General features: G+C 31.0%; 7 protein-coding genes and 2 long non-coding RNA genes across 12 annotated transcripts; 4 read left to right on the forward strand and 5 right to left on the reverse strand.

Moving 5' to 3' along the window:
- Positions 1–25,353: 25,353 nt before the first annotated feature.
- On the reverse strand, positions 25,354–29,234 carry LOC129915096 (uncharacterized). Its single transcript, XM_055994557.1, has 4 exons — positions 29,226–29,234; positions 28,834–29,157; positions 28,621–28,687; positions 25,354–25,376 (listed from the first exon to the last, which is right to left on the reverse strand). The coding sequence occupies exons 1-4, from the start codon at positions 29,232–29,234 to the stop codon at positions 25,354–25,356; spliced, it is 423 nt and encodes a 140-aa protein (XP_055850532.1).
- Positions 29,235–33,659: 4,425 nt separating this feature from the next.
- LOC129914253 (U-Kazal-Dg21.2-like) lies at positions 33,660–34,382 on the forward strand. Its single transcript, XM_055993418.1, has 3 exons — positions 33,660–33,878; positions 33,942–34,163; positions 34,233–34,382. Exons 1-3 carry the CDS (start codon positions 33,683–33,685, stop codon positions 34,265–34,267), a joined length of 453 nt encoding a protein of 150 aa, XP_055849393.1. The 5' UTR covers positions 33,660–33,682; the 3' UTR covers positions 34,268–34,382.
- Positions 34,383–44,541: 10,159 nt separating this feature from the next.
- Positions 44,542–72,804, reverse strand: LOC129914255 (uncharacterized). The gene is made up of 3 exons (XR_008772154.1): positions 72,694–72,804; positions 44,798–45,022; positions 44,542–44,679 (listed from the first exon to the last, which is right to left on the reverse strand). It is a non-coding gene; the product is annotated as an uncharacterized LOC129914255 (long non-coding RNA).
- Positions 72,805–84,472: 11,668 nt separating this feature from the next.
- LOC129914235 (inhibitor of growth protein 1) lies at positions 84,473–89,169 on the forward strand. Its single transcript, XM_055993385.1, has 3 exons — positions 84,473–84,770; positions 84,839–85,692; positions 88,832–89,169. Exons 1-3 carry the CDS (start codon positions 84,635–84,637, stop codon positions 89,036–89,038), a joined length of 1,197 nt encoding a protein of 398 aa, XP_055849360.1. The 5' UTR covers positions 84,473–84,634; the 3' UTR covers positions 89,039–89,169.
- A 1,493-nt stretch (positions 89,170–90,662) lies between these two features.
- Positions 90,663–96,640, reverse strand: LOC129914233 (G-patch domain and KOW motifs-containing protein). Its single transcript, XM_055993382.1, has 3 exons — positions 96,465–96,640; positions 95,684–96,390; positions 90,663–91,233 (listed from the first exon to the last, which is right to left on the reverse strand). The coding sequence occupies exons 1-3, from the start codon at positions 96,602–96,604 to the stop codon at positions 90,707–90,709; spliced, it is 1,374 nt and encodes a 457-aa protein (XP_055849357.1). The 5' UTR covers positions 96,605–96,640; the 3' UTR covers positions 90,663–90,706.
- A 1,698-nt stretch (positions 96,641–98,338) lies between these two features.
- LOC129914254 (uncharacterized) lies at positions 98,339–100,667 on the forward strand. Of its 3 annotated transcripts, none has more exons than XR_008772152.1 (8): positions 98,339–98,435; positions 98,529–98,683; positions 98,773–99,047; positions 99,106–99,593; positions 99,670–99,786; positions 99,844–100,255; positions 100,313–100,490; positions 100,546–100,667. It is a non-coding gene; the product is annotated as an uncharacterized LOC129914254 (long non-coding RNA). The 3 variants fall into 3 exon arrangements; XR_008772153.1 differs by having other exon boundaries at positions 98,529–98,667; XR_008772151.1 differs by having other exon boundaries at positions 98,529–99,047.
- A 324-nt stretch (positions 100,668–100,991) lies between these two features.
- Positions 100,992–102,580, reverse strand: LOC129914239 (TBC1 domain family member 31-like). Of its 2 annotated transcripts, none has more exons than XM_055993398.1 (3): positions 102,345–102,580; positions 101,172–102,188; positions 100,992–101,106 (listed from the first exon to the last, which is right to left on the reverse strand). In XM_055993398.1, exon 2 carries the CDS (start codon positions 102,095–102,097, stop codon positions 101,219–101,221), a length of 879 nt encoding a protein of 292 aa, XP_055849373.1. In that variant the 5' UTR covers positions 102,098–102,188; positions 102,345–102,580; the 3' UTR covers positions 100,992–101,106; positions 101,172–101,218. The 2 variants fall into 2 exon arrangements, with proteins under 2 accessions (XP_055849373.1, XP_055849372.1); XM_055993397.1 differs by having other exon boundaries at positions 102,286–102,579.
- A 5,820-nt stretch (positions 102,581–108,400) lies between these two features.
- Positions 108,401–114,767, forward strand: LOC129914232 (T-complex protein 1 subunit gamma). The gene is made up of 4 exons (XM_055993381.1): positions 108,401–108,524; positions 108,583–108,644; positions 108,770–109,269; positions 113,539–114,767. Exons 1-4 carry the CDS (start codon positions 108,491–108,493, stop codon positions 114,572–114,574), a joined length of 1,632 nt encoding a protein of 543 aa, XP_055849356.1. The 5' UTR covers positions 108,401–108,490; the 3' UTR covers positions 114,575–114,767.
- A 2,487-nt stretch (positions 114,768–117,254) lies between these two features.
- Positions 117,255–118,603, reverse strand: LOC129914236 (uncharacterized). The gene is made up of 2 exons (XM_055993386.1): positions 117,708–118,603; positions 117,255–117,650 (listed from the first exon to the last, which is right to left on the reverse strand). The coding sequence occupies exons 1-2, from the start codon at positions 118,588–118,590 to the stop codon at positions 117,508–117,510; spliced, it is 1,026 nt and encodes a 341-aa protein (XP_055849361.1). The 5' UTR covers positions 118,591–118,603; the 3' UTR covers positions 117,255–117,507.
- Between the last annotated feature and the right edge of the window lie 2,431 nt (positions 118,604–121,034).

A 121,034-nucleotide genomic window follows, 5' to 3' on the forward strand; every position in this document is an offset into this window, starting at 1 on the left:
ATTATTTAAAATTCTCTCTCTCTCTCTATTTTTTTCTCTCCTCTCTCTATTTAATGTATACATTAAATATTGAAAAACTTTGTGGTGAAATTGCTTTGTATCTTAGAGCACAGTGTGGTGATTAAAAAAAAAAACAGCTGATTCAAAAGCATGCTGAATATGGGGAGCATATTTAATGATTGTTTATGTTCGAAAAAATCGAAGGGATGAATCGGTTTTTTTCGTATCGTAAGTCGATATTTATTTTGTCTCAAGATTTCGTTGTGTTCGAAAGAATTTTGTGGGGAGTATAGGAATTTGTAAATAGAGGGTGTGTTTTTGTATTAATCGGATGCTGACAGTAAAATTATATATCTGTCAAACCAATTACATACCAAGTTGTCAAAGTTATTTTTATTTAGTTATTTATACAATTGGTTCTAAAATAATGTTTATGTTTACCCAAAACTTGGAGAACAGTCATGTACATATATACTTGAGGCTTTTTACTACATCCTTGCAAGAAGTAATGAAAACTAGATCTTTTAAAAAAAGGGTCCGAGTTCAACTGATATTGAATTTATATTGTTCCCCGATAGACAGTGGCCAGTTTTGACTTTTTTCATTGCAAAAATCATAATCTTCTAAACGAGTTAAAATAATTGTCACAATTTTTCCAAGGTTATGCAAATGGTGAGTTTCAAAAAGTTTAATGGGTGTTTCAGAATTTGGTGTTAGAGATAGAATTTTTAACTAAGGTGCCATAATAGTATTTTAATGTACATTCGTCAAAAATCAATTTCTGAAGTAATCTGAGTAAAGTGACAGAAAAAAAATAGGAAAATAACCAATTCAGAGTATCATTTTTACTTGCGATATAGGCAAGTTTATGATTCGTAAAAAAAAATCGAACTCGAGATAACAATTTTACATGACATTACGATGATGGAGAATGCCAAAAAAGTGGGTCCGGCAATTCTGTCTGTCTGTCTGTAAGAACCTCGAGATACAGCCTAAACTACTGAAGCGATTTTCTTCAAACTTGGTAGTTAACAGTTTTGGGTGATTCCCTAGAGGAGAAATTGAATTTTTTTTTTTAGGACCAAAACTAACGGTACCTGTCATATAACGGAAACAGAAAAGTTGATTTATTTCAAAAACGGCTCTAACGATTTTGATTAAAATTTTTATGCTTACTGTTATTGATAAGAGCCGCCTTTGATAATACAAAAAATATTTTTTGTACCGTTATTAACGGTACCTGCCATAGAACGGTTTTTTGGATTTATGAATTTCTCATAAACGACAAAACAGATTTCGACCAAATTTTTAATACAGAAACGTTTAAACAATCATTATTTAAAAAAATTTTTAATTTTTCAAAAAATAGATTTTTGGATTTTTAAAAAATATTTCAAAATTTTTTTTTTGAAAAATCAATTTTTTGGAAACGGGTTGGTGAAAAATTTTGAAATTTCGTTTTTATGTGTAAATTTATTATTTATTCAAAATTGCATATCAATTTTTTTTTTGACAAATGTTAGGAAATTTTAATATATAAAAAATTAATTTTTTAAAAAACGGCTCTAACGATTTTCGAAATTTTTTTTCTAAAAATTCCTTTTTATACTAGAAATAAAATGGCATACTTGGTTTTTTGTAAAAGAGCATTTAAAACGGTATTTAATTATTTATAAAAATAGATTTTATTTTTTTGCACCACTAACGAAATTCAGTGAAAATATCAAATTTTTATTTTTCCCTTATTTTGTTCAGTTGAAAACTTTAACATTAGAGTAACTTTTACCATAAGAGCAAGTACGTGCGACCCCAGTCGTACAATTTATTTCTGATCTTTTTGGGTTTTTACATGCCCTAAGTAAGAAATAAGTGGATCCGATGAGGTTGCAAGCATGTTAAATAGGTCTTCATTCTGCCGAATCCTTCAAATTTTGCACGTATTTTTATATCTATATTTCTTGTAGTTTTAATTTTTGAACTCCTGGGTAGTTTCCCAAGTGGTAGTGATTGAAGACAAAACATCTATGTTGTGGTGTCTCAATGAAGTTCTAAGGATTTTCTTATGGGGAGGCCCAAATCCATAAACAAAGCTAATGCTTTCTCAATAATATATGTAATTTGATTGGATTTTTGTATGACTCTTCGCCTTTTAATGATCCTTATTATATATTGTACCTACTTAAAGCTTCAGAGAAATGTTCAGTGCTTACCTCCTTTGATTATTCTTTTGTGAATGTGGCTCATTCATTGACTGGCGCCTTTGGCCCTACTTTTGATACTTTGATGTAAGCGAGAGATAACCCGCTTCTTCTGTTTCTGAAATTATACCTCGATTTATTGGCTACGATCCATTTTTGTTTTGTTTTAAGTTGTAAAAAAAAATGGTGTTTATATTTGTTCAACTAATTTTCAACTGGCACTAATACTACGGCAAGTGGTAAGTCGAACGATTTGGAAAGCACTCATATCGTGGTATTCCGAATATAAAAGAACGACGATCTGCCCGCAATGGAATACAGTCAAATTAAAGAAAATTTGACAATTAATTTTAAAAACGCTTATTAAATGCTAACTTTGATTCGAAAAAATTTTTCCAGCGATTCGCAAATTATAATTAAATGCAACAGACAAAATAAATGTTTTTTTTTTTCAATTTTCGATCTTAATAATTTTAAAGCATATATAGACATAAGAAACAAAATATTTTTTTAAGTAAATTTCACGATAAAAAAGTTAACAACTTTGGCCTACTTTTTAACGCAAACCAATAACCCAAATTGAATCATTTTTTCGATATAGGTTCTTGAGCACCAAATATTTTTGAATCCAATGAACTAAAATGTTGTGTATAAGACTCAACAGAATATTGCAAGCACTTATGCTTGGGTTGTCACAAACCTAATCTTTGTGGTGGGAAATCCCAAAGTTTTTTTAAAACTCTCTGGATACCTACATTGAGCCAAAAAACAACGTAAAATCAATCGAAACCACTTTGAATCAATGGAAAATCACTACATTTTTAGACTAAAGTGGAAAATGATTGAATCAAAGTAGCACACTTTAAATCTAAGTTGTTCACACATTAAAAAAAAATAAAAAAAAGTAAAACTGGCATCCGCTGGGGATCGAACCTGCTATACCTGGGTTGACAAGCTTGTGCTTTACCACTGTGTTATCTCACTTATAAAAATTGATGTAACAAACTGTAACATAAGCATAGGACGATTTTTAGAAAATTAATGAATATATTTTTCACCATTGATTCAATGTAGAACGGATTAAAAATTACTATGCGTTTTTTCTCGATTGAAATAAATGCCTAATGAAATTTCATATTTTCAAATCAAAATCATTTGGGCTAACAAAAAACACTTAACATAGTAAACACAATTATACGACCGAAGTTGGAATGGAATCTGAACTTAGGTATGATTTTTAAGGCTTAACATTCAATTTAATTAAATTTTCCCTTTAAAAACGCAACTTTCAATTGCTTTTAAGTATTTGTATTTATTTTATTCAGTTTATGCTTTCACATTTATTTTTATGAAAATCGCTTAAGTTGAGGTGCGACTAAAACTGACAAAAAAAAAAAAAAAAAAACAAACAGAATTGAATTGGAATTTCAATTTTCTTCGCTTCTTCTGTCAAATTAAGGTTTGAAAGAAAGTCTTTTGATATATCAGAGCGGATCAATATTGAAAAAGTAAACAAAATTAATTTAATTTTCCAAAAATTTCACCTAATCGAAGGCATAGTTTTTTTTTTGTTTTGGGTTGATACAAAAAAATTGTTTGCATTTCGTTTGTTTTTCTTTACACAAGATTGATGACACAACACGTCATAATGCAACTTGGACATGGGGTGCTGGAGTTCGAGAACTTGATGCACGCATCGAAGCATGACAGTTAAAAAAAAATATATATATGAATAGTAACATCTTACAGACAAATACATACACTCAGTCACAAAAGTAAGTATACACCCCTATCTTTGTTTAACCAAGACCTCAAAAAAAAAATCTAACACATTTTCGAAAAAAATTTAAATGTGGTTTTATTTCATTAATCATTGCCTACATATTTACAAAAAAAAATTTGTCAAATAATCAATACTAAATGAAAAAGTGACAAAAAACTGAACACAGTACAAAATTTCGCATTACAAAAGTAAGTATACAGAGAAGAAAAAACTATGAAAATCGATTTTAAAAGTATAAATACCTAAATTTTTTTGGGAATTAATATATTTTAGGCTACCCCCTAGACTTGACGAGGTCAAACTCACTTGAAGGCATTGATTTTACTAGATTTTTTGCAACATTTGGGCCGAATCTTATTCACTCTTCCTATAAGACTCGTTTCAGCTAATCCTTTGAATGCTTCCTTACTTTTCTCACCAAATGGTCTCACAGATGCTAAATAGTATCCAAATCGGGTGACTGGGGGACGTTTGGATCTGGTTTTGAAAGTTTTTAATCAAAAATTCACTCAAAAAGACCGAGTTTTGCTTAGGGTCGTTACCTTTATTGAAGATAATCAATCCATCTTAGCCTAATTATTCGACACTCTGGTGCAGGTTTGTCTATAAAATATCTAAAAAAGAATACCCATCCATTTTTTCCTCAAGGAGACCAAGTAACCCACACCGAAAGATATAAGCGAAACCCCTATACCATAAACGAATCACTGCCGTTTTTACCAGTACCTTCCTTTCTTTTCGGATCTACTTCTTTTCTCGGTTTTCTAGAAATATTGCCACATCCATAACTCATATGCACGTAAGACGAAGTGTACTGCTCAGATGGAGCTGGTAAAATTTGGAGAAAGATACAAAAGTAACAAAATCCTATCAAAAAGCTGGTACTGGTAAAAACGGCAGTGATTCGTTTATGGTATAGGGGTTTCGCTTATATCTTTCATTGTGGGTTACTTGGTCTCCTTGAGGAAAAAATGGATGGGTATTCTTTTTTAGATATTTTATAGACAAACCTGCACCAGAGTGTCGAATAATTAGGCTAAGATGGATTGATTATCTTCAATAAAGGTAACGACCCTAAGCAAAACTCGGTCTTTTTGAGTGAATTTTTGATCAAAAACTTTCAAAACCAGATCCAAACGTCCCCCAGTCACCCGATTTGGATACTATTTAGCATCTGTGAGACCATTTGGTGAGAAAAGTAAGGAAGCATTCAAAGGATTAGCTGAAACGAGTCTTATAGGAAGAGTGAATAAGATTCGGCCCAAATGTTGCAAAAAATCTAGTAAAATCAATGCCTTCAAGTGAGTTTGACCTCGTCAAGTCTAGGGGGTAGCCTAAAATATATTAATTCCCAAAAAAATTTAGGTATTTATACTTTTAAAATCGATTTTCATAGTTTTTTCTTCTCTGTATACTTACTTTTGTAATGCGAAATTTTGTACTGTGTTCAGTTTTTTGTCACTTTTTCATTTAGTATTGATTATTTGACAAATTTTTTTTTGTAAATATGTAGGCAATGATTAATGAAATAAAACCACATTTAAATTTTTTTCGAAAATGTGTTAGATTTTTTTTTTTTTAGGTCTTGGTTAAACAAAGATAGGGGTGTATACTTACTTTTGTGACTGAGTGTATATATTTGTCTGTGTATACCTTTAAAAGAATGTCAGAGATTCAGATCACATGAATTCATCTAACGATGAAAGTGATTTGGCCAAATGCAAATGCATTGCAGCACTATATCCAACAACAATGCCAAAGACTAAAGACAGACTATAGGGTACGGAGGGAATATTCATGTTTTATTGGGTTAAACAAAGTAGTATTGCACTACAACTTGATGCATATATCTTAGGAACCACACCAATGCGACGCCTGCAACTGCTAACAGCAGCGAACGATGCAGTTGATGGAGGACACAATGAACGAGTAACTTGCAACACGTTCATCAGAGCAGAACTGAGAAAAACAAGAGTGGGAATATTGTATATCTTTAGAGATGGAAGGTGAATCCAAAGACAACACAAACACTGTCTCAAATAGTTCAATCAAAATCAAAACATTTTATTTGAAAGTTTTGATTGAAGGGCGGTACTGCAGTAGATGATGTTTTTTTTTATATTGATTATCGCACAGAAATTATGTAATGTGGCTAGAATTACTTGTAATTTTATACAATTCATCATTTACATGCAAGTTGTAAGAGGTGTTCACCAGAAAAGTTGTATTATTATTATTATTTTTGTTTTATTAAAAAAATACGAAAACAACATTTTAAAAATAATTCAGAAACATTCCAACCGAAAAACACAACGAATAAAAGCTTTAATTTGTTACAAAGAGTGAGCATAAGGAATTTATAGTTTTGATGGAAGAGCTATTATGTTTGCAAACACTAAATGCATTTTTGAAGGGCTAAAACTGGAGTATTGGTATCATTTTTGCTAACCTAAAGAACCAGAAAGTATTGCATTCGTATTTTTTTTAAATTCCTCATACAAGTACCTACATAATACCCGGAAACCAAAAAAGACAAATTGACTTCAGTTTCCAGTATAAGCCAATTAATGACATACCTACATATTTTATTTTTCAGATTAACTATAACAAAACTATCACACTTCAAAAATATAAAAACTAAAATGACACAGACACACTTCAGTTTCTTATAGTCTCTAACTTTTATGAAAGAGTCCCACACTCAAGAATTATTACCTTCCAACCCCCACACGCTATTCAATCCTCTCTAACGTCAATTATTACCAACTTTAAGCACGACCCATTAATGCTCTCTGTGTTCTTTACATCCCATGTTGTGGGAATCCTTCTGAAGCGTCTTATGAAAAAAAAAAAAAAATGCAAACAAGAATTACTTATACGTCAGCTGTTGTCACTGATCAGCGGCCAGTACTTCCATGTGTCGTATCTTCCATTGCATTTATGTCGTTTTTAAATCACACTGTCAGCTATTTTTAACCCTCTGTTCTGTGCTTTTTTTTTCAAATGCAGTTCTCTCTATTTCATCTATTGGTCGATTATGTTTATGGTGACCATTCTTTGTTTAATATTAATTTTTTCATAGATATTGACATAAGTGATACCATTTCCGAAAGGCGGAATTGTACATTTAATTCTAATTTTTGAATCAATATATTTTAAGCAATCGGTTTTTGAAATAATCGATTTCAAAGTTAAAAATAGGCGAACAAATTTTTTTTTTAAATTCATTAATTACTATTTTTGCAGAAAACTGCCACAATGGATTCCTTATCGAACAGTGAAAACTATATGTTTCTAGGCCTTCTAGGTTTTGAGAAAATTGAAATATAATTTTACCAGATTTTTTATACATTGTTGAAAAGGTATAATTATCTTCTATTAGAAACTATAAAACAAATCAAAAAGAGATACAAATTTGAAGAAGATAAGATAGAATTTTTTCAATGGGTGAAGGTCCAAAAAACCGTTTTTTGCCCCTAACTCCAGATTTGTTGGTGTTATGGACTTTTTAAATACTGTTTCGTAATCAGTGAGACGAGCTCTACAAAACGTGAGATGTCTCCCCCCGCGTATATTTTGAAACCTTCCTTTTGTAACAAAGTGTAATTTTTTGTATTTTTAGTCTTGAAAAAGACGTTTTAGATAATTTGAAACGTCTTCTTCAAGACTTCGAATTTTTTGAATTTTTGAAATATTTAAAACTATAACCAATTAAAGCAAAGAAAAACCAACCAAAGCTAGAAGTTCTTAAGATTAAATAAGACAAAATATTCACCCTGAAGAAGAGTATACACAGTCGAAACGTCGGAGTAAAAGATAGTCAAAATATTAAACAAGACCTCAATCCCACTTAGGATTGAATTTAAATATTACAATAGGTACATTTTAAGAAATAAAAAAACGAAATGCGTTTGGAAGCACACCAATAACAAAAGACCTAATTATAAAACTATATGGTCACCCCAATTATGTTACACCCTCAAGCATAAACCAACGCAGTGTCAGAGACAACACATTCTATACATTTTATGCGCATCACCATAGCGTACTCGAGTACATATTTCTTTTCAAAAAAAAAAAGCACATACAACTTGCATTTATCTGGAACTCTTACAGCGAACGCATGTAGAAATTTAAAACATTGCAAAACTTAACCCCTATTTTGAAACTGGGCAAATGGAAATTCTAGGAAACGTGGCAAGAATCACGTGGAAACACCTCTAAGTGGATTAAAACAACAACAAAAAAAGAGTAAGTACATGTAGTATTATGTAGTATGACAAAGTCAATGACCTATACCAAAAGGGGTTCCCATTTTATTTATATAGGTATAAAGCATGCTTATTTTTGTTAATATACATCACATGCAACGATTTGCGACTGCATTAAAACTTTTAAGGTGTATCCCCGATATAAAAAAAAAAATGGGTTAATTTTGTAAACAATTTGTCATTAAAGACACTCTTGCGATTCATTACCAATTATAGGCAATCATTATTGAAACAATTTTTATTTATTTTATAGATAAATGACAATAATGAAATGATTCGAATTTGTAAATAAAAAATACTAAGTCCCAATGAAAACGTAGATGTACAAGGTTGCAATTTCTATTTCTATACATACTTTTAGAATGTTAGTTGCAAATGTTCAATGGAGGTCTTATAGTCCAAGCGGGCGGTGTCCAAGTTCATTAGGTTTTATGTTAAAATTGGTTTCATATAAAAGATAAGTAGACACTAAAAATGAAAAACAAAAATTGGGTTGCCACTTTAAAAATGGGAACTTCTATGTGGCAACCCTATTTTAATGAAAAAATTATCACAATACGGACATTTTTTAAATGTCATACAAAAGCCTAAATAGTGAAAAAAAATTAATTAAAAAAATATAAGGAATTTATATGGCAACCCTATTCAAATGAAAAAAGAAGGAAAAACAGAAATATAAAATCTTCTTTGAACAAAAGTGTACAGTTTTCCATACACCAAAAGACGCTCATATTCTTTTCTATCTTAAAAATGTCGGGTGCCACCCAAAATGTATGTATTTGATAAAGTGCAAAGCAATGTGCAGCTGGAAAATAATTTGTCCGAACTAATTTTAATTTTATTTTGAAATTTCATAGAATTTCATTTTAAAAAACATAACCTACCTATTATTTTTATGGAAAAATCTAATTCGTATATTTTCAGTAAGATTGTTGGTAAAGATAGAAGACACAATATTAAAAGAAATAAAATCTTTACAATGCAGTATAAACTTAAAACGATAAGAAGAGCAAAAAAAGTCGTGCCATGACTTTATAAATTGCTCTACATTATGACATTAGTACAAATAGGTTTGTCGATCATTATAATTGGACACAGTTTCTTTTTGTTCAAATTTTCTTGTATTATAATTTTAGTTTTTTCTTTTATAGAATGCTTTGTTCGTTCAATCTGTCTGTTATTTCGTCTTTGTGTCGATATTTGCAATGAAATAAAAAAAAAAACAAAAAGAAATAATGCCACAATCAACTTTAACCATTAAAAGATGAAAAGGAGTCTCTTCTTGTAAGTAATTTACCTCAGCATCACAACATGCAGCTTCAGCATCATGTCGGAATCGGAATGGCAAAGAACATAGAAGACACAATAAAAATCCAATTTCATAAAAAAAATAAAAAGAAAAGACAGCTCGCGCACGCCACATGAGATATTATGATAATCTGTTACTGTAGTTTTAACAGCATTAAACATTTTGCATAGTTTTCTTCGTGCTTTTAGATTTCTACAAATATAATAGTCATAATGGGTTTTGGTTGCATGGGTATGGCGATGGCGCCTGCCTAAGTTACGGTCATTTTGAAAAGAGCAATTATTATTATTTATTTTCTTTTTTTTTCTAAAATAAATAGTCATATAGACAAAACAGCAATAAAGCTGCACTTATGAGGAATTTAATCAAATAACAGACATACAGAAGGAATTTTCGAGAGTTCAAAAAAAGAAAAGTTTAGTTTTAGTTTAGTTTTTTTTTAGATTAACAAACTAAAAATTTATTAACAAATTTTTTGAAGTGGGAAATTTGTAGTTTCTAATCGTCATCTTCATTGAAACATTTAATCGATTTTCAAAACAAAAATAATAATTTATTTGTACAAAATTTTTGATTTTTTTAAATTATAAAACTTAAACTTTTTCGTATTCAAATGTTCGTTGAAATCGGTTAAATGGTTCACGGGAAAAAAAAGTAATAAGAAACTTATTAACAACAGGCATTACATCTATTTTTATTTAAAAAAAGTTTGAGCCATTTTTGAGAAAAACAACATTTTCCATTTTGGTCGTACCTATTAAAAGTACCTACCTGTAATTTTGATTCTAAATAAAATTCTTAACTACAAAGTTTGAATAAATCGCTTCAGCTTTCAGCTATATTTTAAAATTAATTAAAAATAAAAACAGTGCTACTCTTCTTTTTTTTCAGCTCCCTTTAAAAATAAAAAAAGAAAAGTATAGTTTTTAAAAGACAAAAAAAAACACCAATTTTTGTATCACTATACAAAGTAATTTCAGATACATAAAATAAGTGTGTTTTTGTTTAGTGATAAATATCTTGAAATTTTGTTGTGATCACAACCTCGAAAAATATTGTTTTTGTGAGGATCTAAATTCAATTTAATTTGGCGTTAGACAAAACAACTTATTTAAATTTCTCTCAGATAAGAAATGTAAGAAGTAATGTGAAAAACAATTCTAACTATTACTGTAATTTTCAAAACATTTTTAAGAAAGAAATTTATTTAGAATTGCTTTAACTGTAAAAAAAAAACTATCTTTTATTCCCTAATCTATATTTAATAGGGATTCCAAAGTATTTCCTATTGCAACTATCAATTATATTGTTAATAGCTAGCAACTAGGTTCAATTTCAAATAGCCGTGTTAAAGTGTGATGGTGATGAACTTCCTAGAAGTTTTAAGTAAGTGTTGACAGTAATTATTCTTTATGATGGGAAGATGAGGTACAATGTTCTTGGTGATTATAACTTATTGTTGGAAAAATTCATTGGTGTATTCTTTGTTTCTTTTTATTTTTTGGGTAATTCAGTAGTATATAAATAAGAAATCTTTTTCTTGCAACTTGCGTAAAGAGTTGGCATTTGTAACTAATGATTTGTTATCGAAAAATGTAGAAAAGTCTGCATATTTGTCCAAACTTCATGTCCACTTTTTCATGAAATTACCCACACACACTTTTTGGTGATATAATTGCTTACCTGAAAAGAAAAGAAAAATTTGCTGGTTAATTGACTTTTACTAATATTTGTCGTATAAAGATATTTTTAAGAAATAATGAAAAAAGTTTTCATTTAAATTTGTATGGCGTTTCGACAACTAATGAATTGAATATTTTTCATTCACTGCTATCAAATGTTTATTAAAATACCTATTGAAAAATGCTTTTGAAAGTATTGTAAACATGGCTAAAAATAGTGAAAATAGTCAAGTGAAAAATATATTTCGGCGACATTAGGTCCCAGATATTTAAAAAAAAATTTTTTCGTTTCAAAATGACATCAGTTCTAGTAGAACTCTGGGTTCGATTCTCAGCCTCAACCAGGCGTGTGCAATTTTGTAAACTTTATTAAATTTAAAAATTTAAATATTCAGAATTTTTTGAAGTTTCAGTTTTAGTGGGGTAAACTGTGGTGAATTTAGAAAAAGGTCAAAAAGCTACATTTTTCCTTAACGAAAAGGGGCAGAAAATAGATTGAAACTTGAATTGACAGATATTGTTTTTATATAAGTCACACATACATACACACAAAAAATGTAAAAAATCTGAAACTCGAGATATGGACGTTTAAAAGTCAAAACCTTGAAATTCGATAATGGAGAAATAATTCACAAAAAATCAGCATCAAAGGTATTTGAAATAATGTTTGTGTTATAAGACAGCAAAAACAAATTAACACGTATCTGCCAAATTTGTGATTTAACTTAGTTTTTGGCTCCTGTGCATTTTAGAAAAATTACAGATTTTTACATTTCAATACCCTGTTAACTACAAAAACCAAATTTAAAAATATTTTTCGACGTTCATTTGGAAAAAAATGTACCTAAAAAAAAAACACTATTTTTAAAATTCTTGGGCTTATGAATTCTAGGTTTTAAAATAAAACCATACACCTACTTTATATATTTTTGGAAGATTTGAAATATCTTCTTTTGAGAACAGGTTCAAAAATTAAAATCGGAGTCGAATCTTTTTTATGTTTTATAAAAGTTATATTTCATCTCTATTAGTTCTACGTCTAAGGCCAGAACTAAATCAAAACACAGTACGAAACAGTACGAAAAAAAAACTCAAATTTTCAACAAAAAAAAAAAATAATTTTTAACTATCACATTAACATAAAATAATTTTTATATTTTGTACTTTTTCTACTTTTTGTACTTTTTTCACTTTTGTGTTTCGATGTTGTTCAAGCTTAAGGCTCACAGAAATTTGATAATCATTCTTTCATAAATTAACCTATTATGAATTTTTCCAAGAAGCAACAAAGTAAAGCTTATGAAAGAAAGAACTACGAATATGGCCAAATGTATTAAAATATTTAAAACTTTTTTATACATAAAATATAAATGTACTTAATGAACCAAAAAAAATTTAATAAAATTGTTTTTTTCAATATGCAGTATCTTATATAATTTCAACAGCACATTGTTATTTCATTTATTATTTTCTTTTTGTATCTCCCTAACTATCTTCAAAATCATAAACGTGACTGCCCAACAAAATAGTCGAAATAAAACACCGCTGTGTTAGTGTTGCATCAGATTAAAAGCTTAAAATCTGATTACAAATGTTATGGTTCGTATACCAGATACCCATTACTACTTCATGTTTGTTAAAAATCAAAATTCGTATGAACTTGAGTTCTATAAAATCTCTAACAACGAACCATCATAATAGAGTTAATGATGAAACTTTTCACAAACCAAAAAAAAAAAAAAAGAAAAAAGCCTGAAAACATTTCCATTACCTACGGTTGGGTTTTGAGATTATGGTTGGACCTTTAATTAATCATGCTGCATTGTAAAGGGCGTGTGATTTATCTTTTCCCTTTTTCTTTTCTTTTTTTTTTATAAATAAAAGTTCTATGTAAAAGTGATTTTAAAGTGAGTTTTATTTTGTAAGCTATGAAAACAAACTGTTTCAGTTAATTGTTTTTTTTTTTATTTTATAATGATGTGAATGCATTTGTCATAATCATAATAATGAAGACTTTCACTGATTTCTTCTGAGAAGTAAAGAAGTATACAGAGTTTAAGCTGGGAATAAGTTCAAACAGTATCTGAAAATCTCATGGTTTAATGTGTTTTTTTGTTTTTTGCTGTTGTTTAATTTTAATTCTTTTACTAAATGGCATTAAATGAGCTTTTTAATTCTGTTAATGTTTGATTATAGTAACAAATAAGCGAAAAATTGAGAACACACAATAATTAAGTCAAGTTGGACGATAACGTAAATCACAATGGATTTTATTGTTCCTTGAAGTCTAACGTATAAAATAGCAAGTCTACGTAAAAAAAAATACCCTCTGTAGAAGATTTAAAGTCGCCCAAAATCTCCATTTTAGCTTTTTTTTTCAAACCACGTTTATTTAAAGTCCAAAATAAGGTGATTGATAAATTATTTCAAGATATTTTTGAATGCTGAATCTTAAGAAAAATAAATTTCGGAAACTTTGCCGCCTTCTATCTTCTCAAGCAGTAAATACAGAGCGTCAAGCATTTGACATAAAATTTTCAAAGTTTTAACCCAAAACAGATTCCACAAAAACCGTAACTATACTAGTACCCATAGATTTGTTTGAAATCATATTTCTATTCAAAATAATATTTCTAGGTGAATTTGGGTTGAATGGTATTCAACCAACCTACGCAATTGAAAGGAAAGAATTGCTACTGTTAAGAATCAAATGAATGAATAAACATAGAATTAGAAAATTCCCCATTTCCTATGGGTTATTTTCTAATTGCCATTAATTATTCATTTTTATCTAATAAATAATTATTTCATTTCGACTGCCTACTTCTTTTAGTCCGAATTTATAACTATCTGAGGTGCAGTATCATTCTATGACCATTTCATGCACTAAAGATTTTCTAAACGGTACAGTAAATTGGAGCACACAAAAAAAAAAAAAAAAAACTAAATGACCCAAATAATGTATCTTAATTACTATTTTCTAATTTTCAATTGTTTAGCGTTTTTGTACCATATTAAGTTAATTATAGTGAGTCAAGTTGAGATATATATGGAATTTAATTGAGGTACGTTTATGTTATTTTATTAAAAATTAACAAAAAAAAAAAAAAAAAAAAAAATAAAAGAGCAGCTTTCTTTCAGAAAGTTTTTTTTAGCTAACTAAAATATAAGGAATACTTAGATTTGAAAAATATTGTTTTTTTTTAACTCTTTATAACTTTCTTAGTAGATATACGTACAAAAAAATACCGCTTGTTGATTGCTGCCCTTGTAATTTTTTTTTAAATAAATGACATAAGTCGCACGTAGTTGATCTTGTAGTTCGAATCGAATAACTTATTTATTAGTTTTCTTTTTTAAATGTTATAGCCAATTTGTAAATTATACCCTTATGATTACTATAGTTTTGGGTGTAAAATAAGAAATCAATTTTCTTTCTACGAAATCGAACAAAACCGAAGTTAAAGAAATCGAGACCTACCTTTATTTGTGCAGCGTGATAAAAAAATAAAACAGCTTTTTTAATCCCCCGAAAACCATTTATGTTTGTATGTTCATAATAGTTTTATTAAAATTGAAAGCCTTTCAAATTTGATATCTGGACGCTGACTCCACTCCCAAAACTTGTTTATGCCTATTAGATTTATTTTTAAAATACATTTATTCAAGGAACTACACGGAGATAATTAAGGTACTTTAATATATCATAAGATCATGTCCACTTTAAAACCAATCTTCTTAAAACAATAAGATTTCTTATTAAAATAATTAGAATCCTTTTAAACTCTGTTAAATTTAAAGTAAACTTCATTTTATAAAAAAAAAAGAACTCAACTAGAAATGAAAAGATTTCTGAACATAAATGTGCATACTTATTAGTATTAAAATATTTCCTTAAAAAAAGAAAATCATTTAAAATAAATGTAAAAATCTTCTAAATGTCTGGTTGTTATTTTTGTTTTTTTTTTGTCAGATGCATTATTTTTGAGTTCGACACCAAGTGCTGGTCAATAATGCGGAAAGTTACCTAATTATAGTGCCTTCATATAAAAATAAAAAGATTTTCTTATTAAATTAAATGGATTCTTCTAAATTGAAACATCCAAGAAATTAAGAAGATTTCTTCTTTTCAAAAAACAGGGCAGAAATTTTCTTAGTTAAATACAAATTCTATTTGTTTTAAGCATGTCTTTTTTATCCGTGTAAGATTAGACAAATTTATTGATCAGTTTTCAAAGAAGGAATCTTCCTAGGGGATCTTTGTAGGTGTTCTAAAAAAACTAAGAACTGTTGGACCAAATAGTACATACGCTTTTCTTATTTGAAAACAGACACTGTATTATTATGTGTTACACGAAAAATACAAAACTGTTTTCAACTCAATTTTTATTTTAGATAGTCAAAACACATCAGAAAAATATCTAAATCCAAACAAAATCGTTAAAGAGTAATATCTTTTTCTTTATGGACACAGTCGTGGCGTCAACGCCATCATATTTTCAAACACGGAACACAAAACAGATATACAAAACGAAAAATATAATATGTTTGTTTGAATGTATGTTAAGCAAAATCTATTCTAAATCGAAGTTCAAATTAAACAAAAAAGTAAACTAACATCTAGTAAAATGGTAGCAGCAGCCAGAGTTGGGGTGTAATGTCCGCGTTGCCCGATCCACACACACACACACACATACCCTACATCTGGAGAAAAAAAAAAAAAAAAAACAACAAAATCTGAAATCAGCCAACTGCCGGCTGCCGCCATTGCATTAAAAGAAGGAAGCCACATAGTCAGTGTGTCTTGTTAGTATTTTTAGACAAATTTTTCGAAATTTGTTAAAATTGCACTTTAGGGCCATCAGAAGAAGAAGCATTGGAAAAAAGATATTCGATACCGCGATGCGCGCGTATGTAAAATGTCTCTTGCACTCTACAAATTTTGTTTTAGATAGATATACTCCTGCGGTGTCTCGAAAAAAGTACGGAAGAAGGTGTACAAGTGAAGATAATCTTTGGCACGGCATATTTAGAACTGGGTCATTCTTCTTGTAATAGAATTTGCTTTAGTTGTCGCGCGTCTGCTACATTGCACTTGCGAAAGACTTAAAACTAAAACGAAGACGCCCGGGATGATATCTCATAGTGTATCTATTCGCACCTTTCGCCGTTGTGCCAAAGATTATATCAGATAAGCGTATAGTGAGAGAGAAGATGGATGTCGTTAAATGGGAGTTTGGTGGAACACTTGACAACAACAACATTCAAAAAATGTATTTTTAATAAACCTGCGATAAAAAAGTGTTCCCCTTGTCACCTCCTGCGACACTCTTTTTCTGTCTGAGAAATTTAGCTTTCATTTTGGTTAGGTTTCCACCAATTCCGGAGCTTCATTGTCTAAATATAGATGAAACTCTTATAAAGTTAGTTTAATAGTCAACATGCGAATGACATAAAAACGTGCATCAGACAGACAACTATATAGCATTTCATCGTCGGTGTCGCATCATGAGCTTGTGGGAATTAATTCTAAGAATGCTGTTTCTTATAGACTCGCAGGAGTCTTTTATTTCTTTTTATTCAAGTGAAAGTTAATTGTTTAAGTTCAAAGCCTAAGTTTTCTCAATTGTGCATATAAAATTTAAAAATAAAAAGAAGTAAGACAGAAAACTAAACAATTAAATGAATTCAAATACAAATGGTATGCTTAGTTAAATAAGTTTAGTACCATTCATTGTTGCTCAAGTATTGCGTTTAACTATTTCTTAAGAGAATTTTTTAACACAGAACAATTTTCTGCTCACTCGCAAATAGCAGTAACAAAATGATCTCAATACCATATTTACTAACCACTTTGCGTAAAAAGTAGAGCTGAGGCTGCTATTGCGACAACTGCTTTGAATCACAGCAGAGATTGCTCCATAATATAAATGCACACTGCTCAGTTCTCAGCCTTACAAAATTCCAACCCAATCGAATTTGCTGTGTTCTTTTTTTAATATACAATGATAAACATATGATCAAGCGAACAGAGAGATCATTAAAAATGTTCTATGCTCTTAAAGATTTTACTGCTTTCATAAGCAAAACTGCTCTCTGTTCTTTAACTTCAATGCTCTTCTCAAAAAAAAATTTCTCGGCCTTTTAAAATTTCACTGATTTTTATGATTATTTTTATTTTGTTCTTCATATCTAATAATTTGATTAAGGATGAAAAAAAGCAAAGATGTAGAGAAAATTTTACCATGCTGATGCCGAAACAGAAAAATGCCATTTTTTCAGTACAGGCATTTAAAGAGTTATTTCTCATTATTTATTTATTCTGTTGTCATAATTTTCAATCATAATTCAAATCAGGAAATTATTTAAAGAGTAATTTGCGGCGTTAACTACTATTAAAAGAGTGAAAAATAGCAGCTATTAATAGCTCCCTTTTTATATCACAGCTCTTTAAAAATCACAGTTTAGCACACCCCTAGTATAGAGTTCAAAAAGAGAAAAAAAAAAAAAAAAAAAAACAAAAACCAATATCAATATAAATCAACAACTATGTCCCCATTTAGATAAATGTAAACAATAAAACATAAATCCAACCAATAATGATTACAGGTATGAAATGAGAATCTATAACAGCTATTTCCAATTTGTCAAAGGTTAATGTGGTTTCTTCGTGTTTTGATTTAATTTTTATTGATTTTTCATTGACTTTGTGGCGGCCATGCCATTGATGCACACAAGAAATTTCCAATCAAGAAAGAAAAAAAAAAAAAATAGTGCAACTACTCGTACAGTAAATGCGGAACAGGTGCATTTTTTCTTTTCAAATGCTTTTGTACTAGTGTCCTACATTTGTTGAAGCATTGATTTTTGTATCAATATTATTGAAGTATCTGCAAATTTGTTGTTTGATGTGACGATATTAGAGCTTAATTTACAGTCAAATAAGGCAACAAAAAAAAATTTATTTACTAAGTTTAAAATTTAAATTTCTATAAATTTTATTGCAGTTCAAAAATATTTACAGTTACATTATGTGTTTATTTAAGAGATATAGAAAATTACAGCTTCAATAACAGCTTCAATATAAACTAAGTAATAATATGAACAAAATAATTTAAATGAAAAGGAAAAAAAATGTCAAGGGAAAACCTACAAGAAAAAACCCTTATCTCAAAATAGCCCAGTCGGGATGTACAAAAAATTAAGCTGAAATGGAAAAAATTAGATCGTGCAATTTTTTTCATAGGACGGTAGAGGGGATCACTGAGAGCTTAAAACCAGTTTTTCGGGAAAATCGACCTTGAGCTTAAGCCACCATCTTGGTTTAAAGGTAAAACACGTTTTAGTAAATAACTCGGCCATTTTTAATTTTTGACAAAAATTATATATGTAAAACTTGTAGAAAATTTTATTTTCTATAACTTTTATCTTAATAAATTTTTCTATACTAGCCGACCCCGCACTCAAAATTCGAGTGCCAATTGTAACTTTTATTTATAATAAGCACACTATATAAATCACTTTATTTACTACTAAGAATATGCAACACTTAATTTTATTCGAAATTCGAGAATGTCTTCGAAGGTTCTCGTCTTTGCTTTTAGAAGTTTCCACGTCCAGAAGGGAGAGGGCGTGGTTCAGCACATTTGTTTTTGTTTTTTTCCTCAATTTTAATTTATTGTTTTTATCTATTTCGATAAAAAAAAAATAAATAAAGTATACATTCTGCACATCTAGATAAAATTTCCTATCGTTCGGTATATAATTTATGCCCCTTCGGTTTTTGTGGGTCGCGTATTTTGTACCACAAAATAAGTGTTTGCCGTTTTATTATATGATGATGATGACCCATATTTTTCGAGATAATTTGAAAAAACTATACCCCTACTCAGCTTAAACTTTATACCCGCTTTGAATATAGATTTTAAGATCAACGCAATATGGGAGTGTTTTTTATATGTTTTTGGGGATGATAAATCTAGCTGCAATTTTAGTTTTTGCAAATTCCTGAAATTTTATAAACAAAAGGAACTATCTCAAAATCGGTAAGTGTCGTTTTAAACAAAATTAGTAAATATTATAACTGATGTCTAGCAAGACAATTGAGTCTTTGAATTTTTCAAATCGGTTCATTAATCCCTGAGATATGACCAATTGTTTATAATAAAAGCTTAAAAGAGTATTTACTAATTTTGTTTAAAACGACACTTACCTACCGATTTTGAGATAGTTCCTTTTGTTTATAAAATTTCAAGAATTTGCAAAAATTAACATTGCAGCTAGATTTATTATCCCCAAAAACATATAAAAACACTCCCATATTGCGTTGATCTTAAAATCTATATTCAAAGCGGGTATAAAGTTTAAGCTGAGTAGGGGTATAGTTTTTTCAAATTAACTCGAAAAATATGGGTCATATAGAAAAATTTATTAAGACAAAAGTTATAGAAAATAAAATTTTCTACAAGTTTTACATATATAATTTTTGTCAAAAATCAAAAATGGCCGAGTTATTCGCTAAAACGTATTTTACCTTTAAACCAAGATGGCGGCGAAAAACTGGTTTTAAGCTCTCAGTGATCCCCTCTACCGTCCTATGAAAAAAAATTGCACGATCTAATTTTTTCCATTTGAAATGTTTAATTCGACTGGGCACAAAGGCTTGAAAAATATCATGTCTACATGTCGCGATTTTCAAGGTCAAACCGCAAGATGAAGATTTACAAATTTACCAAACATAATCATTTTTATAAAAAAAAAAAAAAACGACTTCTATGGATCGAACTTATAACGGTTTTCTCGTGGATGCCATAGTCAGAACTGAACCAAATTGAAATTGGCAAATAATAGCTTTTATCCGAACATACTTGATTCTAAAGGCAAAAAATAGTCAACGAGCATCTTTTCCATTTGCTCTTTTTGGTTGCTCGTCTTTTTAGTGTAGATGTTTGAACTCCGAATGTTATAAATCCTTTTTCTAGACCATTTCTTTTCTTTTCTTTTTTTTACGGCATCAAAGGCTTTTGATAATGCATCCTCAATTTCCACTGCCTCTATGTAGATCGTTTATATTTTGGAACCATTTTACCACTATGCCATTTTAACCGGGTGATAACCATAACCGTGTTAATAATATCAAATTTTCTAACGCTTTTGAAAAATTAAGTTGGGATGCCACTTTTAAGAAAATTTAAATTGACTCAAAAAAATAATAGGTATTTTTTCAAAAAAAACTTTTTGAAAATTAAAAAAAAAACCTAAAAAGAAAGTGTTAAGTCTGAGCTTACATTCAAAGATTTTCCATTGTTTTGCATTCAAAAGTATTCAAATCAAAAGCCACTAATCAATTTCAAACGCAAAAGAATGCAAAGATATCATTTGCTGAAATTAGGTAACACTTCCAATGAATGGTTTTATTTTTGTTTATCTTCATTAAATTACAAGTTTATTTCAATCTGTACAGTCTCACTCACTAGCATTTAACCTCTGAGCTGACCTTTTTATCTAAGAAAAATGCTTCTTCATATAATATATAGATTTTATCTAAAGATACCCGCTCAATTCTTCAAGTAACAAAGAACCTTAAACCTGAAACGTGAGACGTGACGATTGTGGCAACGATTAAAAATTAAATTTCTTTTTAATCGTTTGTAAGAAAGAGTAGCGGCACATAAATGAATAATTGAAGGCTTTTCTATAAAACAAAGTGCATATGCTGCAATTTGATCCCAATTAAATGAAAACCCTAATAGTGATGCTTCTCACTTCTATTTAACTCGTATAAGAATGAGGGTAATCTTCATGGTTGTCATTATCGTCACTGTCATCGTTATCACTCAAGAAAGCACTACCGCGGTCGCCGTTCCTGACGCGCTGCGCTGGGCCGGCTCATCATACATAGCTTGCCTACACATACTTTGTCTATTCCACTTCTTTATATTCTTCAATCGTGCCATCATTTTTCGATGACAAATCTTTATTTTTTTTTTTTTAATTTATGATTCTTCTACGATCGTTCCAACTTATATAAGCGTGAATTTCTGCATTTCATCCAATTCTGGCTTCTGCAGCAGTCAATGGGCTCTTGGCTCCTAAGAACTAATTATGCCAGTCGATTCCAATTCAAAGATAAATCTCAGTTAAAAGTAAAGGAGTTTCTTGATAGGAACAAAGGGTATCACTATCTTAAGTAGTATCTTTGTGGTCGTCGAGACGCGGAAGAAATTATTTCGATTAAGTTGGATTCAAATCAATGCGTTTTGAAAACAATAAGGCTTTTTTATTATCGGTAGAGGAACATAAAACATATCTATCCTTTTTTTTTTTTAATGGGATTATCAAGACGCTGTTGGTTAGTTAGATTTAAGATGATAGATAGATTTTATGTGCATTATGTAAAAAATAACAAAAAACACATTTCAAATTTCAAAATGAAATGGATCTAATTTTATGATTGCGTAAAAAGGGAAAAATATTTTTTCGGAAAGGGTTACTTTAAATAAAATCTCTACATCACAGCACCGTTTTCGTTTGTATCGGGCAGAAATAGCGCGTAGCTGAAGAACCAACACAAGCACCAGTAGGTACAGTGTTCATAGTTTGTTGTGACCAGCTAAACAAGTCTTCTGAAATTCTAATTCATTCTTTGACAAAAGTCTCCTAATTTTCCAACTTGAATGCCGATTGTGTTCTTAAAAATGAAAATATTTGTATACCTAGACAATCCCTGTTTCTCGCTGCTTCACAAGTTTTGCCTTGATATTGTTTGTTATAAAACGACCCGTTTCCAGGCTATTACACGGAGAAAAAAGGTCATAAAATAAGATGATGCCACCTTAAATCTCACCCACTTAAAACAGTAAGATTTCTGCTTTAAATAAGTGGAATTCGTTTAAATTCTGTTATTAATTTAAGGTGAACTTCATTTCATTTTAATAAGAATTTTCATACTAATAAATCGACAAAAAATATAGAAGTAAAAATTATCGTCCGACTTCAGCTTTAGTTGCAGTTTATCATACTTATTTAAAACAGTGAGAAAGGCTGATGGTAATGCACTCGCTTAGTGAGCCAATAGTTGTAGGATCGATTACCAGGTCTGCCAGTTTTTTTTTTTTTAATTAAAATATTTCCACATAAAAATAAGATGATTTTCTACTCAAATTAAGTGGATTTCTTTTGAATTTGAACATTCAAGAAATTAAGAAGATTTGTCCGCTTGATTTAAGAAGAAGTCATCTTGACAATAAACCATGCAGAAATCCGATTAATTTAATACAGAATCCAATTGTTTTTATGTGGTCTTTTTTCTCCGTGTATGTAAACGTTGTTTTTGATCAAACTTAATTAAAAATTGCTGAACATTTACTGTTTTTACAAAAGGTTGAAAATCATTCATTCTTTTTAGAAAAATGTTCGCTTTTCCCCTTAAAAATGCACTGTAAATGAGAATACTTAAGCGCGAGTTAAAAGACTTAGCCCATAAAAAAAATAATACAGTAATCCAGACCTATTAATAATTTTTTTTACTTTGTGTTATACACAAATTATAAGCAAATTATGCGTTCTAATAACGAATTCAAAAGTCTGGCAGCTAAATTGACACTATTTCACATTCTAAATATAAGAACATACTGTTTTATTAATAAATTTTTTATAAAAGTAATTGAAAAAATGCACCCAATTGAAGAAAATTGGCCTCAGATTCAAAAATTATATCATGGGCAAGAAAATGAACAGTTTTAAAGTTGAATATTTGAGCAACCAAAAAATATATTAAAAATTTTTAAACACATTTAAAATGAAAAAGATTTATTCTAAATATAAAGACTTTTACCAAGTTTCTACCATTATTATTAAGGGAGAAATTATCACTAACATGAGTAAAGGCATACCAAAGTAAAAGTTCTAAAATCGCCGCTAAATGGTAACAACGTTACTGTAGAACAATTGTTTTCTTAGAATATAACCGAGAATCACCCTTCTTTTATCTTATTCTGGGACACCTTGGCTATTATTTATAAACGTTGCTTAACTTTAAACAACTGCTTAAATTTTGAAAATTTGTTCAAAAACCTTGTTTGCTGGTGTCTAATAGCTGCCAAACTTGTGTCTAGGTTTAGATTGTGTTAACCTCGAATAGTCTGGTATTATATTAATGCATAGGGGTAATTCCATGAAAAAGTGGACACGAATTTTGAACAAATTATGCAGTCTTTTTTACTTTTTTTTATTAGCAAATTACTATTTTCAAACGGCAACTCTTTATGCAAGTTGCAAGAAAAGATTCTTCGTGTATTCCCTTATGGATAGACATAAAATTCAGGGAGTTTAATAATCTTAAAGCATTTTTATAGCATAAGGTTGCCAACAACAGAAGAATTTCACATGAAAATGACGGAAAAACAAGCAAACTGAAAATATGATGAGTCTAATAGTGACGATGACAATATCCCCTCGTGAGTGCTAAAATAAGTTAACATTTAAGCAAGCTTCGTTACACACTATTTGATTAAAAAAAAACTTGAGTGAAAATGCATCTTTTCTTTACTTTTGGAACCACAAATCGCAGGTAACATGAGTTACCAAAATAATGTAACGTGAGTTACCTAAATATTTTAAAATTTTTCCTCGAAATATCGAAAAAATATTTGGTTTTGTCACTCATATTAAAAGCTTGTAATTTTGTATGTATGGAATCTTCATTGGAAACAAATTAAGATTCTTAATTTCACATAAAAACTTCATACTGTCGGACTCTAAAAATTCGTGTCCGATTTTTGTAACGTGAGTTACCATCAAACTTTTATTTTTCCCAAGCAAATGTTAAAAATGAAGACAATTTTTTTAGTTAATTATGAAAGTAATAGTTATGCTCCATTCATGGATAGTAATTTCGTATAATTAAAATTGAAAAAAAAAAATTATTTATGTGTTGGAAATTTTTGTGAATGTAACGTGAGTTACCATGGAATTGCCCATAGTTAAAAAAAAAAAAAAAATTTAAGAAAAAAAAAGTTGAAAATAAAACGTTTCTTGACAATTAGCATAATTATTTTGTATGTTTTCATTGGTTGTTTAAAAGTTATCTTTGATATGGTTTGAATACATTTTTTTTTAACAATTTCATTGATTAAATTATTTCGAGATGTGTGAGAGTTTTGTGTTATCTACACAGAAATTGCTTACCAATCATCATTTGTACGTCTATTTAAATTATCATCAATCACCGTTTTTTTTATTTTTTTTAAATTCTTTTTTAACTTTTTCCAGATGAACATTTTTTTATACGACAATGAAATAAACGTAAGTTGTATTATGTATCTTCGATTAACAAGATTGTTTAACTCTGTAAAATAAGAAACATTTAAAAAACAATTACTTTCGTCTGGTCATTGATGCGAAAGCACCATGTCCGGACAACTACCAGTATCTGTGATTGCACTGGCCAAACAACAACCAACATGTCTTTTTTTTATATGGCAATGGTATAACGATGAGCAACGTAACGCACTCTTCCTAATCAAATGCGTGTAATAGGGGAGTCGCACGAAATTATTATCGAAATACGTAATGATGATGTCCAACTATGTGATGGCATTGGCTAGTGGCAGACGGACCAAGTCCAAGAGATCCAACAACACTTCGTCAGTCGGCGTGACATAAATAATTTGCCAAAGTCATTGTGCTTTAAAAAGAGTAAGCAAAAGAAGAAGCCAGTAAATGCGGCCAACACGGTAGTAAACGATGCACATTATGTACATCTTTCAATTAACTGCATCAGCTCAACAGCGAGCTCTATGATTTGAATGGCACCACCTTTATGTCGCCATCATATGAAAAAAGACTATGGTCAGCTTTATGTCTCTAACCAAGCACGTCCTAGGTGGACATTTTTTCGCGAAGCGTGCACATTTTTAACAATTTGAATGCGATCTTAAACTTGGAGTTGGCATTTATTTTTTTCATTAGCATTGGACATGAGAACCGTCAAAAGTGATTAAGTGAAAGACAGGCTTTCCAATTTGACACTGCTTACTTATATACTTGCCAGTCAAATTTAACAGGAATTTAGTAGTAAGATGTGTTGCAGTATTACTGTAAAATTTGTTCATGTGGACATGTTGCACTTACCTAGAAAGAAAAAAGAAAAAAGAATTGATTAGTTAATTTGTAAGATGTGTGTGATTTAATTTTATATTTAACAAAAAATAAATATAAGCTATTAATTATTTTGTATAAGGTGACTGCAAAACCACTGCAAATAGAATAATAATGAAATGTTATATCAACATGAAGAATTTTTGTGCTTTTAAATAACGCGATTCAGTTTTTTTTTATTATTATTTCATTACGATTTGAAATGGTTGTTTTCAAATGACTATATATTATTAAAAAAAATGGACACTGTAAAAACAACATGTTTTAGTGTAAATTTTACATGAAACATGTTTGTTTTAATTAGAAGAAAAAGTAATGCACTTAAAGGAATGCAAATCAGATTACTGTTCAGATAAATTTAGCCCATATTTTAAGGTATAGACGCTCTTACGTTTTCACTTAACCGCACTACACTATATCGTGGGCACAAAGCCAAAACCACGAATCTGCAAAATTGTAGTTTTGGGAAAAACGGCTTCAAAGTTTTGGAAACCAATGCATTCTTATGGAAACTCGTGCAACAGATGAAGGATTGGGAACGAGGCAGTGAATAGAGGGACCGATAACAAGTAAAATGACGCATTAAAGTGAAAATGTTCAAAAATGCAGATTCGCGGTTTTGGTGTTGTGCCGACGATATATTTGGCTAACATTTCTTTTGGAATACAATTTCTTTCCTTCCTTTTTTGACTTGAATTTAGTAAATTAACTTTTAAATTAAAACTTCAAAAAATCGCTTAGCTGTATAGAAACGAAAAATGTTTTTTACCACTTTTAAACTCAAAATGACAAATTGCTTTAAGAAAAAGTATTACTATTTAGTGTGTAAAGTATTTAATTTAATGCACATAGAATACAATTATGAATTTCCCTGGATCCATTTTAACATCTTTTAATTTCATCTCTCTTTTTGTATTTTTAATTATAGATTCATTTAGAAATTTTATAATAATTTCTTGATATGGATTTACAAAATACAAACTATCTACATTTTTCCACTTGACTTGTCGGCATAGGTCTTATGTTCCACTCCAAAAGTCTCTAAAAAAAAAAACGCATCGCATTTTGCGCCATAGAAAAATCTATTCAAATCAATCAATCAACAAAATGCTTCTTCATTGTTTCTCACAAAAAGAAAACTTTTTTAATGAATGTCTATTAATTTTTTTTTCTTTGTTCAAGGAAAAGAAAAGTCAAGAGCCATTGAAAAAAATGCACTTAGTAATAGTTTTGCAGCAACGCAGTGTTTCGAATATGGTATTTTGTTAATGGTAAATGATCAAATTGCAGCTGTTCTTTTCTTATTGAAATTATATTATTATCAGTTCTTTTTCGGTTGATATGATTTTCAGTAATTTCTGAAGAATTTCATTAGCTAAATTACAACTGGAAACTACTTTTTACTAGAGAGAGCTTTCTTTTTACTTCAAATATATATATAAAAAAAAAAACATTTAAAAAACATCGAACTCGAGATCGCAATCATACGCATTACGATGATAGAGAATAAGAAAATAGTGGCAACACTTAGATCTTTTAAAAATAATTATTGCAAACAAAAATATTTTGCATAAAAAAAAGTTTTTTTCAAATATGAAATAATATGCATTTGCATTAAAAAAAAACGCCGCATTTTTTTTATTTGCAATAACTGCCGTGTTTTATTGGTAACTCAGTACTTAGCTCAGCAAAATTTTGCACGGGAAACAACAACAAATGATTGCTAAGAATAAACAAAAGTTTTTTATTTGTTGGTGTACGGAGAAATTTTTTTTCTATATTATACATTTTTGACCCTTCAACAAAATTATTATTAAATACATAAATAAAAGCAATCAATTGTTGTTGGTTACAGCATAAAATGTTAACTGATGAGTACAATACTGAGTACCAATAAATCACGGCATTACATTATTTTTAATGCCAAATATTTTTTTTTTTTTGTAATTAATTTTTTTTTATGCCAAATATTTTTGTTTGATATAAAAATTTCTTTTTTCGAAGGATTTTTACTTGCGATATAGGTACTACACATTTAACAAGTTATGCATTCGCATTCGGAGCTAACTAAACGGATGGACCGATTGACATCAAACTTGGTATGTAGCATTATTTGGAGACTCTCCAGATGGGTTTTTGGAATTAATTTTTTTGGACCAAAAATAACGGTACCTGTCATATAAAAATTTTGGAAAAATTTAATTTCTCGAAAACGGCTCCAACGATTTTGTTAAAAAAAATTCAGATATTAAATTTTTGGCAAGGTTATCTTATGATGAAAACATTTTTTTTTTTTGGGAAATCATTATTAACGGTACCTGCCATAGAACCGTTTTTATCAAATCTGATTTTCTGCCAAACTACTAACTCAATTTCAACGAATTTTTTTTACAAAACCACTTATATAATTTTCGTAGGATTCAAAATAAAATTTTGAAAAAAAATAATTATTGGATTTTGAAAAAAATTTTTGAAAATTTTGTTTTGAATAGTCAAATTTTCGAAAACGGGACATTGAATGTTTTAAAATGTTTTGGTTTTAGATTTGATTAGTGATTTCTTAAAAAATGGCATACCAATTTTATTTTAAAACTTTTTTTTTTCAAAAAATTATTTATACAAAATTAGTTTTTTAAAAAACGGCTCTAACGATTTTGAAAATTTTTCTTCTAAAAATGCATCTTAATATATCAAATAAAATGCATACCTATTTTGTGGGACAATTTGATTTCAGATGTTCTTTTATTGCGTTGAAAAACAAATATTATGCTTTTCTTTTTTGTTTTTACATAATGTACCTAACATTTCACAAATTTCAATATAAAAAGTCTAAAAAATTAAAAGAGCAAGTTCGTGCGACCCAGTCGTGCATTTTATTTTTTTATTGTTTTTATTAGTTTTTTTTTTTTATTTTAATGAAAAGCAAAGGCAATAAAATTAAAACTAAACAGCACATTTCAAATGAACAAAATTTTCCTAAATCAAGTTGGGAAAAGAATGATGATTTCCTTGTCCAAATCAGTTACAGTTAAAAAAATATAAAAAAAAAATTTCAGAAAACAATATTTTATTTTACATAGAATATCCAACCTGTACATACAAATAAACAAGGTTATTCAAAATTTGTTTTGTTTTTTTGATTCAATGTTTCCCTTCATTTTAACTAGAGTAACCAATTTGGAATCAACCATTAGTGAAAAATCAAGCACAAAATTACATTCTGGTGTGTATGATGGTAGCATATCCGCATCAACATAGAAGTTTGTAAGACTATAGTTTTCTTTCTATATAAATAAAAAAGAAAAGATTTATTTTAATGCAGTTGGAAAATTAACTCAAAAATTAGCTGTACTATAAATTTATAGCAAACTGTATGATATTGTTGTGATACCCAACAAGAAAAAAATAAAAAAAAAAAAAACAAACTTACAGCAACCAAAGGACATCGATCTGGAAAATGTCCTGATTTTCTCATATAATCTAGTGAAACTTTAAGGATATTATTTCCTGAAGCTACATCCAGCAAACGACAACCATCTGTAGTAAAGTCAAATAGAGTCATAGGCGCGCTACCCTCCGAACGTATAATTTCACATTTAGCTCTCATTTGAAAAGCGTTTACGTCTTTGGACATAATTAAAAATCCATCCACAAAGGTTCGATATTTAATATTGTGATACCAACATTTGAATTCTTCACCTGGTTCGTTGTATAGCGAACAATTAAGTTCAGTAAAGTAAAGATTGAATGGTCGCTTTAAAGGAAAACAAAATTAATTAATTAAAACTATAAAATAGTTTTTAAGGGGGGAAATTAAAGAACCTTTCCCATAACTAAAATAACGCTTGCAACGATCCAAAAAAGAATATTGAAAAACGACATTTTTACGAAAAAATTATTCTTTAACTGAAGAAAAATTAATGTTATGAAACTGTATTACCAAAATTATAGATATCCTAATCTAGATTGTATAATTACATGACTTTAATTGCAAAGCATTATGAAAACAAATATTAACAAACTATTTTAAAAAGTCACGCAAAATGATGGGAGTAGGATAAGAGTATAATTTTTAATTTGCGTCCAATCAGCAAACATATGGGTGTAAAAATAAATAAAATGACAACAAATTGTTGATTGGGAAGAAAACTGACCCACAATGATATAGAGTGAAGTTTCTCTTCGGTATTTATCTATCGGTATTTATTACTCTGGAATCAGCAGGAACAAATTCGGGTTGAACCTATAACACTAAGGGCCAGTTGTACAAATATTTAATCCGTGGTTCAGCAACTTTTATCTTCTGAAATCGGTGGTAAGGTTCCGGTTTAGCACTGGTGCAAGGTCCAAATATGTAAAAATAGCCACACCCATGCTTGAACCAAAGTTGACCCGCAGCTAATCCCCCGAAATCGGTGGGTTAAATTCCTGATCCGAGGCTGAAACACGTTTGTAAAACTGGCCCTAAATGTTTTTCCCATTATACAGAGTATGAGTTTTTTTCGTATTTTATTATTATTAACACGACCCCTCCATGGGGGAGGGGCTTACGGGTTAACGCCAAGATCGAAAAAGAAGGAATCTTTGGTTTAATGGTCGAAAAGCGTAGCCTACACGAAAACACTCCGGCAACGGACTCAGTCTGATCAGCTTTCTTTCGTCATCATATCAAGCACTTTATTCCCACACGTTAAAATACACAAAGCGACTTGGCGGTTTTCAGATGATCAAACCATCAACCAATTGACGACAAGCATTCCTCCAGATCCTGGGTGTCCGAACGTTCCGAGGACATTGGATACGGATATCCACTGCAACAAAGACTTGATATTGTAGGAAATTTTGACGTCAAAAGCGGTGGATACCGCCAAAACTTTTGCTGACCGCATCTCTCGTACTTTCTTTCTCACTTTTAAATGGTGAAGAAGTTACAATTTGTCAGAGAAGTTTTCAACAACTAAAGCATTCAACTAGTTATCCAAGAAGGAAGGATCGACCCCCATTCGTTGCCAGTTTTTTTTTTGTAGATGTTCGTTTTTTTTTTGTTATTCAAGCAACTTTGATTTAACTATATTTAACTATGCAATTGATAAGAAAATCTCTTAAAATAAAATTCTTTGAACTTTGATGCTAAAAATATCCTCTTCGACGCAAAATCATTCCGAAAAATAGTTAAATCAATGTGGTTTTTTGTTTATTTTTTAGAAGTGGAGAACCTTTTCCCAACGACCTGATCGACCTCCTATATCAGTGTGATTTTAGGCGATGTGAATCTGCCAAGAAAACCAAATCACATACCATCTCTTCATCGATTACATAATCCCGCTGGAAAAATATCTAGTTCTCTCGGTGAATAGACTAGTACGGAACACCTGACCACCCGAATCAGCTAATAAGGAGGATGACCACTGAACAACGACACCCAGAGCCAAGGTACCTCAGCGTAATGGAAACTCTTAATGACAACTTACTCAAGGACTTCCCCCAACCTTCACCAAAAGCACCATGGACAACCGGGAATAAACACCCTGAGGACGATAGTCAGCCGAATTTTAATTTAAAAATTTAGTTTGACATGTACTTTTTATACGTATTTATAATTTGTTAATCTTAAGACACCGTACAACGTTAGGCCCCCTATATGCCAACAAAAGTTAAATAATCATAAGTATGATATTAGTTATAAGCCAAATTGTATATATCGTTGGCACAACGTTAAAACCGCGAATCTGCATTTTTTGACCATTTTCACTTTAATGTGTCGGCGCAGGGACATAAGTTCCCGGGACACAAGTCCCGAATTTTTTTTTCGGGAATTATGTCCCACTTTACTGGGTCATAAGTCCCAAATCGGTTATTATGTCACACCCTACTGAGACAGAAGTCCTGAATTTTTTAGTCGAAAATGGGACATAAGTCTCGAATAAAATAAAAACTATTTTATAATAGACTGATTCAAAAAAATTTTTTTTTTTTTGTTCAAAGCATTGTTGAAAATATTGTTGGAAATGACGAAAAAAATATACTGTAAAAGTTTCAGCCTTTAATGGTAACATTTAGTACCGCCGCATCGCAAATTTCTATTTCCCATACGATTTGTATGGGAAAGATTGGGTATTTGTGTTTAGAATTTTGTATCTTTTTAATGGTTCATCCAAAAGGCTTGACAAAATCATTTTCTTTTATAAAATTGTCCGCTCTACAAAAAAGCTCTTATTAATTTTTTTTGATTTACCCCCGCGTTTCGAAGTTATTCAACTTTAAAATATAAAAAGTAGTTTTTTCTCATTTTTTTCCGATTTTTTGACGAAATTATTAGGTTTTTCAAAAAATTTTTCAAAATTTTCAAATATTTGTATTCTATGTTGTGTTTTGGTTTCACAGATCCTTTTATATAACTCTCAAATTCCTAATACTATCATATTAGATTTCTTCAATAAATTCGAATTATTCATTTTTTCAACTAAAAATTATTTTAATCAATTTTTCGCGTCCCTTTTTTTTAAATTTTATAAATGCAATTTTGTAGAGCGTTCAATTTTATACAAGAAAATGATTAAATCTAGCCTTTTTGATGAACCATTAAAAAGATAAAAAATTCTAAACAAAAATACACAATCTTTCCCATACAAATCGTATGGGAAATAGAAATTTGCGATGCGGCGGTACTAAATGTTAACATTAAGGGCTGAAACTTTTACAGTATTTTTTTTTCGTCATTTCCAACAATATTTTCAACAATGCTTTGAACAAAAAAAAAAAATTTTTTTTTTTGAATCAGTCTATTTTATATACATATTTTTACCATAAATGTTCATATAGGTACTAAGTAATCCAGAGATTATTGTTTGGTGCCATGAAATACGCCCAAGTGAAATAAGGCAGCCTTCGAAGATTAGCATATTTTAATTTTCAAAGAGAAATAAAACCAATTTTCAACATTTGGCCCTTTCTTTCTGTCAATTTATTTTCAGAAAAAAAAAAAAAAAACAAATGTGCCTCGTTTCGGTTTATTAAAGCGAAATAATACCAATATGATTTTTATATCATTCCAACTTCTCAAAGAATAAGTTTAATTTAAAATGTCTTTTTTCAGTTTGCCAACGAGTAAAAAAAAGAACTAAAACTTCAAAGAGAACATTTTGGCAGTTTAATGTTTGTTCCAAAGATATGCTTTTGTTATAACTCGGTAAACAAAAATTCGCGCGAATTTTTTTTCCACACCTCAAAAGGGAGAATTCAATGTGGGCAAAATTTGTGTCCGCTTCGCGTTTGGGTTGCGCAAATTAAAGAGATTCGCATGTGAGAAATTTTTTCCGCTTCACTCATGTCGGTTATCACAAATTTCAATTATAAAACTTTCACTTTATACCGTTGTTTATATTTTGCCACGATGCAATTACGACTTACCAATAATATTCGTCAGCTGTGGTTTCTTTAAATGGTCTCAATAGATATAATTATACAAAAATAAAATATACGCGGGACATAAGTCCTGGAAATTTTTTTCGGGACTAATGTCTCAGTAAGGTGGGACATGATTCCCAAATTCGATTCGGGACTTATGACCCAGTAAAGTGAGACATTAGTCCCGAAAAAAAAATTCGGGACTTATGTCCCGGGGACCTATGTCCCAGCGCCTAAACTATCAGTTTCCGTTGCAAGAGTTCCCTTAAGATTGGATAAGTTTCGAAAGCCGTTTTTCTCAAAACTACAATTTTGCAGATTCGTGGTTTTGGCTTTGTCATTATATACATATGTTCAATAAAACAAAATTGAAATATCGATTTTAAGTAGCCTTTGTTAGCGTAAATAGAGACGAGCTACATAGAGTCATGTAGCGTCTCGGCGTTTCTGTTTAGTATTAGTCATATAAACTTGAAGAGACGTTTTTTTTGTTTTAATTTTGGATTTTTATTAAATAAATAAGATACTTAAAAAATAATTGTGTTTCCATATAAATTTATAAAAATGGAATCCACCATATACCAATTATTGTTTACTTAACAAATTGCGACTCTTCAAAAACAAAACAAAATAAACAAAACAAGCAAAAACTAATAATAAATGAACACAATTCCAATTAAACATTAATTAACATTAAAAGTAGCAAGTCTTAACTTTCAATTGTTCTCAAAAGATAAGAACATAAAGGTATTTAATCTTATTAAACTGTTAAAAAGGTTACTATATAAATTGAATGTTCATAAACTAACCTAACAGTCTTCAAACGCATTTCATTGGATATTAATATTATACTTCGAAATAAAAAAAAAAATATGAAATATTTTAAAATAGCTATAATAGCTTTATTTGCTATCAGTGAAGTTTATGGGATATCTTTAGAATGTCCATTGATTTGTCCAGCTATATATCAACCAACTTGTGGCACAAATGGCAAGGAGTATTTAAAATTCAGCAACCCTTGTGGACTAAAAGTATTCAATTGTGATCGTCAAAAGTCAGCTTTATCAAGTAAGTTTCTACAAAAAAAAAAAGAATAAAAAGTTATAAACAATCAAATTTCTCTGTTTTCAGCTTTTAAACAGAGAGATTTTGATTATTGTACTACTACCAACTTGGATGAAGTGGAAATAGATCATGTACCACATTTGGACGTAGATAATAAATTGTGCCACAAAGCATGTCCGCTAAATTATAGACCAGTTTGTGGATCAAATGGAACCTATAGGAAATCTTTTCCAAATGAATGTGATATGAATTCATTTAATTGTTTCTTTAAAACAGAAACTATCAACAGTAAGTAGAAATGAATAATAATTGTAAGAAAACAAAAATAATTCATCTACTGTATTGATTTCCTTTTAGATTGGAGAGTACTTCATAGAGGCAACTGCTCATAAGCTTAAAAAAGTAAAAAGTTTTAAGTTGATCGACACAAAGTAATATAATATGATTAAAACCAAATTTGATTGAATTATTTTACAGAAATAAATAAACATTTTCAAATTATTAAATTTCATTTAAAACCACCGAACAAAAGTCTACGATTTCCATTAAAAAAATATATACCTAAGTCTCCACTATTGCAGATAATTATTCACCACTTAGCAAATACACAATCCAAGCAGAAATAGGTTCCACATAATGGTTTGTGTACTAGAAATCAAAATACTGTGGTGAGATAAATGCTTCAAGTTATGTTGAAGGTGAATTTATTTAAATATTAATTTGAATATTAATTCGGTGAATTTATTTAAATAGTAACTTCGAATATTTATTCAAATTCAAAAAGACCATGGTCTGTGTGTAGTGTAATGAAACGGTTAGTTAAACAGACAAATCGTTTTTATTTGATTTACTGGAAATTTACTTTTTAGCTGTAGCTTAAACAAAATATGATCTCACTTCAATAAGGAAAGAAATTATTTTTAAAGCAGTTGAATTCAAATGATGGAGCAGAATATGAAATCAGTTTTAGACCATAATCACGTGTGTCCGGAGTTTTGGATTTTGTATTTAGTTGATTTGCAGTCGTATTTCGCATTCCTCGCTAAAATGTACAATTTTCTTTATTCAGACAACTTCGTTGTAGGTACATAGGTAGGTAATGATGACGGTCATAAGCAAATTCGCATGATAGTCAAATTAGCTCGACAAACTCATTCTAATGTATGAGTAATAAATTAATACATACATTTTGAATGGTTCTAAGAACAAGTGACATAGCCTAGTCTCCGGATAACTTGTCGCTCGTATTTAAAAGCCTGCTACCTGGCAGCACTTGCACATATGTAGGTATATTAGCCCAGCGTCCAGAGGCTGTTCTTAAACCATTATGTCGCATAAAGGAATGAGATCTTTGATCATGATTCTGAGATTGTGAGGCTTCACCTCTCTGCACTCCTGAACTTATTTAGACGATGTCATGGTCGCAGCAATTGCTTTTATACCTGGGTGACTGTCTTTTAGTATGGCTACGTTTTGATTTTGATACGATTTTTTCCTGCGTAATTTGGACTACACTAGAAAAAATTAATAGCCGAAAAGATTTTGAAATGTTAAGGGATTCATAACATACAAACCTCAGAATTTTTGAGCCATCAGTAAAAATGCACGTTTAGAAGTCTATCGTCACTCTTCTCTCGCCATCTTCAAAGTCTGTTCTCGTCGTGCAGCTGAATGTACAATTCTTAACCATGTTCAAAGTAGGAGTACAGTAGTTTTTGAGTGTCAAAAATATGTGATGGTACTAAGATTGTTGTATTGCTGTGGCCGAAAAGTCTCGACTTCCAACAACCGGTTACTTTTAGCCTGAAGGTGGTCCAAGCCAAGGCATCTGATATTTAATAGGAAGGTCTACAGGTAAGAGATGCAAGGGAATCATACAATCATTTTTGATTTAAGTCCCCATTTTTTCCAAAGGTTTTGCTGCAAACATATAAAGCAATGCTCGCCCTTTTTACCCTCTCTTCAATATTCAGCTTCACCTCATTTTAGAGTCTAAAATTACACCTTAATATTTTGTGCTAGAAAACAGTGATAAAATTTGGCCGGTAAGCTGAGGTAGAGGGAAGGTAGAGAGTTTTAAGTTGTAAATAGCATCAGTTCCGTTTTATTTAGGTTTACTTCTAAACTTCAGCTCTTAGCCCACCTGCCAACTTATCTGATCACTAGTAAAAACATTCCTGATACTAGAATAACCAGATCATCTGCATATGCCCCTGCCTTCACTCCATATCTCTCAAGCTTTTCAAGTATTTTGTTCATGACGAGGAGCCATAAAACGGGGGCAAAAACGCCACCGTGAGGTGTACCTCTATGCCGGATTTAAAACAGTTGGTTTTTCCTAAACTTTCTTAAATTCTTCTCTGCTTTAAATAATGGATATAATCCAACTTCTGATTTAGTCTTCTTCTTCAAAGATCGCTAAGGCCTCTAGAATATGTTCGGTTAGGACATTGTTAAAAGCTCTTTGAAATCTAAGAAGGGGGATTTCTATTAAAAATAGTAATTTCCGAAGGCTCAGACAAATTTCAGATTTGATGTTGGTTTAAATGAACTGGAAAACGAAGTGACGTGTTCACAAAAACACTTAGGTAAAATTTAGGCGCAAAAATGTTTCTATAACATTTCAACAATACTAGTAAATTGCTATAAGAGATAGACGTTTCTATAGAGGACTTTTAAAAAGAAGGATATACTCCTTGGTTCTCTTCAAGTATTTGTTGGTCGGGACTTACATTTGACGATTCTTCCATTGACGATTTTTCTTCATTGCTGTAATCGTATGGGAAGAAAATTGATAGTTTTTCAGTTTCCCTTTTGAGAGGCCAATTTATACTCATATAAATTGGCTTTATACTTGTGTCTAAATAACCAGACTATAGTGCGTGGTATCGATTTCAATTAAAAATAAAAAAAAAAGGAAAATAGTTGGGTAGAAGAAAAAAAAACAAATAAAACTTTATTCTAGTTAAATCAAAAAGTTCCATCTAATAGGATGAGATTGATTGAGACACAATTTTGTTCAAGGACGAACAATAAGGGTATCATAAATCTTTTCATGCGCCCTCATCACAGAATTAAGATTGCATCTGAAACGAGAAAAAGGCTACACGCGGGTTTTGCTCGCAGTACATATTTATTTATCAGATTTTCATAAATGCTTGAAAACTACACAGTTTTTCAGTCAGCTAAAATGATTTTAATTTAAAATAATGAAAAATAATACCTTGCATAGTTAGATTTGTGAATTAAACTCACTAGTATTCACTCTGCCCTTATAAAATACTTAAATCGAAGAAAAAAATGTATAAACCGAATTTTTTTTTTTAATTTTAAGTGAAGGGAGAAAGGCATGACGTAATACCATATAAATGCATTGTTTGGATGGTGCACCCGCCTGTCATGTTTGTGCTGATGTTACGGATCAATAAGTCAAATACATAGAACATACATAAATGTACATAAGTGTGTGTAACTACATAGATCCCTTGTCCCTGAAACGACCGACGCCTTTATTGAATTTTTTTCGGAACACATAAGGAAATAAGTTATAGAATGAGTTCGCATTTTGTATTTCCTCTTTAAATTATTTTGTATATTCCTTTTTTTTTTCTCTCATAGGCGATTGAAAAAAAAGAAGGATATCCTTTAGAAAAAAAAAAAAATAAATAAATTACGATACTATCAAAAGTTATAGTTCAAACAGGAAAACAATGTCATTATATTTGTGCAGTAATTGCTTCTAATGATCTAGTTAATGTGAATAACTCAAAGTGATTACACTTTTTAGTGCCATTTGGAATTTACTGCTTTATGTTATCTAAAATACTTGAGTTTGTCGTCTTTGGACTTGAGCATCGTCTCAAGTCTCGAACGGGATATGAAACTTTCTTCGACTCAATCAATTAACGTTTTATTCAACAACAACACAAAAGAAAGGTTTGTAATGGATAGCATGAGTATGAATCTGTTGTCCATCATCGTGCTGTTTAAAATTACTTTACATTACATTTGACGTTTATAGTCTGAAAGTTAGTGTTGCAAAAGTTATTAATTTAGGTATTTATTTGGCAGATTTTAGGAGTATTTAATGTGGATTTCCATTTGAAAAAGAGATTTTGTAGCAAATCTAATGATCTCTTGTAACAAATTGATCTCAGAAAAATTATCTCTTTTTGCAAATGGAATATGAGATACCAGTATTTACCAGTATTTTTTGACAGACGATCAAAAATAATTAAAAATAATTGATTTTTTGTGGCAGATGGAAATTCACATAAAATGCTTGTTAACATCAATTTCAAACTACATTATGTGATTTAATAAATAATTGAAATGTCAGTTTCTAACATTTCATTTGATTCGAAAACAAAAAGTCAAAAGATTTTATGCCAAATTCATTGTTTCCAGTATAATTTTAGTCTCATATATATTTTTTATACGCTTACTAAGTTGGTATCAAGTTGGGATCATGACATTATCGCAAATAGTACAGGTAAAATAGGCATTAAAAAAAATTGTTACACTCATGAAACTTATCAAAAAGTTTCCTTTTGGGATAAGAACCAAGTAAATCGTTATTTACTCTCAGCAACTGCTCAAAGTTAATAACTACAACAATATTAGTATTCAAGATAAGTTACATTAAATTCTTAATTATTTCTGTCTTTATCGATGTATAGCTTTAAATTAGTTTTCAAAAAGAAAATATAAAAAGAATCTAAAAAGAAAGAAACATAGAATCCAAACCAATTTTTTTAGTAACAATCTTTGTCATTTGAAGCATTATCACTTTGAAATATGAAATCATGTATCTATTTCTGATATTCTTAATTACTTCTGTATTGTCATTATGTTATCTCTTGTTTTATTTATAGAGAACATCTTTTATACTATTTTTAATTATTCCAAGTTCGTAATCTTTCTTGACACCATCAACGTACAAATGAATTTGTTATCAGAATTTTAAAATTAAAATGCATGAAGCAAAGTCAATAGACAACTTAATTGTTTGTTTATTTAATGCCTGCACTTTTGAGCGGGCCAAATTCAAAGTGATTACTATTTTTCTTGATGACTGATTGATATATTTTCTATTTGAATTTCAAACAAATGAAAATAAATAAGTTGATAAATCAATGAGTCATGTACAAATCTGACCGTTTTGTAGAAGATAAATATATTTCTATCAATATTAGACATATACACTCTATTAGTGTCCACAATGGAGTCGTCGGAACGTGTCCACAATAGATTCCGAAACTATTACGTTTGGCTTATCTACGTTCCTAAATGCATTTCCACTCTTATTATATGTGGATAACTTTTCATATGAGTCACAAAGTAGGAACAAACTTAAAAAAAATAAATAATTTTCTGGTTGTACGATGACAAAGGATGACTTTTTGAGGAAACTGCTATCAATACATGATTCAGCAGTTTTTTTTTTCTCATAAACGGCCTTAAAAATGGTTCTGATTTGAAAATAGTAACGTTGGTTGGTATTTAAGAGTATCCATAATCTATGGAATCGAATTAGAACGCATTTACAACCGATCATTAACTCGTTTGCTACCATTTTGAACTAGTTTTCTAAATCTAAAGGGGCAATTCCATGGTAACTCACGTTACATTCACAAAAATTTCCAACACATAAATAATTTTTTTTTTTCAATTTTAATGTAAATTGATACGAAATTACTATCCATGAATGGAGCATATCTATTACTTTCATAATTAACTAAAAAAATTGTCTTTATTTTTAACATTTGCTTGGGAAAAATAAAAGTTTGATGGTAACTCACGTTACAAAAATCGGACACGAATTTTAAGAGTCCGACAGTATGAAGTTTTTATGTGATAATTAAGAATCTTAATTTGTTTTCAATGAAGATTCCATACATACAAAATTACAAGCTTTTAATATGAGTGACAAAACCAAACATTTTTTCAATATTTCGAGGAAAAATTTTTAAATATTTAGGTAACTCACGTTACATTATTTTGGTAACTCATGTTGCCTGCGATTTGTGGTTCCAAAAGTAAAGAAAAGATGCATTTTCACTCAAGTTTTTTTTTAATCGAATAGTGTGTAACGAAGCTTGCTTAAATGTTAACTTATTTTAGCACTCATTAGGGGATATTGTCATCATCACTATTAGACTCATCATATTTTCAGTTTGCTTGTTTTTCCGTCATTTTCATGTGAAATTCTTCTGTTGTTGTCAAGCTTATGCTATAAAAATGCTTTAAGATTATTAAACTCCCTGAATTTTATGTCTATCCATAAGGGAATACAACAAAGAATATTTTTTTGCAACTTGCATAAAGAGTTGCCGTTTGTAAATAGTAATTTTCTAATAAAAAAAGTAAAAAAGACTGCATAATTTGTTCAAAATTCGTGTCCACTTTTTCATGGAATTACCCAAAGGTAGAAAACTGAAACGCAAAGCACTTCAAACCTATTTCATTTTTTGTGGGAAGAAAATATACTTTTAGTCCTTTTTAAATACTTATATTAAAAATATTATTATTTTTAAGTACAACTTTTTAACGGATACGATATGCCTTAATATTGTATTTTAGCTATAAGGACATACATCTAATTTGTTAGAATGTTTGCATGGCAATAAAAAATAATTCCATACCGCATTAGTATGGTAAACAAAATACCAACTAGTATCATTAATCTTCCTTGTACGTGCTCGAAGATTTAATGACAAGGCAATTCTTCCTTAAAGTAAGCCCATTTAAAAAGAATAACATAAATCGAAGTAGAGTACAATATGTCGCCATCGCTATAGATAAACAACGAAACCCTTTTTTCAATTTATCACTGAAACGATAAACGTCCGTGTAAATTTTTGAGTATTACCAATAATACTCCAACAAGCACCACAATTTTACAATTCAATATTTCTCAGAAATTCAACCTGGCACTGCAAAACAATAAACTGCATATGAAAATCAAATTGTCTGCGTACGTGGCAAAGGCATTAAATGTTTCTATATCGATTTTTGAATCCATAGATATGCCCCTCACATCGAATAGGACTTACGAGTAGGCATAAATATATGCATTTTTATAACATAATATGAAAATAGGATAGGAACGTTTATGTTGTTTATATAGAATTCTTTGCTGCGTTGAGATTAATATACATATTTTGTAATTCGAGAAGAAGAGAGTGGAGTTAATGACCGCGATGATGATAACTCGACTGATAAGTCCAAACTCATCGAACAAAGAGGTTTTGTTTCTCAGGATTGTAGAGTAGCCCTTGTGAGTTAGAAAAGAATGTGTGATATATGCAGCCTGTGCTACACAGTAAAAAAAAAATACAAATTTGCTGCACGTTCTTGTTTCTATTCGAATGAAGAACATTGTGAAAATGCTAATCTGCATTCTAATTGGATATTGTCGTGTTACTTTAGATCAAGTTCTTTGGAAATTCGAAACACTTTCTAAATGGTTCAGCCTTAGGTTTTAGATTTTCGTATGTGCTTGTTAGCATTGAGGATAATCGGTTATTAAAAGACAAAATTTAATGAAGTTTTAGTTAAGTTGATTAAAACTATATTTAAGGGAATCAATACTACCTTATATCTAAATAGTAAAACCTAAATTTGATATAAATTTTTGAGGATATGAGTAAGCGGAACGGTTTTTGTTTTTTAAGTTTTCAAAAACGTCGGCATTAAAATCAATAAAATACTTTTTTGGATAAATCTACTTCTTGTAGACTATAAGCCAATATAAACCATATGTTAAAATAGGTATCGCAAAAATAAATCACTGGTAAACCAAATGGAACCTTTTTTTATTTTTTATGACGTTTCTTAATTTTTTTAGTAATTTGGCATTGCTGATTTCAAATCTGCCCTCAGTTTTTTTTTCTAGCAGCTCTAGTTTGGCGATATAGGCACTTAGGGAAATGCTTAAAAATCAATTATTGAAATTGTATAACGAGAAGATCTGAAAAACGCGAGCTGATAGAAAAGTTCTAATTTCAGGTTCGAGTTCAACACACTTAAAACATTGAGAAAATTATTGTTTTTTTCCGGAACAAAACCATTGTAAGTTAGGGAAATGCTAAAAATGTGCATAGCAAAAAACCGTTAATTAAGATTTTATAACGGGAATATCTCGAAAACGCGAGCTGATAGAATTTTGACTTCGGATTCGAGTTTAACACCACAAACCTTGGGAAAAGTTAAAAAAACAGAACCCTTGAAAAAAATGAATCTAGTTCAAAAAACCATCTCAAAAATTTATTGGCTAACCGAAATTTTCAGCTATTTAAGCTTTTTTGAATAATCAAACTTTTGAGCTACATATATCTTAGTTTGGAGCAATTTTTGTTTCTTTTTTTAAAATTTATTTTTACAATTTTTTTAAAGCTATTTTTAATTTAGTTGCAACCTTCGAAACGTTGATGGATCATCAAAAACTTCGTTTCATTTTTTTTTTTAATATTGTAAATTAATTATTATGAATCTATCAATTCTCTTTTATATCTTTTACGAGAAGTTCTGACTTCATATGGTAACATTTTTTTTTTTTTTGCTTCAAAAATTAAAAACACATACAAATGTCTTAGATTGCAACATAAAAGTTACAAAAAAAAGCAAAGAAGGAAATAAAGTGTTCTCATTTTATTATTCTTTTTTTTTCGTGTCTGTTCCTTTTCTGTTTAACCTGTTTCATCAAAATTCTTACCCAGAAATTGTTCCCGTTGCTTAGTACATTTTCAACCCAAAAATACTTTCAGACAGTAGCAAAGATAGTTCCTCTTTTATATCGGACCTGTATCACCAGGCGGCCGGCAGCACCACCAAACCAGAAACATCATCATAATCATCTAACTAGCAACTATCTAGCCAGCCAGCCAGCCAGCACTGTTTCTAGTTGTGGCACTTGCCACAGCAAGTTCAGATCATACCAACAAATACTTTTTTTTCTTTTGCTTATCACTTTGTCAGTGTCGAATGTGAATGAACTCTTATGTGGATTGCTGAGTGTTTATTTTTGTTGGTGCGAATGTGTTCAAACTTCAATTGGCGGAGAGCCACATAAAGTTGAGGAGCTGGTTGCTGCTGCCGGTACGCAAACTAGCAGTAGTTCATTTTTGTTTTTTGTTGCACATCAGGCAAAATACCTAAGAGAATGAACAAATTATAATGCTCAAACTGTTAGATAATAAATATATAACACAGCAGCTGTTCAATTCAGGTTTTTGTTATGCTACAGCATAGAGATTTAACTTCATTTTTATTTTATAAGCTAAGTTCTTGATCCAGACATTGTATAAGGTTGCAGTTAATGAATTGAAACAAAATTGCATTAATATACTTTTTTTTATTATAATGGTTTTGGCTAGGTTTTAATTAAATTGAAATGATTGTTTTCAATAAGATTTTGAACTCAATAGCAACAGAAGAAAAAACAAACAATTAAAAACATATCGTCGCCCGAAAGCGAGTAAAATGAATGTGACAAATAAAATTATTTGATGTTACAAAGTTACATTAATTTCTGTTTCGATATTTGCTGATCTCTGCAACAGGGTGTAAAAATATCAATTTAAAAAAATGCAATATAAAAAAATTTACATTAAAAAAAAAATATTTATTACAATTGAAAAAAATTTGCATTTAAAAAAATTATTGCAAATAAAAATATTTTGCAATAAAAAAAAAATGATGTTCCAAATGAAAACTTTTTTTCATTAAAAAAAATCAATGCAAATTGTGTGCATTTGCAATAAACATTTTTTTAAGCAAAATATTTTTGTTTGAGATAAAAATTTTATTTTTAATGAAAATATTTTTCAGATGCAGCAGAATTTTTTTTAATGCTAACAATTTTTATTTGCAATAAATATGATTTTTTAATGCAAATATTTTTTAGTTGCAATACTTTTTTTTAATGCAAATTTTTTTTCAGTAGCAAACATTTTTTTTTCAATGCGAATTTTGTTTTATTTGCAATAAATATTTTTTTTTAATTTGTAATTAAAAACAAATGCATTAAAAAAAAAATATTTTTTTTACAGAATTAAATTCGCAAACGCAATTCTATGCCCTTATCATACAAAACTACTTCTTTTTGTCTTGAAGTGTCTTTTGATTCCCCTGATGGTACCTATTTCCAAAAATAACTATTTTTGTATCATAGGTGCATCACTGGCATCTTGGACCAAACGTTTGCGTTTGGTAGCAGACTTCAGTTTAGTAGTGTAACTTCCGTACATATTCTGCTAATGCCATAGCGCTAACAGAAACATGGAGTTAATTTTTTGCTTATTGGAGCCTATTGAAGAATGATACTTTGCCAATTAGCTAAATTATTAATCAGTTCGCTAAGTCCTGATTATTTTTAGATTACGTGTTTCAAGCTAATGCTATTATTTTGGATTTTGCTGTATTGCTCACCATTTGAACGAGATATTCTACGATATCTCGGATGCACTAGTCAAACTTCCATAACTCGAACTTTCTTAAGTCGAAGTCTCTACAAGTCGCAGTTTTTTTTTAAACTTTGGTTATAAAACTGTAGGTTTCCAGTTCTTGTTTTCATTTCTTTAAGTCGAAGTTTCTCTAACTTGAATTTTTCTTCTCCCATTTTGAAAGTTCGACTTATACTACTGAAAGTAATTTTTTCCTCTAAGTAAAGTTTTTTTTATTGAATTCCATTAACATTTCAGAACAATGCTTTTTGCGTCCGATTTTGACAACTTTTGGCAATGTCGATTTAGGCAACACTTTAACCTCCCAAAAAAATATGAACAAAATTTATATTTGGAAGCTTGAAAGAGAAAAAAACAAAGACACTTTTATTTAATGTTCGGTAATATACTAGACTAGAGTGTGTCAATAAATGGCTTATGCATGACAGTGATAAGCTAATTTAAAAAGTTAAAAACCTTGGATATGATGACTGAGGCCCAATGCAAAATGTAATTTTAAACTTTTTTGCAAAGCAGCACGCTAAAAATATTTAACTTTTTATTGAAACTGTGTAAGCACTGCTAATTTCGTGTTCACAGCTGTGTATCGCAAGTAAAAAATATCAGCAAAATTGTGCTTATTATACTAATACAGTGTATTTATAAATAGTTACGATTAATAATCCATAATAAGCCACATACCTGAAAAGAAAAAAGAAACGTATTAGATATATTAATAAAACGAGATAATGATGAAAGTAAATTAAATAAAGATGTTTAACAGTTTTAAAGAATATGATATTATTGAAAGAATAAAATACGACACTTTCACGACAACTAAACAACAATAAAATTTAAATTTTTGTCAGACCACAAAATTTACATTTTTTTTATTTATGATACATATTTCTCATAAGAACTTGTACGGCAACATTTAAGCTTGCATTTGATAATTTCTATTTTCAAAGCTAAGAACCTTGACAAGCTAGGTAAACAGACAAAACAAAATAGAAACGAGTTAAACCAAATAAAATATAAATTCGTTTAAATCCAATACAATGCTATTGTATGATGGATAGTGTTTTAAATCGGTCTTCTAAACACTAATAGGGCTTCTGCAAAAGGTTATTTGTAACTTAAACCTTAGGTGGTAGCAACTATTCCCGAAGGACAGCCGCAGCCATTGTCTGAAAGATTATCACTCATGTTAAGATCTAGTTAAACCTCTACAACCTACAACTGCCTACCATCATACTTGCTTCTCCTTAATACCTTTTACTTTTACGCCAATAGATTACAAAACTCATTTCATTAGTCATTACACTGCCCATTGCCAAATCAGTAATAACCGGTAACCAAAATTAACATCAAGCATAAGGGTTGTACAAAACAAAAAAGTACAACAGAACTGCTGGAAAAACAAAAGAAATTTTAAAGATTATTGCGAAAAAAAATTTGTATGCAAGTCACATTTAACGAGACTTTTGCAGTTAATATGTGCAGCTGTATGCTTCGAATATGGAAAATGAAAAGTTGAACGGATACAATGGTTGTAAATTGGTATGTATCGTCATTGTAGATGGTCAATGCTCTTACTTGCACTTAAATACTCATAGAGTAATCGCTATAGTTTGAAACTACCATGCAACTACATAATGTTTATCAAAAACTTGGCGATAAGTAAAGGCTATCGTAGACAACACAAATATAAGGCAAAAGGTCACAAACGATGAAGAATACAATTTTTTAGATTGGCTACGTCGAAATAAGAGATTTTATTAATATATGTAAATGAAACAAAAGATTAACTTTGAATCTCAAAGTATTCAATGGGAAAGAAATAGCATAGATTTTATAATAATGGTCGCAATTATAATTGAAGCTTTAAGTTGATAGGATGCAAACGTTTTTTATTAAGAATGTAGAGCTTACGAATGGTGAACAAATAAATCTTAACTGAACAAAATTAAATTACATCGACGTAAAATTTCGACTTAAGTTTTGATTGGCAGCAAAAAAGTTGAAAGTTCAATAAGATGTCAGTTAGAAAAATATTTGTAAAAATGTCTACCTACTGTTTTCCGAAATACAATGGAATTAAACAGGAGCTTTCAACCGCGCCGATTGCAAACTTTTAAAGCATTTTGAGTCCTTGGAAGTTAGAATCGCATTTGTTTATGCACTGACCAAAAACCAGGAGAAGTTATGGGTAAAAATCATTGAGGTGGAAAATTTCGAGGAACGAATTTTTAAAAAATCAACTTTGTTATATGAAAATTGCATGCTCAAAATGCTCACTCTAGCTACAATTTGTCGTTTCAAAAACGGACAGAGCAGAGAAATATGTATTCTTAAATTTACCGGCAAACCCCAAAACCAATACTAAAAAAAAAAAACGTGCCCGAAATGATGGTGATCGCTTCAAAACGAATGTAGGAGAAGGCCATAAGTATTTTTTTCTTTTGCTTTTTTTTTTGGTAATTTTGTTGATAAAAGTTTATATTACAACCATATGATAGGATAGGATTCTTATTAAAAAAAAAAATGGAAATAAATAAATGGAAACTTTTCTATCCAAAACATTGATATTTCTAGATGACAGACAGACAGATGAGAAAAAAACTTTAATTAGATGTTGTTTTGATCCCTGAACATCAAATTTTCCACCTACATGATTTTAACCCATTCTATACTGATTTTACATTTTGGGTAAAAAGATTTATAAGAGTCAAAATTTCGATCGGTTGATATCTACAATCGATTTTTTGATAGTCGAGGTTATGACAGTCTTTTTTTCGAAAATTGACTCTTTAAAAATCGATAAATCGTACCCAACCCACATTTTTATTCAAAATGTAAAATCATATAAGACTTATTTTTAACAGAAATAAAACTTTAAGCTCCAGATTTTGTATATTTAGCATTAAGTATCAGAAACTAAACTAAAAACTAAGTGTAAGTCAGGTAAACAAAAAAAAACTTTTATTAAAAGATGGTAGGTACTTAAGGCAATTGAGTTGTGTAAAATAAAAAAAAAAAAAACAAATACAAATAATGGCAGATATAAAACTAATATTTAAAAAAAAAAACATTCTTCTTTTAAAGACAAGCGTTTTTAATGAGATAACTTTAAAAGTCAACATTTATCCAGCTGAAATATGTTTAAATTTAAAAATCGTCTCCAAGCATATATTTGTTTGGAATTAGGGTAGGGAACCACATTTTCATACAGACATAATGCGAATTTTTTGTTTGTTTTCTACCAAAAGTCAATTATTTGGTAGTGCGATATCAGGTCGATCGTTGTTTTCCACATATTTTCAACCGAGCTTTTAATTGTTTAAAAACTATCTATCTCTTGGGTCATGCCTTACGCGATTTAAATAAATTGACGCAATTTTTTTGCATGGTAAATAAATTATTATTTTTTTAGATTTTATTTTTTGTCGGAACAACTAAATAGCCCAAATTTACATGCGAGTAAAATACTTTTTTGCATGCAGACGAAAAAAAGGAAACGAAAATATGACTTTTTAGCTGAAGCTCCGCATAACATGGCTGAAATTCTAATAAATTTAAGCTCGGCTAAATTTTTGAGAGAATTTTGTATGGAAGCTAAAATTTAGCTCGATCTGCGTACTAGGCTTTACTAGCAAAAGTTTTCTGAAAACTAAAAAAAAAAATTAAAAAAATCTCATAGATACTAAAAAGAGAATTGTATGCGATATTTTGACCATTTTTGGAATCGGCTATTTTTAGCTTCAGGATTTTTCAAATTGGGCTTCTTAACCGCTAAAATAGTCTGGCAACACTGCATGTTGCCAATATAGTGCTAAGCAAATAATATAAATTTGGTTTTGTTCTATTGACAATAAGAAAGGAGTTATATACTCTTCCTTAACTTTAAATTTTTTTTATTTATCATCATCTCGTAAGCCATATTATGAATTTAAAAAAAAATTCGAGAAACAATTTGCAATATAAATTCTAAGTGCAAATAATTTAGTAACCTACTCGAATACACAAAAGTGTACATATACTACATACATATTTGCATATGTATCTGTATCAACACAGGATATGTGAATGCATTTGGTTTAAGTGTATTATTCTTAGCCCTATAAAATGCTACTGCAAATTTTTTTTTCGTTTCGTTTTCAGACTATGTATTTACTTTTTGGTTCAAGGGCATTTTGTTGTATTGTTTTCTAGCGTATACTTCCCTCTTTTATGGACACTCACATCATACACTGCAAGTTCTTTGAATTTTTTAGGAATTGTTAGTTATTCAATAGACCTACCTACTATTCTTTATTCAGTGAATAGTGTGCGGTTTAGAACAAGCAAGCTTTTATTATCTGTAAAGGCTTATGTGAAAATTAAGAGGAATCGCTTGAAAAGGCTTTAGAATTCTATAGGATAAAAATTTCTAACTGAATAGGTTCTTTCTATTTTACACACTTGCATCTTAAAAAAAGGAAGTAGCTCTGACCTGGTCTGGTTGGAAACATTCTTATTCTTTCCTAGAACTAGGTACAATAACTTGCATGAAACAAAACATTTTTTTTTTTTATTATAAAAGCGTAACAAATATGTACTTAGTTTTTTTGATTTCATTACCATCAATTATTTTCTTTGTTGTCGCGTCATATCGTCGGCACTAATTCTTACTCATTTGTTGTTAAATTTTCAATTTCAATTTTTTTCAATTTCAATGCTCGTGCTTAAGTGATCCAATGTTAGGTAAGCAATGCCGGGCTGTTTTGTGTGTTCAAGTGCCGGCTTTTATGCAAAACGTGTTCGCGAAGTAGGCGGCAAAAATCTCGCGGGTATAATATTATTACCCCCGGTTAGCAGCTCTCACTAGTGGCGATAAAAACAAAAAAAAAAACATGCACATCAACATTGAAACCATGTGTGGTGTGTGGTTATGAATTACTTTTTATTCAGATTTTTGAAGGAAGGCAAATTTTTTTAAAAATGAAAATGAGTCACAACTCCTCCGGGTGTTCGTGGAGTGTTTTGATATTGTTTTTTACATTGCACTTGACAAAAAAATGCACCACCGCATGTACCTATATTTATTTTTTTGCCAGTTGATTAAGAGTTTGTACTGGATTTTCTTTTCTGAGATTTACTTATAAAACGAACACAATAACATGTTAATACTATTTTTAAATATGTATGTACATATGTATGATTTCTAAATGAAGAAGAAATATTATTGTTCAATTCTCATATAATATTCGTTTGGTACTCATAAAATGTGTCTTCATTTTGTTAAAAAAAAAAAAAAGAGATTGAGACGATTTTGATAGTTTGTTATCCAGGGGCATTTAGTCTAAAAGTGATAGATGAAGAAAATTATTTCGCATGTACTTACAGTTGTTATTCATCACTGCAACTACTAGATTGTGGGTTGATCAATAATATTTTCCATATGCATATAATATGTACTTTGAATATGAAGGAAGATACAATTTTGAAGACATTTTTTTCTGGAAGCCTTTTAATCTGGAAAGTCAAGTTTTCAATTTTGATTGAAAAAAAATTTCCAAATAAAAGTATATGCACAACCAAGGACAAAAAACAGCACGATTAGGGAATATTAGGAAGTTATCAATTTAAGGGGTAAAAGCACTCTAAGATTTTGGTTTTTTTTTTTTGTACTTAAAATCTTTCAGAAATATAAATTATAAAACTTTAAACGTGTTATTCTCTAAATTACAACAGTGATCGATTAGCTGAACATAATTATGAATTATTTTTTAAGTTAGTTTGATTGGAATTTTGTTTTAAAAATCAATTTAAAATCATTCCCATATCCCATTACTTCAAGAAGATGATATTTTTTAATTTTGGGTTAATAGAAGTCGATATTCGATTATCTTTAGATCAGAAGTATTAACATGTTATGAAGCACATCAATATTGGTTAGAATTCCAGACATCTTTCTTGAAAACCCGCTTCGAAAAATGTTGTAGTCTTTTTGAAGAGCTTCTGAGACATCTTCCGAAAGCTGTATGATCGGTATTGGAAACCTTTGGATGACAGCAGCACGGGATAACAACATTTTGTGAACATATACAGTTTTTTTTGTAACAATATCATATTTGGAAACAAATAATGTTGCTGTGTCCAAACAGTCAGTACGGAATTCATTTTTATCAATTTTCAGACATGGCGTCGAATTACGGCATACGATTACGATCTACGTTAACGTTTTAACTATGGATGTCACTTTTTATCAATACGTTAACGTATAATCGTAATCGTCTTCCGTAATTCGTCTCCCGAAGTTAACTGCGCAAAATTTTAAACGATTAAGTAAATTGCTAAAGCCATTTTAGTAAGTTACTAAGTCAAAAAGCAGACTGATTTTTAATATAGTAACTTACTAAATGACTTCAGCAATTTACTAAATCGTTTAAAATTTTGTCTTTAAGACATTTTAAAACACTTAGCCAGTTTCAATTCTAAACCTATTATTTCAGTAGTTTTTGCTGGATCGTTTAAAAATCTTGGGTGGTATTGCCATCACTCATATTTCCTTAACTTTGTTTTGGAAAATCTACTAAGGCCGTGTGTGAATTGCGTTAAATAGTTAGCCCCGTGTAAAATTTTTGACGCTATTGAGGTGAAAAAATTTCAGCTGTATCGCTTATTGTTTAATATTTTTCTCTGCCTCTTTTTTGCCATGATACTCCTTATTAATAAAAAAAAATAAATAAAAAAAAAACAAAACAAATCCATCTGCAAAAAAATTTAACCTAAATTTAACCAGGTCCCAGAATCCATTAAATTTTTAACAGCTGAACATTTTTCATTCACCTCAATAGTGTCAAAATTTTACAATTTACTATTTAACGCAATTTACACACGGCCTAAGATTCTAAATTCCGATCTTAGTTGATTTTGTAGAAACTCTTCTATCTTTAACAGCAAGTTTTTCTACAGCTTATTTAGCCTTCCTTTCATTTTTAAATGTGTATGCAGCAAATTGAGCAAGCCCTGTTCTTCAAAACAGCATAGTAAAACATTTTTGTCGTTGAAAGATACTCTTGGGGCTTCAAGATGATTTATTTCGGCTTTCATATGGTTGAACTCTCTTGTTATTGTTTCAATATTTTCTTTTGCGAATTCAAATTGTACTGGACGGCAGTATCTTGGAGAAGATGTTTTTGAATTCATCCAGAGATTTTGCGCTCTAGAACATATTTTTTCATAGTATCAGTGTCTCTTGCCACAGGATTTACGAACATTCTTAAGTATCACCGTCTTCTAACTGTTTTTCGAAAGTTTCAAGGTATGACGCAGACAAGAGTTTTAGTGTCAAGTCTTGACTTCACAAAAGGTTTCGGTTACAATCAAAAAGTTACTCATTGGGTAGTATTCATTTTCTACTTCTAAAATAATACCGAAGGCGGGGTGAGTATTAGCATTTAAACAAAAGTTTACATTTTTTTCTGTGATTTGTCAAAAATCGGGATTTCGTCAGTTTCAAATCACTAATTACGACTATATAGGGCTTCTTCATGTGTTTGATGGTATTAGAACTTTTGGGATTTTCAAGTGTTTGTTTGTATATATGTATATTTTTAACCGTTTTCGGAGAACACTTGACGAACACCTTTTTGATGACTTCAGCTATAGAACGCTTTCCTCCAACTCTAACTCTATTTCCGCACTTCTGGACTGGAATTTCTTTTAAGGGTCTTCCCTTTCTAGAAGTTGTTGGCACATGCATTTCAGGAAATAGAATTTGGAACTCTTTTTGAAGCCAAATCTTTTCATCTTTCGTTCATATGCTTTAACATTCTTTGCATCAAACTGACTTTGGACTTTAATTCCCAAATTGTATGCATTCTTTCCAATACATCGTTGTTAAGATTAAATATATTCAAAAAAGGTTTTTTTTTTTAAATTATTATTTATGTATTCAAACTCGGAAAGTAACCAAATCAAAGTAAACTCTTATTACAAGTACATTATTGAGTACAAGATTGAAATTCTTCAAATACAGAAGAATTTCTGCATTTATTGACTCTATGCAGCTAGAAAATCAGTAATTGTATCTGTGTTTATTCAACTAATTTGTTTCCATGCTTCATCGAACATAGAATAGCATAGTCAATCACTTTTCTTCTGCTACTCTTTAGTTGGCCGTCACCCGTGAATACACGAATATAAGTTGTTATTACCTGTTTAACGCTGTAGGAGTATTTACTACTTGAGACACTCACGCTTACAGCTTGATTGATTGCTGTCAGATTTAACCAACTTTTATATTTAAAACCCGAAACAGCTGGCTATGATTTTCAATCATAAATGTATGTTCATCTACCCAAGAAGATTAATTTCATTCGATTGATTGCCACACCAAGGAAGTAAGCAAGCACTAAAATAACAGTTTATTTTTTTCTGCATGAGTGCAAATAACTACATATGAAAACATTTACCACCATATTAAGACAGATTTTTAAAGAAAATTTAAAAAAATAAAAATATTCTTACATTAGCACACACACAAATTGGCTCAAAATGGAATTGATTCCACTTTATGGCTTGGTAATATCACTGTCGTTAACCCTGACGTATATATTCATACAAAAGATTCGAACTCAGCAGACCTCAGATACGCATATACATACTATGTTTTTTTTTTATTTTATTGTTGTGGTTTCATTTTCAATTGATTGGAATTGTCGGTGAGGCTGTTTCTTAATATGGTAATGGAAAAGAAAAGTTTATTTACACATTCAGCTGAGATACTTGGTGTGAATACAAAATGATTTATAAAGAATATATACAAAGTACACACCATTGAGAGCCTATAACAGATGTTTTTCTTCTTTTTTTTTTTAAATTCCTTTTCAAGTGAGTGCAAGAAGCATGCAATGAATCCCACATAATGTTGCAATAAATTAATTAAGTTGACTATTCATTACATGATAATTTATATTTACAAGTGAAATGAAAATATTCTAATATATTGTAAGAATGTCATTAGACAGAGTTATAAAAACTCTCTTGGAAAAGAATATTACAAACCGAATTTGTTTTCTTTTCAAACAAGAAATACAAATTTATCGAAGTGCCAGACGAAATACATAATTAACATTATAATAGAAATTATAAAGCCTGTCCAATGTACATACAATTTCAATTTTTCAAAAGAATTGATTGTCTTAAAAACTTTGGCGGGCAACCCAACAGATGAGAGGTCCGCAGGAAAATGCTTTAGACAAATACAACACTTTTGTGCCACGCGCCCAAACAATCACTGAGACCAGGCAATTCAACAATCTCGCAAGCGAACTCACGGACAACTTTGAGCTAACCATCCCGGATAAAATAAAAGAAATTGTACAAAAAAGCCATATTAAAAAGTCAACAGGACCAGATAACATTTCTGACTTAATAATAATAATAATTTTCTTGGCAACTATTATTTGCATTGTCAACTGCTACTTTTCCAGCGAATGGAAAAAAACTTAAGTTGTAGCCATACCGAAGAAGGAAAACAATAAGGACGCCTGCAGATATAGGCCCATTTTACTTCTGTGCAATATGAGCAAGATACTCGAGAAGCTTAAACTTAGTGTGCTCAACAGCAATAGCATTTAACAATGTGTGGATACATGGACTTGTTCACAAACTCTTCTAGCTGAGATTTCCAATTTCACTAATCAAAATTATTAACAGATTTCTTCATTCCAGATCGTTCTTTGTACAAATAGAAATGAGCCAATCAACAATGTGGACTATCAGTGTCGGAGTTGCTCAAGAATCGAAGCTAACATTATTCAAAATTCTCAAAGAATCTCTTGTTTGTTTGCGAAGTCTATGTCACCGATATTTACGGTGATCATATTTTTGAATTCCAAATACAATTTTTTTAATATTTTTGTTTATTTAAGCTCTGATTTTTAAATCATCATTTAGACTATCAAACCAATAATGTCAATATAATAAAAATAGATATTCATAGGAATAAACTCTATATGAGGTTTATCTAACTATTGAAAAATTGGCCACAAAAGAAAAAAATATACTTAATAAAAAAAAGCAAAAATACTACATAATTGTGGCACAATGACTTCCTTTTTGTTGCTCATTTGTGTTTTATGAACTAAATAAGGTATGTATTTAATAGTTACATATAAGATCTAACTTTTTTAGTTACCTTCTATCTATATGAATATATTTTTAAAACTAAATTTTGTCTACTTCTCTTAAAAAATTTCTTAAGATAAGGTGTAACGGGTGTGATGTTAGAAAATCGATTCAGTGTTATTCGGTGTATCATCATTTAATTACCTAAACATTCTTCTCCAATTACAGGTTAGCTTACTTGGAATTACCCTTAAGTTAATTTAAATTCATATTACAGAAGGATATTTGACTTTTATTTGGTGTTTTTCATTTGTTAAAACATTAATTAAGAGTAAAAAAAATTCCCGAGGACAAGTCAAATTCTACAATTTTGAAAATGTTTTTGAAATTTTTGTCTTAAAAAATGTTTAAACCTTACATCCATCTAGCACCTTGCTTTTTCTGTATCAAACAAGAACATTCGCCAAAATCCTAGGATATCGCTTCTCTTTTTCATTATGTCCATTAGACATGTACATCATAACATCACATTAAAAAACCTGAGGCGCATTCACATTATCATTTTGTTCCAAAAATATCGTTCGTTTTTGAATATAATTCAATGAAATGCACCGGTTTAACCCACAAGCAGCAGCTGTCTTGAAAAAAGTCAATTTCACTTCATCGCATTTATCCACTAATGTAAACGGGAAAAAAAAACGGACTCAGCCAAAAGACAAAGCTTCAGCTCATAAGGCATATCATCACTTACTGTTTTACTATCTGGGGCATGGTGACAAAATTCCATTTAAACAAGATACCGGTCTTCAAGAGGAAAATGATAAAAATTGTTAAATCGTTAAAAATAAGACCAAAAACCTATAATTTTTATATAAGTTCATTTTATACTAATTTCTTTACTTCTGCTTTCCAAGTTATTAGTAACTTTTCGAAAAAAAAACCTCTTAAATCTTTCAGTAACCCTTTCTTCAGCACATGGTGTAGTTTAAAAGTAAAGGGTAGCGTTATATATTGTAATCGAATTACAGGATGTTAAAAGAAATTACAATTCCAATTGGAAAAAAGAAAAAAGTAATTTAATAGAAAATGAGTGATCGCAAGTGAAATGCGATCCATTGCGATAGGATACAAAATTCCACAATTCTTTTTTTTTGTCTATATTTCCTTTCAATTTTTTTTTTTTTTTTTTGTTAAAACTCCTCCGTCTCCGTTTACAAACATACAGTACATTATGTACATACTGGAACTTCCTTCTATGAACAAAATAAAACCTACTTAATTATGCCTTGTTAATTCTCTCTGCCTAACGCCATATAAAGTTGCAACCTGTCTCATGTATTATACGTTCTTTGATTTATAACGAAAAGGGTTCAACAATATTGCATATATGCAGTAAGCAAGTGAATCTTATTGTTTTGTATTTTAAATATTTTTTTGCATAGCTTTCTTCCCTAAGGCCAATACAAGTTGGTTCTTTGTCCTGGTACATTATATAAAATATACATACATACGTATTCAAACAACAACTGACAATACTCGTCAATGGAATGGCAGAAAACTCGAGTCGAGTCCACCAATTGCTCAAAAATAAATGGGGTGCAACACAAAATGACATTTCAGCTACGTCGTCCATTCTTTATGCTTAAAACCTTTGAAAATTCCTTTTTTTTTGTTGTTGTTTTATTCATTTTTGTTTTATTTCATTTTATATTTTAATAGTGTATTTTTGAACCTAAAACTCCCTTTTATAATATGTATACTATACACTTACTCAAATATATTTGTGCATACATATTTACAAAAATATCTTCCTAACTAGGGATACCTGGAACAACTGTCTGGTAATGCCCGCCACCACTTGGTTGCATGCTTCAATGATTGCTTTGCTTCGTTTTGTTGATTTTTCAAATGTCGGTTGGCGTGCGCACATTTTTTTTTTGTTTTTTTGTAAGTCTACAGGATGTTCCAGTTGCGTTTTGTGCTGAATATGCATTTATACTTCTTGTTACAGCAAAAGCCGTACTTGGTGGTGGCATGGTAAAGGTTAAAAAAGTAAATTTTCTTCGGGTAAAAGGTTTTCATTAATATATAACCTTTTCACACTTTCACAGTAAAGATTAACACTTAAGTTCAACCAAACCTTAAACTAAGTTAAAGTTGAACATCGTTTAAGAAGTTAGTTTTAGCTGATTTGTCAAGTACCTAACTTTTAAATAGTTTCCCTACTATCTTTATTTGTCTTCCCCCAATCACCAAAAATTTTGTCTTGGTAATAAAGAAAGAAAAAAATATAAAAAATGGAAACACAAAAACATAACATTTTCTGTAAATAAACTAGGCGAACACAATTCTGTGAAATGGTTGCAGTCAAACTTAAATGTTAAACGGGAAAGTGTTTAAAGACTCTGAGTTGAGGTACAAACAGAAAGCTTAAACCAACGGTGGAGTTAAAAGTTCATTATTAATCTGGGGATTAGATTTGAGATCTAAATTGCATTTAACTTCGATTAATTCAGATTCGATTCAATGAATGTAAAAAGAATTATAGGTATAGAAATACTCATTAGTTTCTGAGACACTCTGTGAACTCTATCGACGAAACAAACTGAATCTATCCATATATTCATGGGAAAACTGTCGTTTGTTGTACAAGTAAACACTTTCCCTTTATGACAATCCAGACTTCACAAGTTATGTTGTGTCATCATCGTTATCATCCTCTTCAATTCTTTTGCGAATGCGTTTTTATTTTGTCATTTCCATCACAAGTTGCAACCCACATTAATTATGAAACTTCAGCAGCTGCTGAAAAATCAGTTGTTATGTCTTTTTGCTAATTTTTATTCGTTATTGAAGAATTTAGAATTTTAAAAATAATTTTCAACTAATGTAATCCAGTCAAATAAGGGTTTAACCTCGGAATGAATGTTAGTAGAAATTTTTTTTGCTCAATATCTTCCTTTTGCCATTCTATAACATATCTCAAAAGTCTAGAAAAATCTCATGTCCGCTTGTCGCGGTTTCAAGGTCAAATCGCGAAATGGAGATTTTCAAAATTAGCAAAAATAGGCTATGGTATTATATACACATATAATACATGATTTCAAGGTATTTTTTAATGCTGATTCCAAAAAATCTAAAATCAAGACAATCTGACGTCTCTGGAAAAAGTTATACCTGTTTTTCATCTGTCAACTCATATTATTATAACAGTTGCAAACTTACTGCCGAAAAACCCTTAAAAGTTATGGTAGATGAACCAAATTTTGCATGAAGATTTTAGAATCCATCATTATTAAAAATCAAAACAATCCATTACAAAAAATATATATACCTACGAAATAATGGTATTTTTTGAAGGAGGGGCAAATTTTAGGATATGCACTAAAGAAGCTTCTTGTTCATCTTAGGGATAAGTGGTAATAGGCTAATTTTTTCATTTTAATCTTTGTTTGGATATTCTTTAACTACCCTCAAAAATCTAAAAAAATCTCATGTCCGCAAGTCCTAATTTTGGAGGTTAAACTAAGTTAGGTGCAGACTTAAAAAAATTAGCAAGAAAAGTTTAAATTTGTATATGTATACCAACATAAGCGACATGATTTAAGGGTATTTTTTAACACTTATTCAAAAAAACTCACAATAAGTCAACCTGAACATCCCTGAAAAGTAATGCACCTTATTCATGTTGATCTGACACAAATATCTGAAGTGTTGTTTTTCAATTTTTTAAAATCTGCACCTTATCTTCAAACCAGGAAAATTAGGACTTGCGGACATGAGATTTTTTTATATTTTTGAGGGTAGTTAAAGAATATCCAAACAAAGATTAAAATGAAAAAATTAGCCTATTACCACTTATCCCAAAGATGAACAAGAAGCTTCTTTAGTGCATATCCTAAAATTTGCCCCTCCTTCAAAAAATACTATTATTTCGTAGGTATATATATTTTTTGTAATGGATTGTTTTGATTTTTAATAATGATGGATTCTAAAATCTTCATGCAAAATTTGGTTCATCTACCATAACTTTTAAGGGGTTTTCGGCAGTAAGTTTGCAACTGTTATAATAATATGAGTTGACAGATGAAAAACAGGTATAACTTTTTCCAGAGACGTCAGATTGTCTTGATTTTAGATTTTTTGGAATCAGCATTAAAAAATACCTTGAAATCATGTATCATATGTGTATATAATACCATAGCCTATTTTTGCTAATTTTGAAAATCTCCATTTCGCGATTTGACCTTGAAATCGCGACAAGCGGACATGAGATTTTTCTAGATTTTTGAGATATGTTATAGAATGGCAAAAGGAAGATATTGAGCAAAAAAAATTTCTACTAACATTAATTCCGAGATTTACCCCTTTTTTCTCCTTATTTGACTGTATTAATGGTATTGTTGTATGATTTTGATGATACAATTGTTAATATTAAAAAAACTATTCTTACAACAGAATATGCATTCTATTAAGAAAATTTGGCCACGAATTTTTAATTTCGAACTGGAAAAAAAATTGTTTTTGTTAAAATTTTGTTTTTTTTTTTTTTATTGCGTGTTTTGCAAGTACTTTTTCTTAATTAAAATACGGATTCTAGTATTTTTTGCTTTTATATTATTTATTTAATTAATAAAAATGGTGAAAAGCATGTTGAATTAACTCTTGAGTGCGAGAGACATTTATCTAGTTGAACCATCCATCTAAAAACAAACAAAATTACTAGAAATTATGTGACATTCGCATGAAATTATCTAGTCATGAATCTAAATTATGAACGCGACCTTTAATGATATTTTTGCATAATACGTTTCGCATGATATTTTTTTTATAAGTTTACTTTTGTACTATGCGTCGTAAAATATGTACATTATGTTTCGTGCTGTTGTGTGCAAAGCAGTATCTATATTAAACATGAGCAAATTAAATACTGATTCCCATATTCTTGTTCTTATAGGAATAAATCAAATCAAATTTATTTTTCAAACGTTCAATATACCTATTGTTTGATATGGTCCAAAAGAGAGTTTTTTAGATTTTCGGTCGGGCTACCCACTAAATTTGTTCCACTTATCTATAACATTAACGTTGTGAAATTTCAAGTCTTAAGTGCAAGAGGTTGCTGATAAGGATAACAGTTCAATACTTAGATTTTGTAATCTTGATTTTTCAGATTTTTTGAAAAGTTTATGTTTTATTTAAGTCTTAGTTGTCTTTTTAAAACACATTAAATATTTTTACTTTCGAAAAAAATGTGAGCAATAACTAATAAATAATTAATAAGCAAAAAATTGAAAATCTTTGAACTGACTCAACAAACAATTTTTCAATATCGATCAGCACCCCCTTCTATGAAAGATAGGAGACTGCAAATTCAACAGTATGATACTGATAGGATGTGGAACCAAACTAGGGGGTGGCCCGACCCGACAACCTCAATATAAATATTTTTTTAAACAAAAGTAGTTAATTAATTATAGCTATCGTAATTTTGTTGCAATCACTTTATGTTCTTATTTCGTTTGCAGTAGTCATTTTCGTTATTTTCACACCTTACTTTAAACTTATAAATTTTTCCTTTCAAAATTTGTTATTAATAAATGATCTTACCTAAAAAAAAAAAAACAATTATTACCTCTTGTTTGGGTTTAGCTTAATATTTTTGTTTGTGTGCGTAACCAATTCGAGAAGTCGATTAATAGTATGCTAAATTATGTACTTATCGATTTTAAACTTTTTGTCGATTATAACTTCTGCCATACCGATACATCAAAAAAATAACGCTATAGGAAGACATGGACTCATTTTTGGAATTCACATATTATGCTTTAAGTAGGTAAGCAAACTTAAGATGTAAAACTTTCCACATGATATTCGATTTGATATTTGGGGTGTAAGATGTACTGCGACCTGTAAGATATATTGTACCCCATTCAGTGGGGTACATGATATTGTACATGATATTCAGTGACATCATTTAAAAAGTTAAATTTTGAGATCCAATGATACATTCTTTGATAAGGAGGAGATAATCGGAAGTTGACGAGTTGAATTACACATTTCCTTTCAAAATGTTCATAAATGGTCGTGCCACAGTTCAATTATATTGCAATGAACGAAGGGGTCAGTAGAAGAATACAGTCATGACTCATGATAGATATTAGTCGAAAAAAAAGAAAAAAAAAATAAGAAGAGAAAATTAATTTGAGTTCATTGACCAACCACCGATTAGGAAAACGTCAAATGATTGCTCTAAGAGTTTCAATTTAAATAAAACTCGTTGTTTTAAAAACAAATTTAATCTTTTAACTTTACATTGTTACACCTTTTGAACCAAAGAAAAATATTTTGGTTTTCAATAGATTAGAAACATTTTGTCAGAGCAGTGTGTACATTATCTACATCAACATTTGTTATCCTTTCAAGACCGTAATTAACAAGCAAATTACCTTTCAGTTGTTGCACTCAATTCGGACGAATTCCATCGCGTTTTAGTGTGCAGGCTACAGGCTTCACCCATCATTAAACTTATCCGGCACAAATATCACATAAAGACATAACTCAAATGTAGTTTAATCAGGACATAGCGTGGCTGAAAAACTATTTTTTTCTAGATCACGAAGTTTCCCCCTTTGCCTGTGTCCACTTAAAAGTCAGACAACAAAACCGTCACTATGACATTCTAGTGGACGCAACAAAAATATAAGTCTACTCTTACTACAAGGGGTGTATGACTGTACAATAAAACGTAACTCGTGTGTTGTTTTTTCTTTCAAATAATGGAACTGATGATTTTTCAGAAAGGGAGAGGCAGTTCAATATAAAAGTACTGCACGTGACCTTATCCCAGCTGCTGATGTTTTCATATTGCATTTTTGTTGTTGAATGTTTTTGCATTAGTGTCTAGTCAAGTGCGTTGCCTTTGGCGTATTGTGAAATATTCGCAAATCAATAGAAGCCCCTCACATAATAATACACTCGTGCTGAATTGACATATATATCATATAGAATGCCATTAAAACTACAGGCAAAAAAAAAATAAATCGTTCTCAATCTCAATAGTTCTCATTTCCAGTTTTAATAGGCTTAAATTTAATTAGCGTACAAGAAAAATGTCTGCAGCGTTTCGAAAGGAATAAATAGCAAAAATTTGTTTCCATCATCAAAACACCATTGTATTGCATCGATGAATTTAATTCGCTCCATTTAATGTTGCTAATTAACTAACAAATGGAAGATGAACTAGAAATAATGTAAAAGGAGCAAACATTGCATTCAACTAGCTTTCTTCTACTTAATTGGCATAAGATTGGCCAATATGCATACTAATGAAATAAATACAATTGAAGCTCAATATAAAAATACATATGTTGCACTTTATGGAACTGATTTAAGAGAAGTTAAGTTTTTTTTGTTTTTAAACTACGTACAACCATTGATTTGATTAACAAACAATTTTTAAATCTACTATGAGCTAAGTTTTTGTATTTAAATGGATAATGACAGGAATTACAGTCGTTATTCGGTTCAGAGACATAATTGGGAAGGGTTCTAGTCAAGAACTTAAGAAGATCTCAAAGGTCCATGATACGAAATAAAACAAAATAATATCAATAAATGAATAGACATACCAGTAAAAAGTATAGTTTTAAAGTAAGAAAAAAGAATACCAAAAACTCACCTGTCTTAAAGAAAAATTTAAATTTTGCATTTGCATTTAATATATCGTCGCACATTGGGGTATTTAGACAATCTAGGCGGCCAAAAGTCAAAATATCAAAACGGTAAAAACAACTGAAAAAATTACTGCCGAAGATAAAAGACTTCTTTGAGAATAAAACCCACCCAACACTAAACCTCCCGCGCTTTCCTTATCTGTACCGATAGACCAAACTCGATTTAGCACATAGCGCTTATAATATTTTTGTATAATTAATATTATAATAACTAAATTATGATTTTTTTTCTCCAGCAATCAAATTAATTTTTAATGTTCGACATACGAAAGTAATTTTTATAATAAAAACAACGAGTTTTAGTAATTTGTGTATTTTCAAGCAAAACAAAATCAAAACATAATTTTGGCCGCCTAGATTGTTGAAATACCCGTATGTGCGTCGGCTTAAAGTGTAAATCTGCTAACTGTCCACTTGCTACATCAGCGTAAAAATGATTTCAAAAATTGATTAAAATTACAAAAAGCTTTCAAATTCTATTAATTCTTTTAAATTTAGTAGTATGGTGTCTAAAGAATAATCTTAAATTGTTTAAGACTTATTAAAACATTTAGGCTCAATTAAACTAAAAGTCCCCATTAAAAATTTAAAAAAGTACTCTAAATGTAAGGTATCCCGATGATGTCAACATCCAAATTTAAATCCCAATTCCAAAAATAAAAAAATTCATCAAGCAATGGCCAAGGCTAATTCATGACCAACACTGTGATCGAAATCGAAAGTATATATTAAATTGAAAAACGATTAGTAATACTTCTTTTATCTTATTTACTTAGATGTCATTCACTATCATATTTAGGGATGAACTTACTCATTCATTCGGCACACAACAACAGTCTCGTCGCAAAAATCGGTATTTTTTATAGCGTTTGACTTCCTACCAATAATGTTCTTCTTCCCTTTGTGTTTCTTACAGAATGTAGAGATAAAAACACAGACACAAGACCAAGAAGCACAGGAAAAGATACAAGACAACAATATAACAGGAAATTCCAAAGCACATTTCAACCATATTACAGTTCAACTTTGTTTTAATATATTTTATTAGATTCATAAGGAATACAGAAAATGTGAGGAGAAAATACATAATATCTAAATGGCCTTATTATAGTTTTGAATAATATTCCATTCAAACAAAAAAAAAATCCAAAAACAGTCGCTGAATAACACTAAGGGAAGGGGCCTTATGTATAAAAAAGATGCGTTTTCAAGAACTAGGGTTTTTAACATAAACAAATAAATAGATATCTCATTTGTAAATATATTATGGTAGCTGTTATCATAGCATAATAGAGGTCTTTGCTCTGATAGGTCGCGACAATGAGTCACTTTGTTCTATTTGAAGTTGGGGAATTCTCGGTTTGATTTTGTTTTTGTGTATTATCTGGTAACAAGAAAAAAAAGTAATACTGAAACATTATTTTTGTTTTGGATTTCTGAATCGATTGAAAACATTCCCTTTTTTATAAAAAAAGAACAAAAAAAAAAAGAGCTCATGGCTGCCAACAAAAAAGAAAGAGAATTTCTTATGAAGTGATAAATTTGTTTTTTTCTGTTTCTTGGCAATTTGTTTCAAGAAGCATTGATTATTATTATAAATTGTGTGTGTGTTTTTTTTTATTATTATTTTTAAATGATTTGAAATATATAAAGGATGGGAAGATAATTTGGGTGTGTTCTCGATTTATGAAATGTAAATCAATGAGCCATATGAGCGCCTTGTTTGGCTTTGATTTCAAATGACAAATTATCTTGTATACCTTTCTTTATGTACACATAAAATTCACAATTAAAGTGTAACTGAATATTTTCCGAGTCAATAGTTTTTTTTTTTATTAACAATAATTCAACCTTGAAATGTTTTGTTTATTGTTGTAAGAACTCATTATGGTGTACGTTCTTTTCGAATGGAATGCAGTTCAATAAAATATAATAATCAATAAAAACAGTAATTATGCAAAAGTTTAAGTCTATATTTTGAAATTCTCTCCTTAAAATTAGGTTCTTTATAAATTGGGTTCATTTCAATTAATATGTATTAATTAACTGTGGTTTTACTACCCGACTTTATCACAAAAAATACATGTCAAAATGGAAGTGGAAGGGAGTTCATCATACTGTCAAAATTATATGTTGCAGAATGATTTTGAGATATTTAATTAGATCAGGAACGAAATTTTAAATTTACATACATATTTTAAGCCAAATTTATTCACACGCTATGAAATTTAACGTCGCCATGGGATATTTCAAAATTTCTATGCGATTTTACAGAATCTCATTTTTAATGGAGTCTTTAAATATAATTGAGAGTGAATAAATTGGGGCTTAGATAAATAAGCTTTAAAGTTACATCAAATTAACATGCACAAATTACAACGTGCTTTTAGATTTCCAGTACCTACTTACACAAGTAATGAAAAGAAAATTAACATTTTTTTTATAATAAAAATTAAAATATTGTAGGTACCAAAAACGATTACTAAGCCAAATATTAATCATTATGAATAGGTAGTTACAGTGAAAACTGTGTTTTAAAAACATGTCTTGTGGTATTTTTGCAATTAATTAATTAAATAATATCTTTTCACATCTATGTTTATAAATAATGCAATTGAATAACTAGCAATTGAGTTCTGTTAAATAAATAATACCAATACCAATTTTACGGTATCCCCCATTTTTATAAATGAATAGACAAAAGTAATTTGTTGTTATATTTGGCTATGTTTTGTTATTATACAATAATCTTATTGCATATTGAACGTTGTTACAAAATTAAGGTTTTAGTTTGTAGATTCCTCTGGGGCACTTTTAGACACTACTGCCGTGACTTCGACGGATTCTATAGGTTGGCCCTATAGGAATGGCCATGTAGCTGAAATGTTTGTTTTTACATATTTTGAAATTTAAGAATACCTACTTTCCAAAAATTTCACATTGATTCGGAAAATAGTTTCGGAGAAATTACTGTATTTGTAAAGTTAAATGGTTCCCAAAACTTTAAACGCCTTTTTTATCTTTCGGAAATTTCTCCGATCGGCTTGAAATTTATAAACGATCTTCTTTAAATACTTTAGTACCTGGGTGACCGAGCTTTGCTCGGTATCTTTAAATGTTATAACTTTCAGTGAAAAAAGTCAAATGTGAGGCCTCAGTTATAGCTATCAGTAAAATCCATCAGTGAAAATTGAACCATCAGGAATCTGAAATGTTTTACTGATGAGCGTTCATAGCAATCAGTAAATTTACGTCATTAAATTATAATCTTTATTTGACATTCGCTCCCCAAACTATTTTTTTACTGATCATTGCATCAGTAATTTTTTTAATGATGGCACCGGAACAGTAAAAAAATTAAACGCCATCAGTAAAACGACATGGAATTTTTTTTTGGCATTTGGAAATCAGTTGTTCAGTAAAATGAAACTTCATCAGTAAAATTTATAAAATGGATTTGTGAATAAAATTTAACACCAAATGCAATGCTTCTTACTGAAAATATTAGTAAAAATGAGCTTTCAACTTATTTCATCAATATTTTGTTCAAAATAAAAGTTTAAAGTATTCAAAATAGCTAAAACCAATATTTACTGATGGATTTTACTGATAGCTATAACTGAGTTTGCAATGACCAGTTTTTCGCGGGTTAGAAAAGACCACATTTCCAGTAATCCAGTTTATTTACGTTTGAATATACATGCGACGATCAGCAATGGATAGAAGTGTTACAGGAATCTGCATTATAGAAAATGCCTACAGCAATAAGATCCCTTTTTGTTCAAATTTTAATTTACGGGTCAGAATGTTTTGGATGGTGAATATAAAGTTGATCTTTTTTTCAAGTTTAGCCTTGCCAGCAAAGCTTAGTATGAAGAAATACTATATTTATCACTGTCTCTGTTTTATTCTGTATCAGTGGATGCTTTACTTCTTTCTTTTTTTTACTTATATATTATAAGATTGACATTAGGTCAATGGTGTTGCTTGTTGTGAGTTAAAAAAAAAAAAACTAATATGAGAGAAAATACTTCCAATATGTTGTATTTGCCTAGAGGAAAAAACCCTCAAAATTTCATCGAAATATTTAAAGCAATAACCAAAAAACTTTTATGTGAGAAAAATAAGCGTAGCTGTGGGCGGATATTTCTAAAAGTACTTCCAAAATATTTCATTCGCCTAGAGGACCAAACTTTCAAAATTTCATCGAAATCTTTAAAGTTTTTACAAAAAAATTCTATGTGAAAAAAAAGGGGCTTGGCAGTGAGCGGATTTTTCCAAAAATACTTCCAAAACTTTTTACTCCCTTAGATAAACAAACCCTGAAAATTTCCTCGAAATCGTTAGAGCTGTTTCCAAAAAAAAACTTATGTGTTAAAAAAGTGGGCGTGGCAGTGGGCGGATTTTGCCAAAAATACTTCCGAATTTTTTACTCGCTTAGATAAACAAACCCTGAAAATTTCATCGAAATCGTTAGAGCCGTTTTCGAAAAAAAATTATATGTTAAAAAAGTGGGCGTGGCAGTGGGCGGATTTTTCCAAAAAAAAACTTCCAAAACTTTTTACTCGCTTAGATAAACAAACCCTGAAAATTTCATCGACCTCGTTAGAGCCGTTCCCGAAAAAACTTATATATTAAAAAAGTGGGCGTGGCAGTGGGCGGATTTTTCCAAAAATACTTCCAAAACTTTTTACTCGCTTAGATGAACAAACCCTGAAAATTTCATATATAAACAATTTTAGCTCGTTTAAAGGTATAAGATATGTATTTTATCAAAAATGGAAATTTGTACTATTTTTTAGAAAAACACATTTTTTTCATATTAAAGCTATATGTATTAGGGTGGGTCAAAAAAATCGAAATTTTTTTTTTTGATTTGGTACTCCGAAAAATCGATTGCTAGACCCCTCTAGAATATACACACCAAATATGAGCTCTTTATATTAATGGGAAGGTCCTCCGCTTTGCAATTTTCCATTTTTACATCAAGCTTCTACTAAAAAAAAATTATTTTTTTATTTATTGACTTTTTAGCAAATTTCTTTTCATATTCTTGTAGGAAATTGAACGCTCTACAAAAAAGGCCTTATGCACTTTTTTCGTTTATCTAACCGTTGAATAGATATTTGAGGTCCAAAAATCGAGAAAATCTTTAAAAATTCGTTTTTTGTTCTTAATTTTGTAACAAATTGAAAAATTATAATGATCAAACGCGCAAGACATATTCTTGTTGAAAATTGATTGCTCCACAAAAAAGGTCTTATTAACTTTTTTCATTAATCTAACCATTCTAAAGATATTCGAGGTCAAAGTTAAAAAAAAATATAAAAACATTTTATATTTTTAAAAAATTTCTAATTCAGTAAAACTTCGTTATTTTCAAATTAGCAAGATATATTCTTGTAGGGGCTTAAACGTTCTACAAAAAATTCCTTGGAATCAAATTGATTGCTTTAACCGTTTAGAAGATATTCGTATCCAAATCGCAATGCATACGGGTCATAAGAAAACTATTGAAATCAGTGAGTATTGGTTTGGATACGAATATCTTCTAAACGGTTAAAGCAATCAATTTGATTCCAAGGAATTTTTTGTAGAACGTTTAAGCCCCTACAAGAATATATCTTGCTAATTTGAAAATAACGAAGTTTTACTGAATTAGAAATTTTTTAAAAATATAAAATGTTTTTATATTTTTTTTTAACTTTGACCTCGAATATCTTTAGAATGGTTAGATTAATGAAAAAAGTTAATAAGACCTTTTTTGTGGAGCAATCAATTTTCAACAAGAATATGTCTTGCGCGTTTGATCATTATAATTTTTCAATTTGTTACAAAATTAAGAACAAAAAACGAATTTTTAAAGATTTTCTCGATTTTTGGACCTCAAATATCTATTCAACGGTTAGATAAACGAAAAAAGTGCATAAGGCCTTTTTTGTAGAGCGTTCAATTTCCTACAAGAATATGAAAAGAAATTTGCTAAAAAGTCAATAAATAAAAAAATAATTTTTTTTTAGTAGAAGCTTGATGTAAAAATGGAAAATTGCAAAGCGGAGGACCTTCCCATTAATATAAAGAGCTCATATTTGGTGTGTATATTCTAGAGGGGTCTAGCAATCGATTTTTCGGAGTACCAATTCAAAAAAAAGAATTTCGATTTTTTTGACCCACCCTAATATGTATATTATACACGTTTAGAAGATCTTCCAATATTGACCGATCTGTCAAAAGTCTTCCAATAGCAACCAATGAGCTGCCAATTGTCAATTTTCTACCAAGTAAAAATTGTCTGTTTATACGGTAGAATCATTTTATCCAAAAATTAGACAGATCATTGGGAGAAAATCAGCTGACATCTGCCGCCAATTTTTTGTCATCCAATTAAAAATTGTATGTTTACATGGTTGGAAGACTTTAGAGACCAGAAAATTGATAGACTCATTGGAAGACAATTTTCTTGACAGATGCAGAGAATATGAAACTTTATTTACAAGTTGGATTGAGACTGGGTCTATTTCTCTCCGTTTAGGTTATAAACAAAATTATTAAAGATTTTATTTTATGACGTTCTATATCATTGGGGCCGAACTACGGCATACGTACAGTGACCATCTGTCACCAAAAACAGACGACAAAGGAAATATACCAAAAATAATATAACAGGAATCCTTTTTTTGTCTGTCCCGGTTTACCCGGGACTGTCCCGTATTTCTACAGCTTGTCCCGGGTTTTTATTTTTGAAACCCGGAGACGTATATGTGTCCCGTATTTTGTTATTTGTCCCGTGATTGTCCCGTATTTGCACAATCTCTGATTTTTTTTTTATCAAAATTTAAAAAAAAAATTGTACGGAAAACAAGAACAAGAAAAATGTGGTTGGAAATTAACAGCAGTTTTTCTAATTTTTTCGGATCAAAGCACTAAGCCAAGTACGCAGCTGAAACAAAACGAAAATTCCAAGTAAAATACACTGTCGAAGCAAGAAAAATTACCTGGACAGATAAATGTGAGTGACAAACGACAGAAAACTCCAAATATTCTAGCACTGGTAAGAATTTCGTTGTTTAAGGTACGTAATGTGTAACGAAAAGCTAAATTTTGGTTTACTATTTCGTTGTGCTGGTTTTATATGAAAATTTTCGTTTCGCCTCCAGCTTGTATTTGTCAGATTGAAAAGCTATACCAGAAAAAGTTTTTTTCGAATAATGGACAACATTTGGAAGAGTAAAGAACCCAGCTAAATTTCCATTTAAAAAATTGAATTTTTTTTTTTTGAAAATCATTATTTTCAAAACGATTCAATAAATTTTGTATCCGTCCCGGGTTTTGCTTCTAGAAATATGGTCACCGTAGGCATACGTTCGTTAACGTTTTGACTATTGCTATCTCTATTTAATAAGAAGAAAATGATAGAAACATAAAGCGTCAATACGTTAACGTACGTATGCTGTAGTTCGACCCCAGCATTAAGTTGGCCCCAGAAATGGAACAACACAAAACCGGGAGGTTTCTGAGGTCAATCCCGTCGACATCGGGATCATAACAGCGCCGAGCAAAAGAAGAAGAAGAGTATTAACGCTGTTTTCAATTCTCTCATTAATTTTTATTCAAAAACTGGATAACTGGATGCGAATTATGTTCCTCAAGCATCGCCATTAAACGAAATTTCTAATCGTTTAAATTTGTACCATCAAACAATTGCACTTTATATTTGTCTTCTTCCATACCTGGGCCCATAACCTGTTAACTTCTTTTGCTTAAATCAAATAATATCAGGTAAATCAATTATATAAAGTTTTATTCGCAGTTAAACAAAAACAATCAATTCTATAAAGAAGCTTTTTGAGAAGTAATTTTAAAAAGAAAATTATTGACAACAAAAATTAATTAAATCATTTGTTACTGAGTTGAATATAACGCAAAGTTAATTTATAACAAGTGTCGTATCTCAACAAGAAGTCGGTCAATTTTTTTGATAAAAAAATGGTAATTCCTAAAACAATATTTTTTGTTAATTTAGGTAATGGGTTTTATCTTGCTCAGTATACACGATTGCAAGATCTTCCAATATTTACCGATTTTTCCCAACAAATTTTCACCAATTTTCTATCAACCATGTAAACATACAATTTTATCTATCAAAAGAGACAGAAACAAAAAAATTGGCACATTCTACATAATTGAAATTGAAATTGACGCATTCTACATAATAAAACAAATACAACCTAAAAATAACAGATATGTACATATTTTATTTTCTATAAAAATTCTTAATTTTGTTCATATATTTGTCGAGATTTCTGGTTCCTGACAAAAGTCTAGAAGAAGTACGTTTTGCTTTCATTAAATGGAAATCATAGTAATGCAAGGACCAAGATGCTACTTGTTTTTTGTTCTTGCTCAGAAATAAGAGTAAGGGGTGCTAGAAGAAGAAACGCTGATACTGGCACAAGCGATCTTTTGTTTTACATCTAAAGGCTTAACTATGTACATACACCACTTTTTGAAAAAGTACCTACAAAAGAAAATATTTTTTTTCTGGCTAGCGCAATTGTTTTGTAAAAATAAGTGTATACAAATTGTATACTAGACCAAAAAATAAGCTTTCTGCATCATTTGTTTTAATTTTTCAGGATGAAATACTATACAAAAATGCGTTTGAAAATTTTCACTTTTGTACTTTTTCACTTTTTGAGCCAATGTAGTTAATACTTAAATCTTGAGGTAGAGCAGAAGAACTGATTTCGCTCAACAAAGAATTGGATGCAATTTCATATGCACTTTGGTTTCTACACCCCTTCTTTAAACGTCTGTCAGGTTAAAAGGGCGCTGTCGTCGTATAAGACAAGGACCAAATTTGAAAATTCCCTATACAGATGGGACTTCCTTTCACCCAAAAAATATATTTAAAAAAAATGATAATGTAAGGTGAGCGCAAGCTATTTTGCAATGTCATATTACAACTGCTTTAGGTGTTAAGTTTGTTGAAACAAATCTTTTTCGCTATTCGCGAACTAAATTGAACTAAGTAAGTGAACTATGTTCACTAGTTCACAAAGATGAACTAGTTCGTTCGCGAACTACACAAGCCTACTGTGTATATTAAAAAAAGACACTACTATTGATGATATTTTTCCGTCTTTACTCATTATTTAGGTACCTATCAAACTTTACTAGGTATCAAACTTAAAATAGTCTTTTAATTCTGAGATTTAATACAAAATTAAAAACTATTTAATAAAAATAAATCAGTGTAGATAAGGTTCTAATTCTACTGTAAACTTTTCTATTAATTTAAAACATTTAAGGGTTCATTTTTGATATTTTTTTCTTTCATACCTAATCTATTTTAAAAGATTGTGTTTATTACACATTGTGCCTATACCACCAACTGCTACTAAACAAAGAAAATGTAGATTATAAATTTAAAAAAAGACGTCGACTTGTATATTCTTCAAGCTACTACAACACAACCACATAATTTTTTTCTTTTTCACAACTTTAAAACGAAAACAAAAAAAAGAACAGGAAATACATATCTCGTTATTGTTTAAGGTTGATGTAAAACATAATTGCAAAGCAAAAAAAAAATCATCAAAGTGCAAATTCAATCGTTCTTACTGTATAGTTTTATTGAACTTTTCGAAGGATTTTTGATAATCGATTGATTTTAGAAAAAGAGAGCAGAGCAGTGAGTGACGTCGTTTGTATCCTTGTATAGTAATCACGTAATAAGAGTATTTTCCCCAATTGCCTGTCAATTGATGCATTGCAGGCAGGAATTGGGTGACTAACGCAAAGTAAATATTGTCACCAAAAACAGACGACAAAGGAAATATACCAAAAATAATATAACAGGAATCCTTTTTTGTCAAGTAGGTACGTGCACTTTCTCACCACGCGGATATATACAATCTATATTTGTGTACTGCATGATGAGTGTGAATGACTCAAAATTCGCACTGCAGATGTTTTTTTTTTTTTTTTTCTTTACTTTTTCCTCTTAACACCAACCAGAAGGAATAGGAACAAAAAACGAACATTTATCATCACAAAGTAAAGAAAATTATTTGCAATTACTTATCTCGAAATAATTGCAACCAGTGTTCTTTGGATTTGATGGAGCGAAAAAAACACATACACACCTCAAACTGCACATTCTAGAGTCGCCACGGTGGAGATATTAAGTTCTCTTCTAGAGGACAAAGCGGAAAGAAGCAGACAAGACAACCAACCCAATGAAGAGCAGGAAAATATATCTAATCTAATTACTCATCTCTTTTATGAATAAGAAAACTGTGTGCCGGTTGCCGGAAGATAATTCAATCAACGAAACGTTAACCAGTTATTCCAGCAAACAACTGTACTATAGTCGATTAAAATATTTCTATCTTCTTGAAGACAGAAATCCCAACAAAAGACAAAACCATGTGCTCTTAGTATAAATAAATAATAAAAATAAAAAAAAAAAAAAACAGAAAAACAAGAAAAAATGCAATTCGATTAACACAAACTTACTTGGAAGATGGTTTGTTGTTTTCGGGGAGACCGGCAAAGTTGGACATCATGTTGAGATAGGTTTTTTTTTTGTTAGTCTTTAATCGAGCACAAAAAAATTAGAAATTTATGAAATTCAATTTAATTTGAATTTATTTTAAAAATTTAGGCACGATTTTGGAGTTTTTTTTTTTATCAAATTTAATTCGATTCAAGACACAAAAGTTAAAAAGTTAGTTAGTTTTTATTGTTTTTTCTTGTAAATAAAATACAGAATATTTGCAATGTAATTGAATAAAAATAATAATAATTAAAACTTATATTATTTTTGGATCAAACAAAAGAGCAACGACACGAAGATTGAATTGAATATAAACGCAAAAGTTGAACTTGACACGAGAAACGAACGACTTGACAGAATCGAATGAGATTGCAAATTGAATTATTGAAAAGGAAAATTGGAAATCCCGTTGGCCAAAAATTCAAAAATAGTTCTCAAAGCGGGTAAATAATAAATTTCCCCCTTTTTGTGGATTGTATTAGAGATAATAAAAAAGTGGTGGATGGTGGGACGTAGATATTTAAGTTGGGAAGTTTTGAAGAATGTGAAGTGGAGATTGAACTAAAGTTGACTTAAAAAAGATTATAAATCCAGCTGCAAATAGAAGAAAAACCGAAACTTATTTTTAATATTGTTCTGCATTGTATTAAATTTAAGTTAAACCTTAGGTTTTTGTGAGACGAGTGTATTGTGACCAAATCAATTTCAAAGAACTCAAGTATACAAGTCAAATCCAGAGTTTAACCTTTTTACAACTCTTCATATAACTTGGGCCTAAGGGTATTTTTAAGGTAAATTTTGTGTGGAAGGTAAGTTAAAGAAAATATAATAGATTTATATTCCATAAATCTAGAGATGTGGTGTTTCGTTTAATGTGGAACTTCCAGCAAATGTCATTTCTGGGCTGGTGTAGATATTTAAGCAACCATTTTTTGTACTGAAAAATAGCTTTTTTTTGTTGTAATCAAAAATGGAAAAAATGTTTGTTTACCTCTTCAAGCCTGGTACGCTGCTCGCGCTAAACTTAGCCAAGATAAAATTTCCATACAAGTTATCGATAATTTGTATGGGACTCATTTTAGCTGTGATAAAATTTTTCTATAATTTATATGGGAGCTAAAATTTAGCGCTAGCTGCGTACCAGGCTTTAAGCCTGGTACGCTGCTCGCGCTAAATTTTAGCCGAGATACAATTTTCATACAAGTTATCGATAATTTGTATGGGATCGAATTTAGCTGAGATAAAATTTTTCGATAATTTGTATGGGAGCTAAAATTTAGCGCGAGCTGCGAAGAGCGTACCAGGCTTTAAAAAGCAAAAAAATGTCCGAGCTAAATTATTCAATGTCAAAACCAAAAAATGTCCGATCTAGATTATTTAATATCAAAACCAAAAATCAAATACAACTTGGTAATTTCTGTAAAGCTTCTTTAAATTCATTAAAGTGGCTTAAAAGAAAAACAAGCTTTCTTCGTTTAAGTTTCTTTAATAGTATTTAAACAACTTATTAGAAGTTGTTGAACAAGTCCGAACTTCTATAAGCAGTTAAATTCTGAAGCAAGCTTAATACAAGCTGTATAAAAAGTAGAACCTGCGAGATTTCAATTTACAGAAGCTGTTGTGCTAGTTGGGGTCTGTGTATGAATAGCTTAAATAGCTCGATAGAGCTTCGGTAAAGCTTCGTTTAAGATCCTTATAGAGGGTCAAACTTGTATAACGTTCTCCTTTTCCATGCCCAACAACCTTACTAAAGTTTAAAAGAAGCTGAAATGTAGCTTTTGTAATACCTTAACCGAAGCTGAAATGCTAGTTGGGACATTCATACACAGACCAAAATCATGTTTAAATTCAAAGCACCTGTTTGTGAGGGCATCCCAAGTAACAATTTTACTTGCATAAGGTCCATTTTCTTTGATTAGGCAAGCTATAGTTTGTATAAGTTTAGTTTAAGGCTTACTTACGCAAATCATCCATTTTGGAAACAAAGGAGGTCTCCTTAAGGCTATCTGGAAGTGTTTAGAAGAAGCCTTGTAAATATAAGTTAAAGAAGACCTTCCCCAACTAACATTTCAGCTTCGATTAAGGTTTAACAAAAGCTACATTTCAGCTTCTTTTAAGCTGTAGTAAGGTTGTTGGGCATGGAAAAAGGAGAACGTTATACAAGTTTGACCCTCTATAAGAAGTTTAAACGAAGCTTTACAGAAGCCTTACAGAAAGTTGAGATTTGACAGATAGCTTCGGAAGAGCTTGTATAGCTCTTTAATACATGTCTTATCGAAATTAAAAAAAACAACTACAAAAACAAAAAAAATTCTTTTTTAACTGATTTTTATTTGATTTAAAATCATGAATTTTATCTTTTGATCTGGAATTATATATATTATTCCATTTGTTTTTAGTATATCTATTAAGGCTTGGCCACACCGGAGGGTATGCGGTAGCGGTACGGGTAGAGGTAACGGTACTTGTATGAAAAAAATTCCAAACTGACATATCAACGTTCAGATGTGGAATTTTTTTCATACAAATATCGTTACCGCTACCCGTACCTCTACCGCATACCCTCCGGTGTGGCCAAGCCTTTAATAATAATTTTAAAAGTATATAATTTTTTTACCACACCCAGGAATCGAACTTCGTATCTGCTTGCTGGCAGTCCGCCACTCTACCCACTCGGCCATCCTATTATATTCTTTAATGAAGTCAAAAACTTAAGGCTTGGCCACACCGGAGGGTACGCGGTAGCGGTACGGGTAGCGGCAACGATATTTGTATTAAAAAAATTCCACACCCGAACGTTGATGTGTCAGTTTGGAATTTTTTCCATACAAATACCCGTACCGTTACCTGTACCTCTACCGCGTACCCTCCGGTGTGGCCAAGCCTTTAATCAGTTCAAATAGCAGAAATGTCAAAAAAAAATGTCCGAGCTAAATAATTCAATGTCAAAACCAAAAAGTGTCCCAAATAGATTATTCAATATCAAAACCAAAAATCAAATACTAAACTTGGTAATTTCTGTAAAGCTTCTATAAATTCATTAAGTAGGCTTTATCGAAAATAAGCTTTTTTTCGTTTAAGTTTCTTTAACAGTATTTAAACAACTTATTAGAAGTTGTTAAACAAGTTCGAACTTCTATAAGTAATTAAATTCTGAAGCAAGCTCAATACAAGCTGTATAAAAAGCAGTACCTGCGAGATCTCAATTTATAGAAGCCGTTCCCAAGTAACAATTTAGCTTTCATAAGGGTCAATGCAAGCTATTTTTTGACTTGTCTAAGAAGAAGGACAAGTCTTATGCAAGTCATTTTGGCGCAAATTACCGAATTTCCCCAAGACCTTCCTCCACAGGCAATCCACAAGCTAATAGCTTGTGACGAACAGCGTAAAACGACCTTATGCAGGCCTTTTTACAAAACAATGAAACATTTTAGGGAAACTATAGCTTCGCTAAGGAAACTATCATTTGCATTGGATGTTATAATAAGGCCTTATGGAGGTTGTTATAAGATGTTGAATTTATGAATAAAAAAAAAAGATTTTATTGATTTTTTTTTTCTTTTAATTTTTTTCTATTTTGTTTTTTCTTCTTTTTTGGCCATGTCAATGCTTTTCCTGTCGTTCTGAAATGGGAAGAATTTTATTTTAATTGAAAAAGAACACATTTTTTTTATTTCACAAATGGCCCCGCCAAGAATCGATCCCACGTACCTCTGCATACCAAGCCAGCAACTTACCAGTAGACCATACTCGAATATTAAAGATGAGTGGCAAAAATGGAGCTAATTGAAACCTCACATAAAAATGCAATGTTTTTTTCTAAAGTGTTACAAACATTGCATATCTGCAGGATAAAAGCTTTGCATACTTATTGGTGAAAAACATTGCATACTTGAGAGATGAAAACATTGCATACTTACAAGAAACTCTTGGAACAGGTCTTATGAAAGCCTTCTGTCACTTGAAAATAGAACGCTTCTTTAAAACGGTTCAAACAGGTCTTATGAAGGTCTTCTTTAACTTATATTTACAAGGCTTCTTCTAAACACTTCTAGATAGCCTTAAGGAGACCCCCTTTGTTTCCAAAATGGATGATTTGCGTAAGTAAGCCTTAAACTAAACTTATACAAACTATAGCTTGCCGAATCGAAGAAAATGGACCTTATGCAAGTAAAATTGTTACTTGGGTTGTGCTAGTTGGGTCATAGGACCTGTTTGAACCGTTTTAAAGAAGCCTTCTATTTTCAAGTGACAGAAGGCTTTCATAAGACCTGTTCCAAGAGGTTCTTGTAAGTATGCAATGTTTTCATCTCTCAAGTATGCATTGTTTTTCACCAATAAGTATGCAAAGCTTTTATCCTGCAGATATGCAATGTTTGTAACACTTTAAGCCTGGTACGCTGCTCGCGCTAAATTTTAGCTCCCATACAATTTATCGAAAAATTTTAGCCGAGCTAAAATGAGTCCCATACAAATTATCGATAACTTGTATGGGAATTTTATCTTGGCTAAAATTTAGCGCGAGCAGCGTACCAGGCTTTAGAAAAAAACATTGCATTTTTATGTGAGGTTTCAATTAGCTCCCTTTTTGCCACTCATCTTTAATATTCGAGTATGGTCTACTGGTAAGGTGCTGGCTTGGTATGCAGAGGTACGTGGGATCGATTCCTGGCGGGGCTATGTGTAAAAAAAAAAAATGTGTTCTTTTTCAATTAAGCCTGGTACGCTGCTCGCGCTAAATTTTAGCCGAGATAAAATTCCCATACAAGTTATCGATAACTTGTATAGGATCCATTTTATCTCGGCTAAAAATGTTCGATAATTTGTATGGGAGCTAAAATTTAGCGCGAGCAGCGTACCAGGCTTTAATAATTTTAATAATTTATTCAACACGTTAAATACTAACGCAGCAATCTCTTATTCTATAACATTATGTACATTAAATATACTTATAAATACTTAAATCTTTTTTATAAATTTAATTGTAATGGATGGAGAACATATTCTTAAAATTTTGCGATTTTACATTAACATTTATTGATTGAATTAAGAAATAGTTTTTATTGAAGATATTTATCAAAATATTGAGAGGACTATTGGCCCCATAATTAGATCTACTAAAAATATTACAAAGAGGCATTTGCCTTCTTAAGCTAGAACGACTAACACTAAAACTCAATCTACACAGAATCGATGAAGCCGTAACTGTTCCGCCAACAATTCCCACCATAAAACAGAATTGCAAGTACTCTCGATGACTTAAAAGAGATGGAAGATTTATTAGTTGAAGTCTATGTGAATAAGGTGGCAAATCAATCCTACTAGACCAGGGAAGAAAACGTAAACAAAATCTCATAAATCTTCTTTGAACACATTCTATTCTGTTGACATGAACCGCGTAATATGGGGCCCATACAATACAACCGTATTCCAGAATAGACCTAACAAATGAAACATACAGAATTTTAAGCACATAAGGATCACGAAAGTCACGAGCAAATCTTTTAATGAAACCAAGCATCTGATTAGCTTTTTTTATAATATAATTGTAATGGTTAGTGAATGAAAGTTTTGAATCCAACACCACACCGAGGTCAGAGAAACTTGAAAGACTACATAATTGAGACGTGTTCAACAAATAAGTATATGACAGGACATTGTGTTTGCGTGTAAAACGCATTATTTTACACTTGTCAATATTTAAAGACAGACGATTAGTATTGCACCATTCCCAGAATTTTTGAAGATCTTCTTGTAGAAGTTCACAGTCAGCTACTGAGTCAATTTTTCGAAATATTTTCACGTCATCGGCATAAATTAAAGACATAGAGTTACTTAAAACAGAAGGAAGATCATTAATAAATAAGACAAACAATAAAGGACCAAGGTGACTACCTTGAGGTACACCCGAATTAACTTTAAACCATTGGGAACATTCATTTCTAAATACAACACTATATAATCTATTTTTGAGATACGAAGAAATCCATAAAATAAAGCGATCGTTAAGTCCAATGGTGCATAGTTTCTTAAGTAATATTTCATGATTAAGTTTGTCGAAAGCTTTACTGAAATCAGTAAAAACACAATCTACTTGCTTATACTTTTCAAAGGCATCTAAGCAGAACGTTGTAAACTGTAGTAAATTTGTGACCGTAGATTTCTTTTTGACAAAGCCATGTTGGTTTTCACATATAACAGAGGTACAATGAAATGACAGAATATCACAGACAATGGATTCGAACAGTTTAGGGATGACAGAAAGCTTGGCAATAGGTCTGTAGTTTGTCACTAATTTTTTTGGACCTTTCTTATGAATGGGAGTAAGATATGCATTTTTCCATATAGCGGGAAACGTAGAATTACTAATTGACGTATTGAAAAGCACAAACAACGGGTAAGACATATATATTGCACATTTTTTCAAAATAAAAGACGGCAAGCCATCAGGGCCGGGACTGAAACACTCGTCTAACTTTTCGATATAGTCAAGAATAGTTGCTTCAGAAATTGCAAAATTAATCGAGTTAAGATGTGAGAATTCATCAAATGAATAAGTTATATTTGAGTCATTTGTAGAGTCATTTTCAAAAGCACCCTGGAAGAATTCGGCGAACATGTTGGATATAACCTCTGGGGAATGGCTAGTAGAATTATTATAAGTCATATGTGCTGGGTAACCGTCAGATTTTCTTTTACAATTAACATAATTCCAGAAGTTACGTGGATTAGATTTAAGTTCATTTTCTGTTTTAGATATAAAGCTTGTATAGAGAAAGTTAGAGTAGCTTATAAATTCATCCCTTAAATGAATGTAACTATTACGGTTTTCATCAGTTTGTGATAGATTGAATTTTATCCAAGCCTTGTTTCTTTTGTTTTTAAGCTTTTTTATATGTAGATCGAACCATGGCGGGCTGCTATTAAATACACGTTTTTTGCGTAGAGGGACTGTTTCTAAAAAGCAAAAAAATAATATTTCATAAAAATGTACAATCATTTCGTCAAAATTAACATTAAAGAAAACAGAATCCCAGTTAATGTCATTGAGTAAATTAAAAAGTAGAGTAAAATTACATTTTTTAAAATTGAATTCATGCTGATCCTTACAAATATTAGATGAATGATAGATACTTAAGCTCATAGAAATAGATAATGCAGGATGATGGCGATCTTCTTCTACAAGTTTTGTGTCACTCAATAAAACTGCAGCATCAGAGTTGGAGACATGAGAGAAATAGATAAGGTCCAAAGTTTTGCCAAATTGGTTACTCACTCCATTTAATTGATCAAGGCCAAAAGAAGCCATTCCGTCGATAACGAGAAACTCGTTGTTGTTGGAAGCGTCGACAGGTAGAAAGGCATCACAGTGATTGGATTTTGCCCATTTTAGGTGAGGTAGATTAAAATCTCCGATTATTAATAATTCATCTGCTTCATCAATTTGTTCATGAATAGTCTCCAAGTAGTCAAAAAGTTTATTATAGACGTCATTGTTCGAAGAGGGTGGGATATAACAGGCAACCACATATATGTAACCAGACAGGATTTTTATTTTCACACACAGAACTTCAAGATCCGAATCCAAAAAATTATCGACAAGACTACAGAGGAAATGGTTACGAACAGCTATTAACAAACCACCACCAACGGTAGCGGAAGGATCATAGTGACGATCACGACGGTAGATTTGAAAGCTGGAGTCAAAAATTTCTGTATCCATAAAAGATGAGTTTAGCCAAGTTTCGGTGAGGATAAGTATATCGTGAGGAATGTTGTTTATATTCTTGTAGACCTTATTGGTCTTAGTCCGAAGTCCGTTAACATTTTGGTAGTAGATTAATACCTTTTGAAGCTGCTCTGTTTCAGGTATGGCGTTGTCAGGTGTTGTTGAAAATGGTGATGATTAATTGGCAGCGTTCTCTTTTGAAATTCATGAAAAATAATTCCTTCTGGCCAAAACGATGATGAGTTAAGAAGATAGAATATTGAGTCTGGAACTTTGATCTTGAACGAAGAATATTTTGCAAAGTTACGATGAATCATTTTCTCGACGAGCGTTAAACGTAGCGTCCCGATTTTCGTTTTAATGTAGTTTTTTACATCGAGAGCATTTGTAGAGGGATCAAGTTTCGAAATGAAAAGGGTTTTTTGTCCTTCAACTATTTTTAATCCATAGTCAATAGGTGATGCTAAGTTATCCACAATGTGCGGGAGCAAACTACGGAATGGGTTGGCGGGAGGAATGTTTGATGCAGCTGTAGGTGACGTTGATGAAGGTTTGGTCGAAGAAACGGGAAGTTGAACAGGGTTTGACGTTGAATTTGTAGATTGGTCGGAGGGAAGCAGAGTTATTGTAGAAGCTGGAGGCTGTTCAAGTGGAGGTAGAGTTGATGCAGGCTGGATCGATGAAACAGAGAGCTGATCAAGATTGGAAGTTGAAGCTGCAGATTGTTCAGATGAATTTGGGTTTAATTCTGGTGGGATAGGTGGGGCTGGAAGTTGAGAGGGATTTACGTGTAGGGTGGGAGGTGTAGCGGAGCATTGATTAGAAGAATCTGAGGATAGAGAAGATTCAAGGGGCGAGTTGGTTGATTGTTTCTTCGAAGGGATTGGTAACGTCAAATCTAGGTCTTCACTTTTGCGTTTATTGGATTTATTTTCGACAGGGGCATTTTGAGATTTAGATGCACTTCTTGTATGTTGACGCTTTAAGATTGGTATATTTGATATATTTTCAATTTTATCGTTTAAATAGAGCAGTTGGTTTTGCAGTCTATCTATCATCTTTGAGTTAGAAAGAATGTCACGAATAATGTTAGATTGGGCAAAAGGGTCACAATTAACGCAGAAAAAATAAAACGGTTTCGATTTGTTAAAGAGTTTAATTGAACTAGAAGGTGCGCCTATACACTTAACGTGGAATGTTTTATGGCAGTTACCATGGCACATAATTGAATCAATCATAAAGTCGCAGATTTCAGAACATTTCTCGCATACAGACATTATGACCACTATTAATAATTTAAATAATATTTTTTTTTATTTTTTTTTTTTTAATTGGGGAACAATTTAAGCTACGGCCCTGTGTGATTTTCAAAGTTATATAATAAAAGCACAAATAGCCCGAAAGTATGCTATGTATTTTCAAAAGTATGGTATGTATTTTCAAAAGTATGCAATATAAAGTATTTGTTAGAATATTTTATACAAATCACTGAAGTATGCAATAGCAAAATATCACAAACCAGAGAAATGAAACAGATAGTTATTAGTTTTATTTCCACTCAATACAAAAAAAAAAAAGAAGCACTGGATGGAGGTTGTCAAAACACAGAATGAAAATGTGGATTTGTAAAAGTTAATTATTAAAAGACCACTTGTATTTTAGTTAACACTTAGTCAAATTTAACAGTACTTTTAATTAGAATAAGTAAAAGAATCAATAAATTAATTAATTAACACGAGAATAAACAAAATAAATAACTTTATATGGAGCGCAAAAATACACGTCACTTGCAAGAGGAGGCAGGGTTCGGGTGATGATTAAAATAAAAAAGCATTGACATGGCCAAAAAAGAAGAAAAAACAAAATAGAAAAAATTAAAAGAAAAAAAAAATCAATAAAATCTTTTTTTTTATTCATAAATTCAACATCTTATAACAACCTCCATAAGGCCTTATTATAACATCCAATGCAAATGATAGTTTCCTTAGCGAAGCTATAGTTTCCCTTAAATGTTTCATTGTTTTGTAAAAAGGCCTGCATAAGGTCGTTTTACGCTGTTCGTCACAAGCTATTAGCTTGTGGATTGCCTGTGGAGGAAGGTCTTGGGGAAATTCGGTAATATGTGCGCCAAAATGATTTGCATAAGATTTGTCCTTCTTCTTAAACAAGTCAAAAAATAGCTTGCATTGACCCTTATGAAAGCTAAATTGTTACTTGGGATCTACTGGTGAAAGAAAGGTATTAAACGCATTATACCTTTTACACGTATTCACAGATAGGAAAACAAGAGAAAAATAAGAGAGATGTATACCAATTATCTGAAATTAAATTTGCGTGTGTTTTAGGCAATGGGGGTACGAGTCGGCTCTATAGGTATTCCTTCCTCTATGTCCCTTTGTGAGCATACCTCTTGCCAACAAAAGCCCTGTTCCTTTGGGAGGTGGCAAAGTACTACCCTTCAAGCAAGAAAACGGAGTTCAGAAAAGACGCTCCGACCGAGAAAAACGGGGTTGCACTCACACACTTGCAACTTTTTGTGTATGAACACAAAGTTGAAGGAGAAATCGTGGTGAAAAAACCAATACATATAAAATCGTCTCCGCGGTGATTATAATTTCCATACTTATTTGAGCCACCTTCGGACCCGTTTCGGTCGGACTCAGCTCCGCCTGCCCAAGTAACAATTTTACTTGCATAAGGTCTATTTTCTTCGATTCGGCAAGCTATAGTTTGTATAAGTTTAGTTTAAGGCTTACTTACGCAAATCATCCATTTTGGAAACAAAGGAGGTCTCCTTAAGGCCATCTGGAAGTGTTTAGAAGAAGCCTTGTAAATATAAGTTAAAAAAGACCTTCATAAGACCTGTTTGAACCGTTTTAAAGAAGCCTTCTATTTTCAAGTGACAGAAGGCTTTCATAAGACCTGTTCCAAGAGGTTCTTGTAAGTATGCAATGTTTTCATCTCTTAAGTATGCAATGTTTTTCACCAATAAGTATGCAAAGCTTTTATCCTGCAGATATGCAATGTTTGTAACACTTTAGAAAAAAACATTGCATTTATATGTGAGGTTTCAATTAGCTAACTTTTTGCCACTCATCTTTAATATTCGAGTATGGTCTACTGGTAAGGTGCTGGCTTGGTATGCAGAGGTACGTGGGATCGATTCCTGGCGGGGCCATTTGTGAAATAACAAAAAAAAATTTGTTCTTTTTCAATTAAAATAAATTCTTCTCATTTCAGAACAACAGGGAAAGCATTGACAGAAGAAAAAAACAAAATAGAAAAAAATTAAAAGAAAAAAAAATCAACAAAATCTTGTTTTTTTATTCATAAATTCAACATCTTATAACAACCTCCATAAGGCCTTATTATAACATCCAATGCAAATGATAGTTTCCTTAGCGAAGCTATAGTTTCCCTAAAATGTTTCATTGTTTTGTAAAAAGGCCTGCATAAGGTCGTTTTACGCTGTTCGTCACAAGCTATTAGCTTGTGGATTGCCTGTGGAGGAAGGTCTTGGGGAAATTCGGTAATGTGCGCCAAAATGATTTGCATAAGACTAGTCCTTTTTCTTAAACAAGTCAAAAAATAGCTTGCATTGACCCTTATGAAAGCTAAATTGTTACTTGGGTGAGGCGGAGCGGATTCGGACTGATGTCGGACTTGTTTGCTTGAAGGGTACTAGTAGCTTACTAGCGATTTTCAATGGAACGCACTACTCGACAGAACAGCGTGAGTAGTTCTAGTTCTAATAGATTATCTACACATCAGTAAACTACAACCTCCTAAGGAACGGGGCTAAAATCGTTGGCGAGGCGATTGAAAATCACCGTGTAGCCATGCACAAAGAATAAATCGTGATCGACAAAATCGTCCAATGTAAATTCTCACAAAAAGTTTACCCATCTCTATCCACTGTCATCGAAAAACCCCACAAATCTACTACATTTTACCATAAACCAAAATTTCTGGGTACAACCAATCCATTAATTTCCATTATATCCATCCAAGTCCCACAAGCATATAAATAAAAATCAAAGCATCTTCACGGTACAAAAATAATAAAAAAAAAAGTATTTTCTATTAAAACAAACAATTTGTGTATTATTTTCCAATGAGAAAAACCAAATCGCCTTCAATTCTTCAAGAGTGAATTGCTTTATACAGAAAAAATGATAAATCCCGTAGCCTCCGAAGCAATATTCTCTGCAACGTATGTTGATAACTACATTGATTCTGTAGAGAATCTTCCTGACGACGTTCAAAGACACTTATCACGAATTCGTGATATCGATGTGCAATATCGAAGTAATATTACATTCTAATTTGTTACAATTTTTATACCAAATTTAAACTATAACCATGAATTTTTTTAGGCCACCTCCGAGATGTTGATTATTACTACGAGCAATGGAAAAGTTTTTCAGCGTCATCGGAAAATTCAACCAATCGTAGGGCAAGAGCTATGGCACGGATGCAACAAAGTCTCATTTCCGCCCAAGAATTGGGCGATGAAAAAATGCAAATTGTAAATCAACTTCAAGAGTTAATTGACCAAAAAACTCGACAACTCGACTCTGATCAAAAGAACCTCGACTACGGCAAGGAAGAACAACTTTTGCACGATCTTCCACAAAAGATAACACGCACAGTAAGTCCCGTTCCCCTTCAAGCCACTATTCCTTCTGCAAACAAAAACGAAGGCCAGTTTACTGCTGCTATAATAAGCAGTTCGATCGCTGCTGGTGGCCAAGGGTCTGGAAGCAATACTCCCACATCTTCCTTGCAAGCACCCGAACGCCCTATCACCAATCACGGTGTTGGTGTAAGCAATCTAAACAATTCCAATGATTCTCGTTCAAATAAACGATCACGAAGACCACGAAATGAAAATAATAATAGCAGCAGTGCCATGGAATTGGGTGGCAATGAATCGAATTCTGCCAATGAAGGTGGTGGTATAAGTGGACATAAACCCAGTGGCACAGGGCAGTCATCTTCTTCGTCGGCTTCAGCTTCACAGAAGAAGTCGACTGGTCAGAATATTGGTGGGAGTGGTGGTGGAGGGGGAGCACAAGGAGGCGGGAATAACTCAAGTAATAGCAAAAAGAAGAAGCGCAAAGCTCGCGGGCAGAGTAGTTCTCAGTCGAATGCACGAGATAATCGTGAGGAAACACCACCACCCGATCCAATTGATCCAGATGAACCAACTTATTGTCTTTGTGATCAGGTAAGACTTTTAATACTTAATTATTTCTTAGTGTCCTTTCAATATATGTTATATGTTTAGCAGGCTTAAGGTACAAATGTATTCTTTTTTCTTACACGATGTTTTGGGGATGTTTATCCCCTTCTTCATGTCTTTATTCAAATTTTGTTTACAATTAAATTTGTTAGATCAAATTTCCGTGCAAATGCATATTTTGTTAGGAACACCTTAGAAGCATGACACCGAATTATAATATACAAATCAGGAGATTTCCTTTAAAATGACGTTAGTGCATATTTTTGCATATTTTACCCTAAATGCATATTTTGCATTTATTTGCATATTTTGGCATATTCTTAAAATAAATGTTTTTCGTACACATTTTTTCAAAAATGTGTTGACTGAACGTCAATTGGAAAAAAAGTAAAAAATGTTAGCAAATACTGTGAAAAACTGACAAACCAACGTTGTCCAAACTCATACAAAAATTAACTCCAACATTGCGCACGTTCAGGAAATATTAGGGACTAAATATTTAAGCAACGTCATTTTTGAACGGAAATTTGAGTAAATTCTCTAAATTAGTTTGGATAAGCCATTATTGTCAAATATCGAAATTTACTTCAGAATTTTACAGATCGCATGGGGCAGACACCAAATTTCGCTGTCGCAAAATTTTAAACAATTTAGTAAAATGCTAAAGCCCTTTTAGTAAGTTACTAAGCTAAAAAGCATACGGATTTTTAACTTAGTAACATACTAAATGGCTTTAGCAATTTACTAAACAGTTTAAAATTTTGATAGTACTTTAAAAAATAAATAATATTAATTATAACCGATAATGCACTTTTTAATCGTTTTTCACACTATTGAGGTGAATAAAAAAATTTCAGCTGTATGGCTGTATGTTTAATATTTTTCTCTGACTCTTTTCTGCCATGATACTCCTTTTAATAAAAAAAAAAAAAACAAAACCATCTGCAAAAAAAAATTTAACCTAAATTTAACTAGGTCAAAGAGCCCATTAAGTTTTTAACAGCTGAAAATTTTGTATTCACCTCAATAGTGTCAAAAATTTTACACGGCCAATTTTATATTTATATTTTTTTAAAGCAAACCTCAATAATTCCAAAAAGTTACATCTTTGAACGCGGAAATGGTTTCGGATATAAATTTTCATAGAAGTATCACAAAATGTTTCTATAATTTTAAAGAAATATTGATATTTTATAAAAACATGTTCATATTTTAAGTGTATATTTTTTATTTTTAAGAGCATATTTTTCGATTTTAAGTGCATGAAAATCATATTCCTATCCCTAGTTATAAATTTACATCACAAAATACTTACATAATATCAAAAGAGTATATTTGATTGAAAGTTTGAAAAAATTTAAATAAAACAAATTCAAAATTAATAAATCTGTTTAATGAGTCTGATCCGCACAGAAAAGATCCGAAAAGTACAGGTTTTTTGTGTTTCATGAAGAAAAACCTTGCCCCACACTGTTTTCCTGCTCCTACTTTTTAGGTAGAACAAATGAGTGAAAAGTGTGAAGCAGCAGCTGATTTGTTTAATTTAGACATAAATATGAAAATTAAAAAAAGGGAATTTCTTTAGAATCTTTTAATTATGAAGAAAAAAAATTTCAACAAAAATGCTAATCAATAAAAAATTTTTTTTTAATTTAAAATTTCAAAACTGATGAGCAACAGTCAAAAATGTAAATCATGAACCTGATCTTTTTTGTTATGAAAGTTTTCACGTATTTGTGCTGTTCTGATCTGTTCTGTTCTAGTTTTTAATTATTAAACAGACCTAATATTAATTTTATCAAAAAACAAGTATTTAAAATGTTTTACATTTAGCTCGATGGCTATATATCGCAATTAGTCCATTCATCTCCTCCACCAAGACAATTTATTTGGTAAACTATATATCTGATTTTTCTTGTTTTTTTATAGTTTTATATTTAAGTTTTGTAAAAATATTTGTTCTTAGCGTATTTGATGATTTTAATGCTATCCTTGTCTTTTCTTTATCTCGGATCGTTGCAGTCAATAGTCGATTGGCAAGATATGGTACATAGATGGCACTCCTATATGTAATTTGTTGAGCATTATCAGCGTTGTGAAAGAGTCCTTCGAGTATTGTTATATTGTCCAATTAAAGTCTTAGTAATTTCAATTGTAAAAGAGTTTGCCAAAAGAGTTTCTTCGATAATTTTGATATTTTTTTGAAAAAAAAAAAAAAATTGAGTCACTTTTACTTAAAACTCGATTTATACAATTAACTGCCGCGTGAATTATATCTTTGGTTTTTTGCACCACTCGAAAATAAAATGATTTCCGTTTTTTATAAAAAGAACATCTAAATATGGTAACTTGCCATTTTGTTCAATTTCGGTTGTAAATTAAATATTTGTATGATATAAATTTAAAGTATTAGGTTTTAAATCAACTTGATTAATTATAATTATAGCGAATTAATCATCAACATATTAAACTAATAATTTAAGTTTATTAGGCAGTTTTTCAAAAACTTCTTCTAATAATTCTTCCAAAAAAATTGGGGATAAAGGACTTTCCATAGGAACTCCTTCTTCTTGTTTATATTTGTTTTATAGAATTCTAAATAGTTATTATATAGAAACTCAAAATTTTGAGAAAATTTTCTTTTTCAATATTTGTGTTTTGCTGAAGGATATTCCATTTTTTCTCAATAAAATCAAGTGCCATTTTAACAGGAATATTTGTGAATAATGATTTAACATCAAATGATACTAAAATATCATCTTCTTCTAAATTTATAGTTCCAATTTTCTCGATGAAATTTTTGTAGAATTTTGAATTATCTGTTAATTTTGAAAGAATTTTAACTAAATACTTGGACAACACATAACAAGGGAGATTCATTAGTTAATGGGCAAATAAGCCTTAGAGGAATACCATCTTTATGAATTTTTGGTAATCCATAAATTTTTAGGCTTTGTGCGGTATAAGTTGTTAATTTCTTCTTCGATATCTCATTTATTTTATTCTTTCGTAAATAAAATAAATTGTACATTTAGCCTGCTAAACATATATGTAACATGTAACACTCTTATCTTTTACTCTCTTTTTATTGCTTTTTGTAATGAATTTTTTATTATAATTACAGATTTCTTTTGGAGAAATGATACTCTGCGACAATGACTTGTGCCCAATTGAGTGGTTCCATTTTTCATGTGTATCTTTGGTATCGAAACCAAAGGGCAAATGGTATTGCCCGAATTGCCGAGGAGATCGTCCCAATATTATGAAGCCGAAGGCTCAATTTCTTAAAGAACTTGAACGATATAACAAAGAAAAAGAAGAAAAAACTTAATGTTTTTTTTAAACGTAAAATTTAAGTTATCAAACTTAGTAATAATGGAGTTGTTTTTTTCTTTTTTTTTTGTCGTCGAAATATTGGCCTTTTCAATTTTTGCCTTTTTTATTTTTTCGTTTTAACTTCATGAAGGCACCATCTAAGTTTTTATGAAATATTTATGCGTTTTTTTCTTTTTTTCTAATGCTTTTTCTTTTTTTATCTTAATTAAGTACTTGGTGGAATAAAAACATGATGATGTTTGGTGTACTTTATTATTTTTTTCTTTCTGTTGAAAAAAAAAATAATAAACAAAAACAGATGTAAAAAGATAAAAATAAAATAATGCAATAAAAGGTTTTGTATTATATGTACAGTTTTTAATAAAATAAAGTTCATAAATAAATGTTTTAAACAAAAAATCATTTTAAAGTTGTATTTTTTGATGAACAGTTTGGAATTGCAGAAGTGGAGTTATGGCTGAATTCATTAACGCATTAATGCATTTGCATCACTGAATTCAGAAATGCTCTCTGCTTTTGCATTATAGTACGGTGCACTTATGATGTTCATATATGGGTGACCCAGCAGTTTGTACCACCCCCAATTTAGTTTGCTGATTCGATAGAAAATTGGCTGAATATCATAAACCTGATTTTTCGCACTTGTGAAATTCAACCTTTGCGGCCATCTGGGATTTTAGTTCTTATTAAATATCTTTACTCCTAGATAAAATTGTGTAATACAAAAAACGTAGACAATTGAATTTCGCGTCTTTTATGTTAAGAACACTTTTTCGATATTCTGAATATTAAAAAAGTTACAAGCCAAAAAAGTTAAAAAAAAAATTGTTTAGTTTTGAGCACTTTTATCAAAATTGCTCACCTTAAAATTCTCTACAACGTTGCTATACAATTTTTTTCTGTATCGCTATAAATACAAAAGTTATTAATACTTTTCTGTGAAAAAATAGCACTCTTGTGCCAAATGTAGAAACTTAAAAATAGTAAAATGCAAGTCTTGAATTTTCTTTTGTAACACAGAAAAAAGTATAGTAGAGTTGTAGACAATTTTAAGGTGAAGAATTTTTTCTCATACGTTGTTTTCAAAATTTTATATTTTTTGACCGATTCAATTTAAATGGAGTGTGAATAATTTGGGCCTAGTTATTGTATTTTGTACATCATTATTTTTACACAATAAATCACGTGATTAAAATTCGATTGCATAAAAACAAGAGATTAAGAGGTTAAGGTACCGGCTCAAGATATAGCCCGAATAATAAGATATGCTTGGAAAAACAACGACAAAAAAAAATCATATCTGTCCTTAAAAAAAATATCCATGAAAATTTTTTTAGATATGAGTTTCGATTTTTCTTTTCTTTTGTAAAATAGTGAAATTCAAATTGTTCAAGAGAATGAACATTTTAAAGAATACTTTGGAGAAAATTAAATTAATCATGTCCTTGTACATAGAAATTTTTAGTCGAATCGTTTAGCAAAATGAGCAGCTATAACAATACATGCAAGGAAGTCCTTAGGTGGTAGTATGTACTAACATTTGCTTAAAGGCGCGATTAGAAAAGTATCAAGCTTATTATCAAAAAAAATCAAACAACTTTGATTTTTTTTAGGAAATTCTCAATTTTAATCTCGCACTAAGTAACAAGTTCTTAATAATAAATTATCTTCTACCTTTCGACCTTGAACGAGATCGTTCACGTTTACTCTTTTTTGTCTTTTTCTTATGTCTTCGTTCGTCCACCGATGATCCGTCTGTTGAATATCGTCTTTCGCGTCTCTTGTCCTTACTACTTTTGGATTTCTTTGACTTTGAAGATTTTTTCTTATGTTTATTTCGACGATGGGAAGAAGATTCACTGGAACTTTGTGAATCATTAGATTGGCTTCTATGTCTGCTAGGTGTTCGGCGGTTGTTATATTTTTTATGACTTGTACTACTTCTTGAATATTCTTCATCATGATGTCTGTCGCGAGATCTAGAACGACGCTCAGATATTCGTTCTCTAGAAGTTCGACGTTTTCTACCTTCATTTTCTTGCGATCGATTATCGATTCTTTCATTGCTCTTGGCATTCGAATAGTGACGTTCATCTGATTGTGTATCTTCTTTTTTTATGCTTTCTTTTTTATGTACAATTTGACCATGTTCGTTTTCCATTCGTTTGTATTCATCGTACTTGGTTGAGTCTGGAAATGGACAATATAATCATCATAAATGTGTTAATTTTGGAATGGGAACGAGTCATTATTCTGTATTCCCAAATTCTGTATGACCAAAATTCTGTATCTGAATAAAAAATGCTGTATGAACATAATTCTGTGTAACATTATTCTGCTTTTCTATTATTTTGTATTTCAAAATTCTATAAATCCAAAATTCTGTGTTCAAAATTCTGCAAATTCATTATTCTGCTTTTTAGAATTCTGTATATTCCAAACCTATACATTTTTATCTTGCCTATTGAACAATTTGTTATTTCTGTTCAATTAACAAATTAAGTATAACAGTGTATAATGCCCGTCGTACACCTAGCGTTCAACGCATTCAACGCAAATTTAAAACCTTAAATTCTAATTGATGGTGCTTTCAATTATATTCAAACAAAGAGTTTTAGACAGTTGGAGATCGCTACTAAACGAATTAATTAAAAAGTATACGTATAGTGGCGTCGTTTTTTTATAATTAATTTGTTAAATTCGCGTTGAGTGCGTTGAACGCTAAGTGTACGACGGGCATAAGTAGTGGAGAAACTAAAGCTCAAAAAATGGCAATATTAGGGAACCCGGCCAAACAGCTCCGATATTGATGATCTTTTTTTTCATACGTAGGTAATTAACTTTAAATATACATAAGTCAAATATGTAAAGAGAACTATAACAAAATACATTCAAACAAATTTATACGTGTTTTGTAATTTTATATACTATTTTTCTATTTAGAAATATCTTATCTGTGATAAACCATTCGATACATTGCCTTCTAAAGCTTTAGATTTGTTTCTCCTAGGAACAAAAGTATACTTTTCTTACGGTTTTTGATGTGCTGAGTTCGAATCCGAAAAAAAAATCTAGCACGTCAGGATTTTGAGATACACGCGTTAGAGAATCACAAAATCAAGTTTTTGTTTAGTTAATCTCAAAAAAATTACTATATCTCAAAAACGGGAGCTGATCGAAATTTTTTGATTTCGGATTCAAAATCAGCATATTAAAATCTATTAGAAAAGTATACTTTTGTTCTTGGGAAAAAGAAATATGAATTTTTAAAGATCAGTTTCCTTATGGTAAGATATGTCAAACCTACTTAACTTAAATTTAGATATTTTGGATAAGATATGAGATATTGGGAAGATTGAAATTGAATTTGAAAGAAAATAAAATGCACGACTTGGTCGCACGAAATTCCTCTTAGAGTTCAAGTTGCTTAAATTTTTAAGACTTTTTATATAGAAATTTGGGTAGGTAGTATAAAGGTAAAAAAACATAAAATTCGTTTTTTAAAATAATAAAACAAAATCTGAAATCAAATTGCCCTCTAAAACAAATATGCGGCAAAATCGTTAGAGTAGAGCCGTTTTTTAAAAAATAATTTTTTTGGAAAAAAAGTTTTAAAATAAAATTGGTATGCCATTTTGTAAAAAAACACTAATTAACATCTAAAAACAAAATTTAAAAAAATACAACATCCCGTTTTCGAAAATTTGTTTTTTCAAAAAAAATTAAAAAATTTTTTTTTTAAATCCAAAAATAATTTTTTTTGAAATTTTATTTTTGACTTATATTAAAATTATATAAATGCTTTTTTACAAAAAGTTTCGTTGAAATCAAATAAGCGCTTTCGGAGAATATCGGATTTAAAAAAAAGGTTCTATGGCAGGTACCGTTAATAATGATTTTCACAAAAACAAAATTTCATTAGTAGATAGACCTTGTCTTAAAACTTACATTAGATTTTTTTAAACAAAATCGTTGGAGCCATTTTTTAGCTATTTCAACTTTACTAAAATCGGTCTATGACAAGTACCGTTATTTTTGGTCCAAAAAAATTAATTCCAAAAAATGCTAGATACCAAGTTTGAAGTCAATCGATCCATCCGTTTAGGCTGTAGCTGCTTATACAGACAGACTGACAGACATACGGGACCCACTTTTTTGGCATTCTCTACCATCGTAATATCATGGAAAAATGTTATCTCAACTTTTTTTTTTGTACGAATGCATAACTTGATATATAGTACCTATATCGCAAGTAAAAACAAGTTCGTACATAAACCGTGGCGAGTTTAGTTAAAAAAGTTTACATTACGCCAAAATATTGCTTCGAAAACAGCAAAAATATAGGTTTTCGAGATTTACGGGAATATCTAAAAAAAAAAAAACGTGACATGCTAGGCCAATATTGACTTCGGGTTCGGAATCAGCACACAAAAATCCTTTGGAAAAGTTCCGAAGATACGGAACGATGCAAGCCCGGGAGACTTGCCTCCGCTTTCTGAGGCTAACCCAGCGAATATCACAGACGGATCAATTAAAAAAAGGGGATATCAAAAACTGTTCTTTATAATTTTATCGAAATTTTAGAAAAAGTTTAGCTGCGTTATAAATGCTTCCTTCCAGTGAGCGAATGAGTCTTTTTTATTTTTACTCAATTTTCCATGGGACTTTTGATTTGATACGACCTATAGTTACTCTACTAAAGAGCCGTTTGGTAAAACTTAGCTTAAGTATTTATGAATCTACATAAAACCTTATGTGACAGTTTAAGTAGAGGCAAAATAAGGGAATAAGCGTTTATATTCTACATAAATATTTAAGTTTCGTTTCAGCAAATGGCCCTAAAAGACCTTACAAAAAAAAGAGACAAAAAGAAATAAAAAAACAAAAAACAAAATGATGAAATATGTATATATGAAGATTCTTGGCTAAAAATTACTAGTGTTTTGGTATTCAAGGTATGTCATTCAAATTCAATCCAATGTCTGTAAACCATATGCAAATTGATTGGGGAGATAATTTACTTCAAAGCATTTTCTGCAAAGAAAATTAAGGAAAGATAGACTTTTTCGTGGAACGAAATTTAGGACGGCTGAATTTTTCAAATCTGAAAGAGGGGTATTAGAAAAGCTTAAGTCCTGGTTTTCGGGACGCGACCCCCCTGGCGAAATCCGCCATTTTGAAAAACGCGAATATCTCTATACCTCCAAAACTATGTGTACTAGAGAAATAGTTATCAGGCCAAAGTTCTTGGAAATTTAATTATCCTTTTCTTTGTAGTACATTATTTTTCAGATCGGGCAATAGTTTTTAGGTTATGTTGTTTTAAATTTTATTTTTTCGTTTTTTTTTAAGTTTTTATCATTAACGGTTATAGTAACATAATTTTTTAAACAGTAAAAGTTATAGACCATCAAATTTCCAATAGTTTGGTATATTTTTGAAAGTCATGCGATGTATGAGTCGAAAGTTATTGATCTGAAAACTATAGTCTAAGTACAGGAAAGTTAGTAAAAAAACAGGCATTTTGTGGAACGAAATATAGGGAGGCTGATTTTTTCAAATGTGTAAGAAGGGTACTAGAAAAGCTTAAGTCCTGGTTCTTGGGAAGCCAACCCCATGGCGAAATCCACCATTTTAAAAAACGCGAATTGGTCTATATCTACCCACTTAACTATTGGCTTGACAGAATAAGTTACTTAACCAAAGTAATATAAATATCTTTTCTTTTGCATTCACTTTTGTTCTGCGTGGTCAACACTTTTGAGGTTATGTTGTTTTATTTTTTCGTTTTTTTTTTTTAATTTTTCTCAGTCTCTATGATAAAACGTAATTTTTAGCATCATTTAAGTTGTAGAACATCAAATTTCCATCCCGAGAACCAGGACTTAAGCTTTTCTAATACCCTTCTTTCAGATTTGAAAAAATCAGCTTCCCTATATTTCGTTCCACAAAATGCCTGTTTTTTTACTAACTTTCCTGTACGTAGACTACAGTTTTCAGATCAATAACTTTCGACTCATACATCGCATGACTTTCAAAAATATACCAAACTATTGGAAATTTGATGGTCTATAACTTTTACTGTTCAAAAAATTATATTACTATTACCGGGAACGATAAAAAATTAAAAAAATCGAAAAAATAAAATTTAAAACAACATAACCTAAAAACTATTGCCCGATCAGAAAAATAATGTACTACAAAGAAAAGGATAATTAAATTTCCAAGAACTTTGGCCTGATAACCATTTCTCTAGGACACACGGTTTTGGATATAGAGCGATTCGCGTTTTTCAAAATGGCGGATTTCGCCAGGGGGGTGGCGTCCCGAAAACCAGGACTTAAGCTTTTCTAATACCCTTCTTTCAGATTTTAAAAATTCAGCCGTCCTATATTTCGTTCCACAATATGCCTGTTTTTTTACTAACTTTCCTGTACTAAATACCAAAAATCTGTACTCCAAAATTCTGCAAATGATAAAAGAAAAATTGTTTTGATAATGAAAAAAAAGTGCGCACTTTTTCCATTATCAAAAGAATTATTCTTTTATCATTTACAGAATTTTAAAATACAGAATTTTGGAATCCGAATTTTGGCACATACAGAATTTTGACCCCAACTCTATAGAAATTCATACTTACTTATGCATTTGGAGTATTGAGAATATTCCTTTTTAGATACTGGTTGTACCATAAATTCGTTAAACGATTCTTTGGCTCCTCCCAATGCCATTTTAATTATAACTCGACCGGCATGGTCATCTAACCCTTCTACTTGACCATACAAGTCCTTGTTCTTCCCCCCAAGGACACGAACACAAGCGCCTTTTTTGATCTCAAGTACTTCATTGGCTTCTGGAGGAATTAACAAAGCTTTAGGCTTCAATGCTTTATCAGCACCAAGACCCATGCCTTTAGGTCTTAAAGTCGGACCATCTTCAATGGGAGCTCCTTTTTTCTTGGGTATATCTTTCCAACCCATTCCACGAAGCATCGCTTTGCCAAATTGTGTAATTGGAATCGACTCATAGTCGTCAATTGTGGATTCTTTAGCACCATCTAATGGTATATCTTCTGCTTTAAGTGGCAGAACTAATGAAGGTCCAATACCTTCATTATCATCTCCTTTGCTTACCTCAGCTAGAAGTTCTCTTGCAGCTCGTTTTTCTATATCTTCATCGATTCCATTTGGTTGTGGCGGCAAAACTTGAACCGATTCTTTTTCGTTATCTAAAACAACCTCTTCGCCATTTAAGACAGCTTGTCTAGTTCGTAAGCTTAATAGTGCTGCAGATGTCTTTCCACCATCCTTTAATGGAATTACTAAAGGAGCTTCTTCCTCTTTATTTCTAAAAATGTGATAAAAAATGTATATGAAAGGATCATAAATCTAGTGATAATATTGGTATTAAAATTTACTTACTTAACAAGTTGAATTGCTTGACCTTCTACACATTTAATTAATTCAATTTTATTCTCATCATCTTTTGGTTCTATTTTATTTATTAATAAATTTGATTTTTTTATAATTTTACTAAAACCAAATGATATTTTTTTCTCCATGTTTGACAACAATACGTTTAGGTATGTTTGTTATTAGTTTTGTTCAATGACGTTGGTGGCTGGTGTGAAAAGTAGAACTTTTTATTACATTACGTTTACATTTAGAAGTTTTTCGTTTTTCGCTTAAGTCTAGTACGCTGCTGATGCCAAACGAAATTTTGCATACAAAATTTCGTTAACGAAATCTTGAACGAAATTAAATTTGTTTTGTTTTTGCTTTAAAACTTATTTTCTGATGTTTTTTCTTGAATTTCTTTATTTGTAATTTTATTATTTTTACTTTGCTATAATACCCAATGGTATTTTTTGTTAACATGAGCGCTCCCAACTAGCACAACAGCTTCTACAAATTGAGATCTCACAGGTACTACTTTTTATACAGCTTGTAGTGAGCTTGCTTCAGAATTTAATTGCTTATAGAAGTTTGAACTTGTTTAACAACTTCTAATAAGTTGTTTAAATACTGTTAAAGAAACTTAAACGAAAAAAGCTTGTTTATAGAAAAGCCTGCTTAATTAATTTATAGAAGCTTTACAGAAATTACAAAGTTTAGTATTTGATTTTTGGTTTAGATATTGAATAATCTAGCTCTGACACTTTTTGCTTTTGACATTGAATAATTTAGCTCAGACATTTTTTGTTTTGACATTTCTGCTATTTGAATTGATAACGTTTTTGACTTCATTAATGAGTATACTAGGATGTCCGAGTGGGTAGAGTGGCGGACTGTCACCAAGCAGATACGAAGTTATTCCTGGGTGTGTTCAAAAAATTATATACTTTTAAAATTATTATTAATAGATATAGGCCTGGTACGCTGCTCGCGCTAAATTTTAGCTCCCATACAAATTATCGAAAATTTTTAGCCCAGATAAAATGGATCCCATACAAGTTATCGATAACTTGTATGGGAATTTTATCTCAGCTAAATTTTAGCGCGAGCAGCGTACCAGGCTATACTAAAAATGGAATGAATGGAATGTTGCATATAATATCAGATTAAAAAATAAAATTCATGATTTAAAACGAGGTTAAAAAAGAATTCTTTTTTGTTTTTGTAGTTGTTTTTTTAATTTCGATAAGACCTGTATTAAAGAGCTATATAATAAGCCTTTTCGAAACTATCTGTCAAATTTCAAAGCTTCGGTAAAGCTTCGTTTAAGATTCTTATAGAGTGGCTTAAAAGAAGCTGAAATGTAGCTTTTGTAATACCTTAACCGAAGCTGAAATGTTAGTTGGGATGAGATCTTGCTTTTCAAATTCAAATTCAAATTTAGATTTATTGGGCCTTACCAATAATCAAATTTAAAGCTCAGTTAAATATTTAACTGAGCGTTAAATATTTCTCCATACCAATAATCAATTTAATAGTCAGGTTAAGGGTTAACGCCACGTTAATTTTATAGTTGGGAAACTGAACTATAAACGCGCGGTTAAATGTAAACGCACGGTTTGTACTGTCATTTGTCAGCAAAAAAAAAACATTTGTCAAGTCAACAAGCTGTTGAGAAAAATTAATAATATTGGCGGCAATTTATTAAATAAGTAAATGGAAAAATTTATTTGTTTATAAATATTTATCCTTTTTATTAATAATATTCATTACTTTCAGAAAAGGCTGAAAAAGAAAACTAACCCCCTGAATACAATGGTGTAGCCATTGACCTATTATATATGGACTGCCAGGACCAGGTTCAAGCTATGGTGGCGCCCCTTGGTAGGGTAGCGGGAAATAGTAATTTGACACCTAGTTTTGTGACTTTTGCTTGTCAAAAAAAAAAAAAACAATTTAATTGTTTGCAAAAATTTTATGTTTCCCAAGAATAAAAAGGTAACAAAAAATTAAAAATATATTAATATATTCTTTTCACAATTTTATTCCAAGTTTTATAATTTAAATTTTTATTCTATTCTTTCATTTCAGAAAACCATTTGACAAAAATGGACAATCTCCTTGAAAAAAAAAACAATCGATTGCCCTTACTGCTAGCCATAAATTCACTTCCTTGCATTCCAGAAGAAGGAAGAATAAATTCAATAATTATTCCCTCAGCAGACCTATGGTGCAGAATGTGAAGAGTACCTACTTCAAAATAGTTTTCTCCACATCATGTTTTTTAACTTGCATTCTCCTTTAAATATTTTTCATTTTTTTACTTGAATTTCAGTTAAAAAGGAAACTTTCTTTGAATGTTCAGCTGGCATAGCTCATAAGTCATAACAAAATTGTTACCAAACTAGAAGCTGGCATGACTAAGCCCAATAAACAAACAATCTTGCCTATGTCAAAAATCAATGCTCTCTTCGTTAACCTCCCTGTGAGCAAAATCAAAGGTCTTGGGCTTTGATGTCTGTGAAAGACTAAAGAAGAATCAAGAATCTTGGAAATTTGTTGAATTTTTCTGAAGTTGAACTTTAAGAGGAAACTCGTCGGAAAAAATAGGTAAGTCATAATTTCTGAGATTCTCTTATAAAAATCCAAAATTCATTCCCTCTATTAGATTATGGTTGCACTTTATGTTCTCGCTTTTACTCGAAAAGCATTGGTTGCTGTAAAAAATTAAAATTTCGGATGGATTTATTCTATTCTGCGACTTTCTTCTTTTCCAATTAAATTAAATATTCGTGGGAGCTCATAGCGAACAGCACCTTGTTTATTCAACCAAGTAAATCACATCGTCCTCTTTCCGGAACAATGTCGTCTAGTGGAAGATTTCTAAAAAATAGGGAAGTTCAAAATATTTTCTGTATCGAAATGAAAAAACCGATCCTGGATTCATCGACGAAAAAATTCTACTAATTATATCACAAAACCTGCACCGACTACATTAAGCAAATTGTTTTATTCCTACTCTTAAAAAAATCTTCATCCACCAATTCATTCATTAATTGTAAAACATTTTATTCCCATCGATTATTTTGTAGAACTGGAAGAAAATCATCAAGAAATTCAAGAAATATCTTCTCAGCTAGAAACTATTCGGAAGCTGTGAGTATACATAAGTTAAAATCAAAAAATTAAAAAAAAAATAAATACCTATAAGATAATCTTAAATTTTTTTTAGAAACCTAAGTTTTATGGAAAAATTTATTAAAGACAAAGCTAAATCGAGGGCCACCCATTCGATGATTGATAATCTTGACATCATTAAAATGCACATTGTCAGTATTTCGGATATGAAGTAATAATTTTAAAATTTGTATTTAAAAATTTAGTCTCTAAACAAATTTATTTTCAGAAAAGAAACTCGAGAATTAGAAATGATTAACAATCATCACTTTAATTGCACTAACAAAACTATTCTAAATGATGCAGAAACAACGTTCTCAGCAACAAATGGAGCTTATTCTTTATGAAAATACAAAAGAAAAACTCAACCGAGCCTACAAGAGACTTGAGAATGTTAAAATGCTTACAAAAACTGTATCCGATGCACTTACGAATGCCGAACTCATATGGATAACTACACAATTGGATTTGGAAAAAAATCGTAACCGATTTAGTAACTCGGATGAATTAAATATGCAATGAAAATGTACAAAAGCTTGTTTGTATGAATATGAAAAGTTTGGAAGGCTTTTGAAATATGCTTTGAATGCATTGATAAATAAGAAACCTTATACGTCTGTTTTAGATTTAATCAATGAACTGTAAGTTTTCAATAATACTCGTATTTTGTATGATAAGCTTTAAAATGATATTTTTAGCAATCGAATTGAGAACATCTTGAAGCCTTATGTGTATGAAAGTCCTGTTAAATTGGCCATGTTCGAACAAATAAACTTACTCAAACCAATTTTCAATGCAAAAATGAATAAGAAACATTTTGAAATTGATTTTCGGCATTTGCGTTCTCAATTCCAGGAGAATATTCATGAAAAAATGGTACATTTTTTAATTTTGTTTAGACCATAAACTTTAAATTAATAATTTGTTTCAGAGCAATGATGCCTTGTTGCACAATGGTCAGTTGCTTTGGATTTGGTTTCTAACTGAACCAAAAAAATTACTAGATGCCGTTGCTGAGGTTCGAAAAGCAGCTTTTAAAGTACCAGTAATGACGGGAGTCAAATCACTTGGGGGTACAAAGAGAAAAGGAGGAGAATCAAGTATACCTTGAAATGTTATTGTAATATTTATTTATTTTTTTTAATAAAAGTTAGTTAATATAATAAATTGGAACTTACAATTTTTAGAATATTTCAATCATTTTTAAAGCATTTAATTAAGGGCTCAAATTTTGTATGACTTTGTTTTAAAAATATGTTTTTGTATTCTAATATTTTTTTGAAATATACAATTTAAAAGATATATAAATAAAATAAAAAATGCATGTTAAAAAAAAATTATATTTAAATCAGGAGCGCCATCGTTATGATTCGCATTTGAGTGCAGATTGAAATTCTCGTTCTAGATCTCTAATTGAAGATTCCACTTCACTTAAACCACGAGCCGATAACTTTCCATCATCTACTTGACTTTTTACATCATCTCGAAGTATCTTCAAATAAAAAAAGTTTATAGTTAAACTTAAAATCATGAAATTATATAGGTATAAATAATTACAAGTTCTAAGTCATTCTTAAGTTTTTTCTTTCCGTCATTGATTTTGTTTATCGTATTTCTAAACTATTCCTCATTGGTTGGTAATCGGCTTCACTTAAAATATCATCAATTTCATATTTATGTGAAATTAATTCCAAGTCCTGATCTTTGATGTGTTCTTCGGCTAATGTCAACTCGATTTCCATTGCCTCTTCATCTAGAATCTCAGAGAATCCATTTGATATAATCGACCAAGCATATTCTTTCGCTGTAACTTGAGTTTTGGAATAGAATTTCACCAACTGAGGATCAAAGTGATTTAGGATATTTTCACACATTCCCAAATAGTTTTGGGGCTCCAATGGATGAAACTCAAACCACAACTGGCATTGATTCGTTAGAATTGTAGCAATAATTTCAAAGCAAACAGTAAGACTGTTGGAGAAAATCTTCACAAATGGAAAGATGAATTCCGGGACAAAGTCACTTATGCCAAAGATCTTCGACCAATGACCAAGACATGAGAAAATTTTTATGAGATAACGCCTGGCTGTTGAATCTTTCAACTTTAGGCTGGCATTTAATGCAACAGCTGTTGAGTGAGTTCCCATTTTGACTATTTCTGAAAATTTTGACTTGTTGCAGGGTACATCGAGGAGAGCAGCCCAAATGAGCAACCGATATTTACTTGGATAGTGTCCGTATTCATTGTCAAAACAATTCACCGACAGAGCTTTTGGTTGGAACACGGCAGTTTGGCGTAGCATTTGAACACAGTTCTGGGCTGATTTAAGACAGTCAATCAATGCGCTAACATTATAAATGTTGCCCTCTCCTGTGTGCCTTATCGTGCTTAGGAACTCTTTATCTTTGGATAGAGCAACCCTAAAACAGTCTGTGGGCTCTATTATCGACATCAATCGTCTGGCAAAAAAGTATGTTGTCATTATTTTTGGGAAAGATCCAGGAGCTGTCTAGTTTGCGGGGCATTTGGCCCTTCTTCCATCCAACACGATTCCATAGGTGATAAATTTGCATCTGAAAAAAAAAAACAAAAAGGACAAAATTATTTGGGCTGAACGATTTAATTCTAATTTTTAATAACTTTCAAATATTAATGAATTTAAATAAAAACCTTTTTCCATAATGATTCATTGCACATTTTTCTTAGCACAAACATTTTAAAATACATACTTTTTTTCTGAAAACTGAAAGAATTCTTCGTTCTTCCAATACGTCAAAAAGTAGACTTCAAAAAAGACAGATGCTACTGATTTGTACAGCAAACAAAATGTAGATGGCCATAGTTTCTATGCACAAAAATGGTAGTTCAAGCGATCTGCCGGAAGATGTCGCTACGCTAACTGAGTTCTATTTACCGCTTTCTTCCACAGGCGCTAGTAATGATTGAACCACGTTTTCAAAAATTTTGTATGGAAACGAGGAGGAACTGGCAGTCCATATATAATAGGTCAATGGGTGTAGCTGTGGCTGTAGCTTTTAGCGCAAGTTGAATAATTCTCAACTTTTTGATCAGCTGCTGCCAACTTTTGTTGTTGTTTCCCTCAGTAAAATTTTGGCAGTACTACAAGCTACAGCCACAACTACACCATTGTATTGAGTCAGTCTATCGTCGTACTTAACGATAGATGAACATTTTTTTTATGCACTTTTGGCCTCCTTGCTTGGGCTCCATTTTTTAACTTTTTATGAATCAAGTGGGATAATAAAAAACGGCTATTATCTCATGACTCTACTAGTAAAAACAGGCTATTAAGGGCCTATTCACATTTTTGTTTAATATGTATGTCAGCTATTACATGAAGCCTCAAGAGTCTTGACTCTTTTTTCGAATTTTCTTTTGATAATCAGTCTGTGAGGCGCGTACTACCCAGCAAACGCAGAACTACAGAAAAAACCGGTGAAATATGTACGTAAAAGAAGTACTTCTTTTCCACTGAAAAAAGATAGGAGCTCGGGAAAAAACTCAGTTATATACTTTCTGTATATAAGAATACGTGAAGCAGCCATCTCTTTCTTGCATGCAAGATGAAATAAATTTCCCCTCCATTAATAGTACAGACAAATGTACTTCAAAAGTGCATCAGCGAAGCACTTCTGGAAGTGGTTCTGATGTACATTTTCCAGTACTTTTTTACCTACAGAAAAAGCACTGAAACTTGTACTTTTAAAGTACTTATTTGGAGCACTTTCATGGGTTTATATCCGTACTGCTAAAATCCATATTTTAATTTCATCTGAAAATAAAAAAAATCTTAAAAACAAACAAACAATTCTTTTAAACAACTATTATTTAATATTTTATTGGAAAAACACAAAATAGATTTTTTTTTTTTTAACAAAATACATAAAAAAAAGATCCTTGGGCACGCGACTGTGGCCTGGCCAGTTGAGAAAAATGAAAAAGAAAAAAATACTCTGCAGTCTGCACTTTGGTGGTAGTTTTTGTATCTTGTTTTGATTTTTTTTTCTAAATGCTCAAGGCTGAAGCTGCTGTAACTCAGTCAATGATGTCTGGAAATGATCGCCACTAAAAGACAGAAAAATCAACAACTTTATAATTTATCAATTTTATAATCAGCATACCTTTATTTTCCAAATCAATTGGTGGTTGTTTTTGTATCATTTTTGTATTAATAACGGTTCGACGTTGAACGGCATGAAGTCCAATAAATTGTATTTTTATAATCTATTTACACCTTATTATGACTTCACTTGAGTCGATACACATTTGTTTAAATTTAATTTTACAAAAAACACTACATTTAACGCAAAACGATATAAACAAACACGTAACTAACCTGAATGCATTTCAGAGCGTATGCACTCCATCATCAGCAATCGCGACTAAGCTTAGTTGAGTTGCAAAAACATTGAAAGCGGTACTTTTCTCTTTTCTTTTAATTTTGTCTTTGGCACATTAGATTAAGTAGGCAAGACTCAATATTGCCGTTGTCTAAATTTAGTGCATTTGTGTCTTTTTGTATGTAAAACGATTCAAATGCATCCAATCGTCTGTGGTCATTTACTTGTTTGAGTAGGGTTAAATTTTCGATGTTTATGTTGTTATGTTCATCATTTAAAATGTGTGACGCAATCGCAGATTTTTGTGGCTGATTGAGACGGACACAATTCATATGTTCTTTAAATCTTGTCTCTATGCTTCGTTTTGTTTGGCCATAATATTTACGTTTGCAATCACCGCATTCAATCATGTAAATCCCTGACTTACTCAATGTTGTTGTTTTGTCTTTTGTAGAACCAAGTAAATTCACTAATTTTTTGTCATTTTTATAGACCACATCCATTTCATGGTTATTAAAAACTTGTTTTAATTTATTTGTTATGGAAGGTTCAAAGGGCAACGCTACTCTTTTATTTTTATTTTTAACTACTTGTGAGAAAAAGGTTGTCATGTTGAAGTTTTTCACTTTTCGCGTATGTTTATAGATTAGTTTATCAATCATTTGTTCACTGAAACCATTTACACACGCAGTTGTTTTTATATACTCGTATTCTTTTTTATAATTGGAGATTGAAAGGGGTAAACGGCATAATCTATGAACCATAGAGTGATACGCGGCTAACTTATGTTGTAATGGGCAAAAAGAATCACTAGTAATAGTTCTCATAGTGCTTGTTGGCTTGTGAAATACACCAAATTCAACTTTATCATTTTTATATTGCACTTCTAAATCGAGAAACGCGATTTTTCTTTCCACTTCAACTTCATAAGTGAAATTTATTGTTTTAAATTGGTTAATTAAAATTTCCAACGTCTTTTCTATATCGTCTTTATGCACTACGGAAAACACATCATCAACGTAGCGATGCCAAACTCGCGGAAGAAGGTTTCTTTCTTTTAAACTAATTTCAAAAGCCGACATGAAAAGTTCAGATATAAGAGGGCTGAGCGGGTTACCCATATTTGTGCCAAACTCTACACTAAATATTTTTTGCCGGAATTGAGTTTTGCTGTTTCAAAATAAACTTCTTTTTTCTCACTTTCGATTTCAATTTTATTTAAATATTTTTTAAATTCATCTAACGCGATGTTCACCGGGATATTAGGAAATAATGATGACACGTCAAAGCTAACCATTATTTCCTCTTTTTGCAACACTAAATCTTTGATTTTATCCACAAACTCAAATGAGTTTTTTACTGACAAGCTTTCCAATTTCGGTAATTTTTTCACTTCATTAACTAACCATTTAGCCAATTCATAAGTTGGAGCATTAATGTTGGAGACGATTGGACGCATCTTTTTTCCTTGTTTATGTGTTTTTGGTAGCGCATACAATTTAGGCAAACTTGGGTTCAAAACAATCAATGATCTACTTAAACGAATACTAAAAACACTTCGAATTTTTTGTCGTAAGGAATCAACTTCTCTTATCATTCCTTTAATTGGATTTTTTTGTATTTCTTTATACCCGCACTCGGAGATCAATTGAAAAACACGTTGTTCATAATTTATTTTATCTAAAATGACAACTTGATTACTTTTATCCGCTTTAATATAAACTACATCTTTTTTTCTTAATTTTTCCACCGTTTGCTTTTGTAATTTTGCTGTTTCCGATTTTTGGATTGAGTTGACATTAGCATTTATTACACTGGAAGCAGTACGGCGAATATCATTTTGAGTTGACGGCACAAGTTTGCCTAAATTGTATGCGCTTCCAAAAACACATAAACAAGGAAAAAAGATGCGTCCAATCGTCTCCAACATTAATGCTCCAACTTATGAATTGGCTAAATGGTTAGTTAATGAAGTGAAAAAATTACCGAAATTGGAAAGCTTGTCAGTAAAAAACTCATTTGAGTTTGTGGATAAAATCAAAGATTTAGTGTTGCAAAAAGAGGAAATAATGGTTAGCTTTGACGTGTCATCATTATTTCCTAATATCCCGGTGAACATCGCGTTAGATGAATTTAAAAAATATTTAAATAAAATTGAAATCGAAAGTGAGAAAAAAGAAGTTTATTTTGAAACAGCAAAACTTTGCATGAAGCAAAACTTTTTTCAATTCCGGCAAAAAATATTTAGTGTAGAGTTTGGCACAAATATGGGTAACCCGCTCAGCCCTCTTATATCTGAACTTTTCATGTCGGCTTTTGAAATTAGTTTAAAAGAAAGAAACCTTCTTCCGCGAGTTTGGCATCGCTACGTTGATGATGTGTTTTCCGTAGTGCATAAAGACGATATAGAAAAAACGTTGGAAATTTTAAATAACCAATTTAAAACAATAAATTTCACTTATGAAGTTGAAGTGGAAAGAAAAATCGCGTTTCTCGATTTAGAAGTGCAATATAAAAATGATAAAGTTGAATTTGGTGTATTTCACAAGCCAACAAGCACTATGAGAACTATTACTAGTGATTCTTTTTGCCCATTACAACATAAGTTAGCCGCGTATCACTCTATGGTTCATAGATTATGCCGTTTACCCCTTTCAATCTCCAATTATAAAAAAGAATACGAGTATATAAAAACAACTGCGTGTGTAAATGGTTTCAGTGAACAAATGATTGATAAACTAATCTATAAACATACGCGAAAAGTGAAAAACTTCAACATGACAACCTTTTTCTCACAAGTAGTTAAAAATAAAAATAAAAGAGTAGCGTTGCCCTTTGAACCTTCCATAACAAATAAATTAAAACAAGTTTTTAATAACCATGAAATGGATGTGGTCTATAAAAATGACAAAAAATTAGTGAATTTACTTGGTTCTACAAAAGACAAAACAACAACATTGAGTAAGTCAGGGATTTACATGATTGAATGCGGTGATTGCAAACGTAAATATTATGGCCAAACAAAACGAAGCATAGAGACAAGATTTAAAGAACATATGAATTGTGTCCGTCTCAATCAGCCACAAAAATCTGCGATTGCGTCACACATTTTAAATGATGAACATAACAACATAAACATCGAAAATTTAACCCTACTCAAACAAGTAAATGACCACAGACGATTGGATGCATTTGAATCGTTTTACATACAAAAAGACACAAATGCACTAAATTTAGACAACGGCAATATTGAGTCTTGCCTACTTAATCTAATGTGCCAAAGACAAAATTAAAAGAAAAGAGAAAAGTACCGCTTTCAATGTTTTTGCAACTCAACTAAGCTTAGTCGCGATTGCTGATGATGGAGTGCATACGCTCTGAAATGCATTCAGGTTAGTTACGTGTTTGTTTATATCGTTTTGCGTTAAATGTAGTGTTTTTTGTAAAATTAAATTTAAACAAATGTGTATCGACTCAAGTGAAGTCATAATAAGGTGTAAATAGATTATAAAAATACAATTTTTGTATTACTTTTTTTTCTAAATGCACAAGGCTGAGGCTGTGCATTTTGATGGTGGAAATAAATTTTTGTGGCGTGCCGAAGAATTTGTGTGGTAGATATTGTTTAGAGAAAATAGTAATCACAAATAACACTCAACACTGAGAAGATTATATATTTTTCAAATTAAATTGTTTTTATTTTTATTCTTCAAATGGAGCAGCGAAAAATTTTTTTGATGTTGCTGTGGCTGTGGCTATCAAGGTTTTACTGGTTTCACTAGAAAATATAAAATGTAGGAAAAGTCAAATCAAACGCGAGCCGCCATTACAAAAGAGACAAAACTTTGTGCATTGCATACATTGCGCTCTTTTCCTCCCATTTATCAAAGAAGAGTTTATTTTTTCAGGAGAATTAAAACTTCTATTTTTGGAGGGGAGAGATTTTGGTAAATAAGGAAACACATACATCCTCAAAATAAGCTTTGTTGGTGGTTGTATTTTCCCCTAAACTACTGAGGTTTGGTTTGCAGGGTATTACACGATGCCTCTTGAGTCAAAGACTCAAATTTGACATTTCTCTTGATTTAAGTATTGTTGTTGTTGTATTCCACCAAGAAGCAAAAAGAAATGAAAGGGAATGTTGAAAAAAGAAAGAGTGGAAAAAGAAACGTCAAAAAACAGTCTCAGAATTTTGGCCCACGACTCTCCGGTCGGATATTTTTTTGTTTTATCTTCTTTCTCTTTTGCACTCATTAGTTTTGAAAAGAGGCGCGCCTCTTGAGGCTTCATGTAATAGCTGACTATGCAAACAAACCTACTAATGTTCTGCTGTTTTGCTCATTGAACAAACTTATAAATGATATATTTGTCTCCCTCTAATTTTGACAACTCCACCCGTTTACAGTTCAGTGTGTTCGTTAAAACATAACCTTTCGTCATCTTGAATCGCCGCAGATAGCACGAGTTTCTTTCTCATACAATAAAATTTTTACCCATTTTAAATTAAATTAAATATGTTTGGTGGACAGCAACCTATATTAGTTTTGAGTAATTATTAATATTTATATATTCAATTAAATAAAAAACTAAATTAAAATCATTTTAGGTCAAAACACAAAGCGAGAATCTGGCCGAAAAGTTCAGCTGGAAAACATCAATGCTGGTAAGGTGAGTAATCGTGCGTCGCCTACTGTCTCTTCTTTTTCTTTTTTTAATCCATCGATTTCTAGAACAAATTTTACCTCTTCTATAAAAAAGCATGCTTTTTTAAAACAATTTTAAATTTTTTTAAGGCTATTGCTGATGTTATCCGAACATGTTTGGGTCCACAAGCAATGTTAAAAATGCTGATGGACCCAATGGGTGGTATTGTCATGACAAACGATGGAAACGCTATTCTCCGCGAGATCACTGTCCAGCATCCAGCTGCGAAGAGTATGATCGAAATTGCCCGCACTCAAGATGAAGAAGTCGGTGATGGCACCACTTCAGTCATTGTTTTGGCTGGAGAGATGCTTGCTGTTGCTGAACCTTTCTTGCAACAGCAATACCATCCCACTGTCATTATTCGTGCATATCGTGAGGCATTGGAGGATATCATTAAGCACTTGCAAAACGACTTGAGTATTCCATTGGATGTGAATAACAAAGAACGCATGGCTGAGGTAGTAAAAGCCTGCGTTGGAACTAAATTCATTGGAAAATGGTCAGATTTGGCTGTGAAGATTGCTCTTGATGCAGTCCAAACTGTCACTCTTACCGAAAATGGTCGTTTGGAAGTTGATATTAAACGGTAAGTAATTGATTAACGGTCAATTTATTTCACAGAATCTAAGCGCTAATACTGGTCATAGTCCTAAAGTTAGTACTCAAATCGGTATTAAATCATTTTTTTACTCAGGTACTTAGCCCTTGAACTGCCAATTTACTGCCGGGTAATAGTTAGTTTTCGGTTCTAGATAGCTCCTCAAAATTAGCTAGGTTATTAAATCAATCGTTAGTACTAAAATCGGTACTTATTTATTTCTTTACACAAATCCTAAGTCGTAGTAATGTCATATTGGTACCGAGTTTTACTTGGGGTTTTGTAAAAGTTAGAACCTACAAATCTACAGTCTTCTTCAAACACAGTATTTTTCAATTCTATTAAGTTCGCGATCCCTTTTATAGAAAAAACATTTGGCGACCCTCACATACGATAATGTGTCAGTTATTTAAAAAGCTATTTACGGCCGTATTCTGCTATTCGATACACGTGAAAGTCTAAAATAAGAAGCGTTTAAATGGGGGTTAAAATTGAACTTAAACAATTTTTTTTTTCTTTAAAATTTCTAAAACAGCCGGAAATAACGTTTTGCTTTCGAAATTAAGCGTTTTTGCATAGCCATTAGGGTGGTCCAATTTTTTGGTTTTTACATTTCCGTTGTTCCCCACTCAAAAATTGGTTGCATATGTGTTTTGTATTACACACGTGAAATTTCAGCTTTTTAGGTGAAGTGTAAGTGGGCGCTCAACAAGCTCAAAGTTTTTGCTCACATGCTGTTATAGCTGGGTCCTCATGCCTAGTAATTAACTCTTGTTTTGATTTATCAAGTGAATTAAGTTATGATGTGGTAAAGTTTTTCATAAAAAACCAATAGTTAAGTGATATTTTCACAGATAATAGTTTTTGTTCATTTAAATTCGTCTGTAAGTATTTTTTGCTTGAAGTTAACAAAACAGAATTAATCAATGAAATACGAGCTAGTGACTCAAAACCAAAGAAACATGAAAATCATTTACATGGTTGTCGGGAACATGCGTGTTTATCATGTTTAAGCCAAATTCCAACCTCAAGCCAAGTCCTAATACAATATAATCAGATATTAAGGGTAAGGTAAGGGTAACAAAGTCTAATATTCCAAAGCTGATGAGCGCCCTCTTCCTTTTACTTTTGAGGGCTAAAACTTTCAGCATGTGTTGGTATTGATGTCTGTAGCAAAATAATGCGTGGGGAACTAATGAATTATATGGTTTATTTTTTTGCCTTATAACGTGGACCACACTAATAGCCATGTTGATGTGGTAAAGGAAGGAAATCTTTCGATTCACTTGAATCGAATAGCAGAATACGGGTGTTACTCATTTCGCATTTCAACTTGATGATTCTCTGCAGATGTTTTAGAGTGTGCCAAGTTTATGGTATTTGTTCGTTTTACAACTATAAACTATCAAAAAAAAGTTTTGAAAGCAGAGAATGGTCCTAACCGTTATTAAATGAAATTTCAGTATTTATCAACTATCGATGGATAGTTGTAAATCACGATATGGGTGTTTATTTTGTAAAGCTCTTCCTTCTAACACTATTGGCCAGTGTTTGTACGACATGTTTGTAGAAAGCTGTCGCGACATTTTGCATTAGACAAAATGTTTTGCTATTTGTAGCGATGGTGCCAAATCTTTGGCCGGCAACAAAAGTGGACCAAACGTTTCATAGAAACACTGCTTCCTTTATCGACAAGCTCCACCTACATAATTAAATGATGTGCTTAAATATGAGATTAGAGTACATAGGTAGTGAACACTATGAAAGGCAGGTTTAGGAATGCATGCGATGAAAGGGGTTCACTCCATTAAAGTCTTCAGAGGTAGAGATTAACTGGCTGTCAAAGGGAAGAGAGTAATTTTTTGGAGCAAAGAGCTTAATTGTATAATTGATGTTTTTACAAGATTCAAAATCTGAAAATTCGAATCATTATATTCTGAATTTAACTTTATTTAGCTTAAAAGCCATTTAGTTTAGATTGTTAAATTTTTTACCTTAACAGTTATTATCTTTCGTATTAATTAGTATATATAATTTGATAAAAACTTATATTTTGAATTTATTGTATAGTTTGAGCATATTCTATAATTTTGCGTTTAAATTCGTTAATGTTATTTATATTTTTTAACTCTTGCGGAAGATTATTAAAACTATTGAAACCTATATAAAATATTGTTCTCTGACATCTGGATGTTCTTGATCTTTCAATTCTAAGGTCACCACTATTTCTTAAATTGTATTCTACAACTTCATTAGTACGAACATTTTCACATAAATAACCGGGATACATATTGTTTTTAATCTTAAATACAAATATCATACCTAACATTAAAAACAAATCAAAGTGAGGTTTAATCAAGACATTACATAAATTTACAGCAGTGTTCATAGATATATTATTTCTTATTTTTTTTAATACACCAGTTTTTTTGGACACTTTTTTGCATATATAATTAATATGTTCATTAAAGTTAAGTTGTTCGTCTAGAATAACACCAAGATATTTTTTCTGACTCCCTTCGGTTCTAAAATTATCTTTTCTCGCTGTTATTTTTGAACACTTAAACATATTAACTCCGGAGTATTCCTTGGAAAACTTCGGTTCGAAAAATTCTTGAAGAACTTTCATCAAAAGAATTGCTATTTGTCCACATGGAACAGAGTTTATTTAATTTGGAGATGCAGCTATTAAGTTTCTATCTAGAAATGAAATCTGAAAAAAAAAAAAAATAGATTTAAAATCCTTTTTTGAATAATTCGGTTGAAATTGCCCATGTTTGGAGATTTGGTGTGTTTTTAAAGATTAATTGCAGAAATTATTTATTAATAATACTGTTGCTTTGTTATAAATAAATAATGAGTGCGTTTTTTTTCGTTCAATTTAGTTCAGTCAGTCCATTTAATTGACACTAAAAAAATAGCTTATTCAAACTGCATCCAAATTTAGGTAACATTAAGTCTGTTCAGCGAGGATTTTTCTAGATCAGAACAGGACAGGACAGCACAGTTTCGTGAGAAACGTCAGATCAAGTTAGAACAGTCATTTAAACGTCAGTTGTCAAAATAAAAAAAAAAAAACAAATTGTAAATTATATGAATTTTTTGCTTATCGGTTCTCGTTAGTTTTATTTATTTTTTGAGTTTTTACTGCGAAAAATATAATTAAAATTTGTTTTTAGTTAGAAAAACCACGAGCACCCGAGAAATATTCGCACAATTAAATCAAAACAAAAAGAAAAAAATGACAGCTTTGCTTTTGACATTTCTCACGAGTCTGTTCTAACCTGATCTTACTCAAAACCAAGAACAGAAAATCCTGTTCTAAACTGTTCTAGTTTTGTCAATGAACAGGAAACTAGAACAGCTCAGCACAGAAAAAATCTCAATGAACAGCAAAAAGCTGTACTTTTCTGCCTAGAACAGTCCAGCACAGCGTCAGTGAACAGACTTATTGAAGTCCTGCGTTATGGTGTTTTTCACAAAGTAGAAAGAACCTAATCTTTTCCTTGAGATAGAAGAATACAGCATCATGAATAGTGTTTGGTTGTATTACTGAATTAACGTATTTTTTTTTTCAAATAGTTCTGCCCGTCTAGTTTTTTAACACACAAATTAAGTCTTTTCTTTAATAGGTTTGTGAAACCGATTCATGCAAAAAGAAAACCCTTGCAAAATGAGTCCCAATCGGCAAAATGTGTTTCTTTATTAACGAAAGTGTAGTTTTTTTTTTAAGTAGACCAGACAGACAGCTATTCACAGCACGTTATTTCAATAATAAAACATGTCCTATTCATAATGGGAGTTCTTTCCCCCAAAGAGTACAATAAAAAAGATAATGGTGCCAGGTGGATGCAAACTGTTTTATTGTCATCTTATGACTGCTATAGTAGGTTGCTTTTGAGTGTACACACACATTTTATACAGACAAAAATTATTTTGCACTTCAATTTTCTGTTTGTTTAGTTTATTGAAAACTTCTTCACTAATCTTGAACTAAATTGAACTAAGTAACCAAGTTGACTAGTTCACCAAAACGAACTAGTTTGTTCCCGAACGACATAAAGCCTAGTTGCAGTCAAATCATTGTACGTATTAGTTCTTAACACCGCGTTGTGAAGAAATGCTCAGGTACTTACTTTTCGTTAGGACCGACTACCAGTGCTTAGTACCGGGTATTAGGCAAGCTTAGTACTTTTGTGAAGAAATATGCCATATATATTTTAATCTATTAGTTGATAATTGTTTGTATTCGTATAGTTACGCAAAGGTTGAGAAGGTACCTGGAGGAACTCTTGAAGAATCCTGTGTCTTACGCGGTGTAATGTTGAACAAAGACGTTACCCACGCTAAAATGAGGCGTTACATTGAAAATCCACGCATTGTTTTGCTTGATTGCTCATTGGAGTACAAAAAAGGTGAAAGCCAGACAAATGTGGAAATTATTGGAGATCAAGATTTCTCGAGAATGCTTCAAATCGAAGAAGAGTACGTCCAGAAAATCTGTGCCGATGTTATTGCAGTCAAACCTGATATTGTCTTTACCGAGAAGGGTGTCTCTGATTTGGCACAACATTATTTGTTGAAAGCTGGCATTACAGCCATTCGTCGTCTCCGTAAAACAGACAACTTGCGAGTGGCACGTGCTTGCGGAGCTACAATTGTTAACCGTACTGAGGAACTCACTGAAAAAGATGTCGGTACAGGAGCTGGTCTATTTGAAGTTAAAAAGATTGGTGATGAATACTTTACTTTCATCACAAATTGCAAGGACCCAAAAGCCTGCACTATCCTCTTGCGTGGTGCCTCAAAGGACATTCTTAATGAAACCGAGCGTAATTTACAAGATGCTTTGCATGTTGCAAGGAATTTAGTGCTCGAGCCAAGACTTGTTGCTGGAGGTGGAGCTGTTGAGATGGCTGTTTCTCAGTTACTTTCAAGGAAGCAACTCAAGGGACCTTATACAGCTGTTGCACAAGCTTTGGAAATCATTCCACGCACCTTGGCTCAAAACTGCGGTGCCAATACAATTCGTACTTTAACTGCGCTGCGCGCCAAACATGCATCTTTCTCAGGCGATGGAGTGTGTGCTTGGGGAATTGATGGCGAAACTGGTGAGATTGTTGACATGAATGTGAAGGCAATTTGGGAACCATTAGCTGTTAAGATGCAAACCTACAAAACAGCTGTTGAAACAGCTATTCTTTTGTTGCGAATTGATGACATCGTCTCTGGATCAAAGAAACGAAAGGACAATGAACCAATGCATCCTGGTGCTGCTGCAGCTCAAGAATAAAAAAATTATTTTTGTGTTTTTGTCACTTTCATCATCAATATCACACACACTCACACACATGTTTGCTTTAACAAAAAAGATAATCTTTTTGCAAGAAACTACATTTCTGTTCCGCATTTCGTTCTGTATTAATCAATTAATTTTATCATAATTTGTCAAATTAATAAAAAAAAGATTTTCTTTTTAATCACTATTTGTGTTTTTGTTTTTATGAACATTTTTTTCTGAATGTATGCCTTTTTAAATGGCAAAAAAAAAATTCCTCACAGAGAATTTTTATGGTACACAATTTTTTTTACATTTGAAAAAGAAATTTTTTGGAGTGAGATTTAAAATATTTGTACTTTGCTTGCAAGTAAAAATTCACATAAGAATTCGCATTAGAGATTAGACACACAAGATCCACTTATAGAAATGAGACACAGCAATGTTTACATTTAAGACAAACTAATAGTTGAAAATCTAAAGTGCATCAGTTATTCTTTGCTGACGATGGAGCCATCATATGTGAAGACCCGAAGTCCCTGCAACGAGCACTTGACGTATGGGTGGATGTTCTAGGTATCGCATGAGAGCGAAAAAGAATACCTAATATGCTGCCTATTTTCTGATCCACACAGGCCTATTCCTGACATTTATTTGAATGGAGTAGTGCTTCCCTAGTGGGAAAAGTTCAAATATCTGGGGTCTATGATAAATAGTGAAGCTACTTGTGATGACGATATCAATCGGAGACACTACATGTTCCGCATTTCGTTCTGTATTAATCAATTAATTTTATCATAATTTGTCAAATTAATAAAAAAAAAAGATTTTCTTTTTAATCACTATTTGTGTTTTTGTTTTTATAAACATTTTTTTCTGAAGGCATTCCTATTTAAATGGCAAAAAAATAAAGAAATTCCTCATAGAGAATTTTTATGGTACATAATTTTTTTTTACATTTCAAAAAGAAATTTTTTGGAGTGAGATTAAAAATATTTGTACTCTGCTTGCAAGTAAAAATTCACATAAGAATTCGCATTAGAGATTAGACACACAAGATCCACTTATAGAAATGAGACACAGCAATGTTTACATTATAGACAAACTAATAGTTGAAAATCTAAAGTGCATCAGTTATTCTTTGCTGACGATGGAGCCATCATATGTGAAGACCCGAAGTCCCTGCAACGAGAACTTGACGTATGGGTGGATGTTCTAGAAGGAAGTAGGTACCGCATGAGAGCGAAAAAGACAGAATACCTAATATGCTGCCTATTTTCTGATCCACACAGGCCTATTCCTGACATTTATTTGAATGGAGTAGTGCTTTTCAAGTGGGAAAAGTTCAAATATCTGGGGTCTATGATAATAGTGAAGCTACTTGTGATGACGATATTAATCGGAGACACTACATGATCGCACCATATCAATCAGCATACTAATGGAAAGAAATGTTTTTACGAACAGATAAGTCATTTATATTATATACAAAACAGAATTGATCCCAAAATAGACCCTTGTGGGACAATCAATTTCAAAATTGTAGGTTAGTTATTTTCTTAAACTACCCTACGCTGTGCTCCATTACAAAATTGCCAGAGATCTTCTAAGATCTTCAGCATAGCAGTAGAACAAGAATGGTCAGCTCTAAGATCAGATAAATTATTTGCTTTTTAAGAATTTTTTCTGCTTAAGATACCTAAACAAGGGAAAATGCTTATTGGCTGAGAGTTCGACTGAAACGGATTTTTTTTTGGAACAGAGGTTATTCTGGGATTTTTTTAGCGGTTGCTTGCGAAAGTGTACTACTTAAGCAGTGGTAAAATAAATGGGTCAGCATCAGCAGGACATTTATTACATTCGGTAGGATAAGTTTAATAAACCAAACAGGAATTCCACCATCACCAATAGCTTTAAGGTTTTTAATATATTGGTTATTTCTTCTTCATAAACAACCTCGAAACTTAAATAAACCACCATGATCATAAAGAAGGGCAGGGTTCAGGGATGAAAGAAGTAGGTAACTGGATTGTATAGGTAAAGTGGTTGTTCAGTTTGTTGAAATTGTTGTTTCTTGTTCATTCCTAAAATTTAAGTAAAAAAGATTCTATTTGGTCCACATTTTAGCCCCAAAAGTAGTCCCAAATGTATTTTTTGACCATGAACAGCTTCCTGGATGGAATTCCTAATAACAAGAAGGGGACAGGGATTGGGAAAATGAAATGCAAGTGTTTTAAATGCTACCGTTTACTTCACCAACTTTCTAGACTATTATATTCGGAAGATTAATCTAACAAACTAGAAACAATGCAGCACTTGAAACGGAGACCATTGGCTGATACAACACAAGACATTAATATAATACTGAAAGACAAAGCAAATAAAGAAGAAACAACAGAAAGCACACATGAGCACAGCAAGCAGTTGTTTTGATGTACCCTCATCTTTCAAAAAACAGCGCTCAATGATGATTGATTTCGGTGGTCTATCGGGAATCGATGTATTATCAGAGACAAGGCCGTTTTCAACTACAGCCTATTTATTAAAATAATTCTAACTTATATGCATGCAATTTATTAGCAGAGTTTGCTTTAATAAAAAATCAATACAATCAAAATAATCTATATTCTATATACAAAAATGAAGTTATCATCAAACAGGGGTCTGTTTCAGAGATACTACATCAACTACATAAGCTACATTTACTACATCAGCAACTTCAAAAATCAATAGTTGAGTCCGATTGAACGTTGGGAAATACTTGTTATGCTCTAAATAGTGCAAATGTTCAAAAAAATTCTTCGGGGAGTCCAACAGCCCGACGCAATTAATGTTTAAAGTCATTGATGTAGCTGATGTAAACAATGTAGTAAGCTGTTAAATAGGCCCCAGATATCGTTTTTAAAGCTCCGTTGTGCTGAAGTTCTATCTAATGGTTCCAAAACCTATTAGCTAGAACCGCTCTCCGCTTGATTGGTTGTTTCCTCTTCAAAATATAAACGACTATCCATTAGTTTAAGAACCTCAAGTCCTATCGATGTAAAATCTGGTTGTAGGTACCTAGCAAAGAGTTCAAGCGATTTTGGATTCTCTGGAAGAACACAACGAAATAAATCAATGATTGGCGGTTTGTGTGAGTGAATAATACTTGGCACACTCAAAATGAACTCCAGCTTTCTTATTTCCTTAAAATCTTTCGTACTGTCGTTGTGGCTAGCAATGAAAAGAACTTCATATGGCTGTTTCTTGCCTTCTTCATTAATTTCACTTATCAGTTGACCTTCTGTGTTCAATTTTAACCAAACAATTTTATGAATCAGTTTCAGATCCCATCGAGGGAAAAACTCTTCCAACATCCTTTGTTGATGTTGTTTCGAGTTGGTACACCAAATGGCAACAATTGAATTACTATGAATGACCGAAGTGAGTTCTATATCACTTAAAAGATTATTGTCAAGCATTTTGTAGCCAAGTTCTTGCTTGGCTTTTTTTAAACGACGAATGTATTTGTTTTTCCAAGGTGGATCAAGGACTATAAAATCGTATTTGTCTAAGCACGTTTTTATCTCCTGGAGTTTCACTAAATCATGATTGAAAAATCGACTTTGAGGAGGAATCAAATACTCGCGGTTATTGAGTGTGAATTTTTGAAAATCATTTCGAGTGTTAGCTCCATGGAATTGTGGAAAAACTGTTGGTTCTTCCCAGACTCGAGATATACTTTCTTCATATTTTTGTTGGAAATATTTGAAGTCTTCTCCAGATTCTTTTAATTTTTCAAGGAGATTTGTGCAAGTAAGTTTTAATTCTATTGTTTCTGGTGAGAGATTTGTGGTGGTTTTGGATTTTCTTTTTCTTTGTTTTGGAATAGTTTCCTGCAAATCCTTTTGAAGTTTCGGTTTGAAATCAAATAAATGTGGTTGAAGTTGATATTTTTGATGATCATCTGTGTATTTGTTATATGATTTGTTTATAAGTGCACTGTGGTCAAGATAGATAGCATTATGTCCAGTTGCATTTAATTTTATCATTTGAATTTATTTTGGGAAGTCAAACAAACAAAATAATGCCGGATTTATAGAGTGACAATCACAAGACAACTTCTTTTTTTGCCAGTGCCAGAATTTTGACATTGGCCGCGTTCAACGCAAAAATCTGAACAACCTGAACTTAATGCTACGTCTCCACTAAACCATAATCAGAGATACCCAAAAGAGATGAGAAACTTCTGACATCATACGGGTTTGCCTACAAGCTGCTTTAGACATTTTTGGATAAGTATGCGTGAAAAAATATACATTTCTGGCTAAGTATGCGTGAAAAAATCGTACATTTTTGCTTAGGTGTGCGTAAAAACACCGTGGCTACACTATGTGTGTTTTTCACATTTATTCACGAATACAAAAGAGATTACAACAACACGAAATAAACAAATGGGTTTTGGGGGGTAAAACGTACGAAAGTTTCCCATCTCCTTTGGGTATCTCTGCCATAATCTAGTTTCGTTTTCCAAAACTATACTATTCGGAATTTCGCTCATCTGTCAGTACCAAAAGAACAAAAGAAAATAGAAAAAAATATCTCCTAAACTGGGTGAAGATCAAAACAAACCAAATTTTTCAAGGACGCGCGCAATTTTAAAGAACTGTTGTTTGTAAAAAAAAACTCATACAAATCGATTTCAAGTGTTTTTTTGGTAGTAACGTTCTACTATAACTTAATTTAGTGTCTAAAAATCGAAAAAATTACGGAATTTAAAATATATTTCTATGCTGTATTTTTTTGCTTTTTTGTTTTGTTGGTTTGTTTTTGCTGGTTTGTTTTGATTTTCGCCGAGTTTAAAACGTCAAAATGGTAACTGTAAATAGAAAGAGAAGACAAGGACAAATGTTCGAACTTCCCTATTGGAGTTAATTACTCCTTTTCCAATTTTGAAATTTGTTCACGATAGGGAAGTTCGAACATTTGTCCTTGTCTTCTCTTTCTTTTTACAGTTACCATTTTGACGTTTTAAACTCGGCGAAAACCAAAACAAACCAGCAAAAACAAACCAACCAAATTAAAAAATGCAAAAAGTACAGCATAGAAATATATTTTAAACTCTGTAATTTTTTCGATTTTTAGACACTAAATTAAGTTAAAGTAGACGTTATTACCAAAAAAACACTTGAATCCGATTTGTATGAGTTTTTTTTTTTTTACAAAAAACAGTTCTTTAAAATTGCGCGCGTCCTTGAAAAATTTGGTTTGTTTTGGTTTTCACCCGGTTTAGGAGATATTTTTTTTTATTTTCTTTTGTTCGTTTGGTACTGACAGATGAGCGAAATTCCGGATGAATTTGACAGATGGAGTTATTTGAAGTTGTTTTTTGCATGTGCTTGTGATACTTAATAATAAATATTTAAATAATATTTTATATTCACTTTTATTGATTTTTTTCAATACTTTAGGAGTATTTATGAAACTGTGGTAAAATGGTAAATGTGGTAAACGAGCTGTCCACGTTTACCATCCGAATCTGTTAAATGTGAAAAACTTTTGATGCTTAAGCCTAGTACGCTGCTGAAGCGAAAAGAAATTTTCCATAAAAAATTTCGTTACGAAATCCTGAACGTATTACTTTTCGTTTTTCAGTTCGCAGCTCTAGGGAAAAATTGGAGAGTTTTAACTCATTTGTCACTTACTTTTTACTGCCCTGTGCATTTTTCTTGACTCCAAGAGCAGTGTTGACGGTTTTTTTCACTTTGAATTCATTTATTTCTTGCTTTAAAGATTATTTTCTGTTGATTTTTCTTGGTTTGAAATTAATTTTGAATTTTTTTTATTTTGAATTTTACAGAATACTCGATGATATTTGTGTGGATCAGAAGCAAAACCCATTATATCCACTTTTCAAAAAAAATGACTTAGGTATGAGGTTTTGTTTCTATTATTCAAATGCATACGTTGCGCCCAAGTTTGAGTCTCTAACTACATTTTTTGGCGTAGAAATCAGACCACAAAGTTAGAGGTTAATTTCAAAACCCATTTTATCCACTTGAGTTTTTGTTTCAAAACCCATTATATCCAAACAATTTTATTCGCATCAAAATCCATTATATCCATTCAAAATATTATTTCTAAAATAAATTTGAAATTCAAAAACCATTTTATCCATGGAATGATATTAGATGTGAATATCCGAAAATTTATACGGATTTTTGAAAAAAAAATTTCGGCATTTAGGTTTGAATTTACTTGTTCAAGAAAGTAGGCATAGTTAAAAAAAGGAAATAAAGTTTTCTCGTTTTTAATTGAGTTTTTTTGAATGCCATATTTTCTTATTTTGGTCTGAAATTCAGAGGTGATTTTCAAAATCCATTCTATCCATATTTGTTTTGGGTATAACTCTAAAACTAAAACCCTCAGATCACGATTTCTGGACTTAAACTGTAGGGAATCCTAATTGAATATATCCTGCATTTAAAAAAGTACT

The sequence above is a fragment of the Episyrphus balteatus genome, chromosome 3, assembly GCF_945859705.1.
Source record: "Episyrphus balteatus chromosome 3, idEpiBalt1.1, whole genome shotgun sequence".
Taxonomy (NCBI): Eukaryota; Metazoa; Arthropoda; class Insecta; order Diptera; family Syrphidae; genus Episyrphus; species Episyrphus balteatus.

What these genes read in the sequence shown, in the direction of transcription:
- LOC129915096 (XM_055994557.1), bottom strand. An exon ending in ATCGATGTCCTTTGGTTGCT is followed by an intron (nt 28,688 to 28,833) that starts GTAAGTTTGTTT and finishes TTATTTATATAG; the next exon opens with AAAGAAAACTATAGTCTTAC. An exon ending in ACCATCATACACACCAGAAT is followed by an intron (nt 25,377 to 28,620) that starts GTAATTTTGTGC and finishes TTTTCTTTCTAG; the next exon opens with GTAAGTGCAACATGTCCACA.
- LOC129914253 (XM_055993418.1), top strand. Translation starts at nt 33,683, where the DNA reads ATGAAATATTTTAAAATAGCTATAATAGCTTTATTTGCTATCAGTGAA. An exon ending in TCAAAAGTCAGCTTTATCAA is followed by an intron (nt 33,879 to 33,941) that starts GTAAGTTTCTAC and finishes CTCTGTTTTCAG; the next exon opens with CTTTTAAACAGAGAGATTTT. An exon ending in TAAAACAGAAACTATCAACA is followed by an intron (nt 34,164 to 34,232) that starts GTAAGTAGAAAT and finishes ATTTCCTTTTAG; the next exon opens with ATTGGAGAGTACTTCATAGA.
- LOC129914235 (XM_055993385.1), top strand. Translation starts at nt 84,635, where the DNA reads ATGATAAATCCCGTAGCCTCCGAAGCAATATTCTCTGCAACGTATGTT. An exon ending in TATCGATGTGCAATATCGAA is followed by an intron (nt 84,771 to 84,838) that starts GTAATATTACAT and finishes GAATTTTTTTAG; the next exon opens with GCCACCTCCGAGATGTTGAT. An exon ending in CTTATTGTCTTTGTGATCAG is followed by an intron (nt 85,693 to 88,831) that starts GTAAGACTTTTA and finishes TTATAATTACAG; the next exon opens with ATTTCTTTTGGAGAAATGAT.
- LOC129914233 (XM_055993382.1), bottom strand. Translation starts at nt 96,604, where the DNA reads ATGGAGAAAAAAATATCATTTGGTTTTAGTAAAATTATAAAAAAATCA. An exon ending in CAAGCAATTCAACTTGTTAA is followed by an intron (nt 96,391 to 96,464) that starts GTAAGTAAATTT and finishes TCACATTTTTAG; the next exon opens with AAATAAAGAGGAAGAAGCTC. An exon ending in TCAATACTCCAAATGCATAA is followed by an intron (nt 91,234 to 95,683) that starts GTAAGTATGAAT and finishes GTCCATTTCCAG; the next exon opens with ACTCAACCAAGTACGATGAA.
- LOC129914239 (XM_055993398.1), bottom strand. Translation starts at nt 102,097, where the DNA reads ATGACAACATACTTTTTTGCCAGACGATTGATGTCGATAATAGAGCCC.
- LOC129914232 (XM_055993381.1), top strand. Translation starts at nt 108,491, where the DNA reads ATGTTTGGTGGACAGCAACCTATATTAGTTTTGA. An exon ending in AAAACATCAATGCTGGTAAG is followed by an intron (nt 108,645 to 108,769) that starts GTGAGTAATCGT and finishes AATTTTTTTAAG; the next exon opens with GCTATTGCTGATGTTATCCG. An exon ending in TTGGAAGTTGATATTAAACG is followed by an intron (nt 109,270 to 113,538) that starts GTAAGTAATTGA and finishes GTATTCGTATAG; the next exon opens with TTACGCAAAGGTTGAGAAGG.
- LOC129914236 (XM_055993386.1), bottom strand. Translation starts at nt 118,590, where the DNA reads ATGATAAAATTAAATGCAACTGGACATAATGCTATCTATCTTGACCAC. An exon ending in GTTCATTTTGAGTGTGCCAA is followed by an intron (nt 117,651 to 117,707) that starts GTATTATTCACT and finishes GTGTTCTTCCAG; the next exon opens with AGAATCCAAAATCGCTTGAA.